The sequence below is a fragment of the Cervus elaphus genome, chromosome 4, assembly GCF_910594005.1.
Source record: "Cervus elaphus chromosome 4, mCerEla1.1, whole genome shotgun sequence".
NCBI lineage: Eukaryota > Metazoa > Chordata > Mammalia > Artiodactyla > Cervidae > Cervus > Cervus elaphus.
The window spans coordinates 25,149,640-25,263,902 of record NC_057818.1 but is presented as its reverse complement, the minus strand read 5'-3'; the positions used below and the strand labels follow the sequence as shown (position 1 = coordinate 25,263,902).

Below are 114,263 nucleotides of genomic sequence, written 5' to 3'. Positions count from 1 at the left end.
GTGACCTGAAACAGGCTGGCACCTGGGACCCTTTGTTGCAGTGCTTGTACACGGACAAACGTCTTTAAGCAACAAAATACAAATCAACTATAAGAGACTAAAAATAATTGCCTGTGTATGCAATTGGGGCAAATTATGAACGAGATACAAAAAGACAAAAAACCAGGGACTTCCCTGGTGGTCCAGTGGTTAAGAGTCGGTTCAGTGCCTCAGCCAATGAGAGGGACATGGGTTCTATCCTTGGTCTAGGAAGATCCCACATGCCAAAGGGCGACTAAGCCCATGTGCCATAACTACTGAAGACCACACATCCTACAGCCTGTGTTCTCCAACAAGAGAAGCCAACACAATGAGAAGCCCACACACCGAAACTAGAAGGTAGCCCCCGCTCGCCACAATTAGAGAAAACTGGGGCACAGCAATGAAGACCCAGCACAGCCGAAAATTATTAAATAAAAATGAAAACAAAACAAGGAAAAAAAGACCAAAAACCCACCCAGCACCATCGAAGGCAGACCACCTAAGCCACCCCTTTGGCCTGACATATGGACCCCCTCTTACCCTCACCTCATAGAAAGAACCAGCTTGCCCCCTCTCAGCGAGTAAGCATGGGAATCTGTCATTTGTCTTTGCTCCCCACTGCTGCAGCAGGAAACCCAAAAAGCCTTGCCTAAGTTTTTTGTCTGGGCTCATCAATTTCTATTGACTAAGGAGGTGAAGAAAGTTTTGGTAACAAAGGCAACAGCTTGACTTCAGAGCCACTCATTCATGCATCCAATAAATATCTCCTGAATGTCTCTGATGTACAGGACACTGTTGCAGGCACTTTATTGTGAGGCGAGCAGAAGTAACGAACACTGACCGCTGTTTGCCAATTAGGACCAATTAGCTTTCACTTAATACTGACCGCTGTTTGCCAATTAGGAAATTAGGAACAGGGCGGAAACCCCCAGGAAAGTCCCCCGCGAACGAAAGTTTTGACCAATGAAATTGCTTTGCAAACATGTAACCAATCCGCTTCTCACCCTATAAATTTGTGTAACAGCTTGGGCTCGGGGCTCTCTGACCCGCACCACTGCGTTGGTTGCGGCAGAAAGCCCTGGCTCGAGTCAGTAATAAACTTCCCTTCTTGCGAGTTGCGTTGTCTTGGAGGCCTTCTCTATTCCCGCTCGGGGATTTGGACATCGGGCATAACATTTATATGTTCATGAACAAAAGAAATGATTCCTCATCAGATTACAGTGCTTAAATTCTAGCAGGGGGGAGATAGCACATAAACTTCACAAATATATTATTTAGTTCACTAAAAGGTGTTAAATGCTATGAAAAAAGAAAAGACAGAGCAAAGTATGGGGGACCGAGGTACATGTTGCAATTTTAAACAGGGTGACACGGAGGTGATCAAGATTTGAGCTTAGAAGAAAAGAAAGAAGGGAGCAAGCCATGTGGTATCTGGGGAAGGAGCATCATAGGCATAGGAAACACAAACAAAATAAATTTACACTGTGAGAATTAACAAGGGGTCAGAGGGAAATGAAGGTGAGGTAATGGGGACCCTTCTGGAGTGATGCACTTACGTGAAATGCTCTTTGGAGGTCACAGAAGTTGAGAAAGAAGGATGAGAAGCCTGGTTCTGTGAAGAATTGGGGGTGGGTGGGTGGACAGGAGGGTGTTTCAGAAAACGTTGTGGCTTTCAGATCTCTCAAAATCCTGGCCACCCTTGGGTGTGATATTAAGATATCACCCTTGGGTGATATATTAAGACTCTACAGAGAAACAGAACCGTATGCAATCTACACATACAGATAGTGACTAATTTTAGGAATTGACTTACTGGATTAGGGAGGCTGAAATGTCCCAACATCTGCCATCTGCAGGCTGGAGATCCAGTAAAGCCAATGGTGAAATTCAATCCGAGTCTGGAAGGCTGGGAATGGGAAGCCTATGGTCGCAGTCCAAGTCCAAAGGCCTGAGAAGCAGGAGTCCAAGGGCAGGAGAAAATGGATGTCTGAGCTTGGGCAGAGAGCAGTTCATCCTTCCTCTGCCTCTTTGTTCTACCTAGACCCTCAATAGATTGGATGACGTCCACCCACAATGGTAACTCAGTCTTCACTCAGTCTTCTGTTTCAAATGCTAATCTCTTCTGGAAACATCCTCACAGACAGCTCAGGAATAACATTCAACCAGCTTTCTAGACATCCCTGAGCCCAGTCAGGTTGACAAGATCAGCCCTCAGGGTGAGAGCTGGTTCTCCCAGCTCTGAAACCTCTTTCTGAGGAAATCTGAGTAGTCCGAGGGGAAATGGCAGGCAGGCAGCTTGGCTTGAGTGTGTTAGGTTGCACACCTAACCTGGCACTAAAACTTCCAGATAGCAAGACCTTGAGTCCTGCCAAAGTTAGAGCCCAGGCCAGACAAGTCTAAGGCCTGAATGCCCTTAGGCAAAACAAAACCAAAAAGAAACAAACAGCGTTGTTTGAGGTGGTGAGCTCTTGAATTGAAATTGCCTGAAGCCACTGTTGAAAAGTCACCTGGGCTTCACGTTAAATACCTTGGGGTTGTTGTTGCTTAGTCACTAAGTCATGTCTGATAGGAGATGATAGTGTCTCCTCTTTGGACTTTTCTTTCGTCCTCCTTTTTCCTCTTCCTTCAACTTTATCAGGGGCTTCCCTGGTAGCTCAGATGGTAAAACGTCCGTCTGCAATGTAGGAGACCCAGGTTTGATCCCTGGGTTGGGAAGATCCTCTGGAGAAGGAAATGGCAACCCACTCCAGTACTCTTGCCTGGAAAATTCCATGGATGGAGGAGCCTGGTAGGCTACAGTACATGGGGTCATAAAGAGTCGGACACAACTGAGCAACTTCACTTCAACTTCATCGAAACTGAAGACTCGTGAGCCAACACGTAGAAAAGCCTGGAGAAAGCTTAGCTTGCTCCTTGTCTGAGGCCATTTGGAGGCCCCCTGGAAGCTAATATTTTTGGGGGTGCAGAGTTTCCAACCAACATTTTCAAGTGCTTATCCAGCTCCAATTTAGAAGAGGCTCAGGTTTGCCCAGGGGGAACGAAGTAGGGCCAGGTCTGTCCTGGCGAGTCTCAGTGGCTCCTTCTTCCTGGGAAGCAGCCTCAGGACCACCTCCAAAGGGGGAAGGCTGCAAATCCTACACAGGTATTGACCCTTTAATAAAAAGAAATTGATAAGAGGCTAGGCAAGGCTTTATTGCGTTCAGGCTGCAGCATGATGGAGTGAGAACAAGAAACAGGTGTCCTTGCTCGCTATCCCAGGAGGGTGGGCTGGTTCCTTAAATGGGATGAGGTTAGGGGCGGCTCTGGTTGGGCCAGAGGGGTAGCTTAGGTATGCTGTGCGCAGGGATCATGTGCAGTACCCTGATTTTGCTGTGTGTGGAGTTGTTTCAGTCGTGTCTGACTTTTAGACCCCATGGACTTCAGCCCGCCAGGCTGCTCTGTCCATGAGATTCTCCAGGCAAGAATACTAGAGTTGGTTAAGCCCTCCTCCAGGGCATCTACTCTGGGCCCCTCCAAAATGGTAGTCGGTTTGTGGCCCTCCTGTATTTCATTGTTCCTAATTGCCCCAACTGTGCATGCATGGTTATTTTTAGTCTCACACAGTTTCTTTGTAAATGAAGAGACATTTGTCCAGGTTCAAAGGCAAGCACTCTGGTAGACAGTCCCAGGTGCTAGCCTATCCTAGTATCTCTTTTTTAAAAAGTGGAAGTTGGGTGTGAGAGGTGATCAGGTCTCTGGGAGAACTTGTGGAGGCACTTTCATTCTTGAGGAGGCAACAGGTTGTTGTTGTGTAGTCGCTAAGTCGAGTCCAACTCTTTGCAACCCCATGACTGTAGCATGCCTGGGATGCATGAAAGTGAAAGGGAGAGTGGAAAAAGTTGGCTTAAAACTCAACATTCAGAAAACTAAGATTATAGCATCCAGTTCCATCACTTCATGACAAATAGATGGAAAACGATGGAAACAGTGACAGACTTTATTTTCTTGGGCTCCAAAATTACTGCAGATGGTGACTGCAGCCATGAAATTAAAAGATGCTTGATCCTTGGAAGAAAAGCTATGACCAACCTAGACAGCGTATTAAAAAGCAGAGATATTATTTTGCCAACAAAGGTCCATCTGGTCAAAATTATGGTTTTTCCAGTGGTCATGTATGGATGTGAGAGTTGGACTATAAAGAAAGCTGATGGCAGAAAAATTGATGCTTTTGAACTGTGGTGTTGAAGACTCTTGAGAGTCCCTTGGACTGCAAGGAGATCAAACCAGTCAATCCTAAAAGAAATTAGTCCTGAATATTCATTGGAAGGAGTGATGTGGAAGCTGGAACTCCAATACTTTGCCACCTGATGCAAAGAACAGACTCACTGGAAAAGACCCTGATGCAAGGAAAGATTGAAGGCAGGAGGAAAAGAGGATGACAGAGGATGAGATGGTTGGATGGCATCACCAACTCTATGGACATCAGTTTGAGCAAGCTCCGGGAGTTGGTGATGGACAGGGAAGCCTGGCGTTCTGCAGTCCACGGGGTCGCAAAGAGTCTGACACAACTGAGCAACTGAACCGAACTGAACTGACTGCAGCCGGACAGACTCCTCTGTCCATGGAATTTCCCAGGCAAGAATACTGGAGTGGGTTGCCATTTCCTCCTCCAGGGGATCTTCCCAACCTAGGGATTGAACCCACGACTCCTGCATTGGAGGCAGATTCTTTAACTGCTGAGGCACTGTGGAAGCCTCTTAATGCAGAGTTCCTGGGGAACATTTTTGTTTGTTTACTGTCTCTAGATGAGCCTTGCATCTGTGAGGTGCAATAGAACCATGTGAAAGGTGCTTACAAGCAGAAGAAGTGAGGCCTCCCAGTGTGCGGGGGCGGGGGCGGGGTCACGATGTGGCTGCCCTTTCTGAAACCCCATCAGCAACCCTTTCTCCTCCTCCCTTAACCCTCGGCCAGTTGTCTAATGCTGTCCTTTGCTCCTCCATCTCCTAGGGATTGAGTGTCCTGACTCGCTGAGTGAGGACACAGTCTTATCACAAAGGCCAGGAACTGCTCTGTGTCCAGCTTCTGTGGCTGCTGGCCCCATGACTCCAGTCCCTGCTCCCGCGGTCACATCGCCCCCTCCTCTTCTTGTCTCTGTGGACCTTCTAAGGATGCTCATCACCGGATTTAGGGCCTATGTGGATAATCCAGGATGATCTCATCTCAAGATCCTTAATTTAATTACATCTGCCAAGCCTCCCTTTTCAAATAAAGTAATAATCACAGATTCCAGGATTTGACATAGATATCTCTTTCGGGGCCAGTTTTCAGCCAACCGCAGGCACACGGGACTCAGCAGGAGGAACAGATAAAAGGAAAGAGGCTTCCCTCTGAAGCTGTGATGCAGCCACCTAGCATCACCACCCCTCCCCCCAAAACTCCCGCTGGTCACCCCAGTCCAATGCTGCAGGGCTCCCAGAGCAGGTCCTTCCCAAGACAGTTTGTGAAGGCCTTGGGTGGGGGCGGGATGTGTTCTCTCCGCATCAGACAGGGAGTCTTGGAGCAGCGGAATGGCTCAGCGCACCCTGGTAAACCCAGAATGAGGGATATCGGCGGTGGAGAGGATGAGACGCAGGATAGGACTCGAAAACAAAGCCTTTTGCTCGCCCTCCGCTTTCAGAGGCGGGGCGCGTGCACTTTCTGCCGGGAGCCGGCTGCAGCGGTGGACAAGGGCGGAAAGGCGGGAGGAGAATGTTCCCTGTGCACACGGCGGGAAGTACGTGACTGCGCGCGCCCGGCTGTGCGGACGGCAGCCGGGTGGGGTGGGGGGAGCTCCCCGGCCGTGCGCCCGGCGGGGGACACACGGCAGGGGTGCGGGGAGCGCTGCCGCAATGCGCGCCTCCGCGCCGGCTTGTGCCCGCGGATGGAGAGAGGAGGCGCGTGCGCCTAGAGGACTGTGCCAACGCGCCCCCGCCTGGGGCTATAAAAGCCTCGCCACCTGCTGCCGCCAGTGCATCCAATTGCCCTAGAAGCCGATTCGCCTCCTTCGGCGGTCGCTCCTCTCCGGCATGGACCCTGAGACCTGCCCCTGCCCTACTGGTGAGCCCCCGCCCCCCCGCGGCACCGCGCGCCCCTTTACTTGCAAGGAACCCTATGCCTTTGCTCAAGGACATTTGGGGGAAGGGACACTTATTTCCCACTTTGAATCTCCTGCAGGATGGGCATGGCTATATTCAAAGGGCATTGAGGCTGGGTACCCCATCTCCTTTTAGGTCTGGCCCCACCCCGAGTTCTACCCCATTAACCCTTCCTGTGCCCCCCCCCACCAGGCGGCTCCTGCACCTGCTCTGACTCCTGCAAGTGCGAGGGCTGCACATGCGCCTCCTGCAAGAAGAGTGAGTGCGGGGGACCCCTCTGCGCGCGCCCCCCCCCCCCGTCCTCCCGTGAGCACCACGCCTGTCCACGTAGGCACGGAGCGGCCCCTCGGCCGGCTGTGACAGTGCGTTGACTCTAACGGGAACAGAACCACCCAGAGGCCTGAAGACTCAATTGCAGGGGCCCTCCTTCAGTGATTGTTACCTTGGGCCCAGGCAATTGTGCATTCCCGGAAGGTTCTAATGGGCAGTTAGGATGCAGAACTGCTCTCCTGGGCCCACCGCTCCCCTCCAGGCCTCCAGCGCCCGGGGAAACATTAGTGAGGCTGGGGGTTAGCTCTGGAGTCGGGGTCCCTTGGGCCCTCTCAGGCCTTTGTGGATCCCCTCAATTTTACCTCCCCTGAATCTCCCCCAAAGCAGTGTAATACGCAGGGGGAAGGCACCCTTGTTTGTGTATTAGACTAGGCATACCCCTCTCCGTGAGTCTCCTGGACCCCCTACGTTTGTACCATATCTGCCTGCAGGTTTGTCCTTCAGGGTCATTTCCCCTAGATGTTTTCTCCTTAAGGCCTGGTTCCCCCTAGCGTGGGCCTCACTCCACCGTCCCCAGGACTCCTGGGCTCATAGATGGGGCTGTGGGCTAGTTACTGGGTACCCTTCTCCCATGGGAGCCCAGTGTGTAGCTGACACACCAGAGATCCTGAGTCAACCCAGGTGTAAGACTAGGAAGCGGGGGGCAGTGACCTCTGGCACCCCTTCTTTTTGATGGGGACAGATGGGGGAGGACAGGCCATCAGACTGGGCATCCCCCATTTTATCTGCAGGCTGCTGCTCCTGCTGCCCCGCAGAGTGTGAGAAATGTGCCAAGGATTGTGTGTGCAAAAGTGGAGAGGGGGCCAAAGCTGAGGAGGAGAAGTGTAGCTGCTGCCAGTGAGGACGCGCCCCCCATCCTGCGTGAAACATGTGTAAATAGTGCGGGGTGGCCCAGTGCCACCTGCCCTGTGGCGAGGCCCGGCAGTGTGTCCCCTTCCCTGCAAGCCATTGGCAAGTGACAATAAATCCTATGAATGGCATAAGCCAGGGACTGGTCTCTTCTTAAAGGGGAAGGACGCCAGGGTGGGGGTAGGGGTCAGGGTGGAAGGAGCCTCATCAGAAGAACTTCAGTTGGAAGATAAAATCTGGAGATTGGCCACTGGTCTGTTTGGGACTGGGAGGACATCCTCCCCATCTTCAGATGGCACATGACCCTCCTGCCAAGTCAAGCTGAACTCTGGGGAAAGAGGGGAGACCAGACTCACGTGGGTCTGTCTCTTTTCCTGCCTCTCAGCCTCAGAGTCTGCATCTGTACAATGGGACTTGTTGCTGCTGCTGTTTTCGTTAAGTCGTCTCCAACTCTTTGCAACCCCGTGGACTGTAGCCTGCCAGCCTCCTCTGTCCATGGGATTTTCCAGGCAAGAATACTGCGCTGGGTTGCCATTTCCCCTTCCACGGTAACTTGCTGACTCAGGGATCGAACCTGCATCTCCTGCTTGGCAGGCGGATTCTTTACCACTGACCCACCTGGGAAGCCAATGGGGTTGGGGGAAGTTAAAACCAGACCCCAGCCCCAAAGGCCTGCGGTTTCTGCAATTTTCTAGCCACTCCTGCAGAGCTGCCTGTTTTCAGAATCATCAGAGGCAAGGCCAGGAGGCCCCGGGGCCTGTCTTGGCCAACTGTCATCTGCGTTTCCAAGGTCACCGCCCTGAATAGCCTGTCTCCCCTCAAACAGATTGTTCCACTCCTTTTCAAACCTTCTCATTTGGCAATTTGTGTATAACTCCTTCCTTTCTCAAGGGGAGGTAGGGTACTGGGAGCTTTAATCCACGGTGGTTGTGGCGCAATCCTTGATGAGAGGGAACACTCTGATCTACCTGGGTTGAATGGAAAAGAAAAAGTCCTGGGAGAGAAAAGTTTCCAAGCTAAGAGAATGGAATGCTGTCAACATGTCAGTTCTCCTCCAAGTTACTTCATCAGGATGGTTCATTCAAAAGTCCACCAGGATTTTTTTTTTTTTAACCTAACCGGCTGAGTTTTGAAAAGAAAAACAGTACAAGAAAAGCCAAGCCAGTTTTGGAACAACAAAACAGGCCTGCTCTAACCCCATGGTAGGACTTGTTATAAAGTTCTCAGAAGTGGTGTTGGCTCAGGAATAGATCAATTGGACAGAAAGGATGATTCAACAATAGACCCAGTGCAGCTGCAAGTAGGAGGTGATTAAATCAGTGGTGAACAGATACACTAGTTAGTGAAAAGTGTTGAAACAACTGCCTACCCTTGTGCTTATCAGATAAATTTCAATTGACTTAAATTCCCAGGAGCAAAATCAAAGCTATAAAAGAATTTGGAAGAGGAAAACAGGAGTATGATGAGTACTATGGGGTGGAGATGACTTTTTTCTCCCCTGGCCTCACCCCATGGCTCATGTGATCCTCGTCCCCAGCAAGGATGGAACCCATGTCCATCTGTGGAAGCACAGAGTCCTAACCACTGGACCACCAGGGAATTCTGGGGGTGACTCTCTTAAATAAGACACTAAAAAGATTAATAAATGTTAGATTATCTTGTGCAAAATTCTATTAAGGACACTATCTTACTTGATCCATACAACTCTAGAAGAATGGTGTGACTATTTTACCCATTTTACAGATGGGCCAATAGGGCTTGGGGTAAAATTTGTATGTGATCTGTTGAAAGATAAACTGAGGCATATTAACATTTTTTAAGAGTTGATTTGAGCAAATACCTATTCAAACTGGGCAGCATCGAATGTAGCAGATAGAAAGGAGCTTGAAGAACTGCACAAAACTGAAGACTTTTATGGCCAGCAAGAAACAAGGACGTTATAACAGGTAGAAAAGCTGGTTGGTTATTGCAGTTACTTTCCTTCAGGGGGTGGCAGGGCTTTCTCACGTAGATTACCTAACTAGTGCTGATCAGGTGATTCCTGAATGGTTAAAGATTCCATTTCTGGAGAGCCAAAGTCTCTGGTGACATGGAGCTTAGCATAAGCAACTCCATTTTGAGCCTGCTGTCCTGTGTTTAACAGGCCAGAAAACTAAAAGATAGTGGGCTTTCCTGGTGGCTCAGTAGTAAAGAATCTGCTTGCCAAAGCAGGTGATGGGTCCGATTCCTGGGTCGAGAAGATACCCTGAAGGGAATTCTTGCCTCAGAAATCCCATAGACAGTGCAAACTCGATCACTAGCTCTGCATGATGTTGCAGAGGTGAGGGGAACCAGGTTTGCTAAAGTAATTGTGGTGATAGAAATGTATTAGCCTCGGATGCTACCGAGGTGGCTCATTCTATCCCAGTACATTGTTGAAAAAAAAAAAAGAAATAAAAAAAAAAAGAAATCCCATAGACAGAGGAGCCTGGCGGGCTATAGCCCATGGGGTCTCGAAAGAGTTAGGCACAACTTAGCAATGAAGCTCGAAGGTGGCAGAGGCAGGAGTTGAATCCAGGCTGTCTGACTAAGACCTAACATGCTTGTTTCCTCTGTTTCTCGCTTGCTTTGTCTTACAAAAAGCATCAAAACAAAGCTAAATCACCTCATACCCACTATGATAGTGTCTGTCCCTTTGGGCTGGTATAACAAAATACTACAGACTGGGCAGCTGACAAACAGCAGAAATCTGTTTCTCACAGTTTGAGAGGCTAGAAGTCTGAGATTAGGGTGCCCGCATGGTTGGGTGAAGCCCCTTTTCTGGGTCAAAGGCTTCTCTTCGCATCCTCACATGGTGGAAAGGACTAGGGGCTCTGTGGGGTGTCTTTTATAGAAGCACTAATCCTGTTCATGAGAGCTCCACCCTCATGACCTAAGCACCTCTCAAAGGCTCCAGAGGACACAAACATTGAGACTACAGCAGATGACCACTATCAAAAATCAAAAATGAAACTACAACCACCACCCAGAAAATAGCAACTGCTGACAAGGATGTGGAGAAATTGGAACCCTTGTGCAGCACTGGAGAAAATGTAAGATGAAGGTTCCTCAAAAAAATAAAAATAGAATGATCTTATGGCCAGCAATTCTACTTCTGGATATATACCCAAAAGAATCAAAAGCAGAATCTCGGAGGGTATTTTAACAGTAGTTACTCAAATTTAAAACGCACATACCTTCAACCCGGGAAGTTCACTGCCCATCACTGGTATCCACAGAAGCCTGAAAACAAGCTAAATATCCTTCAAGAGAGAAGTATAAAATTGGTCATATGAATGTCTAATAAAAAGAATGCTCTAAGGCTCTGGGTGCTGCTATGGAAAGAACACCATAACTTATCAGTTAGTGGGGAAAAACCCAAGATGTACATGTAGTATAACGCTAATCATAAACTGTATGTGTGTGTGCATATAAAATATATATGTGTGTGTATATATATATGGGTGTCTTTGGTGAGCAGGTGTGTGATGGTGGTGACAGAGGTGCCCAGGGCATCAGTGATCTGGAGACAGACCTTATAGAGGTAGGCCAGTTCATCACCTCCATAATGTTGATGATCGTCTCATGAGACATATATTGTTTCTATCCCACCAGCTAACCTGTCAGAATCCACCAGCCTCTGTTCCTACTGCCATGGTGACAGGAAACCATCTCCCCAGGCCGTCCCTTCGTCGTCACCAGCTCTAATGGCCAGAGAGGCCTTTTCCTGCCCAGAACAGAATCTTTATTCCTGGTTCTGCCCTTGGGACCACAGAGCACAAGTCTAATTTCTTCTTTTCGGAATGGCATAAACACGTAGTTGTGGAGTCAGAGAGTCCTGGGTTCAAATCCCCACGCTGCCACTTCCAGCTGGGTGACCCAGAGCGGGCCACAGTACAACTCTTCAGTGCCTCGTTTGTACAATGGAGAGACGAACAGCATCAGTGCTGAAGGACTGTGCTGAGGTCCAAGCGAAGTCAACTCAGTGTTCTGATGCATAGTAGGTGCTCAGTATTATGCCCCACGATGACTGGGGCAGATTAGAGGTAACTGCAAACGTTCATTCCTCCCATCAAGTCCTGGGGTCTTCATCTTTTCCCCTCAAATCTGTGGCTTCTTGACCAATCAAATGTGGTGAAAGTGACCTGTGCTAGTTTCAGGGCTCAGGGCTTGAGAGACTCACAGATACTGCTCCAGTCTCTTGGGACTTTCACCCTTGGCGCCCAGAGCCAAATTTAAGAAACCTAATTGCCCTGTGGCCACATGCTGAAGAGACCACAAGAGGGAGCGCTGGTCTTTAATTCCTGCTGAGATCAGCCCTCTAGCCCTGTCTGTGAGGGTGCCAGACAAGTGAGTGGGCGCCAGACCAGCCGTCCACCGACTGAATGCAACCAAGTGACCTCACATGAAACAAAAGAATCACCCAAAGGAGCCCTTCTCAAATTCCTGACCCACAAAACCAAGAAAGAGAATAAACCGGTTCTTGTCTTAACTTGCAAAGTTTTGGGTGATTAGTTGCACAAATCAAAGTTACTCAGTCGTGTCCAACTCTTTGGGACTCCATGGACTGTAGCCCACCAGGTGCCTCAGTCCATGGAATTCTTCAGGCAAGAATACTGGAGTGGGTTGCCATTACCTTCTCCAGGGGATCTTCCCGACCCAGGGATAGAACCTGGGTCTCCTGCATTGTAGGCAGATTCTTTACCATCTAGGCCACCAAGGAAGCCCAGTTTGTTGCATAGCTACAGATAATTGGAGCAACCACTGTCCACATATCTGAAGGTAACTTTTCTTGCAGACTGAAATTACCCACCCCTCTCAACTGTTACTCACATGCTGGGGTTTTGAGTCTTAGGACTTTCGTTATTAACTGTCTTCTGGACTGTTGAAGTCCAGCCATGAACACAGCCCTAAGGGTGGTCTGTCCAACTATGCCAGTTAGGAATCTTATTTCCAGAATGATTTAAACAAAAAAAGGAAATTTTGGACTCACAGTGGCTTCAGGCTTGGCTGGAGTCAGGTGCTCCAATGATATCATCAGGCTCCATCTCCTTTACGATGAACTTATTCTTGACTCCTTCTCATGGAGCAAAGGCTTTAAAAACTCAGCTTCACATCCTTCTAGGTTCAAGTCTAGAAGGAAAGAGTATCTATCGTTCTCCCAGCATTTCCAGCAGGAGTTTCATTGATTCTCTCTGGTTCATGACTATGTGACCCAAACAGAGTCAATCACTGTGGCCAGGAAGAGGAAATGTCCTGCGAGCCCACAGGGGCCTACTCCATCCAAATCATATGGACTAAGAGTAGGAAAGAGCGATTCTACAAAGGAAGGCTAAGGATACTATCATAGGGGAAGGATGAATGGATGACTCAGCAGTAGAAGTACGCTTCATTCTACATGTCATAGTTCTATTAATGCAGGCTAAGGCCACACCATTGCCTCACACTGATGACTCACACCAAATCTGCATTTAACACTTCTCATTTTACACCGCTTGGCTTCATTTTCCTCACTTCCTACCATGTGAGGAGGGCAGGCACTCTTCCTCTCCACCCCTGTCCCCCCAACACAATGAGGCTTTCAGGAGTACAGAGATGAGCAAAACTGGGCCTGGGCTGCCCTTCACCTTTGTTGATTGGTCATCCCTTCCCTCACAGAGTCAAAATGACTCAAGAGAGACAGTTTCGACCTGAAAACAAATTTTACTGCCAACACAGATGGCCCAAACCCAGGGCTTGATTCAACACTTTTCAGGGCCAAAACAAGCTTTATTGTCTTCCTCATAGAGTCGGACTGTTTCCCCTGAGTGGACAAGTGACCGTCTGGCTTATTAGAGATCTGGAATTTTGCATGTGATGTACGTGTACATGTAAATAACAACAAAATCTGCCCACCATCCAAACAGCGGCCCTTCCATGCTCTCGGTCCGTGGGGCTGCCAGACACAGCGAGATTTCTGAGATCTTGGCTCTCAAATCAGAGGGTGTTTGCATGTGAGCCTCCAATTCTAGTACAATGTAATCCTTTGACAGATGAGTAAACTGATGCTCGGGGTGGGGTGTGGTGAGCCCTGACCCATAACAGCCCCAAGGTCACTTAGCCTGTGAGTGGTTAAGTGAGCATTAGAAGTAAGTCCTTCTGACAGTTCAACTTTCCTGCCCTGCTTGGCGTTTCTGAGTGACCACACAGGTCCCAGAGTGGTGAAAAACAGTTTTTTACTATCATTTTGTAATCAGCCCTAATGCTGGGGGGAAGAGAGGCTGGGAAGGGAGGACACATGGATGGATTTACCCTCATTAATTGATTTGACAAATATTTATTAAGGGCCTACCGTAAACTTGGCCCTGGGCTGACTGCCATAGACACATATCAGGGGCAGTGAGTTCTCTTGATGTTTTCAGCGGAGGCAAGGGAGGAGGGACCCAGACACGGATCTCAAAATCACACGTTCCAACACATTACAGACACGGGAAGCGCCAGGAAGGAAAAGAACAGGCTGTTTACCAGCATGTTCCACGGGCACCTAGCTGACCTAGGTGCTTAGGGTCAGGATGGGCTCCCAGCAGGAAGTGATGTTTGAGCTGAGCTGTGAAGATATTTCCACAGGACTTTACAGTAAATGCTCCAAGGACAGCCTGTCCTCTGCCCACTGCCTCACTGAACTCCCCACTGCAGCAAATAGCATCCTCTAAGCCCCTAGGAACTTTCCAGTAACCCAGTCCTCCGATGACTCGCTTGGGGCTGGATGATCTAAGATCCGTTGCTTAGTATTCAGACATGTGCCAGCAAGGGAGCAGGATGTGTCTCCGCAGAGAGGAATTTGGACGCCACCTCCCCACTTCCCCTCCGCATCCACTGGGGAAGGACTTTCTTGTGGGGTTTTCCCTTCCCAATGTCCCAAGGCGGCGCCAACTTTCCACCCAGTTGCTTCTTCCAGGCGCTGGCACACAACTCCTTTCTCCTCCCCTGCCTGGAGAAGACTTTCTCACCCTCAAGCCCAAGGTGCTTGCCCATCTCCTCCCAGGTTGGGCTGGGTCTCCCAACTCAGCTCCCCCTGCCTCCATCCTAGCCGCGATCCTGGTATTACTTTTCCCCGTGCCCCGGTGAGGCTGTCCCTGTGACTCTGAGTTCCCTGAGCACAAAGCTTGTGATTTATTGACCCGTGGTCTGCCCTGGTGGTGATGTCTACCCTTAGAGGGACTTCAGCATCTGTTGGGCCCACTGATTTGAATCACCAGGCTCTGCCACTCACTAGCTCTGTGACCTCGGGAAAGTTACTTAACCTCTCTGGGCCTCCATACTCTAAAATGCGAATGAGGAATAGTCCTTACCTCACAGGGTTGACTGGAGGATTAAAAGAGAGCTCCTGCATAACAGGCTTACTGACTCCCCCATGGCGTCTACAATACAACATTAATAATCACCCCACGGATTCAGTACGAGGGTACACAATTTTATTTTATTTTTGAGTTGTCTTTTATTTATTTATTTTTCCATTTATTTTTATTAGTTGGAGGCTAATTACTTAACAATATTGTAGTGGTTTTTGCCATACATTGACATGAATCAGCCATGGATTTACATGTGTTTCCCATCCTGATCCCCCCCTCCCGCCTCCCTCCCCATCCCATCCCTCTGGGTCTTCCCAGTGCACCAGCCACGAGCTACACTATTTTAAAGCCTTGACAGGTACAAAAAGTTTTCTGTAATCTGTCCTGGGTTCCAACCGTTTTTTCCATCCGAGCTGGATGGCATCATCGACTCAATGGACACGAGTTTGAGTAAACTCCGGGAGTTGGTGATGGACAGGGAGGCCTGGAATGCTGCAGTCCACGGCGTCGCAAAGGTCGGACACGACTGCGCAACTGAACTGAACTAAAGTGAACAGGATCCTCAGGATCAACTCTCTAAACTATTCAGGCCCGGCAAGCACAGGGTACAGAGCAGGGGGCAGGGGGAGGGGAGGGGCGGGAGAGCTGCGGGAGGGGAAGGCGGTGGCGGAAACTCTGCACACGCCGAGGGCAGGGGCCGGGGGCTCGGCCCACGGCCCGGGCCGCCCGGCACGCGGTGTTCGCCGCTCTGCGCCCGGCCCGCTTCTCCATCCCCCTGGCGCACGTAGGGCGGCTTCTGGGAACTGATGCCTGGTGGCCCGTGTGCACAGCCCGGGGAGCCGCGCGGCCCGCCAGTGACTCAGCGCGGGGCGGGTGCAGGCAGCGCCCGGCCCCGAGGGTTTTTGCACTCGCCCCAGCTCCTTTCCGCTATAAAGGCAGCCCACCGCCCGCTCCGCTCCAGCACGCCCCTTCGACATCCTTGCCATCCTTTGCTCAGCCGTCTCCGGACCCCAGCCTCCGCTTCAGCTCACCATGGACCCCAACTGCTCCTGCACCGCAGGTAAGAACCTCTGGTTTGGGGCTGGGTGTCCATCGCAGAGCTAGAGGAGAATCTCCTGGCTCCTCATCACTCACTTTCAGGGCACTGTTTGCCCCTTTCGAAAGGGTTTCGGTGTACCCTCTTCTCCTCTGAGTTCAACTAGGAGACCCCGTTTGACCGATAAGGCGATTCGAGTTCGTGGCTCGCCCACGTTCCCACGAACTGGTTGTGGAATTGGGAGTCAAACTCGGGCTGCGAGCCCGAATGCCCGCGTTCGGTTCTCCAGGGGCCGTTCTTGCCTCTTTCTCCTGGCAGGCGAATCCTGCACGTGTGCCGGCTCCTGCAAATGCAAAGATTGCAAGTGCGCCTCCTGCAAGAAGAGTAAGTGGGGTTTTCTGTCTGTCTACCCCTCACGGGCCCCACTCCCCGCGCCCAGCACCACACCCCCCGCCCTCGCAGGAGGATTCTTTACCGTCTGAGCCACCAGGGAAGCCCCTACACCACTGGAGGGGAATTTAAATAGCGCAGTGGGTGCCCCTTCCCCAGGGAAGGTGGCGCCTCCGCCGGAGAGGGCGGGCAGCCTTCCTAACCGCTTGTCCGGAGCGCTCATCACTGCCGCCCCCTCCCTCCCCAGGCTGCTGCTCCTGCTGCCCCGTGGGCTGTGCCAAGTGTGCCCAGGGCTGCGTCTGCAAAGGCGCCTCCGACAAGTGCAGCTGCTGCTCCTGAAGGCGGGGAGAGCCTGCTCCCTGGTGTAAATAGAACAACGTGTACAAACCTGCATTTTTTAAAAAAAAAATACAACCTGACCCGTTTGTTACATCCCTCTTTTTTTTTCTTTTTTGTCCTCTAAAATACAAGAATGATAATAAAAGTGGTTGGCTTTATTCGGACTGTTTTCTTTGACTTGACCAGGGCTTCAGGGAGGGATTGGGCTAGAAGTACAGAGACTTGGTTTCTGGATGGAAATGTTAACCCCTGACAAACCTGGTGCCTTGTTCGCGCCACATCTCGGCACTGAGCTTCACCTTCTGTAAAATGGAAGTGCCTTAGGGCAGGTGTACAAGGACAACGGGCACACGTGGGGTCCCCTCTGTTTTCAAGTCAAGGGTTGGCGGCATGGAAGCTTCTCAATCTAGAATTTTCATTCTGTATGGTTTCCCTGTTCAATTTCTGTTCCTCTTGGGTTTTAGGCTTGAAAGTGACTAAAACCCCTCCTGCTTGAATATGAATGGGGCTTCTAAAATAAATCCCTGTGGTGAAGGAACATATTTTACTTCCCATCCATCACACATTGGTAAAAAATAATAATAATTACTATAAAGATGCCATAAAGGAACAACACAAAGCCCATATTTTTAGATTCAACACACATCATTTCAATCACTATATGAAGAACAAACAAAATCAGATTTTAAAATACTGCTCAGGGGGACTTCCCTGGTCCAGTGGCTAAGACTTTGCAATCCCAATGCAGGGGGCTTGGGTTCGATCCCTGGTGGTGTACCTAGATGCCACATGCCATAACTAAAGGTCTTGCATGCTGCAACTCAGACCAAGTGCAGTCAAAAAAAACAAAACAAAACAAAAAGGAATGCTGCGCAGACATTCATCAAGTGTCCAAGGACAACCTGAAACAGCTCATAAAATAGCCCCAGGGTGTGGACCCCACACACCTCACATAGCACTGCCCTCCCACCCCTGGCATCCACACAGGGAACAGGCAATTGACTTGCCCAGTGCCCCTCACAATAGACCCACTGCCCTGAGAGCTCCCTGCTGGGACTTGGTGCTCAGCCTTTGGAAGCTGTTCTGTTGCTCAGGCTGAAATCGGTCCCTCCAAAATCCAGCCCTTGGTTACCTGCAAACAGCAAAGTAACCAGGGAATTGGAGGGAATTACCCAGCCATTTCCCATGAAGAGGGCGGATGCCTGAGAACTGGATCCAGATGAGAGTATTTCATGTCTGCCAAAGCTAGGTGATGGCAGTTCGGAGGGTGTGGTGGTGTTTGTTAGGCAGGACTGAGGTGCCCCGTGACTTGTAATTAATGCCAACGGTTAGTCCCCCCTGGCTGCTTGTGGAGAGAATTGCTATTTGATGTCAAATAAAAGGGAAAGGCAAGTCATGTGGCCCTGAAGTCAAGACCACACTTGCCCACAGGTGCCCTAGGTAAAGAGGGGATCCCAGGAGTCAGCCTGTGCTGAGGGTATGGGTGTTGCAGTTCACAGCCTATTTTGCCACAGTGGTAAGCCCTGAACAAGTTACTCAACATCTCTGAGTCTCCATTCTCCCATTAAAAAAAAAAAAAAAATATATATATATATATATATATATATATATATGGCTGTGCTGGGTCTTTGATGCTGCATGGGTTTTTCTCTAGTTGTCGTGAGCGGGGGCCACTCTCTAGTTGTGCACGGGTTTCTCATTGCAGTGGCTTCTCTTGTTGTGGAGCACAGGCTTGAAAGTTGTGGCACATGGGCTTAGCTGCTCCATGGCCTGTGGAATCTTCTTGGATCCGGGATCAAACCTGTGGCTCCTGCACTGGCAGGCGGATTCTTTACCACTGAGCCACCAGGGAAGCCCCCATTTTCCCATTTGTGAAAAGATTATATCTCTACGTGGGGATTAAATGATAGTGTCCTGGCTTAATAAACAATGGCCACTCTGATCACACGAATATCCACACTGACACTTGCAGAGAGAGAATCCTTTCAGCTCCCAACAAGCTCTTAGGGAAAGGTTCATTGGTTCGGAAGCAATACTCTGGGCGGGAGGTTAAGGGTGGGATTGGAACTTTGCTGATCTGGTGCTAAAGTGAGTATGGATGACCTCCAGTGAGCACCCACAGGACCAGATGCTGCCACAGCATTTGGACACCTTCCCAACCACGTCATCTGATCTGCACAGGAACCAGTGAGAGAGTGAATGTGCAGGGGCTGGACTGACTGTGCCAGTTTCAGAGAGGTTAAGCAACCTGCCCAAGGACACACAGCTCAGAGGTCAGAGGCCCGAACCTATACTACAGCTGATCTCACCCCCTGGCCGCAGCTGGTAGATCACGATGTCACTGGATGCTAAACCCTGCCTCTCACTGTTCAGAGGTAGAAGGACCTTTCGAAAAGGTCTGAATGTGCTCCTGACTTGACACGTGGGAAACTGAATTCCAGAGAGGTCACAGAGCTGCCTGCTCAGCGCGCTTCCCTCTGCTGCCCCTGTGCCAGCTTTCAGCATCCCTGTTGGTCATGTGAAGTTGGGGTGTAGGAGCCTGGGTGGGGGCAGAATGCTGCAGTCCGCCTGCAAGAGTACCTACCAATCCTACCCGCGTCCCTTACAGTCATAGGACGTAACCTCTCTCTGGCTCAGTCTCCACCACTGTTTGAGGGGCAAAATAAAAGCCCACAGCTCAGGGACTTCCCTGGTGGTCCAGTGGCTAAGACTGCGCTCTCAATTCAGGGGGCCCAGGTTCGATCCCTGGTGAGGGAACTGAATCCCACATGTGACAACTACAGCCTGGCGCAGCCAAATAAATAAATATTTTTTAAACAAAAGCATATCGCTCAGGAGATTAAAGAACTAATACATGTAAAAAACTTAGTATGGTACTCGGCATATAGTGAGTGGTCTATAATGTCAGCTATTTATTATTATCATTATTATTCATAACATAGCGGCTATTCAAGTACCCTCTAGACACAGAAGCAGTGCTGGTGTGTCTAGGTGTATGTCCTGTGTGGTCTTCATCAGCCACTTGAGCATGTGACCTGTGGTCCAAAAAGAGTCATTGATTCTCACAAAATTGTGATCAGCATTGGGGGTTTATAACCCCGAGCACAACAGTTTGTGCCCTTATGGTGCATATAGACAATTGCTGCGATTTCTGCTACCACACTTGCACCAGTATTTTACTTAACATTTAAATGATTTATATGTTTTAAAATATATTTGTATCAGCATCTCCAAAGAAACAGAACCAGTAGAATGTAGATAGAGAGAGAGAGAGAGCCAGATTTAAGAAATTGGCTTATGTAACTGTGGAAACTGGCACGACTGAAATTTGCAGGACCAGCCAGCAGCCTGGAAATTCCAGTAGGAGTTGATGTTGGTTGCAATCCTGAGTTTAAAGGCCATCTGGAGGCCCAATTCTCTCCTTCTCAAGAGACCTCATTTTTTCTCTAAGGCCTCCACTGACTGGATGAGGCCTTCCACATTATGAAGGGTAATATACTTTGCTTTTCTCAAAGCATACTGATTTAAATGTTAATCATGTAAAAAAAAAAAAACACCTTCACAGCAACATCAGGCTAGCATGTGTGATCAAGGACTGGGTATGATAACCTAGACATGTTGGCATGTAAAACTAACCATTACAGACCATCACTTGTCACCCATACAACTTCTTAAACCATACTTAATCTCCCAGCAAAGACAATAACAAAATTATACTTCTGTCTAACATAACACAACTACCTTACCTACAACTGAAAATGTATAACACTGTCCTCAAAGGAGGATGCAAAGTCCTTGGGTGATGGTCACTTTTGTACTTGCTGTCATGTAACTTAAATACTGTGATATTAACAATACATAAATACTACAATATACAGTCAATACATTCTATGTTACATGAGAAGGGAATAAAAGAGGGAAGCAAATAAAGCAAATAAATATATTTACCATATATATATATATTTACCTATTTATATATATATTACATGCATTTCCGTGGTGGCTCAGGGGTAGAGAATCTGCCTGCCAATGCAGAAGATGCAGGTTTGATCCCTGGATAGGAAAGATCCCCTGGAGAAGGAAATGCCAACCCACTCCAGTATTCTTGCCTGGGAAATTCCCATGGCCAGAGGAGCCTGGTGGGCTACAGTCCATGGGGTCATGGACACAACTTAGTGACTAAACAACAACAAATATATTATATTATTTACATATTTATATATATTACATATTTGTAAGAAAATAATGAAGAAGTACTCATAATAGTTACAGGTGTCATTTCTGTTTCTGGAATCAGTCATATGGTCACAGCTGACATTGATAAATACCTTCTTCTGCCTACTCTGTGTCCACTTTGCCCCCTGCTTGTACCTCATCTGGTCATGGTTCTTGATCTGGTGGGCTGACCCTAAACCTTCATTTTTGAAGGGTCTGGGCCTTTATCAGTCTGGTCTTGATTGGGTTGTTATAGTAGTTTCCCACTGACTTTAATCTCAGGGCAGGGTAGTACTAAGAAATGCCCTAACGGATCTCCTCTATTACATAGGCTTTCTTAGCGCCATTGCAGTCTTACCCATAAGCCTAGAGTACTTGCTATGTTTTGCAACTAGCTCCAATCGGCATACCATCAATGTACTGGACCAGTGTGGTGTCTTGGAGGAGGAAAAGGCAGTCTAGGTCCCTGAAGACAAAAATCACAACACAAGCCTGGAGAGTTGATAAGCTTGAGGCCTATCTCTCTTTAAAAGATCTCAAGCAGTACACTGATGTTGAAGACACATCAAAGGAAAACTTGATCCTTGACCTTCTCCTTCCCTTGGGAAGCTGACTGGACTCAGATCCAGTGGCACTAATTCCTAGCTCTGTGGACAAGTTACTTAACATCCGTGTGACTTCCCTTCCCATCAGCGAAATGGGCTCATAAATAATAGTGTCCCTCTTTTAGATTCATTGTGAGGGATGAAAGATAAAAAAAAGAAAAAGAAAAAGATTAACCAGATGTAACACACACAAAATGCTGTCAAATAGTAACACTGAAAGAGAAACAATTACAAAATGATATGTTATGTAAGGCTAGGTCTAAATATCACCTAAAAAAAATCCCTCCTCTGGACGCATCCCACATTCTGAACATCTTTTCTGGAGTGAGGTGGGGTGGCTAGGCTGTAGAGATACGCAAAGGACCCAGACAAATGTGCCCATATATCCCTTCAAACTAGAGTGGAGGAAGGATGGAAGTAGAGGCCGTTTCACTCAAAGTTTATACTCAAAGTAGACGCCCCCGGGCGCAGTGTCCGCCTTGAATTGAGACAGAAAAACAGGGCCAAAGGCCTTCTGAGCACTGCGGGAGGAAACGCCCGGGTTTTTCCACCGCCCCCGTTCAGCAGGGACGTGAGCACAGGCTGGGGTTGCACACGGGCTCCGGAAAGGACGAACTTGAGAACTTGAGTACAAAGGAACGGGCGGCGAGGGGGGTGGGGGTGGGGGGTTGGGGTGGCGAAGACGGATGATTGGGTTCTTGGAACAAAGGTGGCATCCTACCTTGGGAAAATTGGGAAGGGGCGGGCAGAGAAGCTGGGACACCGAGAGCAACCCGGCACACCTTCCCTCCGCGAGTTCTCGTGCCAAAGAGGGCGGTCCGGGCACTGCGCACGGACCGAAGTCTTGCTCACTGAACCTGCGCTGGGCGGGCGCCGCCAGGTGCGCTCAGCCCAGCGCGGCGGAGCGGACCGCGTGGATCTACCCAGCCGGGCGGGCGGAGTGCAAGGCCGGGGCGGGGCCTCTGCGCCCGGGCCGCCTCCTCTGGGTATAAACTAAACCGCGCGTTCCTGGATTCCAACCGGCCTGAGTACCTCTTCTTTGCCACTCGCTTTGAACGGCCTCACCTCGTCTCCGAATGGACCCCAACTGCTCCTGCTCCACTGGTAAGGGATCCCTGGCTCTGGGACTTCGGATGTCCCCTCCCCAATACCAAGAAGTGTCCCTGGGTTAAGAAGAGGGAGTATTTTGGGTGAGCTTCTGTAGTTAACCCAGCATGTGCTTTCTACCAAAACTAGCGCCTTCATCTCCCATTAGAGCGTTCCCTTCCTCCTAGAGTCTTCCGTTTCAGAGGCAAGAGATCTGAGGCTCAAGGCTGCCCGGTCCCACATCATCCAGGTGTCACGAAGCCTCTGGGTCGGCTCCAGTGCTCTGTCCAGGCCTCCGTATTGCCTAGGCTGGGTGGGGAGGGTATATTGCCCCTTCCGGGCTCAGACAGAAGGTCCCGGCCATCAGACCCAGGCTTCCTGAATGGGCACCGGAGCCTGGGCTCATCCTTGGGGGTAAATACAAGACAGTACATAGCCCTTTGCACCGAAGGGCAGAGCAGGGGGCTGGGGTGGGGGGTGGGGGAATGAGCCTTCCGTCTGTTCTGTGCTGGACGGGAGCTCCCAGGGCTGGTCCCGACCCAGGAGGATGGGGAGGGCCCTGCCATGTCTGCAGTGGCTCCTCCTGCCCCCTGCTCACCGCTGGCCTTTCCCTTCCGGGCAGGCGGCTCCTGCAGCTGCGCTGGCTCCTGCACCTGCAAGGCCTGCAGATGTGTCTCCTGCAAGAAGAGTGAGTGTGGGGACTCCTCTGGAAACCCAGGGAGGTGGTGGGTGGGGAGTGCTGCAGCTTGGGGGAGGGAGGGAACCCAGAATGGGTTCTGAGTGCATGGTTCTGGGGGCCTGGCCCTCTTTTGCCGCTGGGCACCCACCTGTCACTGCTGCTTCTAACTTTCTGCCCTGTCCTGGGCTTAGATGGAGCCAGGCAGCCATTTCCTAGTAGAACTCAAATGCCAAAGGTCCTCCAAGCTGTTGTAGGGCATGTTTTTCTGCACTCAGGGTCCTCTGGGTCTGAGGGCTTTGCCGCAGGATTGCTGTTGGGCAGGGAGGTGCCTGGGAAACATCGCTGACACCCGCTTTGCCCCATCTCTCCCCAGGCTGCTGCTCCTGCTGCCCCGTGGGCTGTGCCAAGTGTGCCCAGGGCTGCGTCTGCAAAGGGGCCTCCGACAAGTGCAGCTGCTGCGCCTGAAGGCGGGGAGAGCCTGCTCCCGGGTATCAATGGAGGAGCGTGGGCCAACCTGCATTTTATGCATCTCTGACTTGATTGCTACATTCCCTTTCCTAGGAAATATGTGAATGGTAATAAAGGTTGTTGACACTTCTGATTCAGCTTTCTTTTCTATGCATTCGGAATAAGGGCTTTTGTGCCATCCAGGGCTGGTGTAGGAGACTGGATGAGAACTATAGAGACGTGGCTACTAGAACAAAACGTTAATCCCTAATAAACTAAGTGTGCTGAGCAGATTCAGGGTCCCCTCCATTCTCATGTCAAGGGTTGGTGGCTTCATTTTCCATCCTCTGATTGCCCTAAGTAACTTCAATTCCTTCAATTCCTCATAGATTTTAGGCTTATAGACTCTAAAGAAGTTGGACTCACACCCCTAGTTACCTAAATCCCTACCTGGGACTCTCAAACTCCCAGCACTGAAAGGCTAGTGTGAATCTTCTGGCTGTGGTTTCTATTTTCTATCTTCACAAACCTAAACGTTGGCAAAATAAAATTAAGTGAATTACTAATAAAAATTTACAAGGACACAAAATACAAAGTCCAATTATTGATTTGACAGATTTGAATAAATACATGGGGAATAGTAATACAAGAAAAATTTAACAAGTAAAAACCACATTTGTTCACCTGATACTAACACAGTATTGTAAATCAACTATAGTTCAGTTTAAAAAAGAAACAAACTGCACATTTGTTCACCAAAGGTGTATGCTGAACACTGAGAACACTTTGGAGGTGTCCCACTATGTGGACCATCTACACCTGGAGTAGCTCCTCCCCACATCCCCACAGGGAGCATCCATCTCATCTGATCTAGTGCCAGGGACCGGAAACCGGCTACCCTTGAGAGCTCCCTGCAGTGAGTTGGCTCTAAGTTTCTGGAAGTTTCTTTAGGTCAGGCTGAACTCTGCTTTCAAAATCCAGCCCTCGGCTACTTGAAACCAGCAAAGTGGCTAGGAATTAAGAGGTAATGCTCAGTCATTTCCCAACAAGAGGGAGTATACCTGGAAACTGGGTCCTGATGAAGGACTTCATGTCTGCCTGTGCAGGGCAGTGTCACTTTCTGCAGTTACAAAGTTGTGGCTGTGTGTATTTGGAAAGAGAGGGGTGCTGAGTGACTTGTAAACAATGGCCATAGCTGGTCCCTGCCCCCTCCACCCCCACAACATTTGGAGTGATTTGCTATTTGATAAAGAGAAAGTCACATGGCCCAAGTGTCAGGACCACACTCACCCCCAGGTATCCTGTGTGAAGAGGGGATTTCTAGAGCCAGCCTATGCTGGGGGCATGGGTGCTGGTGTCAGGCAGTCCTGGTTCACTTAGGCAGTGGCACTTTCTGCCACATATCCTGAATGAGTCTCTCAAATCCTCTAAGTCTCCATTTCCTATAAAAAGGAGGTTGTGTCTCTGCCTGGTATTAAGTGACAGTGGCCTAGCTCCTCACTAGGGCTTAATAAACAGTGTCTACTATGATCCTTCAGTTCACTGTGACTTTATTGGGACAGAATCTTGTTGAATCCCAAAAAGCTCTTGGGGAAAGGTGAGAGGTTAAAGTTTGATTGGAAATGTACTAATCCATTGCCAGGGGGAGTGTGGATGCCCTGCAACAGCCCCCCTTGGGTATCATGCTGCCACACCATTTGGACAACTACAAATTCAATGCCCACCCTTCATATCACATGACCTGCATTGAACCCATAACAGAGTGAACTTGCAGGGGATGGAGGGATTCTGCCAATTACCCAGAGTTTAAGCAACCTGCCCAAGGGCACACAGACGGTAGTCAAGAAGTCTGAATCCATACTACAGCGGCCTCGCCTCCTTGCCAAAGGTGAATAATTATGAGGTCATATTATGCTGAGCCCTGCCTCTCACTATTCAGAGCTGGCAGGCTCGCTAGAGACAGGCTAGTTGTGCTAACCACAGAAAAGATGGGAGACTGAAGTCCAAGAGGTCATGGCTATGATCTTCCCTTCCTTGGGGTCATCATGCTTCCAGAACCTCCATCCTGGAATGGGGTGGACTGGCTAGGTTCAGGAAAACCCCTGAAAAGTTTAGGGCAAGAGCACCTGGAAAAACGTGCCCATCCATCCATTTCAGTCGTGGAGAACAGAGGGAAGGATGGGAGGCAAAGGCCTGAGTGAGTTGGTCCTGGGGCTGTTAGAGATAAATGTTAAGAGAGACGCTGCCTAGGGCCCTTTGCGGGGACCAGGACAGGGAATGGTGGGGCAAGAGAGAGTCGAGGGCTTGGTGGTGAAGGTCACATCCACCACGGGGCTCTGCACACGACACACAGCTGCAGCCGTGAGTGGGATGTGAGCGCGAGGCTAGGGTTGCACACTGGCTCTGGGAAGTGGCGAACCCGAAGATAACAGCGCGGGGGGCGGGGGTGGGGAAGACGGCGAACACACAGAGGCTGGGTTCCCGGAAAAAGCCGGGAGCAGGGTGGCTACCACCCTCGGGAAAACTGGGAGGGGGCGGGCAGGGAGGCTAGGACACCGCGTACCTCCCGGCAAACTGTCCCTCCCCGCGGGCCGGGGCCAAAGGCGGCCCTCCGTGTGCAGCGGCCCCAAGGGCACCGGAAGATTCGTCGCTCAGCCCGCGCGGGGCTCACCGCCCCGCCCCGTGCGCTGTGGGCGGCGCGGGCGCGGAGCCTCCGGGCGGGTGCAGGCGGGGCGGGCCCTCTGCGCCCGGGCCGTCTCCTCCGGTTACAAACAGCGAGCGGGCTCCTCGACTCGACACGCCTCTCACTGGATCGTGTGCCTCTTCTTTGCCGCGTGCTTTTGCTCCAAATGGACCCCAACTGCTCCTGCCCCACTAGTGATAGACCCCTGGCTCTGGGCCTAGGGTGCCCCCTTCCCAGGCACTAGACAGATGTTCCGTGGGGTTAGACGATGGAGGATTTTGAATTTGAGCTAAAGTGGACGCCCAGGGTTCACCAAGTGCTTTCTTCCTAGCCAGGATTGAGAGAACATTTTTCCCCCCTTCCTCCCCCCCCCCCCCCCCCCCCCGCCCCCCAGTCATGCGGTTTGTGGGATCTTAGTTCCTCCACCAGGGATTGAACACGGGCCCTGGGCAGTGAGAGCAGGGGAATCCTAAGGACTGGACTCACAGGGAATTCCCAGACTCTATTTTTGAATGGAGTGTACTGAGGCTCCAGACTGTCCCTCTTGTCCTCACCCAGGGGGTCAGGGGACAGCTAGACTGAGACCCAGTGCTGGGTGGAGACCTTGGAGCTGCCAGGCTTTGATGGCAGGAGGGGACATGGTGCCTCTTGGGGTTCAGGACATAGACCTGGCCCCCAGCCCCAGTCAACCTGGGCTGGGTCTGGAGCCTGGGGCCTTCCCTGGGAAGCGGATCTACTTTCCTGGGACCAGAAGAGAGGAGCTGGGGCTTCTCCATCTGGCTGAGTGGAGGGGAGCTCTCCCAGGGCTGGTCCTGACCCAGGAGGAGGGGGAGGGCCCTGCTGATGTCTGCAGCGGCTCCTCCTCCCCCCTGCTCACCACTGGCCTTTCCCTCCCCGGCAGGCGGCTCCTGTAGCTGCGCTGGCTCCTGCTCCTGCAGGGCCTGCAGATGCCCCTCCTGCAAGAAGAGTAAGTGTGGGGCCTCCTTTGGGAACCCGGGGTCTGGGCTGAGTCCGAGGAGGGACCCAGAGCTCAGCAGGGAGCAGGACTGACCAGACTTCCCTACATCACCCCCTTCCCTCTGCACCAGCACTGAAACAGAATCTGAGCTGAAAGAGCCAGAGAGATGATTCTGTTCCAGCTTCTCATTCTAGAATGGCTAAATAAGTCTGAGAGAGGTCAGCGAATGGGGTCAAGGATGGAAACTAGACCTAGATCCCAGGTCTCTTGTCTCTGATGTCACCTTGTGAAACTTCCAGTGTCCTGGACACTTTAGGTTCTTGAACTTGGTGACCAGGTGCGGTGTCTCTGCCCTGGGGGTGCGGCCCTTTGCTGATGGGCAGCCCAGTCCTTCCCTGACCCCTGGTGAACAGCTGTGGCAGAGTTTGCCCCTCTCTGGACCTGACCACTTTCCTTACTTCACTGTATGTTTCTGAGGGGTGTGTGCGTGCTTACTTCACTGTCTGTTCGCTTCAGTCATGTCTCTTTGTGACCCTAATGGACTGTAGCCATCCAGGCTCCTTTGTCCATGGGATTCTCCAGTCAAGGATACTGGAGTGGGTTGCCATGCCCTCCTCCAGGGGATCTTCCAAACCCAGGGATGAAACCCACGTCTCTTATGTCTCCTGCATTGGCAAAGGGTTCTTTACCACTAGTGCCACCTAGGAAGCCCTCTGAGGACTGGCAGCTGTCCTTTCACTGCCCCTAAAGGTCCCACCACAGTCTCTAGGCTCTCTGCCCTGTCCTGAACTCAGAGCAATTTTCAGAGTGTCAGAGACGAATTTCTTAGGATAGAGCATACTTTCCTAAGGTCGGGGTCCTCAGGGCCTGGGGTCAGCTTGTGCCAGGCCTGCTGTTGGGAAGGGTGGTTTCACATAATGTTCTCTCTCACTCCCCCCAGGCTGCTGCCCTTGCTGCCCCGTGGGCTGTGCCAAGTGTGCCCAGGGCTGCGTCTGCAAAGGGGCCTCGGACAAGTGCAGCCGCTGCGCCTGACGCAGGGGAGAGCCTGCTCCCGGGTATCCACACAGCAACCATGACAAACTTGCATTTCACAATTTTTTCTCACTACCTTGATGCGATACGACATTCCTTTTTCTATGATATATATGAATTGTAATAAATCTTGTTGACTCTATTCTGGCTTCTGTTTTTGTTTGTGTGTCTTGCGTGGAAATGCAGACTTGGGTTCTGCACCTAACCAGTTGCCCCTAAGACACTGAGTACCTTAAACAGGTCAGGTTACCTCTCTGAGCTTCGGCTTCTCAGGTAAAAGGGGACACATCCTCCAAGTGATATAATGGCATTGGGCACATACAGCTCCTCACTGTTCTCATTATTTTAAGTGTCGATGACGGGGAAACTCCTCAATTTCTCATTTTCACTCTCTGGGCTTCCCCTACCAAAGTTCAGGCCTCAGCATTATTAGGTTTGTAGGTTTCAAAAGTACTCAGACTGGGTGAAATCCGAACCCTAATTGTTTTACTTCTACATAGGGCTTGCTTGAAACACTGCTAAAGGGCCAGTTTTTATTTTCTAATGCTATCCAAAAGTCTACAAGCAATAAATGCTGGAGAGGGTGTGGAGAAAAGGGAACCCTCTTACACTGTTGGTGGGAATGCAAACTAGTACAGCCTCTATGGAGAACAGTGTGGAGATTTCTTAAAAAGCTGGAAATAGAACTGCCATATGACCCAGCAATCCCACTTCTGGGCATACACACCGAGGAAACCAGATCTGAAAGAGAGACGTGTACCCCAATGTTCATCGCAGCACTGTTTATAATTGCCAGGACATGGAAGCAACCTAGATGCCCATCAGCAGATGAATGGATAAGGAAGCTGTGGTACATATACACCATGGAATATTACTCAGCTGTTAAAAAGAATTCATTTGAATCAGTTCTAATGAGATGGATGAAACTGGAGCCCATTATACAGAGTGAAGTAAGCCAGAAAGATAAAGACCATTACAGCATACTAATACATATATATGGAATTTAGAAAGATGGTAATGATAACCCTATATGCAAAACAGAAAAAGAGACACAGATGTACAGAACAGACTTTTGGATTATGTGGGAGAAGGCGAGGGTGGGATGTTTCGAGAGAACAGCATGTATATTATCTATAGTGAAACAGATCACCAGCCCAGATGGGATGCATGAGACAAGTGCTCGGGCCTGGTGCACTGGGAAGACCCAGAGGAATCGGGTGGAGAGGGAGGTGGGAGGGGGGATCGGGATGGGGAATACATGTAACTCCATGGCTGATTCATGTCAATGTATGACAAAACCCACTGCAATGTTGTGAAGTAATCGGCCTCCAACTAATAAAAATAAATGAAAAAAAAAAAATAAAAGAAAGAAAGAAAAATAAATTAAAAAAAAATAAAATTCTGCCATGCAAAAAAAAAACAAAACAAAACACAAAAGTACTCAGACTGGGTGAAATCCGAACCCTAATTGTTTTACTTCTACATAGGGCTTGCTTGAAACACTGCTGAAGGGCCAGTTTTTATTTTCTAATGCTCACAGATTTAAACTTTGGTATATGTACTAAAAAAATTTTAGAGGTCACAGTGTAAAAAAAACCAACCCATTTTTAGATTCAGTACACAGAATTTCATCAATCTATGAAGAACCAATAAGAAAATTTAAGAGTTTTAAATGCTACACATACGTTCATCTAAGCCGTGGATAAGCCTTCCTGGAAGTACTTCACCAATGCCCCACTGTGTGGACCACACACACACCTGAAGTAGCTCTTGCCCCCACATGCCCGCAGGGAACATCAGCCTTGGCTTGCCCAGGGTCACTGACAGGACAGCCACCACCCCTAGCCAGCTTCCTGTGGTGAGTTGGCTTAGAATCTTTGGGAGTTCTTCCCTAGGGCAGGCTGAAATCTGTTCTTCTCTCAAAATCCAGCCCTTGGCTACATGAAAGCAGCAGAGTGACTGTGAAAGTGGAAGGAGTCACCACCCAGCTATTTCCCATGAAGAGGGCGTGTACCTGAGAACTGGGTCCAGGTGAAGGACTTCGTGTCCACAGGGTGATAGCTATTCCCCAGTTTGGAGGGCGAGGTGGTGTTCATTAGGCTGGAGTGAGGAGCCCAGTGACTTGTTATTTATATCAAAGCTCACTGCCCCTGGCCCTTTGTGGAGGGTATTGCCGTTTGTTTTTTTTTTTTTTTAATGCAGGAATCTTTTTTTTTTTTTTTTTTTTTAGGAATCTTTTAATAGTAAAAGGACACTTAAAGTAAGTTGTGTGCGTGCGTGTGTGCTCAGGTGGCTCAGTTGTGTCTGACTCTTTGCGAGCCCAGGAACTGTTTTCCCCCCAGGCTCCTTGGTTCATGAAATTTTCCAGGCAAGAATACTGGAGTAGGTTTCCCCTTCTTACTCCAAGGTATTGCTATTTGTTGTACAACCCGCCCCCCCACCAAAAAAACAACCATAAAATAAGTCACTTGGCCTAGAAGTCAGAACCACACTTGCCCACAGATTTCCTGTGTGAAGAGGGGATGGGTTTTGGTGTCAGGCATCCTGGTTCACAGCTACCTAGCCACTATCTGACTTGCGCATGTATGTGATACTGCCTGAGCCTCCATTTTCACGTGTGTATAAGGGAGATTACATCTCAATGGCAGGGGCATAAATGGGATAGTGGTGATTCCTAGATATGGCTTTAAGAAGTGGCCATTATAATCACTTTATCCATGAAATTTTGTGGATATGTGGTGAATCCATTGAGGCCCCAACAAACTCCTAGAAAATGGCTCATGGATTTGGGAGGATTCCCCAGGACTGAGGCTGGGAATGGGTTGGAACCTTGCTGACTGAGTGCCGGGGGAGTGGGGATGCCCTCCAATGACACCCACAGGATAAGACCCTACACAGTGTCAGGACAGACTCGGAAGACTTTCCCACCCTTCATGTCATTTGAGCTGCACAGGAACCAGAGCCAGAATAAATGCGCAGGGGCTGGGGTCATTGTACCATCTTCCAGAGAGGCTAAGCAACCTGCCCAAGGACACACAGTCAGAAGTCAGAAGACTGAACCTATACTACAGCTGTCTCACCTCCTGGCCACACACTGCTGGTTACAATGTCCCTGGAGGCTGAATCCTGCTTCTCCCTATTCAGAGCTGCAAGGGTGCCCAGAGATGGTCCAGTTATGTTCCTGGCTGGAGAGATGGGAGACTGAGGGCCAGAGAGGTCACAGAGCTATGCAGAGGGTTCTGACTGCCAGCTCAGTGCTTTCACACGGCTCCTTTCATGCCAGGTGTTCCGTGTCCTCCCCTGTTGTGAGATGTCATGGTGCCCAGTAGGGGGTGGGGGCAAGGGGGCTGCCATCAGCCTGCATGAGTGCCGGTCCCACCTGTGTCACATCCACATGACATAACCTCTGTGCTTCAGTCTCATCTGCTTTAAAAGGCAAAATAATAGTGTCTGGCTCTTAGGATTAAAGAATTGAATATTTGCAAAGAAATTGGAATGAAACCTGGCACACAGTCAGTAATATAGTAATATCAGCTATTATTATCAGTCAAAGCATAGGATATATATCTCTACATCCAGACCAATAAGCTGGAGCTGGTGTGCTAGCTGAGTGTTTTCTCTTGTTCTCATCAAATATGGGAGTGGAGGACTAGTTTCCCTAAGAGGGTTACGCCACTCTTCCAACAAAAAGGGGCTGGCACTAGGGATATCAAGCCATCAGCAAGACAGTCCGAGTTCTCCTAACAAAATACTGAAGGATTCTTCTATTTCTGCTGTCACCTGCACCAAGATTTTATTTAACATTTTATATACATATAAATTTATTTACATGAAAAGCAAACTCTTTAATGCTATGAAGATCAATTGATGGTAGCCACTAAGACATATATGCATTCCTTTCGTACCACTTCGGCACCCATGACTGAGCTGATGCAGTAGAGAAGTGCTGAACACATACCTCTGGGCCACAGGGAAGCTTCTTCACTGACTCTTTTCCTTAAGAAGAGATAGGAATAGCATTTGGGGCACCATATCCCAGCACTGTGACCTTGGGTTAGTAGCATCCTTGTACTGGATGTACTTTTTGCCTTTGGGAAACAAGCTCCCAAGTAGTATTTCCCTTTACCTGTTAGAATTCAAAGAGGAAAAGTGATGAAAGAAGGCTTGGCATAGACTCCCTGGTATGTAATTGTCAGGACTACTCAAAGGGAAATACCCACTGTCTTACTTCGTTATTGAATGCCAGGTCTGCCTATCACTCACAAGGATGCTTTCCCTAGGGGGCATCATACGACTAGAGAACCTCCATCCTGGAGCCGGGAGGACTGGCTAGGCAGTGGATTCGCTGGGTAAACGTGCCCATTCATCTATTCAGTCGTGGAGAATGTAAGGAAGGCTGGGAGACAAAAGGCTGAGTTCGCTGCTGGGCTGTTACAGGAGAAACTAGAGAAACTCTGTTCAAAGTCCACGGTGGGGGCTGTGGGAAGACATATTAGGGAAGCGGGGTTCAGGGGATTGATGGTGAAGCCCACGTCCATCACGGGTCTCTGCACACGACACACGGGCTCCAGCCAAGCCTGAGATGTGAGCGCGAGGCTCAGGTTGCGCATGGGCTCCGGGAAAGGGTGAAAGCAAAGACAAGAGGTGCGGGGGCGGGGAAGGCTGCGAGGACTCAGGGGCTGGGTTCCTGTAAACGCCGGGAACACCGATGGCTGCCCACATCGTGGAAAGCTGGGAAGGGGCGGACAGGAAGCCTGGAGCGCTACTTGTTGCTCGGGGCAAAGTCCCTCCGCGTTGGGGGCGAGTAGGGGAAGGGGGCGTTTCGGTGCGCACGTAGCCCAGCCGCGTTCCGGGAATCTTGCGCTCGGCCGCGCGTAGTGCTCACCGCCCGGCCCGGGCGCAGAGGGCGGCGTGGGTGCAGGCGGGGGCAGACCCTCTGCGCCCGGCCCGTCTCCTGTGGGTATAATAGCGCTCGGCTCCTGGGCTCCAACACGCCTCCCACTGGATCAGTGGATCTGCTTTGCCACTTGCTCTGGACCTCGGCCCTCGCCTTTCCTCAAAAATGGACCCGAACTGCTCCTGCCCCACTGGTAAGTGTCCCTTGGCGTTGAGCCCTAGGATGCGCGCTTCCAGGCGTAGGACAGAAAGTCCCGGCAGCTAGAGAAGGGAGGATGTGGAGTTTGTGCTCAAGGGGACTCCTGTCATTGGACCAATGGTTTTTCCTAGTCAGGATTATGAGAGCATTTATCTCCCTTTGCCACCCACCCCCTTTTTTTGTTGTTCTTAGTTTGTCGTCTTGCATGGTGTGCTGGATCTTAGTTCCCCGACCAGGGAAGGAACCCGTGTCTCCCCGAAGTGGCAGCGGGGAGTCTTAACCACCAGGGAAATCCCTGCTTCTTATTGAATTGAATGTACTGAGGTTCCAGCCCATCCTTGTCCTCACCCACCTGGTCAGGGGACAGCTCAACGGGGACCCAGAGTTGCGAGGAGGCCTTGGAGCTGCCGGGCCTTGATGGGAGGTGGGGACATGGTGCCTCTTGAGCTCCAGGACAGAGACCTGGCCCCCACCCACAGTCACCCTGGGCTGGGTCTAGAGCCTGGGGCCTTCCCTGGGGAGTAAATCAGGAGGGGACCTACTTTCCTGGGACCGGAAGAGAGGAGCTAGGGCTGCTCTATCTGCCTGAGTGGACTGGGAGCTCCAGCGCTGGTCCTGACGCATGAGGATGGGGAGGGGGCCTGCTGATGGAGCCCTCCTCCCCCTGCTCACCGCTGGCCTTTCCCTTCCTGGCAGGCGGCTCCTGCAGCTGTGCTGGCTCCTGCACCTGCAAGGCCTGCAGATGTCTCTCCTGCAAGAAGAGTGAGTGTGGCCCCTTCTCTGGGAACCTGGGGTCTGGGCTGAGGAGGGACCCAGAGCTCAGCAGGCAGGAGCAGGACACTGACCACATTTCCCTACATGTCCTGTGCCCGCCCCCGACCCCCAGCACTGAAACAGGTTGAGACCCATACAAGCCATAAAGATTGTTCAGTACCAACCTCTCATTCTCGAAAGGTAAAACTGGTAAACTGAGCCCATAGAAGTCACCTAATAGTGTCGAGGATGGATCGGGGACTAGAACCCAGGTCTCCTTTCTCTGATGCCACTTTGTGAACCCTCCAGTGTCCTGAGTTCTTCATATTGAACTTGGTGACCACGTGTAGCTTCTCTGAACCACGTCCTTTGCTGCAGTGCAGCCCAGAGCATACCTGGTCTTCCTGGGACCAGCTCTGTAACTAGTCTGCCTCCTCTCTGACCCTGAAGACTCTTTCACTTCCTGGGATGCTTCTGGGGGTGGCCTTCCCTCGGTCCCGAGGCCCTGTCACTGTCTCTCCAAGGCCCTCTGACTATTCTGTACTCACATGGGGCAGGGCAGCCTTTTCCTTTAGTCACAGAGCAAATTTCTTAAGACGGTTCTCTATCCTGAAGTCAGAGTCCTCTAGGCCTGGAGGAGGAGCCTGGGGCAGGTCTGCTCTTGGGAAAGGCGTTTTGGTGTAATATTATCTCCAACTTTCACTCTCTCCTTTCTTCCCCAGGCTGCTGCTCCTGCTGCCCTGTGGACTGTGCCAAGTGTGCCCAGGGCTGTGTCTGCAAAGGGGCCTCGGACAAGTGCAGCTGCTGCGCCTGATACCCGGGGGAGCCTGCCCTAGTGGTCAACAGAGCAACCATGACAAATTTATATAGATACATATTTTTCATACAACCTGACCTGGTGCTACATTCCCTTTTTCTGTGAGACATGTGATTTCTAGTAAAGTTGTTGACTTTATTCTGGCTCTGTTTTCCTTTGTTTGTCTTGGACAAAGAGACTTCATGCCTATGAGGACTGGGGTGGGGAACGGACCAGAAGTGCAGAGATCTGGGCTCTGGACCAAATATTAGCCCCTAACACACTGAGGGTCTTAGCAGGTCAGGCTACCTCTCAGATCTTCGGTTTCTCAGTTCAAAAGGAAAATGTTGTCCACATGACACAATGCAATTGGGCAGGTACTGGTTCCCCTCTGTTCTCATTGTGAGTATTGATGGCTCAGAAACTTTAGTTTCTTTAAATTCATGGGGAGTTGTGACAACCTCAGTCCTTGGTGATGTGAACTTCAAAAGTACTCACAGGGGCTGCTATTTAATGCTCCTCTTGTTTAATTTCCATGTTTTAGCTTGCTTCTAAAACACTAAAATGACCTGTTTTTATTTTCTACCACACTTTTATTTTGAAAAATAAAAAATGAATTATTAAAAAATTGTTAAAATCTACAGTATGTAAAACCTACTTTAGGATTCAACACATAAAAAGCAACATTAATATATGAAGATGATAACTTTGAAAAGCTTGTGATTTTTATATGTTCATTGAAGGCATTCATGAGCTCTAGAAACACTTTACAAATACCCCACTGTGTGAGCAAACATGCCTGAGATGCTGGGCTTGGCATCCCCAGAGGGAACATCAGTCTTGGCTTGGCCAGTTCCAGTGACAAGACACCTGTTTTTCCTGAGAGCTCCCCATGCTGACCTGGCTCTGAATCTTTGAAAATTCCTCCCTAAGTCAGGCTGAAATCCACCCTGCCTTGAAATTTAGCCCTTTGCTACTTGAAACCCACAAACTAATGTAAATTTAGAGGGAATTTCCCATCTTTTTCCCAGCAAAAGTGAGTGTACCTGAGACTTGTTACCAGATAGAGGATTTCATGTCTTCCTCGGCACATGATGGCCATTCTGCAGTTTGAAGGGCCTGGTGGTGTTAATAGGGAGCAGTGTGTGCTGCCATGTGTGCGTGCTAAGTCGCTTTAGTCCTGTCTGACTCTGCCATCCGACGGACTAGCCTGCCAGGCTCCCATGTGCTGAGTGAATGGTAATCCATTCCAGGTGTCCCACCCCCTGGCGGTCGCTGCAGGGAATTACTATTTGATGTTCAAGATGTGATTCAGAACTCAGGATGCAGACTGCCTACATGTGCCCAGTGTGAAGAGCCAGCCTGTGCTGAGTGCATGGATATGAGGGAGTCAGGCATCCTTGCTAACAGTCACCTTGCCAGTTCCTGACGGAGGCAAGTTATTGATACTCTGGGATTCCATTTCCTCCTTCCTATAAAAAAGATAAAAGGACTTCCCTGGTGGTTCAGGGGTAAAGAATCCACCTGCCAATCCAGAAGAAACAGGTTGGATCTTTGATCCAGGAAGATCCCACATGCCACGGAGCATCTAAGCCTCCTGATCAGCTGTGTGCCACAACTGATGAGCCTGTGCGCTAGAGCCTGTGCTCCCCAACAAGGAGCCACCGCCATGAGAAGTCCACGAACTACAACTAGAGAAAGCCCGAGCACAGCAAGGAAGACCCAGCACAGCCAAATATAAATAAATCATTAATTTAAAAGATGATATTTCAATGTGGGGGAATAAATGTGACAGTGACTTGGTTCCAAGCACAGGCTTCCCGAATGGTGTCCATTGTGATCTCTAATATCCACACCGACATTAATGCAGCTCCCAATAAGCACCTGGAGAAAGGCTCATTGGTTTGCAACCATGCTCAGGGTGAGGCCACAGACGGATAGAAGCCTTGCTTATCCAGTGCCCACAGGGCCTGTGCATGTCCTCCAGTAAGCCCCACAGAATAAGTCACTGTACCACCATTTGAGCAAACTCAGTGAACCTTCATGGTCTGGAGTGACTGCTAGTTACAAAGAGGTAAAACAACTTGCCTAAGGTCACACCACAGTCAGAGGGCTGAACCTAAACTACTGTCTCACCTCCTGGCCATGCCACGCTGTGTTGATGATGATGCCGCGGGATGCTGACCCTGCCTCTCCTTATTCAGAGCTGTAAGGGTGCTCAGAGACAATCCAGGTGTGCTCCTGGCTGGAGAGACGGGAGGATGAAGCCAGAGAGCTTGCCGAGTATGCAGAGGGTCCTGACAGCCACGCCAGTGCTTGCCCACTGCTGCTCTGTGCCAGGTGATCATGTCCTCACCTGTCCTGGGATGACATGGTGCCTGGTGTGGGGTCAGGGTAGGAGGCTGCAGGCAGCCTGCAAGTGTCAGCCCAACCTGTGTCATTAACCACATAACCTCTCTGTGCCTCAGTCTCCTCTGCTCTAAAGGGCAAAATAATAGTGCCTGGCTCTCAGGATGAAAGAATGTAATACATTGGCAGACTGTCAAAATATGTTTGGCACTTAGTGAGTATCTATAATATCAGCTATTTATTTATTATTAGTAGTAGTAGTGTAAGAGCCATTTTCCTCCTACCAGAGAATCAAGCAAGGACGGGAGGCTTAGTTCTGGGTTCTGTGTCATCCTCATCAACCCTGTGAGCATGTGACCAGTTCCCCTCAGAGGGTTACCCTCCATTCAGGAAAAGAGGCATTGACTCTAGACATAGAAAGCCATAAGCAAGACAGCCTGGGTCCTCCTAACAGATACAGAAGGATCCTGCCGTTTCTGCCGTCACCTGCCTCAGGATTTCCTTACCATTTTCTTTTCCATAATTCATATTTTCTTGGGTATATCATATGAAAAATAATGCTACGTGAAATTTCATTATATGAAAAATGAGCACCACTGAAAAGGAGCGTAAGACCGTAGCCAGAAGATCATACAAACGTTCCTTTTCTTTCTCACGTGTCACTCCCAGGATTGAGCCTCACACAGTGAGAAGTGCTGAACACAGAGTTCTGGCTCAAAGGGAGGCTTTCTCACTGACTCTCTCTTTCAATTGGGAAGTGACAAAAAACCAGAAGGGAATAACTTCCCAGCACTGTGAGCCTGCCTGAGGAGCCTCTTTGTGCTGTGTGCAGTTTTGCCTTTGAGAAAGGCAGTCCTAACGCGTATTTCCCTTTGGGGTTACTGTGAGAATTCAAAAAGTAAAAGTAATTAACAAGGCTTGGCACGGTCTCCAAGGCGTGTAATTGTCAGGAAATTGTCAGCAATACTGACACGGTAATTACCCACTCGTCTTTCTTACTGAATGCCAGGTCTGCCTATCTCCAGGCCATTCTAAATCTGAGGGCACAGAGGCCCTACACTGTCCTTCTCCCCCAGCGGGTCAGGGGACAGCAAGAACAGAACCCAGTTCTATGAGAAAGGCTTGGAGCTGCCAGGCTTTGATGGCAGGAGGGGACATGGTGCCTCTGGGGGCTCAGGACATAGACCTGGCCCCCTGCCCCGGTCAACCTGGGCTGGATCTGGAGCCTGGGGCCTTCCCTTGGAAGGGGATCTTCTTTCCTGGGACCGGGAGAGAGGAGCTGGGTCTTCTCCATCTGGCTGAGTGGAGGGGCGCACTCCCAGGGTTGGTCCTGACCCAGGAGGAGGGGGAGGGCCCTGCTGATGTCTGGGGTGGCTCCTCCTCCCCCCTGCTCACTGCTGGCCTTTCCCTTCCTGGTTGGAGGCTTCTGCACCTGCACTGGCTCCTGCTCCTGCAAGGCCTGCAGATGCCCCTCCTGCAAGAAGAGAAGAGTGCAGGGCCTCCTCTGGGAACGGGGCTGAGCTGAGGCCTAGGAGGCACCCAGAGCTCAGCAGGCGGGAGCGGGACACTGACCAAACTTCCTGGCACCCCCTCACTGGGAACTGATTCTGAATCACCTGCAATCACCTCAGAGATAACTGAGCATCAAGTTATTTCTCACTAGGGAATGGGGAAACGGAGGCCCGGATGATCCCAACCGAACAAACTCAGACCCATCACTAGATCTAGTTCTCCTGCCTCCTGATTTTGGTTTCTGAATCCTCTCATGGACTGAAGCACATTAGGGACATGAGCTAGTGACCATGTGTGGCTTCTCTGACCTGGTTCTGCTCTTTCCTGTGGAAGCAGCCCAGAGCATCCCTATTCCCACTGGGAGGTGCTCTGTGAGGGTGACGGCCTCCACCTTGCCCTGGGGGACGTTCTCTCTTAAGTGATGGACTGGGAGCTGGCTTTCTCTTGTCCCCAGAGGCCCTGTGCCCTGTCCCGGGCAAACATGCGGCAGGAAAGCTTCACCTGGTAACCGACAGCAATGACATCAGGACAGCGGACTCTGTGAAAGTCCTGGTCTGGGCGTCAGGGCAGCTTGTGTGAGGCCTGCTAGGGGAAGGGGGTTGTGGATAACGTGTGCTCTGACTTTGCCTTGCCGTTGCTTCCCCAGCCTGCTGCTCCTGCAGCCCTGCGGGGTGTGCCTCGTGTGCCCAGGGCTATGTCTGCAAAGGGGCCTCGGACAAGTGCAGCCGCTGCACATGATGCAGGGGAGAGCCTGCCCGGTGTCCATAGAGCAACCAGCCAACCTGCAGTTTCTTCCTTTTCATACAACCTGACTCGGCGCCACGTTCCTGTTTCTATGAAACACCTGAGTGGTAATAAACGCTGTTGACTTTATTCTGGCCCTGTTTTCCTTTTTGTCTTGGACACAAAAAGTTCATGTCCATGAGGACTGGGGTGATGAACTGGACCAGAAGCCCAGAGACCTGGGTTCTGGACCAGAGAGGAGCCTCCCCACCACCCCCGACTCTGTCTTAGCAGGTCACCTCTCATATCTTCAGTTTCTCAGCTCAAAGGAAAGCATCGTCCAGATGATTACGGCATCTGAGAAACGTAGGGTTTCACTGTATTCATGTTAAGAGTATGGTTTGCGGAGAAAGTTCTCCATTTCTCATTTTCCTTCTCTGGGAAACCCTGCCAAACTCAGTCTTGGTGAGAGCCTGGAAGAGTACTCGGAGGGGATGAAATCCAACACACCTCTTGCTTGACATCTACACAGGGCTGGCTTCTAAAACACCATGGAAAAATCTTTTTTTTTTTTTTTTTAACACCATGGTTTAAAACTTTGGTCAGTAAATGGATTTCTAAAAAAATTTTTGAAACAACAACATATATCAAACCCATTTTTCCCTTCAACACATACATTCACCTAAATATGTGAAGAACAAATTACTAGCATTAGAGACTTTTATAAGCTGCACATATATTCACTGAAGGTGTGCACCTGTTCTGGATACACTTCACCAATGCCCCATTGTGTGGACCTCACATGCCTGGTGTGGCCCTGCTCCCCTCCACCTCTCAGGGAACATCGGTTTTGGCTTTCCCAGTGCTGCTGACAGGACCTCTGACAGGTCCTTGCAGTGGTCTGACTCTGAATATTTGCAAGTTCCTCCCTAGGTCAGGCTGAAAGCTGCCCTTCCCTCAAAGCTAGCCCTTAGCTAGTGGAAATCCCCATACTCACTTGGATTTGTAGGGAATTTCCTAGTCATTGTCAAGGAAGGGTGAGTGTGCCTGAGACTTGGTTCCAATGGAAGGATTTCACGTTTTCCTCTGCGTGCTGATGTTTATTCAGCGGTGGAGAGCCTGGTGGTGTTTACTAGGGAGCAGTGTGAGATGGCTGGATGGCATCACCGATTCGATGGGCATGAGTTTGAGTCAACTCCGGGAGTTGGTGATGGACAGGGAGGCCTGGCGTGCTGCGATTCATGGGGTGGCAAAGAGTCGCACACGACTGAGCAACTGAACTGAACTGAACTGAACTGAAGTGTGTGCTAAGTGAACGCAATTGATTCCAGGTGTTCCGCCCCCTGGTGTTTGCTGGAGGGAATTGCTACTTGATGTTCAATCCAAGAGAAAGGGATTCTGCAGCCATTGAGTGGTCAAGAACTTGCCTGCCAATGCAGGAGACATGTATTCCATCCCTGGGTTGGGAAGCTCCCCTGGAGAATGAAATGGTAACCCACTCCAGTATTCTTGCCTGGAGAATCCCATGGACAGAGAAGCCTGGCTGGTTACAGTCCATGGAGTCGAAAAGAGTCAGGCATGACTTACAGACATAAGAATAACAACTACTACCTGTTACTAGCATTTCTCATGGGTCCCTGATAGGGATCCAGGGAGAAGGGCCTGCGATGAGTGTAGACTCCCCTAGGGGTCCATGCTCCTGAGAACTGTATACTTCCGTACTCGCCCACCGTCGGCCTTTTGCAGTTGATTCACATTTTAGACTCATTCTACTCACACATGCAGTGACTCCATCTTCCACCTGCTGGCCGTCAGCCAGCGTTTGCATTCCATCTCTCCTCCACAGTGCCTGTGTTCCTTGAGACTTCAGGGTAATTGTTTGCCTAGCAGCCACTCTGAAACAGTCAGAAAACGTCATGACTTTAAGGATAATATAATTTTTTTGTGTTAAGGTGGAAATGGCATTACTTTGAGATTTCTACAACCCAGGAGAAGCCATAAAATCACCCAGCCATTCTGAAAGAGACAGTTTTCAGGTAACACTTCAGGGACTCACTCCAAGGTGGTTACTGCTTGGCCCTGATGTGGTCCAGGCCACAGAAAGGGTTCAGATGAGTTGTTGGAAGAGATGGCCCCAGGGAGGGGCCTGGAGGGACAATCCGTAAGTTGAAGGGAGAAGTGCAGATTGCGGGACGGCCAGGAAGGGCCAGGCAGCCATGCCTCAGTCTCACCATGTGCAGTCCCCTTTCCCACTCCAGGGACATCCTCAGTCTGTGTCGCCTCCATCTCTACAGGCAGCTCCACATGGACAAGGGGGACATGGCACTCTGGTCCCCCACATCCTCTCATTGGAGCTGTGCATGGCCCAGAGGCATGGATCTGATGCAGCATCCCCCTCAGCACCTCCCAGGGCCCAGCCTGCTCTACTCTGCCCGCCCAGAGATCGAGCCAGAACGGCCAGAGCACCTTCCTGCCAAGGGTACCCACTGTCTTCATCCTGCTCTCACTAAGGAGGATGGCTTTATTCCAGCGCAAGACAAAGATATTGACTTGGTCTGCAAAGGAACATTTATTTCCAAACTGAGGCCACAGAAACAGAAACTCCCCCTCCCCCCTTCAGACTACATAATAAGATGCCTCTTTGACACATAGACATTTCTAGAGAAAGCCTTGTTTGGGGTCCAGTTGAGCGTCCTGTTCGCAGCTCAGCATGTTTTAACTGTGGTGCCTTCTTTATGGCCTTTCAGACAGAAGCTCGTTCCAGAAAGCCACCTCCTCGTCTTTCAGCTTCTTGGATACCTGAGTGTTGACGCCAATCTGAAGGTACCCTTCATTATGATCATATACTGGCCAATGGGGAAGCCCCTCCCCATTGGGGTTCCTGAAACAGAATGAAATAGAAATTCGCCTAAGTGACAGGGTGGTCCCAACCACCCTCTGAGATGGTCAGCGATCCCGTGGCTTCATTTCTGCCAAAGGCTCATATGCCTCCAGAGCCAGGAGACTGACCATGTCTTGGGCAGCCAGTCCATCACAGGGAGCTCTCATGTCAGAGGTCACATGGTGGGGTGTTTGACCATCACATGTCGGAAGCTCCCCCAACCCTGTCCCCTGTCCCTTCCAAACCCCACTCTGTCTCTGCGAGCCGCTCACCCATTCCGAGCAAAGTTGGCCCAGAATTTCATCACCATCTTGCTGAGATTGATCTCCTCTTCTGATGCACCATCTGTGAGGAGGAGACAAAGCCATTGCTACTCCAAGTGTGGTTTGTGAGCAACAGCAGCCCTTGAGAACTTGTTGGAAATTCAGAAATGGGGCCCTTACTCCGGGCCTACCAAGTCAAATCCTGCATTGTAAAAAGATCTTGGGTTATTCAAGCACACTTTAAGCTTGACTGTCACCACTGACAGTGGACTCATCGCAAGTCACTCAGTCGTTCGGATTCTTTGTGACCCCCATGGACTGTACCCCGCCAGGCTCCTCTGTCCATGGCATTTTCCAGGCAAGAATACTGGTGGGGGTTGCCGTTCCCTTCTCCAGGAGATCTTCTCAACCCTGGGATCGAAGCCCGGTCTTCCACATTGCAGGTGGATTCTCTACCATCTGAGCCGCCAGGGCTCAGTGAGGGTCGGAATCCATCCATAAGCTGTCGCCTTGTCTTCTGTGCCCACCCGACTGCCCTTCCCCTGCAGCGTTTCAGCGACACACCCCAGGGCTGTTGCTAGACTAACCCCACCTCCCAGGATGCTCTCCTTTAGGTCTTTTCTCAGTTTCCTTCACCCACACACATTTTCACAGAATCTGAAAAAGAACCAAGCTGCAAGATCCCCAAATAGTCATCCATCAGGAAGTGTCCAGAGGCAAGGCCCTGGGGTGTGTAACACCCACGTTGTCTATAACTGCTGATGGTGAAGACATTAAAGACCTTCAGGACATTCGTGAGAGGTATTCTTTAAAATACTATAATTTAAATATACTTAATTTTAAAAGATATGAGCTTTAGATGCATGGTTAGATATACAGCCACATTAGTCCTGGTTCAAGGTTAACAGTGGTTCTAACCTTACTCTCACTCCCAGTCTCCTATGCTCTTACGAGTGCGGAGTGAGCGGTGGCCTTCTAGCCCTGAGCAGGGCCCTGCCGGTGACCCACCTCCCTTCTTGCTGATGCCCAGGTCTCGATTCTTAGAGTGACCATGGGTGAGGGCACAAGGATATGCATTCTTCACCATGTACATTAGGGCAAAAAAAAAGGTTGGGACCCTTTATCCTTCAACGTTGTTTTGGTGAAAGTAAGACCTGGAGAGAAGGAGGAACTTGCCCAAGGTCACCAAATCAAAACTTGAACCCCGATCTTCTAACTCCAAGCTTATAGTCATCAAAGGGCCATCACCTCTCAGAAATGGAGCCCCAAAGACAGAGAAGAGCTCATCCCCGTGGTCTCCTATCACCGTCTCTGGTTTCAGCTCTGATGAGAAGCTTGGGCGATAACGAAACTCATACATGTAGGTTGGGGCTCCGGCATCTGTAAGACATGGATTCATACACAGTTCGTTTCAGCAGACACACACCTGCATGGTATCAGGGTCTCGAGAGGGCGTTAGGAATCAGGAAATTGGTGGCACACCTGGTCCTGAGTGACAACAACAATATTATTAGCAGCTGCCCACCGTGAGAACCAACTGTATGCCAGACGCTGTGTGTCCCTGCAGGAAGCCCCTGGTTATTAGCACAGTAGAGAAAGAATTTGGGAAAATTCTATGACTTAAGGGTGTGTTAGTGGTGGAGGTAGAACTGGATTGAGCCAGGTGTTTATTGAATGAATGAATAAATGTTGAAACTCTGAGGAAATTAATTCAATATAACTATCATTATAGAGGCACTGGGTCAATACATAGAAATGTCTTTGCCTACCAATACATTCACATACCAGAACGTCTAGATACATACTGCTTATGTACACAGACATACTAATGCATTTCATTGATATGTGTGTGCTAAGACTTTTCAGTCTTGTCTGACTCTTTGCCACCGGACGGACTATAGCCCGCCAGGCTTCTCTGTCCATGGGATTCTCTAGGCAATAATACTGGAGTGGGTTGCCATGCCCTTCTCCAGGGGATGTTCCCGACCCAGGGATCGAACCAGCATCTCTCATGTCTCTTGATTCTTTAGCATTAGTGCCAGCTGGGAAACCCACATTTCATTGAGAGCAGGATGCTTTTCATTCCTGTGGAGAATCCCTGCAGCACAACAGGTGCCTTCGAGTCTGCCTATTTTTGAGCATTCCCAGTGTTTTTCTCACCTACTAAAAGTGAAGCAGATTCAAGGAAATTCAAGTTGCTGGCCTGAAAGTGCAGATATTGAAACACAAACCCATGCAGAAAGAGGACAATTTACTCCCCGTGTCTCAGGAAACCGCAATCCAGCATTTCCTTTTTGTCTGTCCTCTCACGTGTCTTGCTTCCTGCATCGCCTGGGGAGTGTTCAGCAGTGGCAGAAGGGAGAAGGGGCTGAGGAAATGGACAGGCCCTCTCTCCTGGCCTCTCTCTTCCCCTCCCCACTCCCCTCTCTCCACCCTCCCTTGAAGCCCCAAGAAGATGTTACTTTTCCTGCTGATGCTCAGCAGAGATGCCCATCTTTCTCCTTCAGGGCTTTCTCGTGGGCCACCCACCTGGGGACCTCTGTGCTTTGCATTGATCGTTATGCCGCAGCCAGTGACTCTGAAGGGGAAGGGTCAGGCCCCAAGGCAGACTGGTGGGGAGATATCACAACTTCTCCCCAGTTTGTGACACTATCACGTTTTGAAAATACAGATAAAGGAAAATGAACACAATGCTCACTTATAATCACACCACTCAGAGAAACCTCTGCTAATACTTTAGTACTTATGTATAAAAAATAAGGGTATTATTGGATATGTAGTTTTGTAATGACTATAATAATTTCTTTATATTATTAAACATTTGTCCACTCCATGGTGTAAGAATATTCACCACCCTGACAGGAGGATGGAGAATAATTTAGTTGCCTCCCTTTTCTACCCCATCATGTCATTCTTGGTTTAGCAAGAGGTGCTGTTTGGAAGAAACAATCCTTCCACGGCTCCATAGTCCACGTGCTAACCAGGTGCTGCAGGGTCGAGCAGAGATTTTTGTGACGAGGGTGTCTACTCTTGCCTCTGCCACTCACAAGTGTTAGAACTCAGGGGGCTTCCCTGGAGGCCAAGTGGTTAAGACTCTGCACTTCAACTGCAGGGGGTGCAGGTTCAATCCCTGCTCAGGGAATCAGGATCCAGTATGCCGCATATTGTGGGCAAAAAAGAGAAAGAAACTCAGGACCCAACCATACAAGAAAGACCTAGTGTGCGTGACAGAACTCAGTTATGATCATCTTCTTTCCCTTCCTCTTATTGTTTTGTTTTTTTTAACTGTTTCACCTTAAACTATTGAGATTTATTTTACAAAAAATTCCCACAATCACAACATAATCTTCACAGAAACGTAGGACAGAGATTTCAATAATAACACTTAGGAGCTACAAGAGAAGTAGAAGGTGGGAGAAAGCTAGTAATAAAATATACGTAAACTAAAACAAAGTGAGGTTCTCCTTTTTTTGGTGAGGAAGGACTTATATAAAGTTGACAGCAAATAACCAATAAATCATAGAAGAAATAAAAAAAGAAATCAAAATATGCATAGAAACAAATGAAAATGAAAACACAACAACCCAAAACCTATGGGACACTGTAAAAGCAGTGCTAAGGGGAAGGTTCATAGCATTACAGGTTTACCTCAAGAAACAAGAAAAAAGTCAAATAAATAACCTAGCTCTACACCTAAAGCAACTAGTGAAGGAAGAAATGAAGAACCCCAGGGTTAGTAGAAGGAAAGAAATCTTAAAAATTAGGGCAGAAATAAATGCAAAAGAAACTAAAGAGACCATAGCAAAAATCAACAAAGCTAAAAGCTGTTTTTTGAAAAGATAAACAAAATTGACAAACCATTAGCCAGACTCATCAAGAAACAAAGGGAGAAGAACCAAATCAACAAAATTAGAAATGAAAATGGAGAAATCACAACAGACAACACTGAAATACAAAGATCATAAGAGATTACTACCAGCAGCTCTATGCCAATAAAATGGACAACTTGGAAGAAATGGACAAATTCCTAGAAAAGTATAACTTTCCAAAACTGAACCAGAAAGAAATAGAAGATCTTAACAGACCCATCACAAGCACGGAAATCGAAACTGTAATCAGAAATCTTCCAGCAAACAAAAGCCCAGGACCAGATGGCTTCACAGCTGAATTCTACCAAAAACTTAGAGACGAGCTAACACCTATCTTACTCAAACTCTTCCAGAAAATTGCAGAAGAAGGTAAACTTCCAAACTCATTCTATGAGGCCACCATCACCCTAATTCCAAAACCAGACAAAGATGACACAAAAAAAGAAAACTACAGGCCAATAACACTGATGAACATACATGCAAAAATCCTTAACAAAATTCTGGCAAACAGAATCCAACAACATATTAAAAAGATCACACATCATGACCAAGTGGGCTTTATCCCAGGAATGCAAGGATGCTTTAATACCTGCAAATCAATCATTGTAATATACCACATTAACAAACTGAAAGATAAAAACCATATGATTATCTCAATAGATGCAGAAAAAGCCTTTGACAAAATTCAACATCCATTTATGATAAAAACTCTCCAGAAAGCAGGAATAGAAGGAGCATACCTCAACATAATAAAAGCTATATATGACAAACCCACAGCAAACTTTAAACTCAATGGTGAAAAATTGAAAGCATTTCCCCTAAAATCAGGAACAAGACAAGGGTGCCCACTCTCACCCCTACTATTCAACATAGTTTTGGAAGTTTTGGCCACAGCAATCAGAGCAGAAAAAGAAATAAAAGGAATCCAGATAGGAAAAGAAGAAGTGAGACTCTCACTGTTTGCAGATGACATGATCCTCTACATAGAAAACCCTAAAGACTCTACCAGAAAATTACTAGAGCTAATCAATGAATATAGTAAAGCTGCAGGATATAAAATGAACACACAGAAATCCCTTGCATTCCTATACACTAACAATGAGAAAACAGAAAGAGAAATTAAGGAAAGAATACATCCACCATTGCACCAAAAAGAATAAAATACTTAGGAGTATATCTACCTAAAGAAACAAAAGACCTATATAGAAAACTATAAAACACTGATGAAAGAAATCAAAGAGGACACAAATAGATGGAGAAATATACCGTGTTCATGGATTGGAAGAATCAATATTGTGAAAATGACTATACTACCCAAAGCAATCTATAGATTCCATGCAATCCCTATCAAGCTACCAACGGTATTCTTCACAGAACTAGAACAAATAATCTCACAATTTGTATGGAAATACAAAAAACCTCAAATAGCCAAAGCAATCTTGAGAAAGAAGAATGGAACTGGAGGAATCAACCTGCCTGACTTCAGGCTCTACTACAAAGCCACAGTCACCAAGACAGTATGGTACTGGCACAAAGACAGAAATATAGATCAATGGAACAGAATAGAAAGCCCAGAGATAAATCCACATACCTATGGACACCTTATCTTCAACAAAGGAGGCAAGAATATACAATGGAAAAAAGACAACCTCTTTAACAAGTGGTGCTGGGAAAACTGGTCAACCACTTGTAAAAGAATGAAACTAGAACACTTTCTAACACCATACACAAAAATAAACTCAAAATGGATTAAAGATCTAAATCTAAGACCAGAAACTATAAAACTCCTAGAGGAGAACACAGGCAAAACACTCTCCGACATAAATCACAGCAGGATCCTCTATGACCCACCTCCCAGAATGTTGGAAATAAAAGCAAAAATAAACAAATGGAACCTAATGAAACTTAAAAGCTTTTGCACAACAAAGGAAACTATAAGCAAGGTGAAAAGACAGCCTTCAGAATGGGAGAAAATAATAGCAAATGAAGAAACAGACAAAGGATTAATCTCAAAAATACACAAGCAACTCCTGCAGCTCAATTACAGAAAAATAAATGACCCAATCAAAAAATGGGCCAAAGATCTAAACAGACATTTCTCCAAAGAAAACATACAGATGGCTAACAAACACATGAAAAGATGCTCAACATCACTCATTATCAGAGAAATGCAAATCAAAACCTCAGTGAGGTACCATTACATGCCAGACAGAATGGCTGCTATCCAAAAGTCTACAAGCAATACATGCTGGAGAGGGTGTGGAGAAAAGGGAACCCTCTTACACTGTTGGTGGGAATGCAAACTAGTACAGCCTCTATGGAGAACAGTGTGGAGATTCCTTAATAAACTGGAAATAGAACTGCCATATGACCCAGCAATCCCACTCCTGGGCATACACACCAAGGAAACCAGATCTGGAAGAGACAAGTGTACCCCAATGTTCATCGCAGCACTGTTTATAATAGCCAGGACATGGAAGCAACCTAGATGCCCATCAGCAGACGAATGGATAAGAAAGTTGTGGTACATATACATTATGGAATATTACTCAGCCATTGAAAAGAATTCATTTGAATCAGTTCTAATGAGATGGATGAAACTGGAGCCCATTATACAGAGTGAAGTAAGCCAGAAAGATAAAGACCAAAACAGTATACTAATGCATATATATGGAATTTTAAAAGATGGTAACGATAACCCTATATGCAAAACAGAAAAAGAGACACAGATGTACAGAACAGACTTTTAGACTCTGTGGGAGAAGGTGAGGGTGGGATGTTCAGAGAGAACAGCATTGAAAGAAGTGTGCTATCAAGGGTGAAACAGATCACCAGCCAAGGTTGGATGCATGAGACGGGTGCTCAGAGCTGGTGCACTGGGAAGACCCAGAGGGATGGGATGGAGAGGGAGGCAGGAGGGGGGATCGGGATGGGGAACACATGTAAATCCATGCCTGGTTCATGTCAATGTATGGCAAAAACCACTACAATATTGTAAAATAATTAGCCTCCAATGAATAAAAATAAATGAAAAAAAAAAAAACAAATTAGAGCAAGCAAAAAAATAAAAAATAAAATTGGCAGCATTATTTTCATTCTTTTCACCTGACTATCCCAAGTGAGATCATTAAGAAATTTGCACTCTCACACACTGGAAAGCAATTTCACAAAATGTATCAAGAACATTAAAACGCTCCAACAGCCCAGCTTAATAGTTTCACTTCTTAATCCAACCCCAGGAAAATGATTTGAGACTTGGCTAAAGATATATGCACATGAGGCTGAGTATGATGCTGTGTCTAGCATTAAAATGAGCAACCTGGCTAAATATCCACTGGGACAGGGACACTAAAGGAAATTTAATCCATCGTGCCATGAAATAATTGAGATTTTTCATGAAACAGCACTGACAATGAGGAAATGACTGCAATACAGTGTTCTGTGGACAATATAATAATTAATTTTAACATTATACCTAAGACACGGAAAGATTAATAAAAGAAAATATGTCAAAACTTTATAGCTCATACTTTAGGTGAAGGAATTATGAGTGATATATAGTTGCTCCTGTATATGTTCCCCTATTTTCAAAACTGTTTCAATGGTAAGATTAACTTCAGATTCAGAAAATGCTTTTTTTTTAGAGTAACATGTTTTTTAATCAAAAAGAGATTGAGAGAACTACAACAATGAAAACATAACATTGATAAACTCCAAGAAGTGCTGGCAATAAGACCCTGAATTCAAAGTTGTGATGTGTCATGTACATATATGACTGAGTCTCTCTGCTGTCCATCTGAAATGATCACAGGATGGGTAACGGGGTACACTCCAATATAAAATAAAAAGTGTAAAAAACAGGAAAAAACACAAAGTCGTGAGAAGTCAGATAAAAGAAAACGCAAGCCTAGCATGGCTGGGGGTGGCACGGATGCAGAGGGCGATCCTACAAATCAGACACACAGCAAGAGGCAAGACCAAGTACATGGACAATTTGACTCCGGGCAGCCCGAAAGGAGGAAGTGGTAGCTAGCACCTCCAAATTACTGAATGCTTGGGGACAGAATATGTCAGCTGTAGCTACACTTTAGTTGCTTATAAAGTCTCCAATTTAAAACCCTCCTAGCACGGTTAGGCAGAGAGGTCTGGATCAAAGCACCATCTCCTGGCTTGCAGACTAGGTGAATGAGGGAGGGCTCCAGGAAAGGAAGGGCCCTGAGAGGAACTCAGAAGGTACCCAAAAGGAACACCTCTTCTCCAGGTGGGCTCATCCATCCCTGACCTCACACCCCACACACGGCCTCGGATCAACGTTGGACGGTCCTGTGGTAGACACAGCACCACTGGGATAAACGTAAGTTGGCCACAGACATTGACATTTACCAGACCACCTGCTCCTACTCTTCCAGTGCTCAGTCCTTTGCACTTTCTTGGTCCCAGAAAACACTCCTTTTTTTTTTGGCTGCATGGCACAGCATGCAGGCTGTTAGTTCCCTGATCAAGGCTCGAACCTCTGCCCTCTGCCTTGGAGGCACACAGTCTGAAGCACAGGCCATCAGTGAAGTCCCCCGGACAACACTACTGATCCTACGCTTGGCCTCATGGTATTCCCAGCTCCCCTGGCTAACAAACTAGATTGTAGCTAGCTCTGACCCTGGAGACTTCTAAGACAAATCCTCCAATATGCACCCTGTGGCCGCACAGACTACTGTAATTCAGGTGAGGGGCCCCTGGGCAGAGGCTGTCGGTGCTTCCCCACGTTCTCTGCTTCCCAGAACACTGGCCTGAATTCTACCTCCCATAGCTGCAGCTCTTTGCCGGAGGTCTTTGGTAGCCAGAGCTCCGTCTTCTGCTGGTTTCCCCGAGCTCCCCAGCGCCAGGTGTCCGTGGCGGACACTCGCCTGACAGCACCGTGCAGACTGACTTCCTTCTCCATTCATGTCCCTTCCCCACTCCTCTACCAGTGTTATCTGGGATCACCCCCAAATACACTACCTGCATTTGGATCCTTTTCTCAGAGCCTGCTTCTGGTGGAAACCAAAGCAGGACAGGGCCCCAGATGCGATCAGTTTTGGATGGATGACCGTCCGCAGTTCCCACCTATCTGTTTGTGCCAAGGTCTGGGCAGGAGTCAGTGATGGTGGCGTGGCGGTGACCCCCGCCTGTTCAATGTGCGGACTCACCTCTGTGGCGACGGGCCACGTTCACAGATGGGACACCAAACATTCCATCTGCTATCAAGTCCAGGAACAGGCCTTTCTTTTTGACAGGGTCATCTGTCCCTCCTAAATACTTGTCAGTGGCCACTGGAGCCAGTTCCTCAGGAATGCTCTGAAATAGATCAAGTGAAAGTGACCACTGTTAAAATTAAATACAAAATGGAGACCAGACTTACGAATTATCTGTGCAGACAAAACCATTTAAGTCATGGAAACAAAACGGTAGCTTTTCATGCACATAAGCAAAATCTAATGTAGGTTATTTTTTGTAAAGCCCTCTGACAATCACAAAATAAACTTAAGTCATCTCACTAAAATGGCATGAGATAACCACTTTTAATCAGTCCTTTGCCACCTGAAAAACTCTATTGCAATAAACAATCACTGAAAAGGTGAGCAGCTTCCTCACTTTCACTCTAGAAGCCATGCTGCATCTTCACACCCCTGAGTTCCTGTGATTCCTGGCCTCTTACCAGGATGGGGTAGGACTGCCACACGAGTGATGTGGCCGTCTTCTGGTCCAGCTTGTCTTCAGAGAGTGGATATCTCATGAACTGTTAAAACAAAGGTTAAGCAATCGTGAAAGCATCAGGTAATGGCAGGAAACTCCAAAGTGACCAAGAGAGCAAACTAATGCGGGCTGAGGTCACTTTGTCATGTCTTGATGGGCTTGGGTCTTTCATGAATTGGGTAAAATCAATGAATCAAATGGACTTTCACATCCGGAGATCAAGGAGTGCAACGAGAATAACGGAATTGTTAACAGAAGCTGTCCCAGTCTTTGTGTGTGTGGACACACACACACACGTGTGCATGCTCAGTCTCTAAATCGTGTCTGACTCTTCGTGACCCCATGGACCTTCCAGGCTCCTCTGTCCATGTGATTTTCCAGAATACTGAAGTGGGTAGCCATTTCCTACTCCAGGGGCATCTTTCTGACCCAGGGATCGAACGCACATCTCATGCTTAGCAGACAGATTCTTTACCACTGAGACACCAGGGAAGCATATATATATACATACATATATATACGTACATATATACAAATACACACACACAGACACACACACACATTTAGGCTTAGAGTCCCCACAGTCGTCATCAAGACAGAAAGGGAAGGTTTCAGCCAGCCTAGTGTTGAAGTCGAAGGCTCTGGGGCAGAGGACACAGCCCCATAAATACCCTGCCGTGTCAGATAACGAAGAAAGCCCCAAATCCTGCCATTATGACTTTGGTCCTTCGGTAAAACCTCTGAAAACAGGCTGGAGAACCACAGAACTCTGCACATAACAACTTCATTAAAACTCTGTCCTAAGAGACTTGACCAGACTCCAGGACAGCTGCAGAATGCTCAAGGCCATGTCCCCAGGATGATCGCAGGCCCCCTTAAAGAGCTCTGGGCTGCCAGGAAACTTTACTGCTTGTTTCAGCCAAACCTGGTAATGGGCAGGTAGGTCCATGAAACCCTTCTTAGAGCAGTTACTTTAGAAACCTTGCAATTATCTTTTCTTTACCGCTTTAGATGTAACTCTTCTACCCCAAACTGTTTCCTCAAGGATCTGAGAGTCATCTCTATGAACAACAAACATTCAGGGGATAATTCTTGGTCTCTCCTCTAGTCTCTGTGAGATGACAAAGCCTAACTTCAGTGGGGGCTTTGATTTTACTGACACCACTGCCTCCTGTCATAAAGACAGAAGTTTGTTTCTTCTCCAGATAAATGCCAGCTAACAAACCCAGGCATTCATTTCAGGGTCTGGGCTCAGTTCATGATGGATCTTTTGCCGAGAGCAGGGGTGTAACTGAATCAAATCTGTTAGCATGTCACCTAGTGTCTGGCTTTGTTTATCTTTGGCAGAAGGGAAAGTACTTCCTAACTCTTGAAGTCAATTCTAACCCAGGACGACGCGGGCTCCTTTGACTCTTCCCGGTGAGATGCCTGAGAGCATGGGTGCAGGAGTGGGGCAGACTTGTGGAGAAAGCATGAAAGCACCAAGCCCGAGGGGAGAGGCTTCAGGTCCCAGACCTCACTCTCCAGAACCCCCAAGCCCCTTGCCCGTTCCAAGCCTGGGGTTTTTCATCTGCCCAATGATGATCTCTACCAGCCCTCCTGGAACCAACATTTCAGGATTCATGGAAGGGAGGACAATCAGAGACTGTGTGGGGATGTGGGTCCCCAGGGCTACATCTCCCAGATGACAGTGTGGACCATCAGAGATGGTTTCCATGGAAATGTCAACTTTTGTATGAAGGGGGCAGCTGCCCGGTCCCAGAGAGGGGTCTGCAGAAGGAAGGGTCCTATGACCAGAGATATGAGGGGTGATGTGACCACAGATGGGAGGGGTGATATGATGGGCAGCGGAGGCAAGTCTATGAGGCCTGCACTTTCTCACCAATGGCAGAATCCAGCCAAACTCTTGCTTGTTGATTCCAATGATGTAGGGAACGGTGTTGAAGTTCTTTTCAGCCAGCATCTCTTCTGGCATCTTTGGCAGCAGCACTCCGTCAACCACGGTGGGCAGGAAAGGATAGTTCTGGGGAACAGGGCAGGGCATTGTCTGTGCTTCCCCTGCCAGGTCACATCCGCATCCCCATCTCCACTTGCCGGGGCTGACAGCCAGCATGTGCTCATGGCTGGTGGTCACATGCTCAGGCCTAAGTCTGTGGACCCCAGAGGGCAGAACTCTGACCAGGAGAAGGCAGTAGTCAGGTGCTGGGGCAAATCTTCACTCAAATTTGTATAAAAATATATAATACAAAGTGTATTTAATTTGAAAAGCATACATTAAGGTATCTCTAAGCATCTCTCCATCTACAGTCAGTTCTTGTAAGCACCCCTTACAGGAAACCAGCCTCACAAAGAGCCTACCCTTTTTTTGTCACTTTAGCAAAGCTGTAAGATTAACCTTTGAGCCAGGCCCCCCAATGCGCTACTCATCTTCAGCCCAAGCACACCTTTCAGATTTTTAATCACCCAATGCCCTGCCCAGCTTGTTGGTTTTCCCCATAGACCAAAGAAGCAGAAATGAAGAATAAGAAATTCACAGATGATCGGATCTCTTCCCTAGCTGACCCATCTGGACTCTCCCAAATGTAAGAAGAAGATAACACATAGAGGAAGATCAGGAGGAGTCTACAACCTGCACACGAGCCTGCAGGCAAAGAGGGATGGTGACTACTCTGAACCCCTCATCTCAGGGGTGAACTGAGATGACTTCTCTGCTGCTTCTTAAAAACTTTCATGGCCAAACAGAAACTTGGTGGTTTTGGGGAGGAAACTGAGTCCACCATCACCCCAGATTGTGAGCATTCTGAATAAAGGTCGTCGTTGGCCAGCAGCGGGACCCCCACTTGACTTGGTAATGTTCTCATTATTCGTGATACTTAGGTTCTATAAAGTCACCATGACTCTGATTTAATGAATGCTGAGTTGCTGCCTTGGCGAAATAAGGGATCAGGTTCCTGAGAGCCTCTGGTCACATTATTTCAACCTTGTTCTGTAAATGTTTCTGTTTAAAGATACCTTACATAATAACCATTTCTTACAGATAGTTAGTTATATGTAATATTTATTGATAATAAAACACCAGTCAACAAGGGCTCAATGTTTTTCAGCCCGGGGAGGCTTCTGCTGCAGTTTCCTGCAAGGCTGGGAGGGGAGTGGTGCCTGAGGACTGAGATTCATGGCTCTTCTCCCCACAGTTCTGTAAAGAGTGCGACTTGCACAGCCAGTCAGCCCTGCAGCCCCCCAGGAGACGATCCGGGCTCCTCATGAAGTCTCCTGAAGAGCGCCTTACCCAGTCATCTCCACTCCCTGCAGTGGAGGTTTCTCCTCCACCTTCTCCCAACAGGGCGTTTTTAGGGATGTATACAAGACTAGGGGCTGGCTGGGGACAAGGACACAGAGTTGATGATGGAGAACGCTGGCCTGGGGGTCGGGGAACAGGTTCTGGTCCCATTATATGGTCGTCCTAGTTGTGAGACCCAGGAGGTCACAGCCCCTCTCTGGGTGTCAGCACTATAAACAGTAGGATTTACTAGGATTCCCCAGAAAGAATTAGTTCATTCTTTCCTAATCATTAACTGAAGCTTAAGGCGTCAAGACTTAAAATGTGTAATTAAGAAACCAAAAGTCCTTACCTCTCTGGGGTCTCCATATAAATGAAGAGTGAAAAAGTTCTGTGAAGACAAAGACAGAGGTTGTGGTGAGGAGGCTTCCTGGGAGGAAAGCTGACCTCTGTGAGCTGTGCCCAAAGGTACCAAGTGCTCCCTCCTGGCGCCTCCCTGGCTGGGCTGAAAGGAAGCGGGCAGGACTCCCTCCCCTGGGCACCAGCTCAGGATGCAGGGGTGGCATGGGGGAGGGGAGCTCCCAGAGGACTGCTGTTGGTGCCTGCCCTGCCCTCCGCCCGTTTCCCCTTCTTGTTCCTCCAGGAAACAACACCCCGATTTTCCTTTGGGGGACCCCCGCTTCCCCACTCTCACTCCATTTCTGGCATCTGTATGTGACCTCAGGTGCACCAAATCCCTGGATACAGGGACTACTTCAGCAGTGGACATGTGCCCATGTCAGTTCACTAGAGTTTACCCAAATTTTTGCTGCAGTCGTTGGGAAATAGGGTTTCTAAGCAGATAGTATGTAAGACTAGAGTACTGTTGCTGTCTTTAACCTCCCCAGGGGACAAATCAGTCTGAGAGGGAAACCAACAGAGAAAGGTAAAAGCTGAGATATAGAGACAGATTCTCAGTAATATCATATGTGCATCTGGATCCAGCCAGGCCTGAAGCTGTCGACTCCTAGACTGTCAGTGAATTACCTGCAGATTCTGTTACAACATCTTCCTTTCTCTTCTCAAGGCACTTTGAGATGAGTTTTCTTATCTTGCATTAGAAAATCCTGACTCATACAAACTGACTGAAATTCAGCCCACCCCACAATTCTCTTTGTTGTGAGCTTACCAAGACTGTACTAGTTCTCTTGTGATGCTGACGCTAAAAAGCCTGACCCTGTAAGGGGAAATTCCAGTAAGGATCCCTCCATTATGTGTTGTAGGCCCACAATCCAGGAGTGTGTGTGTGTGTGTTTGTGTGCAATGGGGAGAGAAGATGATCCTGGAAACACTTCCACATGATCTCAGACGATCTCAGAAGAATAATATGGACTCTTAGGTTCTCTGGGTTTTCCCAAAGTCACCCAATCTCCCCCTTATAAGGTGGATCTCTTGTGCCTCATAGAGTTTCAGAAAGAAATGTACACAACCAGAAAACAGTTGTGTGTTTATCTTTGAGCACAGTGGTCACCTTATTTGAGCCTGAGAAACCAAGACTCAAGGCTACTTTGGACTGAACCCATGGAAATAGAGCAGAGTCCAGTGCTGGAGGTTGGCCCCGGGGAGTCCAGCATTAGCCTCAGGATTCCAGGGTCCGGACAGAGAGTCCAGGTGCTCAGCCTACTCCAACAGTTCCCACTGGCTCTAACTGTGATGTTTTCTGGGTATCTGTCCTGCTGTAACTTCCTGTGAAGGCTCACCATCACGGCCGCCAATCCTGAAGTGTCAACTTCGCTGTGGAGCAGCCCAGTTTATTATAACGCATGCTTCCTCTCTCTACTCCCAGCACCTTTCATCCACATAAATCTATGTGTGTCTCTCCCCGTGAAGAGTTCCTTGCAAACAGGGACTATATCCAATGATGTCCGCGTCAACTACTCTGTTACCTCCCCCAATACACCTAGCAGAGGTGGACGGATGGATTGGTGGCTGGTTGGATGGATAAATGAATGCATGGATTGGTGAAACTGATCACTATGTGGAGTATGGATGAACTGGGGTGATAGCTGGGTAGATGGATTATACCCAGCAGATTAGCTGATGGATGGTTCACTGATTTTACAGAGATGGGTGATAAAATCTAGATAAAGAGGTGATTGGTAACAGATGAATGAATGTTATAGATGAATTGATATTAGACTGATGAAAAGATACTGATGAATTGAATTCATCGATAGATGGACGGATGTATAATAAGATGACGATCGATGATGGATGGATGAACAGGTGGATGGATGAATGGGTAGATAAACAGTTATGACAGAATCATGATTGAGGCAGACATGCAGAAAATCTAGAAAACTGGGCTACCACTGGGTCATAACTGAGGTGGTTTGTAGACAAGGTGTGGTAAGGTTTCTGAAAGCATTTGTTCTTCATAACCCCATTCCTAAAATTCAAGGTGATAACTATCTCTGAGCATATGTAATGTGTAATTTCTTAAAAATATATCAGAAAACAAGATTGGAAAAGGTAAGTTTTGATAAATATGAGGGGTCATTGTTCAGTTGTTCATCTTGTTATTTATTGTCATTGCTAACATCTGAGATACTCATAATAAAAAAAGACAGAAGGAAATTCCCCATTCAGATCCAGAGGCTGACACTGGTCCTGGGAGGTGAGAAACGGTTTCAGGCAGTTTGTCCAGGGCAAAGGGAGAGCTAAAATGAGGAAGCCCGGGGCCATGTTTCCAGGGAGGGGGGCTTGTTTTTCCAAGAGAGTGGGTGCACTTACCATCTTTTGCGTTATCTCCAAGAGCTCATCCTCTGTCTTCTGGCGCAGGCAGTGAACAAGGACAGCCGAGGTGATGGTTTTGCACCCAGCAAAGGCAGCAATTTGCTGTAGAGATCACAGGTGACAGCAGAATTCAAGAGCCATGCCTCTTCCCTCCATCAATACCGAAGTGTTCTATTCCAACCTCCATTTCTATAGGCAGTCCGTGGTAGCAGTAAACACCCCAGACCAGTAGGTCCTGGGTCCCAGGCATGCCAGTTAGACTCCTCAGCCTCTGCTGCTTTATCTCTGTTCAAGTGGACAGAATGCTCTCAAAGCTGAACATCTAAAGAGAGGCAGCATGCAGGAGGTGCTTAAGAGCCTGGAATCCAGAATCCCACTTTCTAATTTCAAATCTGGACTCATCCAATTAATAGCCATTTGGCCTCAGGCCAGTCTGTTGCAAAGTGCAGCCAGAGGGGAAGATGCAGAAGAAGAGAAGTCAGGCACCACAATGACGGGACCCTGGAGAGTGTGCACGGGCTGCCTGGAGCCTGGTCCAGTGTCTGACAGACATCAGTGCTCAGTATGTATGTGGTGGAAAAATAAAAAGGCACAGGAAGAAGTAAAGGAGAGAGGAAGAGCGAGAATGTAAAATGAGAGTCTCAGATTCTCCGTTCTTTGATTTCTTGTCCGGTTTGATAGTGAAATTCAGTCCCATCTCTGAGACCTTTCTTTCCTTTAAGTAAGCTCCCCCTTGTGGACTTAAGCCTGATTAATGGGCATCTGCTGTTAATATCCGAAAATTCTGAAAACATTCTCAAAAATTCTAAAAATTCACGGAGCCCCTATTATTCTCTTTCTACTTACCAATCCCTTCAGTCTGTGCTGCCCCCACGCTCTGCAAATCAGCTCTCGCAGCCTGATCCAAACGCTCTGTATCACTGACTCCAAGCCACACTCCTCAGCAGAGCCCCTGTGGTGCTTACCCTTCCTCGTCTTCCTAACACTCACCAAATAAAGACACAATCCTCACCACATCCTGTGTAGTATGGCCCTGCCATGGTCCCATCCTCAGCTCTCTCCAGATTTCCTCTGAAATTTCTGCTCTGCCCAATCAGCCTTCCTCACTCTCTCGAGACATTGGCCCCAGCCACAGGACATTTGCACAGCCTGTTCCTGTTTCCTGGATATTCCTTGCTTGCCAAGAAATTTACTGCTTAGCCTTCTCATCTCAACTCGTTGATCATTTCTTTCTTCTTTCTCAGGAAGCCTCTCTTAATAACCTCTCCCTATGCCCTGGACGAAGTGCTCCTTTTGGATTCTGTTATGACCTCGGATACATTCCTTTATTGCTCTAGGTACAATTGATATTTTATAAGTGGCAAAATTATGTAATCATTAATCTCTCTATTCCTTGAGACTAGAATTTAGGTATCAGGTTATCCCCAAATGATCTGTTGCATGAATCAATGAAGCCATGAAGAATTCTCAGGTACCCAGCCTGGTCAAAGGTCTCCAGGGAAAAGCCACTCCAGGCCCACAAAGTGCAAATGAGTCTAGTTGATCTCAGACCTCGAGCGAGACAACTCACAATGACAGACATTAAGCCCAGCGCCCCACCTGGCACACTTTGGGAAACATGTTCAGTGGAAAGTGCACGGGGCTGGAACCAGAGTCATGAGCCTGAGTCCAGCTCTGCCCTCATCACTCACTGACCTTGGCGAGGCTCTTGTACTTCAGCTCCCTGCCCCAGTTTGCTCAGTGGTAGAACTGGGAGGTGGGGTGAGCTGTGTCCTCGCCCTTCCTGTTCAGCCAGTTCTCACTTCTATGATTTTCTGAGGATGTCAGCCAGACTCAACCCTAAGAAAGGGCCCTTGACAACTCCAGGAGAGCAGAGCAAAAGGTGTGGGGGCAGACCAGTGTGAGACCTACCTCAGCTGCAGCCTTCATGTCCTTCTTGAGCAGGGCGGAAGTGAGGGCCACGCCACTCTCAGAGATGGCTCGGTGGAAGAGATTCTTGGCCAGGGGAGATAACACCTGGGAGGACCGTGTTGAGAAAGGGAGTTTATGCTCACAGGAGGCAGGGAGGCTGTTCTTGAAGAGCCACACCCATCCACAACCGTGTCCTGGATTGCTCCCGTGGAGGCCATGGGCCGGGCTTCTGTAGAAAACCTCAGCTGGACGGGGGCAGGAGCAGAGTGAGGGCCAGAACAGGCAGTGTGTGGCGCCCACTGACTATAACAATCAACAGTATCTGTAGGCAGCTTAGCAATTCCTAGCAACACTGCAGAGGCACAGTTCTTACGGCAAGTACAGTCAAGTAAGAATTAGTTAATAAAATAAAGGTGAATCAAAAGTTTTAAATGGCTGGGGAAATATAAAATAAATAAATAAAATAAAGGCGCAGTCTGACTTTCTGTTTCCATTACTCAGAATTTATCCTAAGGAAAATGAGCATGGAGGTATATAACAATTTTTAATAATGTTCAGGTTGTTTATAATAGTAAAAATTGGAAATAACCCAAGGTTTCAATATTATGAGATTGGATAAATAACTTATTTTTCATTCTTACGATGAAATTACTTGACTATACAAAAAAAAATGTGAAAGAGTGTTTAATGCTCAGAGAAATATTTATGTTGTTTTATAATGCTAGGGAAAGTTTGTGTTTAAAAATTTCTAGCTAGGGCTTCCCTTGTGGTCCAGTGGTTAAGAATCCACCTTCCAATGCAGGGGACACAGGTTCATTCGCTAAGCTGGGAGGATTCCACATGCCATGAAGCATCTAAGCCCGTAGGCCACAGCTTCTGAAGCCCTTGCAACTAGAACTGAGCTCCGCAGCAAGGCAGGGCCCTGAGATGCCCCCACACTCAGAGAGTGTGCAGCGATGAAGGCCCAGCACAGCCAAGGATTTTAAAAAGGGATTATAACAGTTCTAGCCAGATTGATAGATGGATAGTCAGATAAACAGGGTGAATTATGGAAAAGAATTAGCAAAATACAGCTCAACATGAGTATCCATGCATAATGGAACTCTGAATGATTTTTTCTTCTATGAGATATTCTGTACCTTTCCTGTATTCCACTTCATGAAATATAAAAACATTTCCCTCTGAATGTTGAACTGTGAAACCAACATAGGTTCATAAAATGTAGTGACGGGGACTTCCCTGGTGATCCAGTGGGTAAGACTCCAAGCTCCCAATGCAGGGGGCTCAAGTTGGATCCCTGGTTGGGGAATGAAGATCCCACATGCAAAGCGGACAAAAAAAAAAAAGGCAGTAATAACGTTAACGCTCTGCTCAAATGTGAGCCTCTGCTCAAACGTGAGGTAGTTGGAGTGTTTCTCACAGCTCCCAGCACCTTCTAATCTGATTTCCATCTTTGCCTCCCTTGGCGTCTCCCTCATTCCCACTCCCCACACCACACTCCCAGGTCCCGTCTGTGTCCCTTGTCCCCTGTCCCACCCTCATCCCTCCTCCTCTTCTCCTTCCCCGCAGCCCAGCTCCATCCCTCAGCCCCAGAGCCTGCTGCCCTCCCTGCTGGGCATGGACAAGCCACCAGGTGCCCTCAGAGGGCCCCCACCTGTTCTCAGTGCTCGCGTCTCCCTGAACTGTAGTCAGACCAGGACACTCAGCCCAACCTCATGGTCGGCTCCTCTGATTAATCGTTTACAGGCACCCCAAATCTCAAGAGAAGTGAGGTGAGCCCTAACGTTAAAATGATGAAGAAGGAGAGGATCAGCTCAAGCAACACAGGTCAGGAAGAGTGTGTCTGTCGCAGCTGTGGCTACACAGAGTCGGGCCAGCTTTGAATCCAGGTCTTGAAAGTAATGGTCCCAGGACGAGATGGGCTAGTCTGCAAGGGGTCCCATCAGCAGCCACATCAGGGCCAGGAAGACTTACAAGAACGGAGACACTTTCCGCTCCTGATGACTCTCCAAAGATGGTCACAGAGCCTGGATCCCCTCCAAAGTTGGCAATGTTCTCCTGGACCCAGCGCAGCGCGGCCACCTGGTCCAAGTGGCCCCAGTTCCCACGGCCGTGCTCGTCCCCTGTGCTGTGAGTGAGAGAACAGGGAGGGGTTGGGAGCAGAGACATCCCGGCAGGGCCCTGAGGACCAGAGATGGGGCTGGGGGTCCAGGTGAGCCTCCTGGAAAGGACTGGGCTTCCACAGCCCTGACACGGGGTCTTCACTTTCCTGCTGTCCTGCTCTGCTGCAGGGCTCTACACAGCCATCCTTCATCTATTGATGAGCATTTTCGATGGTCGGGGTGACACCCTGGCTCACGTGGTGGAGGAGAGGCCAGGGGAGAGGAAGTGGGGCGAGTATGTGCAGTTACACTGTCACTGGGAGCAGACACGGGCCGTGGGGGGAAGAGCTGAGGGGCCTCCGTGAGGGGACACGTCCTGGGACACGACTCCCCTGGGACAACACTCCCCCGGCCCACAGGTCTTTGCAGGGAGGTGACCACCCCTCTCCCGGCCCACCCCCAGCATCTCAGGGTAAGAGGTCCTGGCGCCAGTGCATTCAGGAAAAGCTCAGTAACTGCCTTCTGGAGACCTGGTTCCTGTCCCCGGAGAATCCACGTGGGAGACTCAGCCTTCACTCACGCATGTGCCAAAGTCCAGGGAGGAAATGGGGTGAGTGGGCCCAACGCTCCTCCCAGTAGATGTACCCCTGGAGTCAGATGCTCCTTACAACCTCCCAGTTCCAAGCACACATTCCTTCATCTACAAGACTTCATGGAGCTCCCACATGAGTCTGCCCCTTCTTTACTTCCCAGGAGGAAAGATGTGTGAGCCTCTAAGAGCTGTGCTGCCTGGTAATGGTCGTCTTAAAGAAAGTGCCACATGCAAAGCAGCACAGTGAAAAAGAGATAAGTTGCTCAGATAGTAAAGTAATGCTCAAAATTCTCCAAGCCAGGCTTCAGCAATACGTGAACCGTAAACTTCCAGATGTTCAATCTGGTTTTAGAAAAGGCAGAAGAACCAGAGATCAACTTGCCAACATCCGTCGGATTATCGAAAAAGCAAGAGAGTTCCAGGAAAACATCTATTTCTACTTTATTGACTATGCCAAAGCCTTTGACTGTGTGGATCACATAAATTGTGGAAACTTCTGAAGGAGATAGGAATACCAGACCACCTGACCTGCCTCTTGAGAAACCTGTATGCAGGTCAGGAAGCACAGTTAGAACTGGACATGGAACAACAGACTTGTTCCAAACAGGAAAAGGAGTACATCAAGGCTGTGTATTGTCACCCTGCTTATTTAACTTGTATGCAGAGTACATCATGAGAAATGCTGGGCTGGAGGAAGCAAAAGCCTGAATCAAGATTGCTGGGAGAAATATCAATAACCTCTCACATGCAGATGACACCTTCTTTATGGCAGAAAGTGAAGAAGAACTAAAGAGCCTCTTGATGAAAGTGAAAGAGGAGAGTGAAAAAGCTGGCATAAAGCTCAACATTCAGAAAACTAAGATCATGGCATCTGGCCCCATCACTTCATGGCAAATAGATGGGGAAACAGTGGAAACTGTGGCTGACATTAACTTCGGGGGATCCAAAAATCACTGCAGATGGTGGCTGCAGCCATGAAAGCCATGAAAGCCATGAAAGACGCTTGCTCCTTGGAAGGAAAGTTACGACCAACCTAGACGGCACATTAAACAGCAGAGACATTACTTTGTCAACAGAGGTCCATCTAATCAAGGCTATGGTTTTTCCAGTGTTCATGTATGGATGTGAGAGTTGGACTATAAAGAAAGCTAAGCACTGAAGAATTGATGCTTTTGAACTGTGGTGTTGGAGAAGACTCTTGAGAGTCCCTTGGACTGCAAGGAGATCCAACCAGTCCATCCTAAAGGAGATTAGTCCTGGGTGTTCATTGGAAGGACTGATGTTGAAGCTGAAACTCCAATACTTGGGCTACCTGATGGGAAGAGCAGACTCATTTGAAAACACCCTGATGCTGGGAAAGATTGAGGGCAGGAGGAGAAGGGCATGACAGAGGATGAGGTGGTTGGATGGCATCACTGACTCAGTGGACAGGGGTTTGGATAGCCTCTGGGAGTTGGTGAAGGACAGGGAGGCCTGGTGTGCTGCGGTTCATGAGGTAGCAAAGAGTTGGACATGACTGAGCCACTGAACTGAACTGAGTTCAGATAAGATATCAACTTGGTTGGGCTTTGTAGGAATCATAGGAGTTTGTCAGGTAGATTAGGTGTTTTACGTGTAAGAACTCAGGAATAAGTGGACCAGGGTGGCTGGGAATGAGAAGGTAGGTGGAGCCCAATTATGAGGGGACCCAGATGTCTCAGTAGGGAACCTAGCAAGGATCCCCTTGAGGGCTTGCCTGACCAGAGTGGGGTCCTAGCACCCGCACACTGGGGGCAATGTGCCACGAGGAGAGTCCGGGGTCTTACCTGAAGAATCCCCAGATGCCCAGGCGGTACTGAATGGTCACCACCACCACGTTTTCATGGGCAGAGAGGGCCAGCCCATCATAGGTTGATGCCCCGCCCACCATCAGACCTCCTCCATGGATCCACACCATCACCTGGATGGGGAGGATGCAACCTCAGGGTTACAGGAAGCAGAGCTGGAGAAGACCTCAGAGGCAGGTTTCGTCACCTATCCATTCTCCCAGCAGTGGCCCAGGTCACCGCCCCACTCAGGGCACCCTGGCTGCACCTGCTTGTCTCTCCTGCCCCAGGGCCACCTGCTCACAGCACTCTTCATGCTGAGAACATCATCATGGGAACAGCCAAGGCTCGGGCATCGCCTCCTCCCCAACACTCCCACCACCCTCACTCCTGGACCCCTCACCCAGCTCAGTCCACTCTGCATGAAGCCCTTGGTTAGAAGCTTGGATCTGCTTCATCTTAGTTACCTTTTCGTTGGTGAATTCAGCTTCTCAAGTGAATGAATGATTGTGTCAAGAAGCATATGCCCTGGATGGTATTTGTTCTTAATATGACATCCTGTTGGCTCCTTAGCTCCCCAAATCTCACCCATCCTCCAAGTCCAGTATAAAACCAACTCCTCTAAGAAGTGTTCAATTATGAGGTGACTATGATCTGAAAACCTACTAGGTGCCAGGGACTTTGGGAAGAACTGAGCCTGACAGAGAACATGAAAATTCGTAAAACACTGCCCTGAATTTAAGGAGTTTACAAAGCAAGAAAGTGAGAATGACTAAAATTATATTACAAAAATTTGGTTAATAAAAAAAAAGAAATCATTTACAAGCTATGTGCCAAGAATCGTTCTAAGCAATAAAAATAAATCATCCATTTGAAAGGGACTCTTATTGTTCCATTACACAGACAGGAAAGCTGAGGCTTTTCCCTGCCCTAAGGTCACGCAGCTAATGGGTGGTAGACACAGGACTGGAACCCAAGCAGTCCGCTTCCGGAGTCCGCATGTTGAGCCACCCAGCACACAGAAGCCGATGGCCATGCCACAGCAGGTTTGCTGTTGGGGCAGAAGGAATGCCTTCCCTACAACTCCAACTAATGCATCAGGAGGACTTGCCTCATGTTCTGACCCAGACACTGCCATAAATCTTGATATTCGTTACTGAAAACTCATGTGTGATGATCCCCGATTTGAGGCAACAGCTGGTAAAAGGCAGAACAAAGACTTACACCTAGACCCTACTGGTCCAGAGCCTGTGTCCACACTAGAGGTTCTCCAGCCCCAGGTTCCCGGGGCCCCTGCTCCTCCGACACCTCCGATCCTTGACTGCCTCCGGGTGGAGGGACTGAGTTTGCAGTCATCTCTGAGTCCAGGCTGAGCCAAGGGCTGGTCAGCAGTGATTTGCTGAAGAGGCCAGTCTAGCTCTGTGCAGATCCTCCAAGCCAGGGGCCATGTGGTCATGGTTTTCCCTTCCCTCTATCTCCTCACCCCCACTTCTAGCTATGTGTATGTGTACACTGAGTATGTAATAGGGAAAATGAATGAAAGAACAACTGTGCCCACCTCTTTGAGCTTCTAGTCACACGTTCAGAGACACCTTTCTCCACATCTGGGCACCATGCCAGGGGTGTTCCTGGGTGATGGCTGGGTGCGCCCAGCCCTGTCTCTACCCTCATTGACCGCTCCTTTTCCAGCAGACCTGCCCCAACCTCCAGCCTGAGTCAAAAAGCCGGTCATCTCTCTGGGCTCCATGTTTTTGGAAATGCTGACCCACTGGGTCATCAGCGTGGGCCAAAGACAATCAGGAAGTGAATTTAGCCACAAGAAGATCTTGATAGTTGGCAAAGGAAAGGACAGGAGAAGCTTGTTGCTTCAGGCTCTGCCCCCCAACCTGTGACACAGAAAGCTGTCAGAGAGGGTCTCTGTGTGCTGAGGGAAGGCCACACACAGGCTCCTCTGCTAGCCTGTGTCAGAGAGCTCCCGGCTGTTCCAGGGGCCCCGTGCTCCAGTCCTGCCAACCCTCCTCTGTGACCTCACCTTCCCCTCACTGGGCCTCAGTTTCTCTGTCTATAAAGGAAGGGTTGGCTTGTTGGCGTATCTCCAAGATTCCTTCCAGCTCTAACTTTATGGAAATGATGTTTTACCCTGTCTGGGTATCAGATTCCTAATCTAGCAATTAAAAGTCATCCTTCTTGTCCATCTACTAGCATGAGAGACCCTAGAAAAATTCAATTGTGAATTACAGATGTGCAGCCATCTCCCCCAGGGGCCCAACTCTGGCCGAGGGGAAACAGGTGTGGGCAACCTGCGCTCCCTGATGTCAGGTTTGGCTGTGGTGGAAAAGAAAGCCCTGGGGCCCCAGAAGAACCTTGGCCCAAGATGCCCCCACTTAACACCGCCTTCATCCCTTCCAGTCTACACCAGCCTTGACCAGGGGTTCCCACCGCTTACCGGCAGCCTGCTTCTCTTCGTCAAGTCAGCAGGGGTGTAAATATTTAGGTAAAGGCAGTCTTCGGAAAACGTGAGGCTAATGTTCTCCTTTCTGTTGGTAAAGAGATCCGAGAGCAACTGCGCCCCCACTGGGTCCTGGGAGCACCTGCGAGGGGCAAGGAGAGAGAATTCTTGAAGTTCAATCAGAGCTGACCATGGAGATGTCTCCTGTGGTCATCGAAGGCCTTGGACTGCCAGCTTCAGGCCAGTAAATAGTGTTGTTCTTACCATACCTGGGGCATGCGATGGGGATCCTCAGGCTCACCAAGGTCTCCCAGGACCATGTACGGTCAGACCTGACCCTCTTCCCATCTGGGTCCTCTGGAATGCCCTGGGGCAAGGGAGGAGGCTGCCCAGTGTGCTGATGGGCATGAGAAAGGATCATTCCTGCTTCCCTGGGTCCACACCAGTGCTGTGTGACGCCCGGTGTAGACTGCCTATATTCTGCCCACAGGGAAACATGGTCTAGTTCACAGGAGACTTCCAGAAACCAGGAGAAGTCAATCAAATGGCATATATTTAGGGCCTACAATAGATCAGGGTCAAATGTTTGTGGGGCAGCATTAGAACTGCATCCTAGCCCTGCCTTAGCCTGAATGAATCACCAATCATTTCAATCATCCTGCCTGTATGATGAAGACTCTGAACACGCAGAAGGACAGGTTCAGAGATTGTCCAGCAGAACAGAACGCTTTTTTTCTGTACTGCGTGGCATGTGGATCTTACTTCCCTGACCAGGAAGTTGAATCTGTTGCAGTGGAAGGGCAGATTCTTAACCACTGGACAACCAGGGAGGTGGCCACCGTGCTGGGTCGTCTGTCGGGGACCTCACTGTATGGATCTCTTCACTTGGCTAGCGGTTTGTATCCTTCAATATCCTTCATAATGAACTGGCAATCTAGTGAGGAACTAGTTTCTTGAGTTCTGTGGGCTGCTCTGGTAAATTAATAGAACCCAGCAAGGGGGTTACGGGAACCTCTGATTTATAACCAGTTGGTGAGACACACAGGTTACAACCTGGAATTGGCATCTGAAGCAGAGGGAGGTTTTTTTAGGACTGAGCCCTAAAATTCCATCACAGATGGAATCTGATGCTATCCTTGGCAAAACAGTGTCAGAATTAGTTAAACTGTTGGGCACCCATATGGTGTGCAGGAATTGATTTATTTTTTTAAGAATTGATTTTTGACGTGGCAAACACACACACACACATTAGAAATGGGTAGAGAAAACTCTGTGATTCCATTTTAAGGGAGAAAGTACGCAACAGATAAAAGACTGGGAAAAGAGAATGCAAAATATGAATAGTAGTTCTGGCTTGGTGGTGGAACTGTGTGATTTTCATTTTAACTTCACTCACCTGTACTTCCACACTTTAAAAAATTAATTACTTAATTTTATTTATTAATATTTGGCTGCACCAGATCTTTGTCATGGCATGTGGGATTTTTCAGTTGCAGCACAGGAACTCGTAGTTGTGGCACTTGGGATCGAGTTCCCTGATGTGGATTGAGGCCATGCCCCCTACATTGGGAGCATGGAGTCTTAGTCACTGGACTACCAGGCAAGTTCCCTCACTTTTAGGTAATAAGTGTGTACTACTTATTACTTGTAATCAGGAATGGAAAAGAATGAATGTTTTTTTAAAAGAAAGCGAAGACGGATGGGAGTGAGGACGGCTGAGAAGAGAAGAAGGAAAAGAATGTAGCAGATGCAGGACCCTGGAAATAATTAGAAGTCTCTTACTGAGATAAATAATATGTGACTTAAAGGTTGCAGACATCCGAGGTGCCTTGGGAAGCAGCTGAGCATCTTCTTTGCCCAACTTGGCCAGCTAACTACAAAACATCAACCATGGTTCTGCTTGTGCCAAGGTAGCAAGACACGTTGGGAGTTGAGAACTCGGGCAATCAACACCCCAAAGCACTACCACCCACACATCTCCTGGCCCACCTTACTCCCCGCTATGGTAAAGTTCAAGAAGGAAAATAAACAGAACTGTGAAAATTAATAAAGGGAAACCTCACTAAAATAAAATGCAGAGGTCAGGAGGGGGAATTCTCAGGAACATACCACTTCACCTCAATACAGATTCCATTAGGTAGAGACAGACTTTGCACCTCTGGCTGGAAGTGACAGGACTTTACTATGAGAAAGATGAACTCTTCCCTTGGCAACAGCTCAGCCAATGAGAGACTGTCATTCCTCAGCCAATGAAAAGCCACTACATAACAAACCCCCAGTTTCCTTCAGTGGACTTTTTGTTTGTAACAGTGCCTCCTAACTTCCCCGTGGCCTCTATCAAAGAATTTCCTTTGTTTGGCCTGATTTGCATGTGGTTTGCCATAGTTGCATATCCACGATGGCAGTTCTTTGCGGCTCCCAGATCAACCCTGGTTCTGCTGGAAAATATCTGGTGGCTTTCTCGTTTTAGGTTAACAGAATCATTACTTTTGAAACCCCTCACCTGCTCCACTTTCTACTTTTTCCCACAGCACTTATCATATTCTGATACATTACATCATCTATGTGTTAATTTGCATACTTCTTCCTCTCTGTCTACCCCAGCTATGATGCAAGCTCCATGAACGTGGGATCTTTGTTCTGGTCACTAATGGATTCCAGGAAACTAGAAGATACTTGGGAAAGTTGCTCAAGAAATATTAGTTGAATAAAGGGCTCTAGAAAACTATAAGAGTTCTGGAAGGTTGATAGGGATCTACAATATCTTGAGGATTCCAGGATGAAGTATGAGCCACTCACAGGACTGTCTTGGCTCCTTCCTGCATCCCTTTGAGACTAACAGCCCCACTGAAAGATGCCAAAGCCACACCCCCAACTTACATGGGAGGGTAAGAGGTGGTATTCTTCACCAAGGTCCACGGCTCTGCAGGCTGCGGTGGAGCAAACCTCAAGGATCCAAGAGGAGGCTTGGCAAAAGGGACTCCCAGGAAGACGGCCACAGGCTGTGCAAATCCTTTCAAGCTGACATGTGTCCCCAGGACTCTGCCCTGAGCAGTGTCCACAATAGGCGGTGAGGGCGCCAGCCCTGCTGGACATTGGGAGGAAGTGAGGACTCGTCAGTGGTGATGGTGAACTGGAGCCTGCGTGGATTTTGTTACCTTTGCCAAGTGATCTTTAATGTCCTCTCAACTCTTTAAGCCTCAGTTTCTTCTCATATAAGAGAGGGAGAAGCTAACTTTCCTTGCTAACTCACAGGGCTATCTGAAGGAACAAATTGCAATTGGGGGTGTAAGAACATCCTATGTAACAACATAGGACATAAATGCATGAAGAAGAGCTGCTGGGAATGAAGATGGCACTCAGGTTCCATACTTAGGATCCTCTGGAAACAACCACCCACTGGATCCCAGTGGTGAGCTGCACGCTGGATAAGAGGAGGAGCAAGAGGCGGCTGCTCTCCTCAGACATCTGACCTTACGTGCAGAATGAGCACACACATACCTGACCCTCCTGTGGGGAGAAGTGGCCCCTGTCCTGGGAGAGGTACTGAGTAAGGCCCCATAGGAGACAGAAGAGGGAGCGAGGCCCACTGACTGCTGGCTTCATGGAAGCAGTGACCTGGCATCTGGGACTAGCAGTGCTGGAAAGAGTGACACCGGGAAGTGAAAGAGAGGGTATAAAGGCATAAAGAGAGACGAGATTGTGCAGAGGGGAGGCTCTGAGACAGCAAAGCATAATGCCTGCCTGAGGAAGCGCGATGGGCCCCTTTGGGTCAGGAAGAGTCATGGGGGTGGAGCATAATCCTGGAAGGTTCATGGCTGGGAGAGTCCCAGATGCCAGGCCAACCATTCGGGCTTTAGTTAGGGGGTAAATGAGCAACCGTGAACCATCCTGGCGTAAGAGAGAGACACAATCAGCTTGAAGAAGCTCCATCCGATGACTCTGAGCACGGTCACCAGAGGGAGCGAGACTGGGGGTCACATTTTGTCTGGCCCAGTCTCGTGGAGCAGGCGGTTTTTTCTCACTGAGCTCAAATGCGTCTCCTACAGTTGCCATGTCAGACCCGTTCCTCGCTGCTCAGGGAGATTCTGCGCCTTCATGAGGCACGGGGCCTTAGTGTGACCCCTGTTCACGCTTGTCCCTCAAGTCCTCTCTTGTCCATTCTCAACAGCTGCAGTTTGTTTAAGCATCCTAACAGGAAATGATTTCTAGGCTCTCACCCTCCCAATTGTTCCCCTTTAGATTCAGATGAAAGGCAAACCTCTCTCTCAAAAGTGTGTGGCCAGAACAGAAAAGAATAACCCAGATCTGTTCTTATGGGCACATGCAATGACAGCCTTCAAGAGACATGAAGTGGACAGATGCCCGACTGGCAAGGGGGAAAATGTGGGTAATGGGTTGAGAGGCAAAGGCAGTGATGCTGACGGCAGATGTTGACACTTTTGTTGCATGTTTGTGGATTGAGCACTCACCATGTGCCACGTGGGCACTCTAATCAGAAAAGCCTGGCTAGGGAGACATCAATATGTCCATTTTACAGATGAGGTAACCGAGGAAATGGAGGAAGACAGTATGGACTTTCTAAAGGTAGTAAGGTATGGACCTGCCAGGTAAACCAGCAGTAAGGGGATAATCAGCTTCTAGTGTGTTCTTATTCAGTGCTTCCCCTCAGTTCCAGGCCTGTCACCGTGTCACAGCACCGGGAGGAAGATAGACCCAGGGCAGCCTGCGCCGTCAGAGCACCGATGGCCAGAGCCTGGCTCTGGACTCAGGAGACAGAGAGAGAATTCAGAGACTGATTTTCCAGCTGACCTTGGGCACGTACATTTCCCTCCTGAGCCTCAGTTTTTCCATCTCTAAAATGGTACAGATGCATTCTGAGGGCGCTTGCTACATTGTTGGGTTCACCATGTCCTCTCTGTTCTGTATTCTGAGGCTTTGACATCTGGAGCCTTGCTGATTGTGCGGGCATGGCCCCTCCCAGAGCTAGCCAATCCCTGGAGACAGGAATGAGCTTCCCCTTCCTCCTGCCGTAGCCGGTACCCCAGTCTCCTTCTTTCTCAGGCCCTCTGCTCCATCACCATCACCCTGCCCCAATCACCCCACTGCAAAATACCTGAACACTGTGGGCGCCCCTAACCTGCTGACATTGGTTACCTCGGGACTCCCAAACCTGTTTATCCTGTCTCTCCTCTTCCTTTGGCATCAGCAACCAAGATAAAGGCCCTTCATCCCAATTTCTTTGTATTCCCTCTGCCTAGAGACCCCCTCGCCGTCTTCATCACCTGCCCCACCATGGAAAGGCCATGCCCTCTTCTTCAGGGAAATGTGTCTTAATCATCTTTTCAATGGCAGTTGGCTCCTGGACCTGCTTGCCAATATAGGTAGATGTAAGAGACGTGGGTTTGATCCCTGGGTTGGGAAGATCCCCCGGAGGAGGAAATGGCAACCCACTCCAAATTCTTGCCTGGAGAATCCCATGAACAGAGGAGCTGGGAGGGCTAGAGTCTGAAGGGTTGTACAGAGTCTGACACGACTGAAGGGACTTAGACACACACTCCTGATCTGTGGGCCTCAGAAGACCCCAGACTTTCTGTTAATACGCTGTCTTGGAAAACAACTCCTTTATCTCTTTTTTCACTTTCTCTGTTTCAGGCACACTTTAGAAGCAACAGCCCATTTCCACCTCACAAGAGCCCACTGAGGTGGATACAGCTGTCACCCCCATTTTCGAAATACAAAGCCAAGGTCCAGAAAAGGGACCTAACGTGTCTAAGAACACACAGCTACTAAGTGGTGAGCCGCGACGGCCACCCACACCGCTGTTTCCAGAGCTGGTATTAATACTCTGGTAAGGCTGCCCGGGTGGCTCAGTGGTAAAGATTCCGCCTGCCGTGCAGGAAACGTGGGTTTGATCCCTGGGTGCAGATGATGCCCTGAAGAAGGAAACTGCAACCCACTCCAATATTCTTCCCTCGGAAATCCCACAGACAGACGAGCCTGGCAGGCTACGGTCCATGGGGTTACGAAAGAGTCAGAGAGGACTTAGCCAAAAAAACCAAAAACCCCTTCCAAGATTCTGGTAAGGACCTGCTCCATAGCCTTGTTAATAATCAAGAGGGAAAGACATGGAGGAGCTCGCCCAAGTCCTCGGAGGGATGTGGAGGTGAGCTTGTTGTCCTCCTCTGGAGTGGTGGCTCGCAGCCGAGTCTAGGGTCTGTATGGCCCCCTGTGTCTCCTGCTGCGTCTCCTCCTGCTGGGCTACACCAGCCACGTTCACAGAGCCCGCGCTGCTGCAGCGCCTGGCCTGTCACTGCTTTGCCCCATGCGCATCTCCTCTCCCATGCTCCCCATGAGGATTTCCAAAGGAGCCCCGGCTATTTGCATTCAGGGGGACTCACCCCAAGCTGTGCAAGTAGAGATCGAGGTCAGAACCAGAGCGCAGAGCCACATTGTGGAACGGCAGCTGCTCCTGTGGCCACAAGTCTCTGCCCTGCCCAGAGCGCTGCTTCACTCTGGGCCCTCAGCTCCTTCCGCAAGCTCCTGCCCCAGCTGCTCCAGAACAGAAAAACTGGCCTCCCTTCCTTGTGGGTGCTTGGGGCCTGTGAGCCACGCCCGCCGAGACCTCACCCTCTTTGAAATCAAGAACCCGGACCTAACTCTCCAATTACAGGTAGTCACAGACTCTTCAAACAATTTGTTTCCTAAGGGCTTCTCCCTTCCTTGACTCTATGCTCAGTGTTCTGTGAGATTCCCAGGGCAGGCGCAAGCAGACACAGGCCTTCAGACAAGGGCAGCCTTTGGTCTGGGGCCCTCAGAACAACTGGAAAACTTGCAGAGTGACCCTTAGCCCCATAGCTGCCCAGTTAGAGAATGAGATGTGGGGCTTGTTTCAGAGTTCCAAGTTCTTATTTTGGAAGCATCTTGATGCCCTTCTGATGCCTAGATTAAGTTTACAGTGTTCCTGCCAAGTGAGTCAGCCTCCTGCTGCACACCTCAGCATCAGGGAACTCATTACCTCTCTATGTAAGGATCTTTGGAGAGAATGGGATTACATAAAGGGACTCCACCTCTCCCTCGTCTTTGGCTCTGATTATTCATTCATCCATCCCTCCCTCCACCCTTCCTTCTATTTAGTCATTATTTCATTTATGCATTCATTCTCCAAATATTTGCCAAACGTCTGGCTCTATGTTAAGTGTTATTCGTCTTTCCAGATGGCGCTAGTGGCACAGAACTGGCACAGAACCCGCCTGCTAGTGAGGGAGATGCAGATTTGATCACTGGGTAGGGAAATCCCCTGGAGGAGGGCACAGCCACCGACTCCCATATTCTGGCATGAGAACGCTATGGACAGAGGAGCCTGGGCAGAGGCTACAGTCCATAAGGTCACAAAGAGTCGGACACGACTGAAGCGACTTCCCATGCAAGCCAAGTGTTATGGAGACAAAGATAAATCTAAGACATGGCCCATCTCCTGGAGGAGTCACCATGTAATAGACAAGACAGAGGCAGGGAGAGGTGATAGGTGGGTTGCAATGCAATGTGGCAGCGCCAAAGTAGAGGGATGCAGAGTGCCCTGAGTACACCTGTGCCAGTGCCCTCACCCTCTAGGGACAGAGGAAGGTGCTCAAAGCCCGTCTAGTAGAATCATTATATGTCCAATACATGGGACATTCTCTAAGTTCAGTCTGGTACAGCCGGCTAAGGCAACACAATACTTTCAGTGAATCTAGTGATGCACACCTCTGTTGCTTAACAAGGAAAGACAGTCATGATCTATTGCCAGTGGGAAAAACAACTATAATATACTTATGACCGCATTAGGATCCTGTTTGGCAGTCACTCAAAAATCACACACAGGGACTTCCCTGCTGTCCAATGGTGAAGACTCCACACTTCCACTGCAGGTGGAATGGGTTTGATCGTTGGTCAGAGAACTAAGATCCTGTATGCCATGTGGATTGTTCAAAAATGTTTTCTAAAATATTGAACACAGAGTCATCATATTACCCAGCAATTCCACTCTTAGGTATATACCAACAATAGTTGAAAATACATACCTACAAACACTTGTACACAAGTAACAGTGATTCATGATGGCCCAAAGCAGAAAAAAGGAGAAATCAATAAAACTAAAATAAATAAATAAAACATGAAAGTAAGGAAATTAATTAAAAAAATGTCCAGGAACAGATGAATGGACAAATATCTATCTGTACCATGCCATATTATAGAAATGAAATACCGGTTCAAGCTTACATGGATGAACCTTGAAAATATTGAATATCACGCTAATGAAAGAAGCCAGATGTGAAAGGACAGCGATTGTATGATTCTATTTATATGAAATGTCCAGATTAAGCAAACCATAGAAAGTAGCTCAGAGGTTGCTGCAGGCCCGGGCTGTAGGGAGGAATGAGGTGTGAGTGCTTCTGGGTAGAGGCTTCTCTTTGAGATGATGAATGTTCTGGGATTACATAGCGGTGATGGTCACGGAACTCTGTGAGTATACTGAAAAACCACTGAACTGTAAGCCTTAAAAGGTGAATTTTGAACTTCCCTGGTGGTCCAATAGTTAAGGTTCCACGCTTGCCATGCAGCGGGTAGGGGTTCAATTGCTGGTGGGGGAACTAAGATCTCACATGTCACATGGTGTGGCCAAAAATAAATAAAATTTTAAAAACATGAATTTATGGTGTGTGGATTATCTTTCATTAATGAGATATTTTAATAATCTAGTCTTCCTGAAGGCTCAGTGGGTAAGGAATCCTCCTGCAATACAAGAGACACAGGAGATATGGATTTGATCCCTGGGTTGGGAAGATTTCCCCGGAGGAGGAAATGGCAACCCACTCCAGTATTCTTGCCTGAGAAATCTGTGGACAGAGAAGCCTGGCGGGAAACACTTTACAAATGCCCCACTGTGAGACCAAACATGCCTCAGATGCTGTGCTTGGCATCCCCAGAGGGAACATCAGTCTTGGCTTGGCCAGTTCCAGTGACAAGTCACCCGATTTTCCTGAGAGCTCCCTGTGCTGACTTGGCTCTGAATCTTTGAAAGTTCCTCCCTAAGTCAGGCTGAAGTCCACCCTTCCTTGAAAATTCAGCCCTTTGCTACTTGAAAGTCACAAACTGATTTAGATTTGGAGGGAATTTCCAGTCTCTTTTCTAGCAAGCGTACCTGAGACTTGGTTCCAGACAGAGAACTTCATACCTTCCTCTGCAGGGTGATGGCTTCTCTGCAGTTTGAAGGGCGTGGTGCGTGTGTGCTAAGTGGCTTCAGTCCTGTCAGACTCTTTGCAACCCTATGGACCATAGCCTGTCAGGCTCCTGTGTGTTAAGTGAATGGCAATAGATTCAAGGTGTTCCCCCGCCTGGCAGTCGCTGGAGGGAATCGCTATTTGATGTTCAAGAGAACCGGGAGTTATGTGGCTCAGAAGAAAAAGAAATGCAAAAAGGCAAAATGGTTGTCTGAGGAGGCCTTACAAATAGCTGAGAAAAGAAGAGAAGCGAAAGGCAAAGGAGAAAAGGAAAGATATAACCATTTGAATGCAGAGTTCCAAAGAATAGCAAGGAGAGACAAGAAAGCCTTCCTCATGATCAGTGCAAAGAAAGAGAGGAAAACAATAGAATGGAAAAGACTAGAGATCTCTTCAAGAAAATTAGAGATACCAAGAGAACATATCATGCAAAGATGGGCACAATAAAGGACAGAAATGGTATGGACCTAAGAGAGGCAGAAGATAACGAGAAGAGCTGGCAAGAATACACAGAAGAACTATACGAAAAAGATCTTCATGACCCAGGTAACCATGATGGTGTGATCACCCACCTATAGCCATACTCTTGGAATGGGAAGTCAAGTGGGCCTTAGGAAGCATCACTATGAACAAAGCTAGTGAAGGTGATGGAATTTCAGTTGAAATTTTAAATCCTAAAAGATGATGCTGTGAAAGCGCTGCATTCAATATGACAGCAAACTTGGAGAACTCAGCAATGGCCACAGGACTGGAAAAGGTCCGTTTTCATTCCAGTCCCTAAAACAAGGCAATCCCAAAGAATGCTCAAACTCCCGCACAATTGCACTCATCTCACATGCTAGTAAAGTAATGCTCAAAATTCTCCAAGCCAGGCTTCAGCAACATGTGAACCGTGAACTTCCAGATGTTCAAGCTGGCTTTAGAAAAGGCAGAGGAATCAGAGATCAAATGCTAACATCCGTTGGATCATCGAAAAAGCAAGCAACTTCCAGAAAAACATCTACCTCTGCTTCATTGACTATTCCAAAGCCTTTGACTGTGTGGGTCACAAGAAACTGTGGAAAATTCTGAAAGAGATGGGAATACCAGATCACCTGACCTGCCTCCTGAGAAATCTCTATGCAGGTCAAGAAGCAGCAGTTAGAACTGGACATGGAAGAACAGACTGATACCAAATCAGGAAAGGAGTACGTCAAGGCTGTATATTGTCACCGTGCTTATTTAACTTATATACAGAGTACATCATGAGAAATGCTGGGCTGGATGAAGCACAAGCTGGAATCAAGTTTGCCAGAAGAAATATCAATAACCTCAGATATGCAGATGACACTACCCTTATGGAAGAAAGCGAAGAATTAAAGAGCCTCTTGAGGAAAGTGAAAGAGGAGAATGAAAAATTTGGCTTCAATTCAACACACAGAAAACTCAGATCATGGCATCTGGTCCCATCACTTCATGTCAAATAGATAGGGAAACAATGGAAACAGTGACAGACTTTACTTTTTTGGGCTCCAAAATCACTGCAGATATGAAATTAAAACATGCTTGCTACTTGAAAGAAGAGTTATGACCAACCTGGACAGCATATTAAAAAGCAGAGACATTACTTTGCCAACAAAGGTCCATCTAGTCAAAGGTATGGTTTTTCCAGTAGTCATGTATGGATGTGAGAGTTGGACTCTAAAGAAAGCTGAGCACTGAAGAATTGTTGCTTTTGAACTGTGGTGTTGGAGAGGACTCTTGAGAGTCCCTTGGACTGCAAGGAGTTCTGATCAGTCCATTCTAAACGAAATCAGTCCTGAATATTCATTGGAAGGACTGATGCTGAAGCTGAAACTCCAATACTATGGCTACCTAATGTGAAGAACTGACTCATTTGAAAAGACCGTGATGCAGGGAAAGACTGAAGGTGGGAGGAGGGGATGACCAACGATGAGATGGTTGGATGGCATCAGCGACTCAATGGACGTGAATTTGAGTAAACTCCAGGAGTTGGTGATGGACCTGGCAGCCTGGAAAGCTGCAGTCCTTGGGGCTGCACAGAGGTGGACATGACTGAGTGACTGAACTGAACTGTGGCTCTGAAGTCAGCTCTCAGATTGCCTTCACGTGCCCTGTGTGAAGAGCCAGCCTGTGCAGAGTGCATGGGTTTGGGTGTCAGGCATCCTTGTTCACAGACACCTTGTCACTTCCTGGCAGAGGCAAGTTATGGATACACTCTGGAATTCCATTTCCTCTTTCCTATAAAGAAGATAATAAGACTTCACTTGGCAGTTCAGTGGTAAAGAATCCTCCTGCCAATACAGGAGACATGGGTGGGATCCTTGATCTGGGAAGATCCCACATGCCACAGAGCATCTAAGCCTGTGTGCCACAACTGTTGAGCCTGTTCTCCCCCACAAGAGAAACCACTGCAATGAGAAGCCTGTGCATTGTAACTAGAGAAAGCCACACATTGCCACACATAGCAACGAAGGCCCAGCATGGCCAAATATAAATAAACAAATAATTAAAAAGACGATATTTCTATGTGGGGGAATAAATGAGATAGTGGCTTGATTTCCTAGCACAGGCTTCCTGAACAGTGTCCATTATGATCTCCATATCCACACTGACATTAATGGAGCTCCCAATAAGCACCTGGAGAAAGGCTCATTGGTTTGCAACCATGCTCAGCGTGAGGCCACAGACAGATAGGAACCTTGCTTATGCGGTGCCCACAGGGCCTGTGCATGTCCTCCAATAAGCCCCACAGAATAAGTCACTGTACCACCAGTTGAGCAAACTCAGTGAACTTGCATGGTCTGGAAGGACTGCTAGTTACAGACAGGTAAAGCAACTTCACTAAGGTCACACAGCCCATAGTCAGAGGGCTGAATCTACACTACACTGTCTCATCACGTGGCCATGCTGTGTTGATGACGATGCCCCTGGATGCTGACCCTGCCTCTCCTTATTCAGAGTTGTAAGGGTGCTCAGAGACATCCAGTTGTACTCCTGGCTGAAGAGGTGGGAGGATGAGGGCCAGAGACATCACCGAGTATGCAGAGGGTCCTGACAGCCACCTCAGTCCTTCCCCCTAGGTGTTCAGTGTCCTTACTTGTCCTGGGATGACATAGTGGGGGTTATCTTGTGGGGGGTGAGGGTAGGAGGCTGCAGGCAGCCTGCAAGGGTGTCAGTCCAACACATAACCTCTCTGTGCCTCAGTCTTCTCTGCTCTAAAGCACAAAATAATAGTGTCTGGCTCTCAAGATGAAAGAATGTAATATATGTGCAGACTGTCATAATATGTTTAGTGAGCATAATGTCAGCTATTTATTTACTATTATTATTAGCATAAGAGCCATTTTTCTCCTCCCAGACAATCAAGTAGGGGCAGCAGGCTTAGCTCTGGGTTCTGTGTCGTCCACATCAACTCTGTGAGCATGTGACCAGTTCCCCTGAGAGGGCTTCCCTCCGTTCAGGAAAAGAGGCATTGACCCTAGAGATAGAGGGCCATGAACAAGACAGTCTGGGTCCTCCCAACAGATACAGAAGGATCCTGCCCTTTCTGCTGTCACCTGCTCCAGGGTTTCCTTACCATTTTCTTTTCAATGATTCTTACATTCATTATATGAAATTAATATACATTTTCTTACATATATGGAAAAAAAATCCCTTGACCACTAGTGAAAAAGAGAATCAGTCGGTAACCAGAACATCATATATACATTTCTTTTCTCACATGTGACTCTCAGGATTGAGCCTTATACAGTAAGAAGTGCTGAAGACATAGTTCTGGGCTAAAGGGAATCTTTCTCACTTTCCGTGAGGAAGTGGAAAAAAAAAAACCATAAGCAGAGCACCACCTCCCAGCACCATGAGCCTGCCTGAGAAGTCTCCTAGTACTGTGTGCAGTTTTGCCTTTGAAAAGGCCATCCTAACTAGTATTTCCCTCAGGGTTGCTGTGAGAATTCAAAGAGCAAAAGCAATGAACAAGTCTTGGTACAGACTCCAGGGTGTGTACTGGAGTCTGACAGGGTAATACCCACTGGTCTTTCTTACTGAATGCCAGGTCTGCCTATCTCCCTGGGGGGCCATCCTATAGGGAACCTCCATCCTGGAGAGCAGAAGCCCCATTAAAGTTGAGGGAAGCCGCTGGAAAACTGAGGCAAAGGGGCCCCTGGTGAAACGCGCCATTGTCTCTTCAAGAAAAGAAAACGGAAGTGAGGACCAGAGGCCTAAGGAAATGTGGGTCGCGGGGCTGTTACAGGAAAACCGCTGCGAAAGGACCGTGGTGGGGACCGAGGCAGGCCATGCCTGGGGACCCCGGGGAAGGGGAAACGGTGGCGAGGGTCACCTCCACCTTGGGTCTGGGGCACCACTCCCCGGCCTCAGCCAGGTGGGACAGGAGCCAGCGGGAGGCGGGGGTGGTTCACTGGCTCCAGGCAAGCGCGACCCAGAGGCCGGCGGCGCGGGGTCTGTGGCGGGGAAGCCGCGAGGACACAGGAGCCGTGCTCCCAGACGCTCGGGAACAGGTGGCTGCTCACGTGGCGAACATGGGGACGGGCGGCCGGGGAGGCTGGGACACTGCTTACCGCTGGGCGCCAGGCCCCTCGGCTCCAGCCGGACCCAAGTGCAGCGACGCTCGGCCCGGCGCTGCGGGCGGGGCGGGCGCAGGGGGCGGGGCCTCTGCGCGCGGGCCACTCCCCTCGGAGTGGAGCTAGGCTCTGGGCTCCAAGGCCTCGCACCGGACCAGTGGGTATGCTTCACCACTGCTTTGGACCTTGGACCTCGCCTTTCCTCCTGATGGACCCCAGGTGCTCCTGCCCCACTGGTGAGGGGCCCCTGGATTTGAGCCCTACTGATGCCTGCTTCCCAGGCACAGGACAGAGGGTCCCTAGGGTTGCAGAAGGGAGTGTGTGGAGTTTGATCACAAGGAGACCCGAGTCACTTGGTGCTCCAGGAGTGTCTTCCTAGCCAGGCTCTTGAGAGCATTTCAGGCCCCCTTGGCCTCTATTCTAAATCTGAGGGCACGGAGGCTCCAGACTATCCCTCTTGTCCTCACCCAGGGGGTCAGGGGACAGCAAGACCAGGACCCAGTGCTGGGCGGAGACCTTGGAGCTGCCGGGCCTTGGGGCAAGAGGGGACATGGTGCCTCTTGGGGTTCAGGACATAGACTTGGCCCTGAGCCCCAGTCAACCTGGGTTGGGTCTGGAGCCTGGGGCCTTCCCTGGTAAGGGGATTTACTTTCCTGGGACCCGACGCGAGGAGCTGGGGCTTCTCTATCTGCCTGAGTGGACTGGGAGCTCCAGCGCTGATGCTGACCCAGGAGGAGGGGGAGGGGGCCCTGCTGACGTCTGCGGTGGCTCCTCCTTACCCCCCTGCTCACTGTTGGCCTTTCCCATCGGGGCAGGCGGCTTCTGCACCTGCAAGGCCTGCAGATGCCCCTCCTGCAAGAAGAGTGAGTGCGGGCCCTCCTCTGGGAACCCAGGGTCTGGGCTGAGTCTGAGGAGGGACCTGGAACTCAGCAGGCGGGAGCAGGACACTTACCAGACTTCCTGGCACCTGCCTCAGCAGGAACAAATTACCAGTCATGAGATGACATGGTGCCCGGTAGGGGTGAGGGCGAGGATGTTGCACTCAGCCATCAAGAGTGCCCATCCCTCCTGTGTCACTGCCGGGCGACCTCACCTCTCTGCTCAGTTTCCTCCTCTGTGACAGTTGCAACCACATCTTCTGGTTATTTTAGAATTTAACTTTAGGCAACAAGCTTAAGATTTAAGAGTTCAATAGGATTTAATTATGTAAGAGATGGACAGTCTTAGAATGAAGTCTAGCACACACTGAGCAACCAAACTATCAGATATTACTTATCATTCATATTACAGAGATATTTTTCGACTTCTAAACCAATAAGCCAGGGCTGCTGTTCATGGCTGTGTGTCCTGTGTCATCCTCGAAAACCAAGTGTGATTGTGCCATTGTCCAGAGAGGGTTATCATCCTTTCCACAAATGAGGAAGTGGCACTAGTGATGTAAAGCCATGATTAAGGCTGTCCCTGTTCTCCTAAGAGATGCAGGAGGATACCTACCATTCCTGCTATCGCTTGTACTAGGATTTTACCTAACATTTTCTATCTCTATACAAAATTTTTAAATTTTCCTTTCACTCAGCTATAATAGGTCTTACTTACCCAAGGGAAGTGGGTATGCTGGTCTTTCAGTGGTTTGGGGATGTTATTTTTTAAGGGAGAAATGTCTGAGCAGGGCTTCAATCCTGCATTCCTGAGGCAGGTTTTCTCTGACCTTACTACCTACTGGGCGTCCCTGGTGGCTCAGTGGCAAAGAACCCACCTGCCAATGCAGAAGACAAGGCTTTAATCCCTGGGTCAGGAAGATCCTCTGGGGAAGGAAATGGCAACCCACTCCAGTATTCTTGCCTGAAAAGCCTCACGGACAGAAGAGCCTGGGGAGCTACAGTTCACAGACTCACACAGAGTCAGACATGACTTGCAGACTGAACAGAAAGAACTATCTGTCACCAGTATTTCCCACACGTCCCTGATAGAGGCCCAGAGAAGGGCCTGCCGTAAGTGTAAACTCCGCTGTGGGTTAGTGGCTCCTGAGGACTATATACTCTGATACTCACCACAGTTGGCCTCTAGCCTCGATTCACATTTTAGTCACTGTATTCACACACACGATGACTCCATCTTCCACCTGTCAGCAGGCAGCCAGTGTTCATGTCCCATCTCTCCTCCACAGTGCCCGTCTTCCTTCAGACTTCAGGGTAATTGCCCTGCAATCTCTGAATGAATCAGAAATAGTCGTGAAACTGGGAATAATCTGGATTTTTCTTGCAGAAATGGTGGCTGTAACATTCTTAGAGATTTCTACATCCCAGGAGAAGCCAGAAATCACCCCAGCTATTCTGAAAGAGACAGTTTTCAGGTGACACTTCAGGGACTCACTCCACGGTGGTCACTGCTTGGCCCTGATGTGGTCCAGGCCTCAGAAAGGGTTCAGATGAGCTGTTGGAAGAGATGGCTGCAGGGAGGGGCCTGGATGGACAATCTGTAAGTTGAAGGAAGAAGTGCAGACCTGCAGGAGGGCCAGGAAGGGCCAGGCAGCCATGCCACAGTCTCACCATGCGCAGTCCCCTCTTTCCCACTCCAGGGACATCCTCAGTCTGTGTCGCCTCCATCTCTACAGGCAGCTCCACATGGATGAGGGGTCACGGCACTCTGGTCCCCCACATCCTCTCATTGGAGTTGTGGATGGCCCAGAGGCGTGGAGCAGATGCAGCATCCCCCTCAGCACCTCCCAGGGCCCAGCCTGCTCCACTCTGCATGCCCAGAGGTCGAGCCAGAATGGCCAGAGTACCTTTCTGCCAATGGTACCCACTGTCTTCATCCTTCTCTCACTAAGGAGGATGGCTTTATTCCAGTGCAAGACAAAGACATTGACTTGGTCTCCAAAAGAACATTTATTTCCAAATTGAAGCGACAGAAACAGAAACTCCCCCTCCTTGACCTCTACCACTCCCATCGGACAATTCCTCAGACTCCACAATAAGATGCCTCTTTGGCACATAAAAACTTTTAGAGAAACCCCTGTCTTGGGGCCCAGTCGAGTGTCCCATTCACAGCTCGACATGTTTTGACTGTGGTGCCTTCTTTGCCGCCTCCCTGGACCAAAGCTCGTTCCAGAAAGCCACTTCCTTGTCTTTCAGCTTCTCAGCTGCCCGAGTGTTGACACCAATCTGAAGGTACCCTTCTTTGTAGTCATATGCTGGCCAATGGGGAAGCCCCTCCCCATTAGGGTTCCTGAAACAGAATCAAATGGAAATTCACCAAAGCAACGGTTTGGTCCCAACAACATTCTGAGATGGTCAGGGACCCCGCGGCTTCATTTCTGCCAAAGGTTCATATGCTGCCAGAAACAGGAGGCTGACCATGTCCTGGGCAGCCAGTCCATTACAGGGAGCTCTCATGTTAGAGGTCACAGGGCGGGTTGTTTGACCATCACATGTTGGAAACTCCCTCCACCCAAGAGACACTCCCTGTCCCTTTCCCAACCCTGCTCCATCTCTGCCAGCAGCTCACCCATTCCGAGCAAAGTTGGCCCAGAATTTCATCACCATTTTGCTGAGATTGATTTCCTCTTCTGAGGCACCATCTGTGGGGAGGAGACAAAGCTATTGCTGCTCGAAGTGTGGTTCATGGGCAACAGAAGCACTTGAGAAATTGTTAATAAATTCAGAAATGGAGCCCTTACTCTGGACCTACTGAGTCTAAACCTGCATTTTAAGAAGATCTTGGGTAATTCAAATGCACTTTAAGCTTGACAGTTACCAACTGAGGCTGGGCTCAGTGAAGGCCTGCAGTCAACCCATAAGCTGATTGCCTTGTCTTCCTGGCCACCTGACTGCCCTTCCTCTGTCAGTGTTTCAGGGACACACCCCAGGGTTTCTGCTAGAGTAACCCCACCTCCCAGGATGCTCTCCTTTGGGTATTTTTTCAGTTTTCTTCACCCACATATGTTTTCACAGAATCTGAAAAATAACCAAGCTGCAAGATCCCCAAATAGTCATCCATCAGTCACCCATCAGGAAGTGTCCAGAGGCACAGCCCTGGGGTGTGTCACATGCAAGCTGTCTGTTAACTGTTGATGGTGAAGACCTTAAAGACATTTGTGAGAGTTATTTTTTAAAATATTATAATCTTAAAGATATTTCATTAAAAGAGATATGAGCTTTAGGTGGATGGTTGGATATACAGACACACACACATTAGTCCTGGTTCGAGGTTAACAGCAGTTCTAACCTTACGCTCTCACTCACATTCTGGTATGCTCTTGTGAGTGTGGCATGAATACTGGCCTTCTAGCCCTGCGCAGGGCCCTGCAGTGAGACACTCCTGTCTTGCTGATGCCCAGGTCTGGATTCTAGAGTGGCCATGGGTGAGGGCACCAGGATATGCATTCTACATCATGTACGTTAGAACAACAACAACAAAAAATGGTCGGGGCCCTTTGTCCTTCCACCCTGTGATGGTGAATTCAGGAAACTAAGAACTGCAGAGAAGGAGGAACTTGCCCAAGGTCACCAGGTCAAAACTCGGACCAGGATCTCCTAACTCCAAGTTTATAGTCACCAAAAGGCCATCACCTTTTAGAAATGGAGCCCCGAAGACAGAGAAGATTTCATCCCCGTGGTCTCCTATCACCGTCTTGGGCTTCAGCTCTGATGAGAAGCTTGGGCGATACTGAAACTCATACATGTAGATGGGGGCTCCAGCATCTGAAAAACATGGATTCACACATGGTTCATTTCAGCAGACACACACCTGGATAGTATTGAGGGCTCCAGGGGGCCATAAGCAATCAGGAAATTGGGGGCACACGGTCCTGAGTGAACAACAGGAGCATTAATAACAGCTGCCCACTGTGAGAACCAACTGTGTGCCAACTTATGTGTTCCTGCAGCAAGTCCCTGGTTATTAGCACAGTAGAGAATAAAGAGCTTGGAAAACATTCTATGACTTGCTTAAGGGTGCATTGGTAGAGGTGGAACTATATTTGAACCAGTATTTATTCAATGACTGAGTAAATGAATGAATAAATAAATAAATGTTGAAACTCTGGGGAAACTGATTAAAAATAACTATCATTATAGAGGCATCAGGTCAATTCATATAAACCTCTTTGCCCTGATGCATTCTCACACCAGAACATCTAGATACATACAGTTTATGTCCACAGAAATACCACTACATTTCACTGATAGCAGGCTGCTTTTCATTCCTGTGGAGAATACCTGCAGCACAACACGTGCTTTCAATTCTGCCTGTTTTTGAGCATTTCAGGCCAAATGCAGTTAGTATCGGATGTACAACTCTCAACAGTTTCCACGCATGTGTTTATGCTGAGGGCCAGGCAGGAATCAGTGAAGGTGGAATGGTGGTGACCCTCTCCTGCCCAATGTCCGGGACTCACCTCTGTAGTGACGGGCCACATTTACAGACGGGATGCCAAATATCACATCTGCTATCAAGTCCAGGAACAGGTCTTTCTTTTTGACAGGGTCGTGTGTCCCTCCTAAATACTTGTCAGTGGCCACTGGAGTCAGTTCCTCAGGAATGTTCTGAAACAGATCAAGTGAAAGTGACCACTGTTAAAATTAAATACAAGATAGAGACCAGACTTACGAATTATCTGTGCAGACAAAACCATTTAAGCCATGGGAGCAAAACTAACTCTCACTTATTTCATGCACCTAAGCAAAACCTAATTTAGGTTATTTTTCTGTAAAGCCCTCTGACAACCACAAAATAAACTTAAGTCATCTCCCTAAAACGGTATGAGATAAGCACTTTTCACCATTCCCTTGACACCTGAAAAAACTCTATTGTAATAAACAATCACTGAAAAGGTGAACAACTTCCTCATTTTCACTTTAGAAGCCATGTTGTAACTTCATGTCCTCAAACCTATCAGTCTTTGAAATTGGAAGCTCCCAGAGAGCAAAGTGGTGTTTATGTACAATAAATTCTTCCTAAATATTACTCATTCACTTGGTGGTTTTAATTTTGCTACTTCTCAATTTTTGACCTCACCACCCCTGGTGAATGGACACAGCATGTCTTCTTTGGTTAATGGTGAGCCTTTCAAGTCGACTTGAAACTTTCCCCCACCCCTCAACCTGAGTAACAATAAGCAAAGTAGAAAAAGTGGGTCAGAATCTCCCAGCCCCAGTCTTCATTCTGCCATTAATTGCTCTGCAACTGGGGACAAGCTTCCGGCCCTCTTTGGGGCTCAACCAGTTCCTGTGATTCCTAGAGTCTTACAAGGAGAGGGTAGGACTGCCACAGGAGTGATGTGGCCGTCTTCTGGTCCAGCTTGTCTTCAGACAGAGGGTAGCCCATGAGCTGTTAAAACAAAGGTTAAACAACTGTGAATCATTAAGCAATGGCAGGAAAAACCCAAGGGACCAAACCAATGCAGACTCAAGGTCACCTTGTCATGTCTTGATGGGCATAGGTCTTTGATGAGTTGGGCAAAACCAATGAATCAAATGGACTTTTATATCTAGAGATCAAGGAGTGCAAGGAGGATAAAGTAATTGTTAAGGGAAGGTGCCCCAGTCTTTGTGTGTGTGTGTGTGTGTACAAATAATTAGGCTAGAGTCCCCACAATAATCATCAAGACAGAAAGGGAAGGTTCCAGCCAGCCTAGTGTTGAAATGGAAGGCTCTGGGGCAGAGGACACAGACCTCCACAAATACCCTGCCTGTGTCAGATAACTGAGAAAGCCCCAAATCCTGCCATTATGACTTTGGTCCTTTGGTAAAACCTCTGAAATCGTGCTGAAGAACCACAGAACTCTGCACATAACAACTCCATCAAAATTCTGTCCTAAGAGGTTTGACCAAACTCCAGAACAGCTTCAGGAAGCTTAAGGCCATGTCCCTAGGATGACTGCAGGCCCCCTTAAAGAGCTCTGGGCTGCCAGGAGATTTTACTGTTTGTTCCAGCCCAAACCTGGTGATAGGCAGGTAGGTCCACGAACCCCTTCTAAATCTTTTCTTTGCCCCTTTAGATGTAAATCTTCCACCCATAACTGTTTCCTCAAGGACCTGAGAGCCATCTCTATGAAAAACATACATTCAGGGATAATTCTTGCTCTCTCCTCCAGTCCCTGTGAGAGGAGAAAGGCCTAACTTCAGTGGGGGTCTTGCTTCTACTTACACCACTGCCTCCTTTCATGAAGGCAGGAGTTGTTTCTTCTCCACATAAATGCCAGCTAACAAATCCAGGGAGCCCAGTTACATGGACAATCCATCCCGCCTCACCCATGCCTTAAAGAGGCTCCAGGCTTTCATTTCAGGGATTGGGTTCAGTTCAGGATGGATCGTTTCCCTCTAGCAGGGATGTAACTGAATCAAATCTGTTACCACTTCACCTAGGGTCTGGCTTTGTTTATCTCTGTCAGAAGGGAAAGCCCTTCCTAATTTTAGAAGTCAATTTTAGCTCAGGAGGAAACAGGCTCATCTGAATCTTTCCAGTGAGATGACTGAGAGCATGGGTGGGGTGGGGGTAATTTATGGAGAAAGCATGAAAGCAGCAAGCCTGAGCAGAGAGGCTGCAGGTTCCAAGCCCCACTCTCCTTGACTCCCGAGCCCCTTCCCCTTTCCAGGCCTTGGGTTTTTCATCTTCCCAGTGATGATCTCCACCAGCCCTCCTGGCACCAACATTTCAGGGTTCATGGATGGGAGGACAACTAGAGAGTGTGTGCGGACGTGGGTCCCCAGAACTGACCACCCAGATGACAGTGTGGACCATCAGAGATGGTTTCCATGGAAATGACAACTTGTATGAAGGGGACAGCTGCCCTGGTCCTAGAGAGAGGTCTGTGACCAGAGATGGGAGGGTGATGTGATGGGAGACACGTCTACAAGGCCTGCTCTTTCTCACCAGTGGAATAATCCAGCCAAACTCTTGCTTGTTGATTCCCACCATGTAGGGAACATTGTTGAAATTCTTTTCAGCCAGCATCTCTTCGGGCGTCTTTGGCAGCAGCATTCCGTCAACCATGGTGGGCAGGAAAGGATGGCTCTAGGGAAGAGAGCAAGGGAGTGTCTGTGCTTCCCCTCCCAAGTCACACCTGCATCCCCCTCTCCACCTGCTGGAACCTGAGGACAGTATCACACACCTGGGTGCCCGTGGGTGGTGGCCACACACCTGGGTCCTAACAGAGGGGGCTAAGTCTGCAGGTCCGAGAGGACAGAACTCTGACCAGGGGACAGCAGTGGTCAGGTGATGGGGACAGATCTTCACTCAAATTGGTATGAAAATATATAATATAATGTGCATTTAATTTGAAGTGTACACAGTAATATATCTATGTGCATTTCTCCATCTACAGTCCTTGCAAGCATCTCTTTACAGGAAACCAGCCTCAGCAGGAAGTCCCTTTTTTTTGGTCACTTTAGCAAAGCTATATGATAACCAACTTTTAAACCAGGCCCCTCCTCCATGCTCTATTCATCTCCAGCCCAAGTACACTTCTCAGATCTTTTAATCACACAATACCTTGCCTAGTTTTTTGGTTCTTCCCATAGATCAAAGAAGTAGAAATGAAGAATAAGTAATTAACAGATGACCAGGTCTCCTCCCTAGCTTCCCCTTTAGTAATCTCTGAAATAAACTATGTGAACAAGAAGATATCTAGAAGAAGATCATGAGGAATCAACAACCTGCATATGAGCCTGCAGCCAGAGGGGAATGGCAACCACTCTGATCTCCTATCTCAGTGCAAACTGAGATTACTTCTTTGTTGTTCTTTAAAAAGTTTCATGACCGGGGACTTGCCTGGTGGTCCAATGGTTAGGAATCAGCCTTGCAATGCAGGGGTCTTGGGTTTGATCCCTGGTTGGGGAACTAAGATATCACATGCCTTCAGATAGCTAAGCCCACGCATTGCAATTACTGAGCCCACGTACTACAGCTAGAGAGAAGCCTGCATGCCACAACAACAACAGAAAGATTCATGGCCAAACAGAAACTTGGGAGGTGGTTTTGAGGGGATGCTGACTTCACCATCTCCCCAGATTGCTGTATTCTGATTAAAGTCACCTTTCTTTTTTATGATTTGTGAATATGTATTTGATGTCATAACCAGTAAGCAGCAGGACCCCTGATCGGTTCGGTAAAATTCTCATTATTCGTAGCACTTAAGTTCTGTAAAGTCACCATGACTCTGATTTAGGGAATGCTCTGTCACTTCAACAGGGGAAATATGGGGCCAGGTTCCTAAGCCTCTGGTCACATGTTTTCAACCTTGTGTTGTGTATGTTCCTGTTTAAAGAGACCTTATGTAATATACATTTCTTACAGACAGTTAGTTATGTGTGATATTTATTGATAATAAAACATCAACCAACAAGGCCTCAATGTTTTCTCAGTCTGGGGAGGCTGCTGTTGAGTTTCCTGCATGACTGGGAGGGGGTGGTGTCCTGAGGACTGAGATTCATGGCTCCTCTCCCCACATCCCTGCAAACAGTGTGACTTGCACAGCCAGTCAACCCTGCAGCCCCCCCAGGAGATGATCCGGGCTCCTCGTGAAGGCTCCTGAAGATCCCCTTACCCAGTCATCTCCACTCCCCACACTGGAGGTTTCTCCTCCACCTTCTCCCAACAGGGCATTTTTAGGAACGTAAACAAGACCAGAGGCTGGCTGGGGACAGGGACACAGAGTTCAAAACTGGGGGCATTGGACTAGGAGTCCTGGCAACTGGTTCCACTCCTGGATCTGGTCTTCCTGGCTGTGTGACCCAGGCAGGGTCACTGCCTCTCTCTGGGCCTCAGTAATATAAACACAAGGAGATACCATGATTCCACAAAGAAGAATTATTTCATTCTTTCCTTTTCATTAACTGGAGCTTAAAGGTGTCAAGTGGAGAAGGAAATGGCAACCCACTCCATTATTCTTACCTGGGAAATCCCATGAACCGAGGAGCCTGACGGGCTACAGTCCATGGGGTCACAAAGGATGGGACTCGACTTAGCGACTGAGCAAAGGTGTCAAGACTTAAAATGTGTGATCAAGAAACCAAAGGCCCTTACCTCTCTGGGGTCTCCATGTAAATCAAGAGTAAAAAATTTCTGTGAAGACAAAGACAGAGGTTGTGGTGAGGAGGCTTCCTGGGAGGAAAGCTGACCTCTGTGAGCTGTGCCCAAAGGTACCAAGTGCCCCCTCCTGGCGCCTCCCTGGCTGGGCTGAAAGGAAGCGGGCAGGACTCCCTCCCCTGGGCACCAGCTCAGGATGCAGGGGTGGGATGGGGGAGGGGAGCTCCCAGAGGACTGTTGTTGGTGCCTGCCCTGCCCTCCACCTGTTTCCCCTTCTTGTTCCTCCAGGCAACAACACCCCGATTTTCCTTTCAGGGACCCCCTCTTCCCCACTCTCACTCCATGATTGCAGGCATCTGTATGTGACCTCCTGAAGAAGGCAATGGCACCCCACTCCAGTACTCTTGCCTGCAAAGTCCCATGGACGGACGAGCCTGCAGTCTCGGTGGGCTGCAGTCCATGGGGTCGCTAGGAGTCGGACATGACTGAGCGACTTCACTTTCACTTTTCACTTTCATGCATTGGAGAAGGAAATGGCAGCCCACCCCAGTATTCTTGCCTGGAGAATCCCAGGGGCGGCAGAGCCTGGTGGGCTGCTGTCTGTGGGGTCGCACAGAGTCGGACACGACTGAAGGGACTTAGCAGCAGCAGCAGCAGCAGTATGTGACCTCTGTGTGCACCAAATCCCTGGATACAGGGACTACTTCAGGGGTAGACAATTGCCCATGTCAGTTCAATAGAGTTTACCCAAATTTTTGCTGCAATTGTTGGGAAATAGGGTTTCTAAGCAAGTTGTATGTAAGACTAGAGTACTGTTGCTGCCTTTAACCTCCCCAGGGGACAAATCAGTCTGAGAGTGAAACCAATACAGAAAGGTAAAAGCTGAGGGATAGAGATAGATTCTTAATAATAGCATATGTGCATCCAGATCCAGCCATGCCTGAAGCCATCCACTCTTGGACTTGTCAGTGAGTTACCTGAAGATTCTGTCACAACATATTCCTTTCTCTTCTCAAGGCACTTTGAGACGAATTTTCTTATCTTGCTTTAGAAAATCCTGACAAACTCACTGAAATTCGGCCCACCTCACACTTCTCTTTGTTATGAGCTTACCAAGACTGTCCTAGTTTTATCGTGACACTGTAGCTAACAGGCCTGACCATTATGCAGGAAATCCTAGTAAGGATCCCTCCATTGTGCTGTAGGCCCACAATCCAGGTGTGCGTGTGTGTGCATGCACATGCATGTGTGTGTGTGTGTGTGTGTGTGTGTGTACTGGGGAGAGAGGATAATCCTGGAAACACTTCCAAATGATCTCAGAAGATCTCAGAAGAATAACATGGAGGGTTCTCTGGGTTTTCCCAAAGTCACTCAGTCTCCCCTTATAAGCTGACTCTCTTGTGCCACATGAACAATTGATGGAAGAAAGTTACCTCTGACTGAAATTTACACAACCAGAAAACAGTTGTGCTTTTATCTTTGAGCACAGTGGTCACCTTATTTGAGCCTGAGAAACCAGGATCCAAGGCTACATTGGACTTAACCCATGGAAATAGAGCAGAATCCAGTGCTGGAGTCTAGCCCCTGGGAGTCTAGGAGTAGCCTCAGGATTTCAGGGTCCAGACAGACAGTCCAGGCGCTCAGGCTACTCCAACAGTTCCCACTGGCTCTAACTGTGGTGTTCTCTGGGTATCCGTCATGCTGCAACTTCCTGTGACGACCCCCCACCATAGCCATCCGTCAGTCCTGAAATGTCACCTTCTCTGTGAAGCTGCCCTGCCTATTATAATGCATGCTTCACCTCTGTACTCCCACCATACCTAGTCCACTTAAGTCAATGTGTCTATTTCTCCTTGAATAGTTCCTTTTGATAGGGACTACATCCAATTATGTCTGCATCACCTACTCTGTTATCTCCCTGCATACACTTAGCAGAGATGGATGGATGGATGGATGAAATTAGTCAATCCAAGGAGTATGGGTGAATTGGGGGGATAAGTGGATAGATGAATGATAGCCAGCAGACTTGGTGATGGATTCATCATTGATGTTAGAGAGACGGGTGATGAAATACATATATATGGATAATTGGTAACAGATGAATGAATGCTATAGATGAATTGACATTATTTTAGGTTGATGAAAAGATACTGATAAATTGGATTCATTGGTGGATGGACGATAAAAAAATGATGACTGAATGGATACATGAATGGCTGGAAGGTTGGATGGGTGAATGGGTAGATACACAGTTATGTTAGAATCACAACTGAGGCAGACACACAGAAAATCTAGAAAACTGGACCACCACTGGGTTATAATTGAGGTGGTTTCTAAATGAACCAAAACAAATTGTGACAATATTTCTGAAAATCTTTGAAATAATCCCATCCCCCAAATTCAGGGTGGTAATTATCCCTGAGAATACGTAACGTTTAATTTCTTAAAAACGTATCAGAAACTGAAGCCCCCGTACCTTGAGCGCATGCTCTACAACAAGACAAGGCACGGCAATGAGGAGCCACCAGCCAGAGAGCAGCCCCCACTCACCAAAACTAGAGAAAGCCCGCAGATAGCATAGGAGACCCAGCACAGCCATAAATAAATAAAAATTTTAAAATATTAGAAAACAAGTTTGGAAAAAGTAAGTGTTGATAGATATGAGGAGTCATTACACAGTTGTCTATTACGTTATTTTTTGTCTTTGCTAACATCTGAGATAGTCTGTAATAAGGAAGGAAGGAAAGAAATTTCCCATTCAGATCTAGAGGAGGTGAGAAACTGTCCCAGGTGGTTCTTCCAGGGCAAGAGGACTGAAGCTGAAATAATGAAGCCTGGGGCCATGTTTCCAGGGTAGGGGGGTTTGTGGTTCCAAGAGAGTAGATGCACCTACCATTTTCAGTGTTATCTCCATGAGCTCGTCCTCTGTCTTCTGGCGCAGGCAGTGAACAAGGACAGCTGAGGTGGTGGTTTTACAGCCAGCAAAGGCAGCAATTTGCTGTAGAGATCACAGGTGACAGCAGAATTCAAGAGCCATGTCTCTTCCCTCCATCCATACTGAGTGTTCTCTCCCAACCTCAATTTCTATAGGCAGCCTGTGATAGCAGAAAATAATCCAGACCAGTAGATCCTGGGTCCCAGGCATGCCACTTATATTCTTCAGCCTCTGCTGCCTAATCTCTGTTAAAGTGGACAGAATAATCTCAAAGCTGAACATCTAAAGAGAGGCAGCATGCAGAAGGTGCTTAAGAGCCTGGAATCCAGAATCCCACTTTCTAACTTCAAACCTTGGCTCATCTGATTAATAGACATTTGGCCTCAGGCCAGTCCGTTGCAAAGTGCAGCCAGAGGGGAAGATGCAGAAGAAGAGAAGTCAGGCGTCACAATGACGGGACCCTGGAGAGTGTGCACGGGCTGCCTGGAACCTGGTCCAGTGTCTGACAGACATCAGTGCTCAGTATGTATGTGGTGGAAAAATAAAAAGGCACAGGAAGAAGTAAAGGAGAGAGGAAGAGTGAGAGCACAAAATAAGGGACTTAAGATTCTTCATTCTGCAATTTCTGGTCCTATTTGATAACAAAATCCAGGTTCATCTCTGCCACATCCATTTCCTTTGAATATACTCCCCCTTCTTAACTTTAGCCTGATTAATGGGCTTCTGCTGTTAATAGCCAAACAATTCTGAAAAAAGTTCTCAAAAATTCTAAACATTCTTGGACTCTTATCTCCTCCTCTCCTACTTACCAGTCATCCCTTTAAGTCTGGCTGCTGCCCCCACCCCTCCACCAAACCAGCTCTCATAGCCGGACCAAACATTCCACGTCACTCACACTAAGGCACACTCCTCAGCAGGGACTCTGTTGCTCATCCTTTCTTGTCTTTCTAACAGTCTCCAAATAAAGACAAAGCCCTCACCTGGACCTCTGTAGCATGACCCTGCCAATGGCCCCATCTTCAACTCTCTCCGGGTCCTGTCTGCACTTTCTAACCTTGCCACATCAACGTTCCTCACTCACTCTCTTGAGATACCTGCTCCTGCCACAGGACATTTGCACAGACTGTTCCTTCTTCCTGGATATTCTTTTCTTATCAAATAAAGTACTGATAATCCTTCTCATCTCAACTCGTGATCATTTTATTTTTCAAGAAGCCTTTCATGATAACCTCCCCCTACAAACTGGACTACGTGTTGCTTTTGGATTCTGTTGACATCACATACCTCTATTGCTGCAGTCACAGCTGACATTTTCTAAGTTGTGCAATTATAGAATTTAATCTGCCTCCTAAATTATCAAAGAAGCTTCATGAGGTTGCTAGATGTCAGATTATATCATGACTACTTATTGAGTGAATGAATCCTCTAGGAAATTATCCCAGTCGCAAACCCCCAGGAAGAATCCTCCAGAGTCTCATGGAGCCAGGGAGTTCAGCAGATCTCAGACCCTGAGATGACAGATGACAGGCCGTTGCCCACTGTGCAGCCCCTCACCCCACCTGGCACACTTTGGGAAACATGTTCAGTGCAAAGTGCACGGGGCTGGCAGGCCAGAGTCATGAGCCTGAGTCCAGCTCTGCCCTCATCACTCTCTGACCTTAGCAAATGCTGCAGCTCTCTTCCCAGTTTGCTAGGTGGCATCACTGGGAGCGGGGCGAGGTGTGTCCTTCCCCTACACGTTCAGCCACCCTCACTTCTGTGATTCTTCGAGGATGTCAGCCAGACCCGATTCTAAGAACAGCCCTTGACAACTTCAGGAAAGCAGAACAAATGGCGTGGGGACAGACCAGTGTGAGACCTACCTCAGCTGCAGCCTTCATGTCCTTCTTGACCAGGGCAGAAGTGAGGGCCACACCACTCTCAGAGATGGCTCGGTGGAAGAGATTCTTGGCCAGGGGAGATAACACCTGGGAGGACCGTGTTGAGAAAGGGAGCTTATGCTCACGGGGAGGGTGGTCTTCAAGAGCTATACCCAACCAAACCCTGTCCTGGACTGCTCCCATGGAGACCATGGGCCCAGCATCTGTGAGAAAACCTCAGCTGGAGGGAGGCAGGAGCAGAGTGAGGGCCAGAACAGGCAGTGTGTGGCGCCCACTGACTATAACAATCAACAGTATCTGAAGGCAGCTTAGCAATTCCTAGCAACACTTTAGAGGCACAGTTCTTACAGCAACTATACTCCAGTAGGAATTAATTAAAAAAATAAAAGTAAATAAAAATTTAAACCTGTGGGGAAATATAAAATAAATAAATAAAATGGAGGCACAGTTCTGATTTCCTGTTTCCATTACTCAGAATTTATCCTAAGGAAAATGAGCATGGAGGTACACAACAACTTTTAATAACGCTCATGCTGTTTATAATAGTAAACACTGGGAATAACCCAAGGTTTCAATATTGTGAGATTGGGTAAATAAGCTATTTTTCATTCTTACAGTGGAACTACTTGACAATACACACAAAAATATGAAAGGGTGTTTAATTGTTAGATAAAGATTTATGCTGTTTTATAATGCTAAGGAAAATTTGTATTTAAGAAATTCCACCTAGACTAATACATAGATAGAATTATGGGAAAAATTAGAAAAATACAGATCAAAATGTTCATGGTGAGTCTCCACAGACAATGGGACTGTGAATGAATTTTTTTCTTCTTTGAGGTTATCTGTACTTTTTATTTCTCCACTTTATGAGGAATAAAAACATTTTCCTCTGTGTATTCAGTTGTGAAACCAACATAGATTTTTAAAAAGCAGTAATAGGGACTTCCTTGGTGGTTCAGTGGTTAAGGCTCCAAGCTCCTAATGCAGGGGGCTCGGCTGGGGAACCGAGTTGGGGAACCAACTGATCCCTGGTTGGGAAACTGAAATCCCACAAGCCTAGCGGCCAAAAAAAGAAAAAACAGTAATAGCGTTAACCCTCTGCTCAAATGGAAGCCTCTGCTCAAACGTGAGGTAGTTGGAGTGTTTCTCACAGCTCCCAGCACCTTCTAATCTGATTTCCATCTTTGCCTCCCTTGGCGTCTCCCTCATTCCCACTCCCCACACCACACTCCCAGGTCCCGTCTGTGTCCCTTGTCCCCTGTGCCATCCCCATCCCTCCTCCTCTTCTCCTTCCCCGCAGCCCAGCTCCATCCCTCAGCCCCAGAGCCTGCTGCCCTCCCTGCTGGGCATGGACAAGCCACCAGGTGCCCTCAGAGGGGGCCCCACCCTGTTCTCAGTGCTCACGTCTCCCTGAACTGTAGTCAGACCAGGACACTCAGCCCAACCTCATGGTCGGCTCCTCTGATTAATCATTTACAGGCACCCCAAATCTCAAGAGAAGTGAGGTGAGCCCTAACGTTAAAATGATGAAGAAGGAGAGGATCAGCTCAAGCAACACAGGTCAGGAAGAGTGTGTCTGTCGCAGCTGTGGCTGCAGCTACGGCCCGGAGTCTGAGCTGAGCCCTGAGCTTCCCGGGGGCTGAGGGGAGTCTGGCCGTTAACTCTCCACCATCTGATGCCTCACAGAGTCGGGTCAGCCTTGACTCCAAGTCTTGGAAGTAACGATCCCAGGACTAGATGGGCTGGTCTGCAAGGGGTCCCATCAACAGCCACAGCAGGGCCAGGAAGACTTACAAGAACGGAGACACTTTCCCCTCCTGCTGACTCTCCAAAGATGGTCACAGAGCCTGGATCCCCTCCAAAGTTGGCAATGTTCTCCTGGACCCAGCGCAGCGCGGCCACCTGGTCCAAGTGGCCCCAGTTCCCGCGGCCGTGCTCGTCCCCTGTGCTGTGAGTGAGAGAACAGGGAGGGGTTGGGAGCAGAGACATCCCGGCAGGGCCCTGAGGACCAGAGATGGGGCTGGGGGTCCCAGTGAGCCTCCTGGAAAGGACTGGGCTTCCACAGCCCTGACACGGGGTCTTCACTTTCCTGCTGTCCTGCTCTGCTGCAGGGCTCTACACAGCCATCCTTCATCTATTGATGAGCATTTTCTATGGTCGGGGTGACACCCTGGCTCACGTGGTGGAGGAGAGGCCGGGGGAGAGGAAGTGGGGCGAGTCTGTGTAGTTACACTGTCACTGGGAGCAGACACGGGCCGTGGGGGAAGAGCTGAGGGGCCTCTGTGAAGGGGACACGTCCTGGGACACGACTCCCCTGGGACAACACTCCCCCGGCCCACAGGTCTTTGCAGGGAGGTGACCACCCCTCTCCCGGCCCACCCCCAGCATCTCAGGGTAAGAGGTCCTGGCGCCAGTGCATTCAGGAAAAGCTCAGTAACTGCCTTCTGGAGACCTGGTTCCTGTCCCCGGAGAATCCACGCGGGAGACTCAGCCTTCACTCACGCATGTGCCAAAGTCCAGGGAGGAAATGGGGTGAGTGGGCCCAACGCTCCTCCCAGTAGATGTACCCCTGGAGTCAGATGCTCCTTACAACCTCCCAGTTCCAGGCACCCGTTCCTTCACCTACAAGATCGTGGAGCTGCCACATGAGTCTGCCCCTTCTTTACTTCCCAGGAGGAAAGATGTGTGAGCCTCTAAGGGCTATGCTGCATGGTAACTGTCATCTTTAAGTGCCACATGCCAGGCAGCACAGTGAAAAAGAGATAAGTAGTTCAGATGAGATAACAATGGGTTGGGCTCTGTAGGAATAATAGGAGTTTGTCAGGTAGATTAGGTGTTTTATGTGTAAGAGCTCAGAAGTAAGTGGACCAGGGTGGGTGGGGAATGAGAAGGTAGGAGGAGCCCAATTATGAGGGGACCCAGATGTCTTAGTAGGGAGCCTAGCAAGGATCCCCTTGAGGGCTTGCCTGACCAGAGTGGGGTCTTAGCGCCCCTACACTGGGGACAATTTGCCACGAGGAGAGTCCGGGGTCTTACCTGAAGAATCCCCAGATGCCCAGGCGGTACTGAATGGTCACCACCACCACGTTTTCATGGGCAGAGAGGGCCAGCCCATCATAGGTTGATGCCCCGCCCACCATCAGACCTCCTCCATGGATCCACACCATCACCTGGATGGGGAGGATGCAACCTCAGGGTTACAGGAAGCAGAGCTGGGGAAGACCTCAGAGGCAGGTTTGGTCACCTACCCATTCTCCAGCTCCGGTCCAGGCCACCACCCAACTCAGGGCACCCTGGCTGCCCCTGCCTGTCTCCCCTGCCCCAGGGCCACCTGCTCTCAGCAATCCTCATGCTGAGAACATCAGCATGGGAACAGCCGAGGCTCGCGCACCGTCTCCTCCCCAACACTCCCACCTCCCTCACTCCTGGACCCCTCACCCAGCTCAGCACACTCAGCATGCAGAAGCCCTTGGTTAGAAGCTTGCTTCAGCTTCATCTTAGTTAACTTTCATGTGGTGAATTCAGCTTCTCAAGTGAGTGAATGATCGTGTTAAGAAGCACATGCCATGGGTAGTACCTCTTCTTAATATGACTTCCGCTACTCCAGCTCTGCTTCCTCCTCCACTCCCCAAACCTCATCTATCCTCCAAAGCCCAGCCTAAAACCACCTCCTCCAAGAAGTCTTCAACCATTTGATGAATATGATCTGAAAACCTACTAAGTGCCAGGGGCACCTGAGTGAGAACTGAGGATGAGAGAGAACCTGATAATTCATAATACACAGCCCTCAATCTAAGGAGTTCACATAGCTAGAAAATGAGAATGACTAAATTAATAGAAACATTTGGTTAGTAAAAAAAATCAAAGAACTCATATATAAATTATGTGACAAGTATCATTCTAAGCATTTAAAATAAACCATCCATGAGAAAGGAATTACTATTGTCCCATTTCATAGACAAGAAAACTGAGGCACTTAACCACCCTGAGGTCACACAGCTCTCTACACCCACTGACCCCTCCCTTTCCAGCAGACCTGCCCTGACCTCCAGCCTGAGTCTGCAAGTCAGCTCTGTCTCTGGGTTCCATGTATTCTGGAAATGCTGACTCACTGGATCATCACCTTTAGCCAAAACAATCAGGAAGTGAAATTAACTACAAGAAAATCTTGATAGCTGGCAAAGGCAAAGGAGTAACTCCGGGAGTTTGTGATGGACAGGGAGGCCTGGCGTGCTGCGATTCATGGGGTTGCAAAGAGTCGGACACGACTGAGCGACTCAACTGAACTGAAAGGCAAAGGAAAATACATCTTTGTTGCTCCAGGCTCTGCCCCCCAACCTGTGACACCAAGTCACAGTAAGTTGTCAGAGAGGGTCTCTGTGTGCTGAGGGAAGGCCACACACAGGCTCCTCTGCTAGCCTGTGTCAGAGAGCTCCCGGCTGTTCCAGGGGCCCCGTGCTCCAGTCCTGCCAACCCTCCTCTGTGACCTCACCTTCTCCTCACTGGGCCTCAGTTTGTCTGTCTATAAAGGAAGGGTTGGCTTGTTGGCTTATCTCCAAGATTCCTTCCAGCTCTAACTTTATGGAAATGACGTTTTACCCTGTCTGGGTATCAGATTCCTAATCTAGCAATTAAAAGTCATCCTTCTTGTCCATCTATTAGCAAGAGGGACTCTAGAAAAATTCAATTGTGAATTACAGATGTGCAGCCATCTCCCCCAGGGGCCCAACTCTGGCCGAGGGGAAACAGGTGTGGGCAACCTGCGCTCCCTGATGTCAGGTTTGGCTGTGGTGGAAAAGAAAGCCCTGGGGCCCCAGAAGAACCTTGGCCCAAGATGCCCCCACTTAACACCGCCTTCATCCCTTCCAGTCTACACCAGCCTTGACCAGGGGTTCCCACCGCTTACCGGCAGCCTGCTTCTCTTCGTCAAGTCAGCAGGGGTGTAAATATTTAGGTAAAGGCAGTCTTCGGAAAACGTGAGGCTAATGTTCTCCTTTCTGTTGGTAAAGAGATCCGAGAGCAACTGCGCCCCCACTGGGTCCTGGGAGCACCTGCAAGGGGCAAGGAGAGAGAAGAATTCTTGAGGTTCAATCAGAGCTGACCATGGAGATGTCTCCTGTGGTCATCGAAGGCCTTGGACTGCCAGCTTCAGGCCAGTAAATAGCATTGTTCTTACCATACCTGGGGCATGCGATGGGGATCCTCAGGCTCACCAAGGTCTCCCAGGACCATGTACGGTCAGACCTGACCCTCTTCCCATCTGGGTTCTCTGGAATGCCCTGGGGCAAGGGAGGAGGCTGCCCAGTGTGCTGATGGGCATGAGAAAGGACCATTCCTGCTTCCCTGGGTCCACACCAGTGCTGTGTGATGCCCGGTGTAGAGTGCCTATATTCTGCCCACAGGGAAACATGGTCTAGTTCACAGGAGACATCCAGAAACGAGGGGAAACCAATGAAATGGCAGATATTTAGGGCCTACAACAGATCAGGGGTCAAATATTTGTGGGGCAACATTAGAACTATATTCTAGTCCTGCCTCAGCCTGATTTGCTGGGTTTCCTTGGGTGAATGCCTTGCCTGTTCTGGGTCCCAATCTGTCTGATGTAAGTGAGGGGAGTGATTTCTATAAGGATCTAGCAACACAGACATGCTAATATTTGTCAGCAACTCATCACAGGCAAGAGCTATTGGTTGTCCCAATAGGGGACTTTAAAGATGCTGCAGATATTATAATTTTAATGTTTATCGAATCCTCTCAACTTGCCAACTGTTGTTTTAAATACTTCTTATATATTAACTCATTTAATCTTCACATTGGCCCCATGATGTAGGCTCTATTATTATCCTCATTTTACAGATGAGAAACCGAAGCACAGAGAAGTTAGAGAACCTGCCCAAGGTCACACAGCCAGAAAGAATCACACGATGTAGTGCTTATGTTTTCAAGGATATTATAAGCCACATTTCCGGATCTCAATGCCCCCACAAAAAAAGGCATGACTGCCCTCAGTATGTCAATGAGGCAACTGAGGCGTTGATGTGCTTGGATGACATAGATGTCCAGTCACAGAATATCAGCCTCAAAGATAACCTCTTGATTTCCAACCCATGGGGACTTTCCCTGGATCACCTAGGCAAGGGGCATAATATTCATAGAAGAAGATTAATAGTTAAAAAGGAAAAATACTCAATGTCACTAGTATTCAAACAAACACAGAATAAAAAGAATAATTTTGTATATAATGGTGATGATAACAATTATCATTAACATTATTCTGCCTATTCAGTAGATAAAAACCATTTTAATAACTCTAAGCATTGACAAAAATTCAATTAATGGAGGTTTTCATATATTAATTAAAACAATGCAGTTGGAATATTTCTGAAGGGAAATTTTTAAAATACTCTTACTCCAAAATGTTATATCTTAGAATTTATCCAAAAATGAATATGCATGAAAATTTAGCTATAGGATGTTCATCAGAGTGCTATTTATAGTATAAAAAATATCAACAACGAAGAACTCCAAATAAGAGATGGAGTAAAGAAATTATGATTCAATACTCAATATAATATGGTGATTGTCAGGTTGTGATATTTAATGACACAGAATGCTGTTCATGATATACTTTCATGAACTTCGTCTACTGCTTTCATCTAAATTACCTGTACTGTGTAATATGATACTGTGATATAAGAAAAATAAGTATTTGTAAGAAGTATGTATTTGATCTTTGGCCAGTCTCTGCTGAAGAGCTCTTGAAACCCTTCTGTTCATAATTTCCTGAGCAGTGTATACTGTTGGGCTAATGAAGTGACTTTTGGACCACACCTAAGGGCGGGAACTGGTTGCCAGAGGAATAATCTCATGATTAAAAGTGAGGGAACGTTCTGTCACCGCCCCCTGAGCTCTGGAAAGAGAAGATGGGCTGGAGGGGAATCAATCACCAGGGGCTAATGATTTCAATCCCCTGCCCATGTAATGGCTTTCCAGGTGGCTCAGAGGTAAACAACCTTTCTGCCAATGCAGGAGACACAGGAGACTACCTGGAAGATTACCTGGAAGAGGAAATGGCAACCCACTCCAGTATTCTTGCCTGGAAAATTCCATGGAGAGAGGACCTGGTGGGCTACAGTCCAAGGGGTTGCAAAGAGTCAGACACAACTGAGCAATGGACACTCATGCCCATGTAACGAAACCTCCGAAAAAACTCAAAAGGACAGGTTCAGAAAGCATCCCGGTTGGTGAACCAGAACTTGTTTTTATTTTTCACACTGCATGGCATGTGGGATCTTACTTCCTGGACCAGGGATTGAACCCTTTGCTGTGGAAGGGCGGATTCTTAACGACTGGACAACCAGGGAGGCCACCGTGCTGGATCCTCCATCAGGGACCTCACCTTATGGATCTCTTCATCTGGCTAGTGGTTTGTATCCTTCAATATCCTTCATAATGAACTGGTAATCTAGTGAGGAAATTAGTTTCTTGAGTTCTGTGAGCCGCTCTGGTAAATTAATAGAACCCAGGAAGCGGGTCACGGGAACCTCTGAATTATAGCCAGTTGGTCAGAAGCACAGTTGACAGCTTAGAATTGGCATCTGAAGTAGAGGGAGGTTTTGTGGGACTGAGCCCTTCACGGATGGAATCTGATGCTATCTCTGGCAAAACAGTGTCAGAAGTTAGTTGAATTGTTGGACACACATATGGTCTGCAAGAATTGCTTTTTGGTGTGGGAAACACACACACACATTAAAATTGGGTACAGAAAATTATGTGATTCCACTTTAAGGGAGAAATTATGGAACAGATAAAAGACTAGAAAAATAGAATCTAAAGTATGAACAGGAGCTCTTGCTAGGTGTTGGAATTGTGTATGATTTTCATTGTCTTAATTTTACTTACCATCGTCACTTTTCAAAAAATTAATTATTTATTTGGCTGCATGTTTCTTGGCTCGTGTGGTCTTTTAGTCACAGCATGGAAACACCTAGTTGAATAAAGGGCTCTAGAATGCTGTGAGAGTTCTGGAATGTTGATGAGGATCTACAAGAGTTTGAGGATTTCAGAGCAAAGTATGAGCCACTCAGAGGATTGCCTTGGCTCCTTCCTGCATCCCTTTGAGACTAACAGCCCCACTGAAAGATGCCAAAACCACACCCCCGACTTACATGGGAGGGTAAGAGGTGGTATTCTTCACGAAGATCCATGGCTCTGCAGGCTGCGGTGGAGCAAACCTCAATGATCCAAGAGGAGGCTTGGCAAAAGGGACTCCCAGGAAGACGGCCACAGGCTGTGCAAATCCTTTCAAGCTGACATGTTTCCCCAGGACTCTGCCCTGAGCGGTGTCCACAACAGGCGATGAGGGCGCCAGCCCTGCTGGACATTGGGAGGAAGTGAGGACACGTCAGTGGTGACAGTGAACTGGATTCTGGGTGGATTTTGTTACTTTTGCCACTTTTGTTACTTTGCCACGTGATCTTGAATGTCCTCTCAACTCTCTAAGCCTCAGCTTCTTATGTAAGAGAGGGTGAAGCTGTCTTTCCTAACTCACAGGGTCATCAGAGGGAGGGTGACTCGGGGTCACATTCTGTCTGTCCCATTCTCATGGAGCAGGCGGTTTTTTTCTCACTGAGCTTAAATGCGTCTCCTGCAGTTGCCACATCAGGCCCGGTCCTCGCTGCTCAGGGACATCCTTCATGAGGCAGGTGGCCTTAGCAATCCCTGTTCATGCTCGTCCCCCAAGTCCTCTCTTGTCCATCCTCAACAGCTGCAGTTTCTTTAAGCATCCTTACAGGAAATGATTTTCAGCCTCTCACCCTCCCAGTTGTTCCCCTTTAGATACAGACAAAAGGTCAACCTCTCCCTCAAAGTATGTGGCCAGAACAAAGAATAACCCAGATCTGGTCTTATAGACACATCCAATGACAGCCTTCGAGAGACATGACATGGACAGATGCCCAGTTGGCAAGAGTGAAAAAGTGGGTGATGGGCTGTGAGGTATAGGCAACGATGGTGACTGCAGCGGTTACTGTTTGTGTTATAGGTAATGTTTGTGTATTGAGCACTTACTATATACCACGTGGGCACTCTAATCAGAAAAGCCTGGCTAGGGAGACATCAATATGTCCTCTTATAGATGAGGTAACCGAGGAAATGGAGGCAGCTAGTATGGATTCTCTAAAGGTGGAAAAGGTACGATCCTTCCAGGGGGTAACTAGCAGTAAGGGGATAATCAGCTTCTAATTAGGGCTTCCCTGGTGGCTCAGATGGTAAAGAATCTGCCTGCAATGCAGGAAACCTGAGTTTAACCCCTAGGTTGGGAAGATCCCCTGAGAAGGAAATGGCCACCCACTCCTGTATTCTTGCCTAGACCGAGGAACCTGGTGGGCGACAGTCCACAGGGTCACAACGAGTCAGACATGACTGAGCGACCAACACATAACTGCTCTTCCCCTCAGGTCCAGGCCTGTCACCGTGTCACAGCACCGGGAGGAAGATAAACCCACTGCAGCCTGGGCTGTCAGAGCACTGATGGCCAGAGCACTGGCTCTGGACTCCGGAGACAGAATTCAGAGCGTGATGTTCCAGCTGATTTTGGGCATGTAGAATTCCCTCTCTGAGGCTCAGTTTTGCCATCTATAAAATGGTACAGGTGCATTCTGAGGTCCCTTGCTGCACCCTTGTATTAACCATGTCCTCTATGTCCCGTATTCTGACGCTTTGACTGCTGGAGCCTTGCTGATTCTGGGGGGACTGCCCCTCTCAGAGTTAGCCAATCCCTGGAGACAGGAACGAACTTCCCCTTCCAGCATGCCAGAGCCTGTACCCCAAACTCCTTATTTATCAGGTCCTCCACGTTGGCCACTATCATCCTGCCCCAACCACTCTAGGACAAAGTAACTGAAAACTGTGTGCATCCCCCAACCTGCTGAAATTGTCTACTTTGCCACTCCCAAACCTATTTATCCTGCCTCACCTCTCCTTTCCCTATCAGCGACCAAGATAAATACCCTTACTCCCAATTTCTGTTCTTCCCTCGTGACCCACCCTGGTCTTCACCACCTGGCACACCATGGTAGGACCGTACTCTCTCCTCCAATGAAAATGTGAGTCATAAACCATCTTTTCAAAAGGCAGTTGGCTCCTGATCTGTGGGCCTTAGAATACCCTAATAGTCTATTAATACATATCTTTTTTTTAAGCTTTAAACTTTTAATTTTGTGTTTGGATATAGCTGATTAACGATGTTGTGATAGTCTCAGTGAACAGCGAAGGCACTCAGCCATACATATACATATATCCATTCTCCCCCAAACTCCCTTCCCATCCAGCCTGGCACATAACATTGAGCAGAGTTCCATGTGGTATACAGGCGGTCCTTGTTAGCTAACCATTTTAATGTAGCAGTAATACAATGTCTTTGAAAACAACTCCTTTATCTCCTTTTTCACTTTCTCTACTTCAGGCACTCTTTAGAATAAACAGCACATTTCCACCTCACAACAGTCCATGGAGGTAGAGTCGTCAACCCCATTTTTGAAATGCAAAACCAAGGCCCAGAAAAGGGACATCCCCTGTGTAAGAACACACAGCCCCTGAGTGCTGAGCCGGGACGGGAACCCACACCTCTGTCTCCGGAGCCGGTATTAAGATCCTGGTAAGATCCCTTCAGGGCTTCCCAAGTGGCTCAGTGGTAAAGAATACACCTGCCAATAGACACAGGTTCTATCCCTGGGTCGGGAAGATCCCCTGGAGTAGGAAATGGCAACCCACTCCAGGATTCTTGCCTGGAAAATTTCATGGACAGAGAGCCTGGTAGGCTACAGTCCATGGGGTTGCAAAAGAGTTGGACATGAGTTAGCTACTAAACAACAATCACAGAGATCCGTTGCAGGATTCTGGTAAAGACCCACTCCATATCCATATTAATAATCAAGAGGGAAAGACATGGAGGAGCTCGACAAAGTCGTCAGCGGGATGTGGGAGGGGAGCTGATTGTCCTCCTCTGGTGTGGCTGTGCCGAGCTGAGTCTAGGGTGGGCATGGTCCCCTGTGTCTCTGGCCATGGGGCACCGGCTGGGCTACACCGTCCAAGTTCACAGAGCACATGCTGTTGCAGAACCCGGCCTGTCATGCCTTGCCCTGTGCCCATTCTTGTCCCCTACAAGGATTTCCAAAGATGCTCCTGCTATCTGCATTTCAGGAGGACTCACCCCAAGCTGTGAAGGAGCTGAGGGAAGTCAGGACCAGAGCTAAGAGCCACATCCTGGAAAGAGAGCCTCTCCCGTCGTCCCTGCAGGTGTCTGCGCTGCTCACAGGGGCTGTTTCAGTCCCGCCCCCAGCTCCCACCCGCAACTCCCTCCACAAGCTCCCGCCCCAGCTGCTCAATAACAAGCAAATCTCTCCTCCCTTCCTTGTAAGTGGTTGGAGTGTGTGAGCCACGCCCACCCAGTTTACCCTCTCTGAAATCAAGAACCCAGACTTAACTCTCCAATTGCAGGTAGCTGCAGCTTCTATAAACAACTTGTTTCATAAGTGCTTCTCGCTTCCTGGACTCTAACCTTACTGCTCTGTGATCTTCCCAGGGCAGGTGCAAGCAGACAAGAGGCCTTCAGACAAGGGGAGTTTTTGATCTGGGGTCCTCAGAAAAACTGGAAAGCTTTCAGAGCAACTCCTAGCCCTGTTGGGGTCCTTTAATGGACCGGAACCTTGTGGTACAGAGTCGACGATAAGAAAGTGAAAGAGAGAAAGAGAGAGAGAGAAAGAGAGAGAGAGAGAGACAAAAAAGACCCGGGGACCTAAGCTCTGGTGGAGCAAAGGTGCTTTAATGATTTTTCTATGAGTATATATAGGCTGCAGTACAAGAAACTTCTTTCGGGAATGATAGAGATCAGAAAACCAAATGTACAGCAACCGTTACCACAAGGTCAGGAGACAATCCATATCTCTAGAAAGGGGAAGGAGATTAAGCTGTTTTGTCCTAAGGAGAATGTTTACTAAAGGAGACTCATGCTTGCCTCACACAATGACCTCAGTCCCTGGGAGCAGCGTGCTGTTGCGCTTGAAGAGGGACAAAGGACTCACGAGAGACAGCACGTAGGAATCCTCCCGTCAAACATTCCCTGACATAGCCCCACAGCTGCCTAGCTAGAGAATTAAGGGCAAAGCTTTTCATTTCCTTTGGCTTCAATTTCGGAGTTCCATGGTCAGGGAACTAATTATCAATCCAGGCAGGGATCTCAGGAGAGAATGTCTTTACGATAAAGGGACTCCATCTCTCCATTTCTTTGGTTCTAATTATTCATCCTTCCATCCATCCTTCCTTCCATTTATTCATTATTTCATTCATTCATTCTCCAAACATTTGCCAAATGCCTGGCACTATGCTAAGTGCTATGGATACAAAGATAAAACATGGTCCATCTCCTGCAGGAGTCAACATGTAATAGATAAGACAGAGGCAGGGAGGGGTGATAGGTGGGTTGCAATGCAATGTGGCAGCACCAAGGTAGAGGGATGCAGAGTGCCCTGAGTACACCTGTGCCAGTGCCCTCACCCTCTAGGGACAGAGGAAGGTGCTCGAAGCCCGTCTAGTAGAATCATTATATGTCCAACACATGGGACATTCTCTAAGTACACTCTGGTACAGCTGGCTAAGGCTATGCTTTCACTCAAACTAGTGATGTGCACCTCTGTTTCTTAACAGGGAAAGGCAGGCATGATATATTGTGAAGGGAAAACAATTATAAATAACTATGACTGCATTAGGATATGTTTGGCAGTTCCTCAAAAATCACACACAGGGACTTCCCTGCTGTCCACTGGTTAAGACTCCACGCTTCCACTGCAGGGAGAACGGATTTGCTCCCTGGTTGGGGAACTAAGATCCTGTATGCCATGTGGTGTGGCCAAGAAACTAACCAAAAAAATCAAACACAAGGTCACCATATTACCCAGCAATTCCACTTCTAGGTATATACCTACAATAATTGAATAGGACCATTATTCATAATGGCCCAAAGTAGAAAGAATCCAAATGTCCAGGAACTGATGAACGGACAAATTAAACAATACCTGTCTGTACAATGCAGTATTATTGAGCCATAAAAAAAAATGAAGTACTGGTACATGCTAAACAGGGATGAACCTTGAAAATATTGAATCACTAATGAAAGGAGCCAGACATGAAAGGACAGAGATTGTATGATTCTGTTTATATGAAATGTCCGGATTAAGCAAATCCATAGAGGCAGAAAGTAGTTCAGAGGTTGCTGCAGGCCTGGGGCTTGGGGGGCGGGGAGTGATGTGTGAGTGCTACTGGGTAGATGCTTCTCTTTGAGATGATGAAAATGTTCTGGGATCACGTAGTGGTGATAGTTGCAGAACTCTGTGAATATAGTCAAAAACCACTGAGCTATAAGCCTTAAGAGGTGAATTTTGAACTTCCCTGGTGGTCCAGTGGTTTAGACTCCACATTTCCAGTGCAGTGGCAGCAGGTTCAATTCCTGGTGGGTGAACTTAGATCTCACATGTCACATGGTGTAGCCAAAATAAATAAATATATTTTTAAAAGATGAATTTCATGGTGTGTGGATTATCTTTCAATAAAGAAATATTTTCAAAATTTAGTCATGAATCATATCCCATTATAATAAGGAAAACTGGGCTTCCTTGGTGGCTCAGATGGTAAAGAATCTGCTTGCAACGCAGAAGATCTGGGTTCAATCCCTGGGTTGGGAAGATCCCCTGGAGAAGAAAATGGCTACCCACTCCAATATTCTTGCCTGGGAAATTGCCTGGACAGAGGAGCCTAGTGGGCTACAGCCTGTGGGGGTCGCAAGATAGGACACAACTGAGTGACTTTCATTCACATAATAAAAAGTACGTATCTTTCTTTTGTAGGAAAAAATTTGGAAGGTTAGATACTGAATTTCTGTATGCAACAGCCATGTCCTGGCTAAACGTGTTTTTACTTATTTGCATGTTCCATTTGTATTCATTCAGACATTCACATGACAACTATTGACTGAGCTCACTGTGTGGGAAGCGCCTGGAGGGTGTGTATGCATGATCTCACTCAGTTCTCAAAATTAACCCTTGAATTGGTATCATGATTTCCCAGTGCTCAGCGAGGACAAGGAAATAGCCCACAGGCACGCAGTAAGTAAGAGGAAGAGCTGAGAACTGAACTACAACAACACAATGTTACAGCCCCAACTCTAAATGTCGTGGGAACCGGAGTCCTGAGGTATGAGGCTCCTCCTTGCGAATGAGATGGAGCAGAAATAAAGGGATTGTCTCCAGGGCTGCAGACTGAAGAGGCAGCTCTGCCTTCTACACGCGTGCACTGTTTTCCAACGATCACTTGTCAAAACTGACCTGGTCCAGGCCAGAGCAATGCTCACACAGGGAAGGATTGGGCAACTATAAACCACATGACAATCTTAGAAAAGTTGACAGGTTCTTGGCCAAGATAATGGATTGTGGCTGAAATGAACCTTCTGGAGACCCAAGTTCTAAATGTAATGCTCACCTGCACTCATTCTGGCAATGGTAGACCAGTGAGGGGTGAGAGTTTGGGACCGCAGCGAAGTCAGCCCCAAGACGTGACCGCTTCTACAAAGACCAACCTGGGCTGGGGCTCCTCCCTTTCACCAGGAAAGAAACATAGGTCCTAAAGAGTACCCTAATAAAGAACACTGCTATCTCTGTCCACACTGAACGATCCAGGCTGTCTTCCAAAGTAGACAACAAGCCTGTTTCTAATCACTTAGCTCTCATACACATGTGTGTGCCTTTACTACTTATACATACATGTGCGCCTGCCCCTCCCCAACACACACACAGTGGTTAAGTCATAGCCATTCTGTCCTTTTCCCTGTTCAGCTGGCCTTTGAAACTTGTAATTCAATCCTGGCTCTTAGACTATGAAGACCCCAGGATGCTGCATTCATTTCAGTTCAGTTCAGTCGTTTAGTCGTGTCCAACTCTGAAACACCATGGGCTGCATTCATGCCAGGCTTCCCTGTCCATCACCAACTCCTGGAGTTTACTCAAACTCATGTCCATGGAGCTGATGATGCCATCCAACCATCTCATTCTCTGTCGTCCCCTTCTCCTCCTGCCTTCAGTCTTTCCCAGCATCATGGTCTTTTCCAATAAGTCAGTTCTTGGTATCAGGTGACCAAAGTATTGGAGTTTCAGCTTCAGTCCTTCCAGTGAATATTCAGGACTGATTTCCTTTAAGGATGGACTGGTTGGATCTCCTTGCAGTCCCTTGGACTCTCAAGAGTCTTCTCCAACACCACAGTTCAAAAGCATCAATTCTTCAGTGCTCAGTTTTCTTTAGAGTTCAACTCTCACATCCATACATGACTACTGGAAAAACCATACCTTTGACTGGATGGACCTTCATCGGCAAAGTAATGTCTCTACTTTTTAATATGCTGTCTAGGTTGGTCATAACTTTTCTTTCAAGGAGAAAGCGTCTTTTAATTTCATCACTGCAGTAATCATCTGCAGTGATTTTGAAGCCCCCAAAATAAAGTCTGCCACTGTTTCCATTGTTTACCCATCTATTTTCCATGAAGTGATGGGACCGGATGCCATGATCTTAGTTTTCTGAATGTTGAGTTTTAAGCCGACTTTTTCACTCTCCTCTTTCACTTTCATCAAGAGGCTCTCTAGTTTTTCTTCACTTTCTTCCATAAGTGTGGTGTCATCTGCATATCTGAGGTTATTGATATTTCTCCCAGCAATCTTGAATCCAGCTTGTGCTTCATCCAGCTGCATTAGCCAGATGGATTCTGCATTAGCCAAATATAAAAGGTAAGGATGAAATATTCTCCTAGTCCCCCTGTTCTAACACATGCCTTATTGTGACACCCACAGTTCTGCAAACATGGACAGTAGTGTCAAGACCTTGATGTATCTGGCTGCAGCCTAAAGCTGGCCCACTCCCGGCTCAGGATGACCTTGCAGAAATAGATGAGGTTTCAAGCCAAATCTCTATTTGCTCAACCCGTGCCCTCTCCCGGGATCATACCAGCTGTAAACTGATTCAGTTGCAATTGAAAGAACTATGTTTTTTAACTTTGGAAACTCAAGTTCTCCATATAGAACTAGATAGCCTGAAGAATAAAATCCTAGACTGGACTTAATGCTTAAGTAGTTCAGCAGGTCTTAGGAGAGAAGACCCCTCTAAACTCCAAATCAGCCACCCCCACCTCTTGCCACCTCCATCAATTCACCCAACAGATCCATGGAGAGCAGTTACTAGAACAAGCACTGGACAAGTCTGAGCTCATGTTCTCTTGGACCATTCACTGGGCTGTATTAATTAATCATGGGATTAATCGGGCATGACCTTCAAGGTGAACAGCACTGCACTAGGGGACCAGAGGTCCGGGAAACCCACAGGGTGACTTTGGAAGTCCTTTATGAAAAAGGGGTGGGGAGTGGCTATGGGTGAGGTGAGGTCTTCATCCACCTTGGATCAACACTCTATGAACTAGAATCCTATGAAAATTTTCGATGCAGCCTGGACATACACTATGTTTCTGGAACCTGTTATTCTCATGCTAACATCACACTTTCAGCCATAGCAGCACACCATCCATATACTATTATGAGCAGTTGTTGTGGTTTTTATAAATAATTTTATTTATTTACTTTTGGCTGTGCTAGGTCTTTGTTGCTGTTTGGGCTTTTCTCTAGTTGCAGAGAGCTGAGGATACTCTCTAGTTGCGGTGCCTGAGCTTCTCATTGTGGTGGCTTCTCTTGTTGCTGAGCATGGGTTCTAGGGCACGCAGGCTTCAGTAGTTGTGGCATATGGACTCAGTAGTTGCAACTCCTGGGATCTACAGCACAGGCTCAGTAGCTGTGGTGCATGGGCTTAGTTGTCCCACAGCTTGTGGGATCTTCCCGGATCCAACCCGCATCCTCTGCATTGGCAGGCAGATTCTTTACTACTGAGCCACCATGGAAGCCCAGGCATTTTTCTTAAATGAATTCATTCTTTTTGTTTTAATGCAATTGTTCAAGAAGAAAATGTTACCCATTGCCATATATGGAAGATTATAAGTTGCCATGAATTAAAAGTGTTAAAAAAAATAAAAATTCAACTGAGTAAAACTGAAAGATCTTATTGACTCTCTTCAGTGGTTCACGAATTGGGCAGCATCCCATCAAGCAGGAAGAAAGATCCTCAGAGAGCTATACAAAATGAAAGACTCTCACAGGTAGAAGGAGATGGGCCAAGAAAGTGACTAAATTAGAGTGGATTTCTCTGGAGAAGGAAATGGCAACCCACTCCAGTATTCTTGCCTGGGAAATCCCATGGACAGAGGAGCCTGGTGGGCTACAGTCCATGGGGTCGCAAACAGTATGGACCTCACTGATGAGATGTCACTGAATTACATTTAATACAATCATGTAATGAGCTCATCCAGAGGGCTGGAACCACAGAATAAAAGTCTTTTGTCAGAAAAAAAAAAAAGAGTGGATTTCTCTTGGCGTGGTCCCCTTCCATTAAGGGAGGGCAGAGGACCAGGTAATCCTGGATTGACTGGTTTAATATTCCATGCCTGGGAGAAGTTGAAGCTATAAGCAAGTTAAGATATTAAATCTGTCTGGTGACATGGACTTAATGCAAGTGACTCCATTTTGGGATCGTTGTCTCTTTGGACAATTTTCCGCTTTGGGTCAGAGACTTGGCTTAACCAAGAGATGTGATACACATTTCAGGCCGCTTGTAGCTGCCACTCTGGAGTTTTTGCTGATCTTCGGTGTGATATTCACAGATCATGACGTGCCATGGTAATCACAAATCGTGATGTTCTTTACGGAATCTCTGTGGTATTCAGGGGTCAGGGGTTTTGATTCATGCTTTTTTGGGGGGGTTATTCTCTTTGTTCCTTTTTTTTTTAAATTAAGTTTTGTTGGCATTTAGTTGCTTTACGATGTTGTGTGAGTTTCTACCATACAACAAAATGAATCAGCCACATGTGTACATACAACCCTTCCCTTTGGACTTCCTTCCCCTTCATGTCACCAGAGGGTATTAAGTGGAGTCCCCAGTAAGTCCTCATTAGTTATCTGTTTTATACATAGTAGTGTATGTATTTCAGTACCAATCTCCCAATTCTTCCCACCCTCTTTGCTCCTTTTCTGACATTCCAGTCTTAGGGAGATCATTTGCTTGAGGGTCAGTAGCTGTGAATATGCGGTTAAAGATTCTGAGAGGCTACAACACTCCAGAGAGATTACTATGATTATCATAAACCAGATAATTCCCAATCCCTAGAGCGTACCCTAAAGCTGTGGTCTCCAAGACCTAAATCAGTCAAAATCAAATAAGTCAAGGAAAGACTCCACTGACAGAGTCGCTTTCTTAAGCCACGTGGCTTGCTCAAAGATCTCGTGCTCTGGTAACTTCCCCAGAAGAGTTAATCCAGGTGTCTCAAGTGTTCTGGACCACAGCACAGACATCCATTTGTTCAACTAAAAGATAATCAGTGGCCCTTTTATTATCAAGAACAACCCATCCAGAGAACCTAAGG

At 48.3% G+C, this 114,263-nt stretch overlaps 4 protein-coding genes, 1 non-coding gene and 1 pseudogene across 8 annotated transcripts; 4 read left to right on the top strand and 2 right to left on the bottom strand.

Moving 5' to 3' along the window:
• The first annotated feature begins 5,761 nt into the window (after nt 1-5,761).
• MT3 (metallothionein 3) lies at nt 5,762-7,444 on the top strand. The gene is made up of 3 exons (XM_043898523.1): nt 5,762-6,096; nt 6,327-6,392; nt 7,196-7,444. The coding sequence occupies exons 1-3, from the start codon at nt 6,066-6,068 to the stop codon at nt 7,303-7,305; spliced, it is 207 nt and encodes a 68-aa protein (XP_043754458.1). The 5' UTR covers nt 5,762-6,065; the 3' UTR covers nt 7,306-7,444.
• Nucleotides 7,445-9,594: 2,150 nt separating this feature from the next.
• LOC122692954 lies at nt 9,595-9,727 on the top strand. Its single transcript, XR_006340765.1, has one exon. It is a non-coding gene; the product is annotated as a small nucleolar RNA SNORA66 (small nucleolar RNA).
• Nucleotides 9,728-15,362: 5,635 nt separating this feature from the next.
• LOC122691743 (metallothionein-2) lies at nt 15,363-23,613 on the top strand. Of its 3 annotated transcripts, none has more exons than XM_043898526.1 (3): nt 15,363-15,722; nt 16,017-16,082; nt 16,336-16,585. In XM_043898526.1, the coding sequence occupies exons 1-3, from the start codon at nt 15,695-15,697 to the stop codon at nt 16,425-16,427; spliced, it is 186 nt and encodes a 61-aa protein (XP_043754461.1). In that variant the 5' UTR covers nt 15,363-15,694; the 3' UTR covers nt 16,428-16,585. The 3 variants fall into 3 exon arrangements, with proteins under 3 accessions (XP_043754461.1, XP_043754462.1, XP_043754460.1); XM_043898527.1 differs by lacking the exon at nt 16,336-16,585 and adding an exon at nt 23,386-23,613 and having other exon boundaries at nt 15,394-15,722; XM_043898525.1 differs by lacking the exons at nt 15,363-15,722; nt 16,017-16,082; nt 16,336-16,585 and adding exons at nt 21,753-22,351; nt 22,956-23,021; nt 23,386-23,613.
• A 9,207-nt stretch (nt 23,614-32,820) lies between these two features.
• LOC122691744 (metallothionein-1E-like) lies at nt 32,821-34,935 on the top strand. The gene is made up of 3 exons (XM_043898529.1): nt 32,821-33,222; nt 33,924-33,989; nt 34,703-34,935. The coding sequence occupies exons 1-3, from the start codon at nt 33,195-33,197 to the stop codon at nt 34,792-34,794; spliced, it is 186 nt and encodes a 61-aa protein (XP_043754464.1). The 5' UTR covers nt 32,821-33,194; the 3' UTR covers nt 34,795-34,935.
• Nucleotides 34,936-41,910: 6,975 nt separating this feature from the next.
• On the bottom strand, nt 41,911-73,612 carry LOC122691733 (annotated as a pseudogene).
• Nucleotides 73,613-83,726: 10,114 nt separating this feature from the next.
• Nucleotides 83,727-107,083, bottom strand: LOC122691736 (liver carboxylesterase-like). Of its 2 annotated transcripts, none has more exons than XM_043898515.1 (14): nt 106,917-107,083; nt 103,873-104,080; nt 100,611-100,755; nt 98,741-98,874; nt 97,499-97,652; nt 95,684-95,788; nt 93,780-93,884; nt 90,884-90,922; nt 88,733-88,873; nt 87,107-87,187; nt 86,256-86,403; nt 85,429-85,560; nt 84,365-84,437; nt 83,727-84,085 (listed from the first exon to the last, which is right to left on the bottom strand). In XM_043898515.1, the coding sequence occupies exons 1-14, from the start codon at nt 106,966-106,968 to the stop codon at nt 83,902-83,904; spliced, it is 1,701 nt and encodes a 566-aa protein (XP_043754450.1). In that variant the 5' UTR covers nt 106,969-107,083; the 3' UTR covers nt 83,727-83,901. The 2 variants fall into 2 exon arrangements, with proteins under 2 accessions (XP_043754450.1, XP_043754451.1); XM_043898516.1 differs by having other exon boundaries at nt 103,873-104,077; nt 106,917-107,082.
• Nucleotides 107,084-114,263: the final 7,180 nt, after the last annotated feature.

Excerpts from the sequence above, each read along its gene's own strand:
- MT3 (XM_043898523.1), top strand. The coding sequence starts at position 6,066 with ATGGACCCTGAGACCTGCCCCTGCCCTACTG. Across the intron at positions 6,097-6,326 it reads GACCTGCCCCTGCCCTACTG|GCGGCTCCTGCACCTGCTCT; the intron begins GTGAGCCCCCGC and ends CCCCCCCACCAG. Across the intron at positions 6,393-7,195 it reads ATGCGCCTCCTGCAAGAAGA|GCTGCTGCTCCTGCTGCCCC; the intron begins GTGAGTGCGGGG and ends TTTTATCTGCAG.
- LOC122691743 (XM_043898527.1), top strand. The coding sequence starts at position 15,695 with ATGGACCCCAACTGCTCCTGCACCGCAG. Across the intron at positions 15,723-16,016 it reads CAACTGCTCCTGCACCGCAG|GCGAATCCTGCACGTGTGCC; the intron begins GTAAGAACCTCT and ends TTCTCCTGGCAG. Across the intron at positions 16,083-23,385 it reads GTGCGCCTCCTGCAAGAAGA|GCTGCTGCTCCTGCTGCCCC; the intron begins GTAAGTGGGGTT and ends ATCTCTCCCCAG.
- LOC122691744 (XM_043898529.1), top strand. The coding sequence starts at position 33,195 with ATGGACCCGAACTGCTCCTGCCCCACTG. Across the intron at positions 33,223-33,923 it reads GAACTGCTCCTGCCCCACTG|GCGGCTCCTGCAGCTGTGCT; the intron begins GTAAGTGTCCCT and ends CCTTCCTGGCAG. Across the intron at positions 33,990-34,702 it reads ATGTCTCTCCTGCAAGAAGA|GCTGCTGCTCCTGCTGCCCT; the intron begins GTGAGTGTGGCC and ends TTTCTTCCCCAG.
- LOC122691736 (XM_043898515.1), bottom strand. The coding sequence starts at position 106,968 with ATGTGGCTCTTAGCTCTGGTCCTGACTTCCCTCAGCTCCTTCACAGCT. Across the intron at positions 87,188-88,732 it reads TTGGCTGGATTATTCCACTG|CTCATGGGCTACCCTCTGTC; the intron begins GTGAGAAAGAGC and ends TTGTTTTAACAG. Across the intron at positions 85,561-86,255 it reads TGTGGCCCGTCACTACAGAG|ATGCTGGAGCCCCCATCTAC; the intron begins GTGAGTCCCGGA and ends CATGTTTTTCAG.